At 47.9% G+C, this 115,604-nt stretch overlaps 1 protein-coding gene across 2 annotated transcripts, besides 5 other annotated features; it reads left to right on the plus strand.

Moving 5' to 3' along the window:
- Positions 685-99,470, plus strand: OTOG (otogelin). Of its 2 annotated transcripts, NM_001292063.2 has the most exons (56): positions 685-892; positions 1,353-1,413; positions 1,578-1,638; positions 5,426-5,501; positions 6,545-6,637; positions 6,791-6,945; positions 9,205-9,323; positions 10,544-10,749; positions 11,611-11,741; positions 11,964-12,070; positions 12,478-12,587; positions 12,960-13,088; positions 14,135-14,243; positions 14,517-14,563; positions 15,088-15,233; positions 22,582-22,714; positions 23,639-23,816; positions 25,506-25,630; positions 26,504-26,716; positions 28,146-28,338; positions 29,982-30,056; positions 30,294-30,337; positions 31,799-31,952; positions 39,900-40,007; positions 44,876-45,014; positions 46,619-46,753; positions 47,036-47,182; positions 47,473-47,592; positions 49,464-49,580; positions 50,277-50,433; positions 53,097-53,123; positions 55,636-55,803; positions 59,283-59,561; positions 61,722-61,839; positions 62,556-62,635; positions 63,081-64,849; positions 65,588-65,756; positions 66,046-66,191; positions 67,038-67,127; positions 82,559-82,742; positions 85,128-85,348; positions 85,514-85,652; positions 87,106-87,300; positions 87,495-87,707; positions 88,270-88,374; positions 88,506-88,613; positions 89,036-89,137; positions 91,877-91,975; positions 92,849-92,889; positions 94,171-94,246; positions 94,339-94,517; positions 95,273-95,377; positions 95,553-95,672; positions 96,887-96,932; positions 98,990-99,069; positions 99,170-99,470. In NM_001292063.2, exons 1-56 carry the CDS (start codon positions 799-801, stop codon positions 99,368-99,370), a joined length of 8,742 nt encoding a protein of 2,913 aa, NP_001278992.1. In that variant the 5' UTR covers positions 685-798; the 3' UTR covers positions 99,371-99,470. The 2 variants fall into 2 exon arrangements, with proteins under 2 accessions (NP_001278992.1, NP_001264198.1); NM_001277269.2 differs by lacking the exon at positions 1,353-1,413 and having other exon boundaries at positions 685-972; positions 1,561-1,638.
- Positions 55,558-56,057: an enhancer, noted in NCBI's record as "H3K4me1 hESC enhancer chr11:17623679-17624178 (GRCh37/hg19 assembly coordinates)". NCBI's record gives its function as "activates a minimal SCP1, AML or CMV promoter by ChIP-STARR-seq in primed H9 embryonic stem cells {active_cell/tissue: H9 hESC(primed)}" and the evidence as "EXISTENCE:reporter gene assay evidence [ECO:0000049][PMID:30033119]".
- Positions 57,992-58,493: an enhancer, noted in NCBI's record as "H3K4me1 hESC enhancer chr11:17626113-17626614 (GRCh37/hg19 assembly coordinates)". NCBI's record gives its function as "activates a minimal SCP1, AML or CMV promoter by ChIP-STARR-seq in primed H9 embryonic stem cells {active_cell/tissue: H9 hESC(primed)}" and the evidence as "EXISTENCE:reporter gene assay evidence [ECO:0000049][PMID:30033119]".
- Positions 98,675-99,175: an enhancer, noted in NCBI's record as "H3K4me1 hESC enhancer chr11:17666796-17667296 (GRCh37/hg19 assembly coordinates)". NCBI's record gives its function as "activates a minimal SCP1, AML or CMV promoter by ChIP-STARR-seq in naive H9 embryonic stem cells {active_cell/tissue: H9 hESC(naive)}" and the evidence as "EXISTENCE:reporter gene assay evidence [ECO:0000049][PMID:30033119]".
- Positions 99,176-99,676: an enhancer, noted in NCBI's record as "H3K4me1 hESC enhancer chr11:17667297-17667797 (GRCh37/hg19 assembly coordinates)". NCBI's record gives its function as "activates a minimal SCP1, AML or CMV promoter by ChIP-STARR-seq in naive H9 embryonic stem cells {active_cell/tissue: H9 hESC(naive)}" and the evidence as "EXISTENCE:reporter gene assay evidence [ECO:0000049][PMID:30033119]".
- Positions 103,888-104,388: an enhancer, noted in NCBI's record as "H3K4me1 hESC enhancer chr11:17672009-17672509 (GRCh37/hg19 assembly coordinates)". NCBI's record gives its function as "activates a minimal SCP1, AML or CMV promoter by ChIP-STARR-seq in primed H9 embryonic stem cells {active_cell/tissue: H9 hESC(primed)}" and the evidence as "EXISTENCE:reporter gene assay evidence [ECO:0000049][PMID:30033119]".

Here is a 115,604-nt window from a genome sequence, read left to right on the forward strand (position 1 = left end):
GATGTACAGATTCCCCAGGTGCTCAGTCCCATGTTTTTGCCATTTTAAAATTCCTCCTGGGCAGACAGTGGACCTCGTTCACACATATAAAGTTGTTTTGTCAAAGTTTGGCCTTGATGGTGGCAATAACATAGGAGTATGAAACACTTTTATTATTCAATCGTCATTTCCTGAGCTCGGGCAGGAGCTGGTGCTGGGCATTCAGAGGACTAAGGCATGATCCATTCCCTAGAGGTGCTCAAAACTGGTCATAGGATACGGATGTGGAGACCCAGGTGGAAGCTGAGGTGGGGCATGGTGAGAACATAGGCTAGGACTCTGCAGGCTCTGTTATTGACCACTGATCCCTGAGTGGCATGTCCCAGGGCCTCAGCATGGCCCTCTGTAAAAGGAGAGGATAGGGCCAGACTCATACCTGCATCTTGCGTCTCTGGTATTGGGCTTCCAGGACCCAGGTAAGGGGAGCTGGAGGTTGCATAGGCTGCCTCTATGCTTCCCTAGACAATTTAGGGCTGAGTAATCTGAATCCAGCCTCCCCTGGGGAGGTGTGGCCACAGGCCAAGAAAAGCAGAGGCTAGGCTATGGACAGGCGCCTAAATTATGGTAATAAGCTGGGTACTCCTGTCACTCTAGTTCGGGGAGGAGCTGAGAGCCTGGGAGGAGGGGCTGAGGGAGCCCTGGGGCATGAGAACAAGAGGGACCTCGGCTGCGGAGTGGAGGTGTGACCCTGCCTTAGCCCGGGGAGGCACCTCGGGAGGCTGGCCCTGCGCTCAAGTCCTCCGGTCCCCTCGTGTCCCTATGGGAGTCCTGGCGTCTGCGCTCTGCTGGCTGCTTTGTGTCTGGCTGCCCTGGGGTGAGCAGGCAGCCGAGTCCCTGCGGGTGCAGCGCCTCGGTGAGAGGGTTGTGGACTCAGGGAGGTCGGGGGCTCGAGGAATGAGAAACGTTAAAGGAATGAGGAATGGGCCCGCGCAGGTTGGAGAGAGGGAGGAAAGAGAGGTTTGAGGGAGAGCAGAGGGACACCCAGGAGGAGCAGTCAGGGGAGGAGGGACCCCGAAGCCAACAGAGGCAGGCCTATGACCGCGGGGGAAAGAGTCCAAAGTTAGGCTGGGTGGAAGAGACCCGAGGTGGGGAACTAGAGAGAGCTGGGGGCCAAAGACTGAGAGTAAACAGGGAGATCCTGGCTGGAGAAGGGTCATCAGGAAGGGAGAGAAAGGATTTGAGAAGGCTGCAGGGAGGGAGAATGGGGGAATGCTCAGTGGCGTGGGAGAGGCTTTCTAGCAGTGGGGGCCAGGTGGTGGGAGGCCCCAGTAAAGACAAGCACAATTTGAGTGGAGAATAATCCCCCTCCCCAGCCGCAGCACCCGTTCTGTGGGGCAGTGCAGAGCCACAGCCAGAGCCAGCCGGGCAACCCAGGTGAGTAGGTGTGAGCTGTGGCGGCCCCACCCACAGCTCCCATCCGTATTTCTGGCATCAGCGACCCCAGGGCTTTAGCACTTAGGGTGGGATAGGCCAGGGGACTGCGGGGAGGCATAACCCATCCTAGCCCCCCATCCATGCCAGACTCGTGTTTCCTCCAGCAGCAGCCACCAGGAGGCGACCCTTGCCATGGGGGACAAGGCTACAGTCGTGGGAGGCCAGGTAAGGGAGGTCTTGGGAGGGGGCTTCATTGAGCAGGAGCTCATGTCTATCTGGATCTGAGGCTGGCAGGGAGCTCTGTAGGTTACAGGAGGGGTCTCTGGAGTTGTTCAGAAAGGAACAAGCAGATTCCTGGTATGTGTCTGAGGTGTGCAAGTTCATAAAACCCTTCTATTCTTTTTAATCTCTTGGGGGTCTATAGTCCACTCTTTTTTTTTTTTTTTTTTTTTTTTTTTTTTTTTTTTTTAGGAGAGGTGGGCACCAGGGCTCTTTCAGGAGAGAGCTGAGCTCTCCCTTCTGGCAGGTAAAAGTAGAAAGATGGACGTTTAGAAGAATGGAGTTCTCTTTTCCCTGACTGGCCTGCGAAGGCCCTCAACCCTGTCAGAGGCTCCTCTCCATACCCTGAGCGGAGCCTCAAGAATGCAGGCAAGACAAAAACTAGGCCACCTGGTGGAAGTTGCAAGGAAGGTTTGGTTGAGAAGCAGAGCCCTGAACTCATCCTTTGAGCCTTTTTTTTTCTTTTTTTGAGTCGGGGTCTTGCTCTGTGACACAGGCTGGAGTGCAGTCGCATAATCATAGTTCACTGCAGCCTCAACTTCCTGGGCTCAAGTGATCCTGGTGCCTCCGTTACCTGAGTAGCTAGGACTATAGGTGTGTGCCACCATGCCTGGTTGAATTTCAATTTTTTTGGTAGAGACAGAGTCTCACTATGTTGCCCAGGCTGGTCTTGAACTCCTGGCCTCAAGTGATCCTTCTGTGTCAGCCTCCCAAAGTGCTGGGATTAGGCATGAGCCACTGAGCCCGGCCTCTATCCTTTGAGTCTTGACCATTCCACTGCCCATCTTCCCACGGTCCTCTGTGTTTGTGGGAGAGGTGGCAGTTTTGTTTTCTCCCTTTGCCAAACTTCTTTGGTCTCTGGATCAGGTGACTCAGGTCTACTTTCTAATCCTGGCCCGCATTTGTCTCCCTCTTTCTATAACTACAGATGAGCTATAAGTTCCACCCACCTGCAGCTAGGTCCCCCAAAGCAGCTGAGCCTCAGCTCAAGTGCCCCTGCCCCAGCCCCAGCGGTCAGCTCTGGGGAGCCCCTTGAGCCAGCAGATTGGGGAGAATCGTTTATGACAGCAATGAGTCCCAACTCCTGCCCTTTGGAAATAGACATGAAGACCCCAAGGTGGAGTGAGGGGGGATGGTGTGGGCGTGCTTCTTCTCTGATGTGGATTTCCTGGATCTTTTACTTCTTCTTTGCCCACACTTCCAGGCCCTAAGATTTAGAATCACAGTCAAATACTGCTTGAGTTGGAAGGTATTGGAGTCATTTTTTTGTAGGTAGGGAAATTGAGGTGGGTGGATGACTTGTGGGGGCCCTGCAATGAGCAGGTGGAGCAAAGTCTACTGGCAGAGCCAGGCCGTGCATACAGGACTTCAGGAATCCCCATGTTTTAGTGGGGGAGATGACCCTTCTCCAAACACTTCATTTCCCTGTGGGTATCCTCCCGTGCTGGTTTCCAGGGTAGGCATCCCGCCTTTTCCTTGGGGAAGGGTCATAAGTGAGTGGACCAGGCAACCTGGGGAGGTTTCTCACGCTGCTCCTCAGAGCAACGAGGAATTAGAATGGCCTCCCTCTAAGGTGACAGGAGTTGGGGGGTGGGGGACTGAGGCTCATGTACCAGGGATACTTCAAGGGCTCCTGTTTGGAATGCCCTCTTCATGAAGTGGGGGTGTGCCCCAGACCAGTAGGCAACCAATCTTCATTTCAATGCTGTCCCGCTTCTACAGAGCTCAACCATTTTCTAGAGAATTGTTGTAGACAGGGGTCCATGGATGGGGGAAAATAAAAACACATTGTTATTTACAGAAACCTCAATCCAACTGAAATTCAGCATCCTTTTCAATTATTATTATAGTCTACAAACCACAAGAGTATTTGCAGTGTTTTTGACTGTCACCAATAGACATGACAGATATTTTCCTACCACTTATAGATGTTGCTGTCTCAAGATATCATTTATGTTCATCACTACTTCAAAATTTTGGCAGTGATAAGGCCCACTGCTAGATCTTTTATTTATTGAGTTATTAAAGAAGCACAAATATTACTAAATTACACATTTTTATAAAATATTTTCATAAAATGATATTGTGATATAAGTGATTTCCTTTGTAACCTTATCCTTTATTTTATGTTTTTAAAAACATTATTCTGAGAAGGTGTCCACATAGGGTCACTAAATTATCTAAGGGGTTCGTGGCATAAAAATGATTAAGAGCGCCTGATTGATTAGCCCCTGAAGACTAATCATTTGGACAAGATTTAAGAAATCCTTTAGAAAATGGCTTTGACTCTTTGCATCACAGGTTGTCTCATCCTCATGACTCATTTATCTCAGAGGCCACATCTGAAGTGGGAGTGAAGAGTGAGGACACGAAGACTGAGTTTAATTACAGCTCTCTGGTGGCTAAAGGATGCGAGTTGTTTCCTGTGACCCTGCCCTCTCCTATTTCCTGTGGTCTCTGAGGGCCCCATGAGATAGATTAGTACCCGGGTGGGAAACCTGACTCCTGGGGCTGGGGCTGGGTCGACTGGGTAAGGATTGCTCGGGAGAACCCAGGAACCAGGGGCCAAAGTAGGTGAGGACACCAAAATCTGGCTAAGATGTCAGGAAGACCATGAAGATGAAAGGTGTGAGCGTAAGGGACAAGGTGGCCAGGCTGTGCCTGCCAGGGCAGGGCCAAGAGCTGGGGTTGGCTCCAGGGACCAAGGGCCTGAATATTTCCTATGTTCAAGTCCTTTGCTGGATGACAATGAGGGAGGCTGACATGTGAGGTAAATACCCACAGTGCAGTTTGTGGCTTGTTGGCCCTATGAACAAGCACATAAGCTCCAAGAGGGCAGGGACTCTGCCCTGTTCACTGCATCCAGCACAATGCTTGGCACAGGGTTCTGGGGACATTGTACAAATGAGGAGGCTGAACCTCTAAGGGAGGAGGAGCCAACTGTGCCCAGGATGCCGGTTCCAGGTGACATTAGACGTCTCGGACTGGAGTTCTGAGAGGGCTGGTGTATAAGTCATCTAGTCCTGTGGTGACTGAACACCCCTGTTGTTATATAGTCCTGATTTCAGGCGGTTTATGTCTGGAGAGACCATGCTCTGGGAGTTCTGTCTGGAAAATAGGGTTTCTAAGCCACACACTTGGCCTGTCTCCTCCTTAGACCTGAGGTATCAGGGCAGGAGTCCTGACTGGGAGCTGAGTTGTGAGGACAGTGGGTGTTGATCTGTGGGCTGCTGGTTTTGCTGTTCTTGGAAGAACCCCAAAGGAAGGTTGGGGTGGGGGTGGCTGTGGGGGTGAGATGTTCCCCTGACCTGGGGTGAGGGGCTGCCTTTGTTCCTTAGCTCTGCCTCATGCTCGTAATCCAGACAAGGGATTGTGTGTAAGGCTGTGGAGGACATAAGGGTTTACTGGGAGAGAGGGAAGAAAAGGAGGCTGGCAGGTATTGGGGCATGGAGGGGAGGGGCTGTGTTCCAGCCATGGGCCTCATGGTCTGCCGCAGAGATGCCACTTGGGAAGGTGAGAGCTAAGCCTTTGTTCCTCTGAGCCCAGGGCAGGCCTAAACATTCTCCTCTGCCTCTCGAGGGGGCCAGGCGAGGAGGAGTGGCTGGGGCACTGAGGGGCAGGGGCTCCTCCCTCTGGGAGATGAACAAAGAGGGCTGTGGCCACCAGGAAGCCTGCCTGGGAACCCGTCCTGAGGTCAGCCCTCGATGTGTTCTCTTCCTCCTGTCTTCACAAGCAGGCTGAAGCCCCAGACTCCGTGGCCATGTCTTCCTGGGAAAGGCGGCTCCATCGGGCCAAGTGTGCACCATCCTGTAAGTGGCACCTTCACTGTGGTCCATGGGTTGTGCATGGGAGAGCCCTGGCAGAGGCCTGAAAGGGCAGAGGGCAGGTGGGGCTTCCCTCAGGCCTCCATGACCCCTTTTTCCTGCTTGGCATCTCCTTCCACCCACTCTGGCCCCGGCCACCATGCCATTTGGCATTCTCCTCCCTGCCTGAGGAGAGCTTCCTCTCTAGAGTCCTGTTCCTATGACCATGGCCCGGGACTGCCCCCTCACAGGCTGACTCCAGTGAGACTGTGCTTCATTATTTAGTGGTTGTTTCCCCCTCCATCCCACCTGGTTCTGTGGCTTCTTTCTACTTTCTGTGGTATTGCCCTTCATCTTGTGTTGTCTGTAGCCCCCACTCCCTGTCCTGTGTCCATGGTCCCCCTCACCTGTCCTAGGTCTGTGGCCTCTCCTCCCACCTGTCCTGTGTCTGTTCCTACCTCCCCCACCTGTCCTGTGTCCCCCACCTGTCCTGTGTCCCCCACCTGTCCTGTGTCTCCCACCTGTCCTGTGTCCCCCACCTGTCCTCTCACATCATGGCTCCTTTCCTCGCTGCCCTCTGCTCTGCTTTGTCTTCCCTTCGTCTATGGTTGTTCTTGCTACAGGCCTCTCCTCCATCGCCTGGTTACCCCCGTGGCTTCTTCCCTGAGTGTGTGGAGCAGTGAGGAGGAGCAGCAGCTGCAGATCTCTGGGCAGTCCCCCTGCTCACCCCACATGCTCCCCATTCTCAGTTCTGCCTGCCTTGCTTGCTAGCCAGGAACAGCTCTAGCAACTGAAGGCCCAGGTGGGGCTGGCCTGGGGGCCACTTGATGCACATCAAAGGCAGATGCCCTGCGACCCCACCCCACCGGCTTGCCAGGGAGGGGGCAGGGCTGTGGTCTGAGGCACCAGCTTGTGCTAGCTGCTGAGGAATGTTGGGGCTGGGGCTGCCTGTTATGGGGGTCTGGATCCTGTGAAGCCTGAGAGGGCTGCCTCCCTGGGTTCTGCCAATCTCAGCTTGATGGGGCAATGACTCTGTGTCTCCCATGCAGACTTGTTCTCCTGCTTCAATGGAGGCGAGTGTGTGCACCCAGCCTTCTGTGACTGCAGACGCTTCAATGCCACTGGACCGCGCTGCCAGATGGGTGGGTCTGGGCTCCACCCCACCCCCAGGAAGGGACCTGGGTGCAGGGAAAGCTAGGGAGAAAGGGAGCAGCACTTCCAGGGCTGGAACCCACCAGCCTCTGGCTTGGTGCCCACTGTAGCTACACAGAGAGGTTCTCTTTTCTCTCCCTCAGTGTACAATGCCGGCCCTGAGAGGGACAGCATTTGCCGGGCGTGGGGGCAGCACCACGTGGAGACATTTGATGGGCTCTACTACTACCTCTCCGGAAAGGGCAGCTACACCCTGGTGGGTCGCCATGAGCCCGAGGGACAGAGCTTCTCCATCCAGGTGAGGCCTCCCCTGCCTTGCCTGTCCAGGAATGCTTCTCTAGGCCCTGGAGGCTGCACTGGCCTGGGCTCTACTTGTCATAGTTAGAGAGACTGGCACCTTCCTCCTTGCATCGCCCCCCAGCTCCCACCCAGGCAGTCTGCACCTGGAAGGAGCTGGGGACTCCACAGCTCTCGCTCACCCACTCACCCTGGCCATTCATTTATTGAGCCACTCATTCATCAAGTATTTACTAAGTGCATACTGTACTCTTTTCTGGCATAAGGTCTGGTGGCGGGAGGCCCTGTAGACAACAACACAGGTATAATCTTTGTCTTCTCAGAACTTATAGTCTAATGAAGAAGGACATCAAATCAGAGGACTCATTTCAGGTGCAAATGAGTGCTATGGAGGAGAAATGCCAAATGCTAAACGAACATGTCCTGAAAACCTAATCCTGTTTATTCGGAAGGATGGTGACCTGGGAAAGCTTCCTGGAGAAAGTCACATTTAAGTTGAGGTTTAAGGAATAAATTGGAGTTAGCCAAGTGAAGAGTAGGAGAGTGTGGGCAGACTTGAGAACATTCTGGGGAAAAAGATCATTGGGTGCTAAGAAAGAGACTAGGGCCTCAGAGAAATGATGGAGGTCCTGGGTGACTCAGTTTAGAGTCACCTCCTCTAAGAAGCCACCCTGGATCTCCTGACCTTCCAAGCTGGCTGAAGAGCTCCTCACTGGGTAACTCAAAGTTCCATATTATGACGCTGTCATTGTATTTCTCTTACAAAGGTCTGGTTTTGGGTTGGTTTTCTCTACCAGCTGTGAGCTTCCTAGGCCAGGGGTCATGTCTCTCTCTTTGACAGTGCCTGGATTGGTGCTCAGTAAAGGTTTGTGAAATATAGGAACACGTGTGAAAGCCACTGTCATGCAGGCCTGATTTTCATGCCTAACCTGTGTGCTAAACTGGGAGTCACCTTCAGCCACAGCTCAATACCCCTCCACCTGGAGGAAAGTCTCTTTGGAGAACCAGCTCTGTTGGAGGGCACCTTGGTCAGTACTGAGTTAGGGTCAAGGGGTTGGGGGTGTGGGGAGACCCCAGTGTTCAGTGTCTCCCCTCTGCTAGCCATTTGTGATCCTTCTGTCTCAGTCATGGACCTATGAGACTGCTCTAGGGGCCATGCCCTGGATGGGCGGGGAACTGCAACCAATTTTCCTCTCTCTGCCTCGGCCTATCACATAGCAGAGATTTTCATGACCTATCATTTCATGATGGATATGTTACAATTACTTAGACTAATGCATTGCCATACACTCGTGGGTTACAAAATCAACTTAACGAATCACAACCATCATTAAAAAATGAGACAAATAAAATAGAAAATATTGTAAGAGTGTATTACGCATGATAGAGATAAGTATTATTTTGTAAAATTTTTAGTTATATATATTTCTTATTGTAGGTCATGGTCACAAAAGCTTGAAAACCCTTTAGTTAGACCATGGGGTAGCTTTCACAGTTCCCACTTGTAGTTGAAGTGGCTCCAGCCTGCTTAATCACATTGAACAGTAATCTGATGGAAGGTGCCTTCCTGGGAAGGGTTTCCACACTTGGCAGGGATAAGCTCTGGGAAGCTCTCCCCTCTACCCCACCCCGTCCTTTGGGTCTATGGCCTTTGAAGTCTGGGTTCTGTCTGAATGGCGGGGGCAGAGATGTGTGTGTGTGTGTGTGTGTGTGTGTGACAGCAGCACAGGAGTGAGATGTGTGCCGATGGGTGTAGGGGAAAGTTACAATCTGTACCTGCCAGGGGCATGGGGGAAGGGGAGTGTGTGTATAGTGTGTGCACTGAGAGTGTCATGGGAGAAATTTATGGGGTGTGTATAGATGTGTGTGTTTGTGTTCTGTATGAGTGTGAGATGGTGGAGTATGTCTGTTGGCCTTCAATCTGATGGTATTTCCTGGGTAGGATAAAGAGAAAAGTTCAGAAATACGGAGATGGCATGATTGACTGGGAAGAGCCCTGGAATCTGAGCCATCCAGACCGGGGCTAGAATCCCAGCTCTGGGATTTCCTAGTTTTCTGTGTGTGGCCTTAGTCACTTCACCTCTCTGTGAATCCATTGCCTCCCCTCTGTGATGTATGGGGACTGAGCGAGATCACAGAGGAAAGGCAGTTGGTATGCAGGGGACAGCCATCGGCATTAGTGAAAACTCAATAAGGTGTGAAGCTCAGGGTCAGGCCTGTGGCAGGAGCCTGCAAACCAGCCTCTGAACTCCCTACTCAGGTACACAATGACCCGCAGTGTGGCTCTTCACCCTACACCTGCTCCAGGGCTGTCAGCCTCTTCTTTGTGGGTGAGCAGGAGATCCATCTGGCCAAGGAGGTCACCCATGGAGGCATGAGGTAACTCTAACACCTTCCACATCGAGCTGTCCTATCCCTGACACTGGTGGTGGTGGATGGGTGAGCATCCGCTCTTCTCAAGCCCAAAGGAAATTGTTTTCTGGGGACAAACAGCAATTTCCACTATCTGGGCGGAAGCATACTGGCAGATCACTGGGTTTCTTGCCAGTGGGGTTTGCAGAATGATTTTTTTTTTCCTGGAACTCTCAGATATTGCAGATTTCCAGACAGCAGGCTTTCAGGAAAATAGAGTTTTCCAGTGAGTTGAGAGTTTATCATGATAAGCATGCTTACTTTTCCCTCCCAAAATCTTCCCAAATGGATCATACACAGTTTCTACCTCCTCTCAGCAGATTCGGAGTACACTTCCATTTCTGATGACACAGGGTCATTGTGAATGTCAGTTATCTTGCTGGGCCAACAGGGATGCTTGGAGGACCACCAGAGGAGTGGGGACCCCTTGCTCCCATACTAAAATGCCCCAGACTGTGGTCCTTTGTGAAATCTTTCCTGCATCTCTTCCTCACTGTTCTTTCCTTTCCTTGCTGTCCACTGTCACTTCTTGTTGCTGTCATGGGGTCTTCCTGTAATGACACTTCTCCCTGTCCTCATCTCCTGCTTCAGATCTGGAAACTGGGTGACCAAGCAATTGTTCTGGGGCTGAGTGTAAAATTGATGGCCTATAGGTTTCTCCTGTGAATGAAGAGTTGGTAAATGGGTCTTGTGGCTAGTTAGACAGTACTTTTGTTTCCCTTTCCTGAAATTTTGCTGGGTTCAAGGTTGCCAAATTCCAGGTTGGCTAGGGGTCCCTGTACCAGGAAAACTGGGAAAGTGGTCAAGGCTGCTGGAGCCCGCCATCTTTTCTTGCACTCCCAGTTTTCCTCCTCTCTTGGCTTCTGTTTCCACTTGGTTCCTGCTCCCCACCAAAAAAATAAAGCAGATGTTTGTTTATATTCTATCCTGTCTGGGAGAAAGGAACTTGGAGTCACTCACTCTAAGATTTATTCCTGCCCAGGAAATTGCCGTCTTAAAAAATTTCTAAAGACAAAAGAATCCATCTCTAATGGTATACTTCCAGGCACCTGGGAATTCTGGGAATTCATGGGGAGGGGAAGTGGGGGCCTTGGATCATGGGGTAGGGACTGGCTGTTCCTTCGGTGAAGAGACTGGGCTAGTGGAGGTGTTGTGGATACCCTGAAGCTCTGGGATGTGCCCTGCAGGGTCCAACTGCCACATGTCATGGGGAGCGCGCGTCTGCAGCAGCTTGCCGGCTATGTCATCGTGCGGCATCAGTCAGCCTTCACACTGGCCTGGGATGGTGCCTCGGCTGTCTACATCAAGATGAGTCCAGAGCTTCTGGGCTGGACCCATGGGCTGTGTGGGAACAACAATGCTGACCCCAAGGATGATCTGGTGACCAGCTCTGGTGAGGGTCAGACAGGTGGCCTCTGAGGGGTGTTGGTGGGGATGGGGGACAGGTCAGGCTGGGAGGGGTTGGAGGGGACTTGGAACAGAGCCCTGGGGTCGTGGTCATGGTATTAAAGACCCAATGGAAGGCCAAGGACCCCTTCCTAACAAATGTGTGTCCTTGGGCATGTTCTTAAACTACTGTCAACCCCAGGTTCCTAATCTGCAAAAATAGTCATGATAAGAATTCCCACTAGGGTTGTGGGGGATCTAATAGACACTTTGCAGGTGGGATTGACCCTGCAATGTGGGGCATGGGGTAGGCAGGGAGCAGAGGGCTAGAGACAGCCAGGAAGAGAAATGGCCCAGCTAAAGACACCTATGGAGGAGTGGTAGGAAGTGAGTGAAGCGTTCAGGGCCAAATCATGGTGGCTCTGGCCAGAAGGGTCGTGACCCCTTTTGAGCACCTACACCATACTAAACACTTTACATGCATCATCTCAAGTAGTCCTTGCAACAATCTCACTGGGAGATTATGTTCCCTATGGCAAATATGGGGAAACTGAGGCTCAGAGAGACACAGGAGCTTGTTCAGGCTCACACACCAGTTCTCTTTCCGGTGCATGGTGCTGCATCCCCTGAGTTTGGAGCCATAGGGAGCTACTACAGGTTCCTGAGCATTCTTGGCTATTACTATCAAACAGCTTTTTCAGGAGAATGGCTCAGTTGGGAAACCCTGATTGGGATGGGAGCTCAGGAGACCGGATTCTTCAAAACTCCTTACCCATCCCTTGGGATCCGCTTTCCCTCAGAGCCTTCTGTCCCTCCCATCCACCCAACCCCATCGCTGCCCCATCATGATGTCAGCTCCCTCCTCCAGGGAAGCTGACTGACGACGTGGTTGAGTTTGTGCACAGCTGGCAGGAGCAGGCCCCTAACCAGCCTCCAGGGCCCACAACTTCCTCCCTGCCTCGCCCACCGTGCCTACAGCAGAACCCAGGAACCATGCAGGTCTGGAGCTTGGGGAGAAACTCCCCTACCCTAGAGCCTGACTTGCTATCCAACTCTTCGAAAGCCACTGGCTGTGGCACCCCAGAATGTCTGGTGCCCTTGACCCCATCCCTCTCTTCTCTGCCTTCCTCTCCCTCTCCCCACAGCTCAAGTTGGGGTTCTGTGTGGGGCTGTGTGTGGCTTTGCCAGCCCCTAGCCCTGGCTCCTGGTCCCTTGCTCTAGGGCGTGTACGAGCAGTGTGAGGCTCTACTGCGGCCCCCCTTTGACGCCTGCCACGCCTACGTCAGCCCTCTGCCCTTCACAGCCAGTTGTACCAGTGATCTCTGCCAGTGAGTAGGGGTGGTGTGGGCTATGGGGAACCCTCTAGTATTGGGGTGAGTGCTCAGCACACGGGCCATCAAACTGGGTGATCCCAGGCACTGCCAGATCTGCTTCCCAAGGCTCTGAAATTCTTATCTGCCTAGGTGGGACAGAGCTGCCCCATTCAACTGAGGCTTGGAAATGGGGCCGGACCCCGTTAGGGTCACATAACAAGTTAGTGGCAATGCTGGGACTAGAATCCAGGATTTATAGCTCAAGTCTAGGGATCTGTTCACCTAGATGCCTTCCTGGGCAGCCTTTCCCAGCTGGGTGGAGAGGAGAGATGCCCTGAAGCCCTGGCAGTGTCTATGGGATGCTGGTGGGCTGGTGGCACTTTGGGTTTTGTTCCAGTGTGACCCTTGGTTTCTCTGCACAGATCAATGGGTGATGTAGCCACCTGGTGCCGGGCACTGGCGGAGTATGCCCGGGCGTGTGCCCAGGCAGGGCGGCCCTTGCAAGGCTGGAGGACCCAGCTCCGGCAATGCAGTAGGTGCAGCCCAGTAGTGGGGCAGGGAGGCCTTCAGGCTGTGGGTGGCATTCTCAGGCCTCAGCTCAATGTCTTGTCCTGCTCAGAATCACAGTTATCAGAACTCTCAGCCCCGAGGTTTTATCGCCATGAGAAAGACGAAAAAACTGAGGCTCAGAGTGGGAGGAGCTAGCCTGGGTGATTCTCAGAGCCTCCCCTTGCAATTCCTTCTCCTTGTCAATTTCCTGGGCACCCAATGCTCCCTCTGGGACTAGGAAATCATGAAAATCAAAGCCCTCCCTCCCATCCTCACTCCACGGCCTGGGGTAGGAGCTGGGTCCTGGCAGAGCTGGGGCCAGTAGCTGAGAGACCATGGATCCCTCCTTCCCAAGCTGTGCACTGCAAGGAGAAGGCCTTTACCTACAATGAGTGCATCGCCTGCTGCCCTGCCTCCTGCCATCCCCGGGCATCCTGTGTGGACAGTGAGATCGCCTGTGTGGACGGCTGCTATTGCCCCAATGGTATGCTAGGGGCAGACGTAGGTGCCTGGCACCATCTTCCTGGCCTGGCACAGATGGCCACGAAACAGGAGTTCAGAAGATACCTGTTTGTGGAAGGAAGGAAGGAAAGGAGGGAGGGAGGGAGGGAGGAAGGAAAAAAAGAAGGAAAGAAGGAAGGGAAGAAGGAAGGAGGAAGGAAAAAAGGAGGAAAGAAGGAAGGGAAGAAGGAAGGAAGGAAGGAAGGGAGAGAGGGAGGGAGGGAGGAAGGAAGGAAAGAAGGAAGGGAGGGAAGGAAGGAAGGAAGGAGCAAACAATTAACAAATGAATAAATGGTTTAAGGGAAGTGAGGGTGAGGACAGAACTGCAGCCTCTCGAGAGATTCATCAGGACATTTGATTTCATAGGGATATTTAAATTAATCAGGACTGCGCTTCTTAAGGTGTGTATGAGAACAGATCATTGGTTTATGTATACACATACATTTGTTTAAGCATTGGTCCATGTATGGGGACTGGTTTTCAGTGTATAAATTTGCAGCACATCTATAGTGTGCTTGGCTAGGAGGATGGTTGAGATAAAAAATATAAAAATAAAGCCATTGACTTTGGGAATCAGAATCTGGTTTCAGAGATATCACGCTCATATGACCAGTCTAAGGTATGATGTGGTGAAAGCCAGCTCAGGGGAGTTCAGATAAGAAAAAATACAGGAATTCAGAATGGGGAGAGGTTGTCAGGGAAGTCATTCCTGGAGGAGGTGGTGCCTGGCACCTAAGCTGTTTTTGATGCGGTGACAGGCTTTTGAGAGGTGGTGAGGAGAAGCTCGTGTGCAGGTTGGGGATGGGGTTGTGGGCAGTTCTCTGAGCAAAGGTCTAGGGGTGGGATTCTTTCATCAGAAGGTGTTCACTTCTGGCCTGAGCCAAGGATTTATAGAGGAGAAAGTTTGGAAGTCGGTTCAGAGATGAAAGAAGTTAGATAAGGGGATCTTTATCAGAGGCCCTGGGGAGCCACGAATGGTTTGTGAACAGGGGCAAAGGTGAGTTAATTGGCCCTTTGCTGTCACTCTAGGGCTCATCTTCGAGGATGGGGGCTGCGTGGCACCAGCTGAGTGTCCCTGTGAGTTTCACGGGACTCTGTACCCACCTGGCTCTGTGGTGAAGGAAGACTGCAATACTTGGTCTGTGTCTGCTGCCGGGAAGCAGGGTGTGGGGCATGGCCGCTGAGGCTTTCCACGAGGGCTGCCCATCTGGGAGCACTAATGGCTGGCGTCGGGGCACTCACTCAGTACCTTTGAGTCCCAGGGGAGTCTCATTAGATCCAATCCATGGGGGAAATCTCTACCACCCATTTTAGAGATGGGAAGACTGAGGGCTGTGGGCCCTGCAGTTTCCCAGCATCTAGCTCAGGCCTGGAGGGGTGACCTCTTGCCTCCTTGGTCTCTGTGTTTTAGCACATGCACCTCAGGCAAGTGGGAGTGCAGCACAGCTGTCTGCCCAGGTATGTCTGCCCCCCACCTTGCACTAGGATCCCTTCTACCAGTCTGATAGGTTTTGGGGCAAGGAATCTCTGGGGGCCAGGCTTGCTGCGGGTGGGGATGTCACTCAGTTCCATTGGCTACGCCCCGACCCCTGTTTCCTCAGAATCACTTTGCCTGATTAAGGTCTGGCTCCAGCCCCTGCCAGGAAGGGTTTTCCATGAGGAGAAGGGGTTTCCATGGGTTCTGTATATCTAAAGACCTTCCCGAGCTAGGGGTACTTGGCCTGAGGCTGGTCCTCAAGGCTAGGCCCTGGTCTCCCCTCCAAGGGAGATCCCCAGGGCAGGGCTGTACCTCTCTTCAAGGAGTTCTCTGGGGACAAGCCTGTGTCTCCCACTGCCCAGGGCTCTCAGGGGCCAGGCCTCATTCCTTATACTGCTCTTATTCTGGAGGGCAGGGTGCTGTGTCCTCCTCATACTTGGAGCTTGCAGGGCAGAGTTCCCCTGGGGCGGCTCCCATGGGTCAGTGGCCTTTTTCTACCTCTCAGCTGAGTGCTCAGTGACTGGTGACATTCACTTCACAACCTTTGATGGCCGCCGGTACACGTTCCCCGCCACATGTCAGTACATCCTGGCCAAGAGCCGCTCTTCGGGCACCTTCACCGTGACATTGCAGAATGCCCCATGTGGCCTGGTAAGAGCTGGGGATCCCCAGGCCCGATCCACCCAGCTACTCCTGCCTACTGCCCCCAAGAGAGACTGGGACTTAGGACAGGGCTCAGGTCTTCCCATGGCCCCCACCTGCTGCCTCTTCTCTCTGGGGAGAAGACTGGACTCCAGCCCAAGCACCTCTGCTCTCTGCTGACTGAGTCACTTCCCTTTTCTGGACCTCAGTGGGTTTTTGGTTTTAGGATTTTACTACCTAAAAAAAAAATATATATATATATATATATATATATGTATGTATATGAAAGTGTAACACTGGCACCTACTTTTAAATCCATTAATTTATGAAACAAATCTCTTGTAGAATATGTTGGCATTGAAACAGTAGGTGGAGCTTGCAGTGAGCCGAGATCGTGCCACTGCACTCCAGCCTGGGCAACAGAGCGAGACTCCGTCTCAAAAAAAAAAAAAAAAAAAAAGAAATGTAATGGCTATCTACAAAAAGTTAGTTTTGATTGTTGGTTTCCTCCCATATTTTATGTGTCTTCACACTTAAAGAAAATTAAAATTTTCAAACATTTTATATTCCACAATTTTTGAAAAAGTACACCGTTTTTCACTGCTATGGTCTTTATAAAGGACATGACTTAAAATTTCAAATAAAAAAGAATGAATGTTCTAGGATAACTCTGTCTTTTAAGAGCATCTTTATACGGAACAATTTGAACTGGCATTCAGGCAACTTCTTTTGTTGTTGCACACCTGTATTAGGAAAATTACACCCATTTTACAAAAAAAAAATTCCAAACTATTTACTGAAATAAGCTCAAAACAATGTTAGAAAGACCAGTGTGAATGGCACACAAAAATCTCTTCCTTATAAATTATTAACTGGAATTCCTGATCATGGAGTGGGCCTCAGTGTTTAAAAAAAAATCTCTAAAATTGGTTTAATTTAACTTTATCGTCTCTGCTTCATTGGATTGCACCTTCAACATTCGTCCCTCCCTTCCTTCCTTCTTTCCTTCCATCCTTTTGTCCTTCCTTCTGCAAACATTGAATACCTATTTGTGCCAGAGGCTGAGCTGGGTCTTGGAGACTGGGATGAATTAGACATGGCTCCACCTCCCTGGGCCCTATAGTTTGGTGGGCAAGGCAGGCAAGTGAACTGTTGTAACTGGGCTACAGCAGCTGTGAGAACATGGAGGGCACAGGGTGGATCTCTACGGGGGAACTTCTTGTTGTTGTTGTTTTACTTGGGCACTGGGTGACAGAAGTGTGAAGTGGATCAGGAAGGGCTTCCTGGAAGACATGACCCTTGAACTGTGTCAATCACCTGTGAACATAACTGAGAAAATGGCCAATGTGCAAGTCTGGGGTAGATGGGGGTTTGTTTGTCTCTCAGCGGAGACTCCGTTGTCCCTGGGTTGATCATGCTCAGCCAACCCTGGAAGCCCCAGTCTGGGCTGTGCCAAAGCTCTTCCTTGTGCATCAGAGCAGGAGCTCACACCCACAGCCAGGGCAGCTGCCCCACAGTCCTGCCTCCCTGCTGGCCTTGCTCCAGCCCCCAGCACTGAGGGCCCTGAATGTGAGCAGGCATCAGCTGAAGGTGTCACTCCATGGCCCTGGGGACACAGGCTGAACTGTGGATGAGGCAGAGGACTGGTCTTTCTTCTCCTTTTGGCCTGAGTGTGCCCCTCCCTTCTTTCTGCTAGAGAATGGCCCAGCCCTGGCTTGGCTGCTCTCTGAGTCAGGAGACTGCTCTTCCTCAAAAGTGGGGTCATTCCCATCACATCCTGAGGGTGGCATAAGACAGACAAGACACACAGACACAGCCCAGCTGCTCCTTCCCACTTACAGAATCCTGGGGGCTATTGGGTCTCAGGGTCCCTTACTCAGAATCCCCCCCTTTTTTTTTGGAGACAGGATCTCACTCTGTTACCCAGGCTGGAGTGCAGTGGCGCAATCTCAGCTCACTGCAGCCTCAACCTCCCAGGCTCAGTCGCTCTTCCCACCTCAGCCTCCCAAGTAGTTGGTACCACAGACACGTGCCACCACACCTGGCTAGTTTTTGGTTTTTTTTTTTTTTTTTTTTTTTGGTATTGTTGAGGCTTCATCATGTGGCCCAGACTAGTCTCAAACTCCTGGGCTCATGTGATTTACTCTCTTCAGCCTCCCAGTGTTGGGGTTATAGGTGTGAGCCACCACACCTGGCCATCAGCCCTTCTCTCTACCATGTCTCTGATAGGCTGTGGGTCAGCCTTGGCCTGAGTCAACCCTCTTCTTTGTGGGACAGTGCCTCTTGACAGCAGGTTCTTTTTACCTTGGGCCAGCTCTCCTCCTTGTGACTTCACCCACATGATGGACCCATGGAGGGCCAGCCCTGTGCCAGCTCTGTGCTGGGCATGGTGAGGTTACACAGAGTAATCAGACCCTGATCCTATCTTCAGGCTCTTGTGGCCTGTAGGGAGGTCAGCGTGTCCTCAGACAGCTTCCATACAGCTACAACATGATCAGTGCCATCACAGGGGAGTTCTGTGGAAGAAATAGTCCTATAGGTCAGAAAAAAGGATCAGGGAAAACCTCATGACAGAAGTGGCATTTGGGCTGAGTGACCTAAAAAGTGAGCCTAAAAATATTCATAGAAATCAGTATGCCTGGGTAAGGAGAGGGAGGGAGGGCACTCCAAGGGTTGATTAGATTATATGAGAAAAACAACGAGGTTGGAATATTCCAGGATCCATTAAAGCAGATGCAGAAGGACTTGGCAACTGACTGACTGTGTCTGGTGAAGCGGGGAGTGTGTGGGAGAGAAGTCAAAGATGAAGCTGCGACTGCACTCCTGGGTGCCCAGCAATGGAGTGGAGTGGGGACATTCACAGAGAGGATGATAATGACAATGATAAAATATTTGCACAGTGCCTTGAACTTTGACTAACTACTTTGCAAAAAACATGTACTTTAAGTCTTAACATACCCCATGTGGTAGTTATCATTCTCCCCATTTTAAATATGATGAGACAGGCCTACAGAGGCTTGGGGCATTTTTGAGAATCCACAGCCAGCAGGAGGCAGAGCTGAGCCCGACCTAGGGTTGGATGTTATCACAGCATCTGAACACATCCACCCCAGAATCTGTGTAGTGTTTGCAGCCCTCAAAGTGTTTTTTTAAAGTAGACTTTATGTTTTAGAACATCTTTAGCTTTACAGAAATATTGCAAAGATAGTACCTAGAGTTCCTGTCTATCTTACGCCCAGTTTCCCTTGACATCTTTGTTAAAAATAATGAACCGATGTTAATAGATTATCATTAGCCAAAGTGCATACCTTATTTAGATTCTATAGTTTTTTACCTAATGTCATTTTCTGATCCAGGGTACCAGATTACATATAGTCATCATGTCTCCTTAGGCCCTTCATGGATGTTACAGTTCCTCAGATTTCCCTTGTTTATGATAATCTTCAAAGTTTGAAGAGTGCTGGTCAGCTGTTTTGGATAATGCCTCTCTATTGGAATTTGTCTGATTCTTTTTCTCATGGTTTGACTGGGGTTATGGTTTTTTTTGGGAGGAAGATCACAGAGGTAAAGTGCCATGTTCATCACATCTTATCCGTGGTATATACTATCAACATTGTTTATCACTGTTGATTATGACCTTGATCATCTGGTGGAGGTAGTGTTTTTCAGGTTTCTCCACTGTAAACTTACTCCTTTTTCCCCCTTTCCATACTGTTCTTTTTGGAAGGAAGTCACTATGGGCAACCCACACTTACAGAGTGGGAAGTTATTCTCCCCCTCCTTGAAGGCAGAGAATCTACATGCATTATTTAGAACTTTTCTGCCAGGGAGATTTGTCTCTTTTCTCCCATTTACTTATTTATATCAGCATAGACTCATGGCTGTTTATTTTATACTTTGAGTTATAATCCACTACACCTTTATGTTCTTACTTGAATTGTTCCAGCTTTGGGCACTGGGAGATCATACAGTTGACTCCTGTGTCCCTTTGACATACCTTCATTATTGCGTGTGTATATGCTAGTGGTGGTGGGGCTTGAGTGTGTGTGTGTGCTTTCATGTCTTTACTTTCTGGGCCTATTAGATGCACCAGGCTTATCTTGTATAGTTCCTGTCCCAGTGCTAGTATCATTCATTTCTCCAAAAATATTACCAGGTTCTCCTGATTCCTTTTATTGGACGATGGTATTAGAATCAAGATCAGGGGATGAGGTGTGCTCATTGCTACTGGGGTATGACTTCCTTTAGGCCTTCTCAGCTGACAGAGAAAGGAAATACCCTTATTATCTGTGGGGTATTTCCACAGATAATGTGGGTATTATCTGTGTTCCAGCACCCCACTCCCCACAGATACCAAAATCTGCAGATGCTCAAATTCCTTATGTAACATGGTATATAGTATTTGCATATAACCTATGCTCATCCTCCTGTGTACCTTAAATCCTTGCTAGATTACTTATAATACCTAATACAATGTAAATGCTTATATAAATAGTTGTTATGCTATATTGTTTAGGGAATAATGGTAAGAAAAGTCTGTACATGTTCAGTACAGAAGCAAGCATCCATATTTTTTTCCAAATATTTTCAATCCATGGTTGGTTGAATCCATGGATGCAGAACCCCTGGATATGGAGAGCCGACTGTATATGCATATCCATGTTTATCTTAGTATATACACATAAGTATAAATATTTCTCTATAAAACCATCTGTATCTACATGTGCTAAACATGACTTCATACTGATGGTCCAATTCTAATCCATTCCACATGGATCATTCTAGCTTCCTCCTCTTGCTTATCTGTAAACACTCACTCTAACAGTAAGAAACCTGGCCTTCACCATACACCATCCATTTACCTAATTGTTCAATTCCAGCATACATGTATATTCCTATTATTAACGCATACCTCTATAGGAAATAACTTTATCAACTAAAGTACAGGTTTTGTTCTCAGTTTCTTTTGCCTTTAGTCTTATAAATTCTACTTATTTACAAAGCTACTTATGTCAACACCTTTCCTCCCACTCTCTTCACTGAGATTGTTTCATACATTTGTAATGCAGTTAGATTCTTTTGTTATCATCTACATTTCATCCTGGGATCCCCTCCTACGTGATTTTTAGAATTTGCCTACATCAAGTTTCACTCTTAGTGAAGTTCTGTGGGCTTTTGGAGGTAAATGCAACCTCTAAAATATTTTATGCACATTTAAAAATCTGTACCCAACTGGGTAGGATTGGGTACAACCAAATGTTGTTTTATCTCTGTTTTGCAGAGGAGAGAACTGAGATATGGAGAATTTAAGTGACTTCTTTAAGGTCTCATAGCTTTCAGTTACATTAGGATTTGAACCTGAGACTTTTGACTAAAGGGTGTGGGCTTTATTCCCACACAGGTGACATGTCCAGAGGGGACTAGAGGATGAGTGGGTTGAACAAAGAAGATGATGTTTTAGATACAATGATTTTGAGCTGTTTCAGGGATTTTCTGTACTCCTGGGCAGGAACTCAGAAGGATGGTTGTGGCTGGTTGCACAATGTATTTCTTTAAAGTTTCAAGCCCTGATCATTCTGTCATTTCACTGTGTCACTCTCCTGGTTCACTTTCTCAGGTTGGCTGTTGGACTTAAGATAAAGTCTAAAAATATTTCAAGGCTCTGCCTAAGCTGGCCTTTACCTACCTCTTGAACTTTTTAAAAAATTATTTTTATTTTTTATTTTTGTAGAGACAGGGTCTCTGTATGTTGAGCAGGCTGGTCTTGAACTCCTGGGCTTAAGCGATCCTCCTGCCTCAGCTGCCAAAGGACTGGAGTTACAGGCGTAAGCCACTGTGCCCAGCCTTGAACCTTATCTTAAACCACTTTGCCTGATGGGTTCTGGTCCCTCTAGTCTTCTTTATGCCCTTGAATGCATTAAACGACTTCCTGTAACAGAGCTTTTGTACAAGTTGTTCCTTTTGCCTGGATGTCTCCTTCTTCTTCTTCTCTCTTTGCCCAACTAGCTTCCATGCATCCTTCAGATTTCAACTTATATGTCAACTTTTTGTGTGCCTTGGTTTTCTAATCTGCAAAATGGGGATGTTAGTAACACTTTCTTTTCTTTTCTTTTCTTTTCTTTTTTTTGAGACAGAGTCCCGCTTTGTCACCCAGGCTGGAGTGCAGTGGCGAGATCTCGGCTCACTGCAAGCTCCGCCTCCCGGGTTCACGCCATTCTCCTGCCTCAGCCTCCCGAGTAACTGGGACTACAGGCACCCGCCACCATGCCTGGCTAATTTTTTGTATTTTCAGTGGAGATGGGGTTTCACCGTGTCAGCCAGGATGGTCTCGATCTCCTGACCTCGTGATCCGCCCACCTTGGCCTCCCAGAGTGCTGAGATTACAGGCGTGAGCCACCGCACCCGGCCAGTAACACTTTCTTAATCAGATTGCTATGAGAGTTAGGCAAGTGAATATATATAGAGAGATTTGAACAGCACCTGAACATACTAATTCCACATGAAAGTTAGTTGTTGGTTGTAATATCATAATAATATTGTGGTATTATTATGATAATTTTATGTTATTATCATTCCCTAGGAAGGCCTTTCCTACCTCTGCAGACTAAGTCTGGTTCAGTCATATGCTTTTCTAACACTCTACACCTGCTTACAGCACTGATCACAATTATAATTGAGTAATCAACTTTGTAATTACTTATTTAATGTCTGTGTCCCACACAAGTATGTAATTTCCTTGAGGACAGAAACTTTGTCTTATCACTGAATCCATAAAGTCTGATACAGTATGCCTTGCACATAGTTGGTGCTCAGTTAAGTGTTTAAATGAATGATTGTGTGGATGTTTTCCTGTGGAGGGAGGTATAAAAGGGGCCCAGTGTGTGACCATTTGAGAGATAGAGAACCTGAGGCCCAGAGAATATTACCTCATTTCCTGCCTGCCTGTCAGTGGAGTGCAGGATGTGAACATGAAATGAATTATAAAAACACCCACAAAGGGATGAAATTAAAGTTCTGGGTTGTGATGAGGTGGGGGAGGCCAGTGTTTCTCAGGCTGGACTCTGGGCCATCTGGGTTCCATCTCTGCTCTGTGTCTTTAGATAACCTGAGAGTTGACTACCATTTTTATTAGTGTTATCGCATTCTGCTACTAACCTTCTCCAACCTGAGCCTCTGCCTGCCCATTCCCAGACGAGGGTATTTGGTTGGATGATCCCTGATATCTTTGGGGCTCTGTCTGTCATTCTGAGGAAACTGTCTCTCAAGCTGGGCTGGGGTCTCTGTCCCTAGAGGGCTCTGTTGTATCCAGCAGGAGGGTCAGACCAACACTGCCCCATTGACCTTTCTATCTCTCCAGAACCAAGATGGAGCCTGTGTCCAGTCAGTGTCAGTGATTCTGCACCAGGACCCTCGGAGGCAGGTGACCCTGACCCAGGCAGGGGATGTCCTTCTGTTTGACCAGTACAAGATCATCCCGCCATACACAGATGGTACGGTTTGGGGTGGACAACAGACCTAGTTGGGAACTGAGGGTTTGGACCTCTCTTCCCAGGATCCTCTGGCTAAAAGCACTGCTACCCTGGCAAAAACTCATATTCTAGTACTGGGTAGATCAGGATAGGGGACACTTTGGTTGCAAAAATGTGGACTCCAAAAATGTGTCTTTGTCCCACCTCAACAGGACAGTGGACTTCCTAGTAGCATGATGGCTTCTCCTAACATGAACATATACATGGGTGTTTCCCATCCTGACTCTCATAACTTGTTTATTAACTACTTGTTATACTGTCTGATTCCACAAGGAACTTATGTGTAGCTCATAAGAAACACATGTAACAAAAATGGCAAAACGATTAAGAAATAAAAACCTAGCACCAGAAAGAAAGAAAAACAACAACAGGGGCTCAAGGTTGGGAGGAGTGGGGATGCACTGGGTGTCAACAGGCTGCAGAAATAAATATAAACCATAAAGGGTATAAAATGTTCTACAATAAAATCTAAAATTTAAATTTGTTACACTTGAATCTAAAATTGTATCATGAGCTTCCATAATAAAACTGTGTTGTGGCCACTGTGAAGAGAATGGGTAGTTACAGAATCCTCCTTCTGCTAGAGGAGGAAACGTGTACCAGTTCCTTAGTGGGAGCAAAGCTTTAATTGGCACTTGATGCTAAAAAAAATTTCTTAGCCCAGGCTGCAGTGGGAAGTTATCTCTGGGTCCTGATTTCATCACTGAACAGGGTTTCCTCAAGCCTCCCCATACCAGCTTCATGGCAGGCACGCAGGCAGGCAGGCAGGCAGGGGGCGAAGACTGGGCCGGGCGTGGGAGTCTGAGCGGGCCAGGCAGGTGGTGGTGGTGGGCGGGGTGTGTACTGGCTGCCCTCCCACTCTCTCCTTTTGGATTCTGTGCCCAGATGCCTTTGAGATCCGTAGGCTGTCCTCCGTGTTCCTGCGGGTGAGGACGAACGTGGGCGTGCGGGTGCTCTACGACCGTGAAGGGCTCCGACTGTACCTGCAAGTGGACCAGCGATGGGTGGAGGATACCGTGGGCCTCTGCGGCACCTTCAATGGCAACACGCAGGATGACTTCCTGTACGTAGCCCTGCCACGGAACCCGAAGAAGAGGGGAAATGGGCCCCTTAGGGCTGGGTATCTAGAGGCACTGCCTAAATGTCTCTCCCGTGAGCCTTCACTGTGCCCAGCATGCACCATTAGTTATTGATTTCTCTACATTTAAATTTAATTATGTTTCTTTAAAGCAGCGGTTCACAGTCCTCTATGTGTGGAATCACCTCAGGAGCTTGTTAAAACACTGATTCCTGAGTCCCGCTCCCCAGGATTTAGGGTGGACTCAGGAATCCTATTTTTGATAAGCACCTCTAAGATTCCAGTATGGGAGGTCTATGGGCCACACCTTGAGAAATGCTGTTTTAGAATGAGGTCTTAAAACCGGGGACCTCAGACTGACTGATTTGGCTCATGGTTTTGTTTGTTTTAATTGAGGTGGACACCACCTTTAGGTGAGTGTAAGCCCCTAGTGAGCCAAGAACACTAACATTCCCACTTTCTAACCCACCAGGCCAGTCTAACCCTTGTGCCTTTCCTACCTGGTACTTGAAGGCTCTTGAGTTTGCACGCCGTGAGCCTCCCCATATTCAGGGAAAGGCTGTTTTCTGTGAGCTGACATATTTGGGCACAGACGTAGGTTAGGAACTTAGGAAGGTTGATTTTAAAGGCTGGAGATCCTGGCCAGTCCTTGGAGTTCCACACATTAGGGGATGCAGAAGGAAACAGGGAAGGCATTCTTTAGCCAAAACGGAGAATTCAGATTTGCTGTGAAGAACAAGAACAAAATAAAGCTCAGAGCTTTTCAATGCATATATATTTAAAACTGTGGCATTCTACTATGCTTTGCCTAGTAGGGCAGATGTTAGGGTAGCTGGCCAAATAGTAGGGGGAGACCTTGGTTTAGTGTGTAAGCTGTTTGCCACTTTCCTAAATGTAACCTTTGGGTAGGAATATTGCCCTACATAATATGAGTGTACTCATTGCCCCAGAACAATAGTTGGGCATGGTGGGTGCCAGGCAGAACCTGCCCCCCAGAGAGACCATGACCTCCCTCCGCTCAACACCTACACCTGGGTTTGGTGACTCTTGGAGACTTGTGATGCCTAGGAAACATGCTCATCCCCCTTCCTCCCTTCACTGCCCCTTGTATGACGGTTTCCTACTGAGAGAGCCAAAGGGCGAGCCAAGGAGTTTTCAGGAATTGCCCATGGAGAAAGGGGGAGGAAAAGTCTTACCCCCATGGTGTTTGATACTCTTCATGATGTCCCTGTTTCTTTTTCTGACCTGAAGAGCTGGGGGTGGGGAATGAAGCCATATTCATTCCCCGCCCCAAGTGGACAATCCTAGCCCATTTTGAGCCCTTTTGGGACCTGTTAAATGTTGTGTGTCTGCGTGTGTGTGTGTGTGTGCGTGCGCGCACGCATGCATGTGTACATCCATGATTCTATGTGTTTGAATGTGGCTGTGTGGACCACTTTGGCTATATGCATGTCTGGCATATATTTGTGCTCTGTGTGTGTGTTGAGAGTGTGTGCGTATACATGTTACATATTTGGGTGAGTACACGTGCTCCTCTGAGTGTGTGTATATGGATGTGTAGATTATGACTATGTGTGTGTATATGAGCAAGTAGGTGTTACCTGGATCTATGCTATTTGTGCCCCCTGAGTCCACAGGGGCAAGTGTGTGAATATGGCTGTGACATGGCTGCAGGTCTCCAGTGGGTGTACCTGAGAGCACCCCACAACTTTTTGGCAATTCCTGGAAAACACTTTCTGCTTGCTCCCCGCTGGTCTCTGGCTCCCCTCTGGACCCCTGCGATGTGCACCTGCAAGCCGGTGAGTTGGTGGGGGAAGAGGAGAGGCATGGTTGAGTGGGGTGGGGAGGACTGCTTTGAGAGAGATGAAAAGGGAACTCCGGGCAGGAGAGTGCTGGCCAAATTTGTAGGAGTGATAAGAGAAGGAGGAGCAGCAGGGAGGGGAAAGGAGAGACAGTGAGGGCCAGGCAGGCAGGAAGCCTCATATTCTTCCACTATCAGATATACACACACACCTTTATACTGGCTTCTCCATCTCAGGGCAAAAGCGGAAGTCGGCCCCATGGCCCCACCAGGCCCCACCCTCTCTGCCCATGCCCCCCTTCTCACCTCCTACTCTCACCGCCCTCTGCTCTGCCCCAGCTGCCCTGGCCTCCTTGTTCTTTCTACACAGTCAGGACTGCTCTCCTCTCCAGGCCTTTGCACTTGGCAGTTGCCTGGAATGCTGTTTCTGCAGACACACACATGCCTCAGTTCCTCACTTCTTTCAGATTTGTGCTCAAACCTCATTCCCTCACTGAGGCCTTCCTGACTGCCTGAATTCAAATTGCAGTTGCCCCTCCTGCCTCACCTCATACACCCATGCTGCTTCTTAGCTTTCTCTCGCTTCTTACCTTCTTCACCTTTGAAGTTTCTATATGAATTTTTTAGTGACTGTCTCCTTTGACCAGAATGTAAGCTCCAGGGATTTTTGTCAAGCCACGTATTCACACCCAGATGTACTAAACCACACCCATACCTTCCCAGCCAGCTGTACACTGAAGTAGCTGCCTACATCCGTACAGCGTGTGCACACACACACACCCCTGAGCCATGGGGAGGGAGAGAGGCTGATCCTGGGACACCAGGTAGACCGACTCCCCTGACTGCCTGGCTCCTGTTCTTCCTTCCCCAGCCTCCTACTCAGTGCAGGCCTGCAGCGTGCTCACGGGGGAGATGTTTGCGCCCTGCTCTGCGTTCCTGAGCCCCGTGCCCTACTTTGAGCAGTGCCGCAGGGATGCCTGCCGCTGCGGGCAGCCCTGCCTGTGCGCCACACTGGCCCACTACGCCCACCTGTGCCGGCGCCATGGGCTCCCCGTTGATTTCCGCGCCCGCCTGCCAGCCTGTGGTGAGTGCCCCACCCATGTGAGGCTGAGCTGGAGGAGCCAGAGCTCCAGACCTGAGTGTCCCCTGCCCCTGAAAGTCTCCACTGGGATGCCCTCCAGTCTCCTCCAGCCTGACTGCACCCAGAGCCTGCTTCTCCTCCTGCACCCTCCATCTCTGCCAATGGCCCCCATCCCCTCCATCACTCAGGCATAACACCTGGGACCTGTGACTCAGGACTGCTTCTGTCACGCTTACTTCCAGTCCATCTCAAGTCCTGTCAGTCCTGTTAATCCCAAATTCACCCACTTCTTACCACCTCCGCCACCCTACTCAGAGCCACCTTGCGTTGCACCTTTCAAAAGACCACTGGCTGTTGCCCTGGGGTTTGAGTACACACACAACTTCAATATCATGAGCCAGCCCCTACCCGTCCCTACCCTGACCCTGGGCTATGCTCCTTCCCATGTCTTCATCACCTCTGTGTCCCCAGCTCTGGCACAAGGCCTGACTCTCAGTAAGCTTTTAGCAAATGTTTGTTGAATAAATGAAAAAGGCACTGTACTGGGAGTCAGGAGGCCTGAGTTCTATTCCAGCCCTGCAGGTGACTTGCTGTGTGTCCCTAGGCAGGGCCCTGATTCTCTCTGAGCTAGTTTCCCCAAAAGGGATTGGACAGGCCCACTGGTTCTTAACCCTGGCTGCATATTAGAGTTACCATAGGAGCTTTCAAAAGATTCACACATCTGGGCCACATCGAGTATCAACGAAGGCAACATATCTGGCAGTGGGGCCCAGGCATCAGCATTTTCAGAAGCTCCCCAGGTGGCTTTGATGTGCAGCCTGGGTTGAGAACAGCTGAACTGGATGGTCTCAGTGGATCTACTGGATCCCACAGAGTGTAGGAGACTCTGGGGGGAGTGGGATGCTGGCCACACAAGGAGAGGGCAGTCTTGAGTCTTGGGACAAAGGGAGCAAAACAGGCTGCTAGAGGGAGCACAGTTGATATCCACAACCTGTGTGTGACACAGCCAGGGGAGTGAGGGGGTAGGAGTGTGTGTGTGTGTGTGTCCACACACTTGGGCTCATGCATGTGTCTATGTGTGAGTTACGGGGTGGGTGCAGGGCCTTAGCAGGTGGTGATCTCTACCCCTTCCCCAATGTCACTGCCTCAGAGGAATGCCTTTTGGAGGAAAGGACCTGCCAGTGGTTTTCCAGGCTGAACTTGGTAGAAGGACCCACCTGCTGCTTTGCCGTTCCAGTGTATTGGTAGGCAGTGGGACTCTGGAGTCAGACCTGGGTTCAAATCCTGCCTCTGACCTTGACCTGCTGTGTGACCTCAGACAAATGTCTGAACTTCTCTGGATCTCCATTCTCCTCATCAGAATGACAGCCCCACTCCACATAACTGTGGGGATGAGGGAGACAAAGCATGCACCACTCCCCCCTCACTGCAGCACTGTCCTGTGAGGCCTCCAAGGAGTATAGCCCCTGCGTGGCCCCGTGTGGACGTACCTGCCAGGACCTGGCCAGCCCTGAGGCCTGTGGGGTTGATGGTGGCGATGACCTGAGCAGAGACGAGTGTGTGGAGGGCTGTGCCTGCCCACCGGACACCTATCTGGACACCCAGGCTGACCTCTGTGTCCCCCGGTGAGTGGGTCAGCTTGATCTCTGAGTTGGGTGGGAAGGTGAGGCCAGGGGTCTCCAGGGCATCTGAGACTGGGGAACCTGGCTGGGCCTCTTGTGTCCCTCCTTCCCCTCACAGTTGCAGGCCAGACCTTGGTGGGTAAGGTGGGTGGGCTCCCTCCTTGGGGCCTCCCTCCCAGATCTCTCCTCAGCCTTGGCCTTTGGGCCATTATAGCAGCTTCCTCACAAGACACAACAACCCCACAGAGCCCAGGGGCCCTCTCTCTCCTCATTCCCCTCTCCTTCCACATAATTTATTGACTTTCTGGTATGTTCCAGACATTTCTAGGGCTTGGGAATTCAGCAATGAACAAAGCAGAGTTTAGCCCTCAGGGAGCTCACATTCTAGGGTTGCAAGACAGACACATAAATGAACAGACACTTAATGGACAGGTGGCAACAAGAGCTGTTGAGCCAAGTAAGGCAGAGTGAGAGCAGGGAGTCCCATTCCTGGTGTGTTACTTGAGGTGGGCCTGGAAGTAAAGCCTTTCTGCGGAGGTGAGGTCTGAGCAGAGACCTGAGGGAGTGAGGAAGGGGGCTCCAGGAAGAGGGGGTGGCTCAAGGCCCAGCTTGTTCTCAGTGTAGCTGGAGGGCAGAGCAGCAGGAGGATAGTGGGAGGCAGCGACCCCACGTGATCTTGGGGCGACTGGCAAGGTCCTTGGTCCCTTCCAGGCCTCTGTTTCTCCGTCTGTAAAATGATACACATTTGATTGGTGGTCTTCAAATGGTGGCAGGGCTGGAGAGAGGCCCCTTTAGGGTAAATAGGAATCACTCATAGGCCTTCCCAAACTACAGAATCCTCCCTTGAGATCCAGATGTGTGCCTGGAGGCTCTCACCCCTTGATGTTGAGTGTTGCCAACGAAAGGGGTCTGTGTGGCTTATATATAGAGAGGGAGGTGGTTGTTAAGCAGCACTGGAGCTGGAAGAGTTTCGGCGTCCGGTCCATAACTCACTGCGCTGCTCCAAGACCTGCACGTGCCTATAATCGGCAGGTTCTGTGGGAGCTGTGTGAGGAGGAAACATAGCCTTTGCCCTTAGATGACCTGCACAAAAGAAGAAAGACAGCATAAGAATCCCTACCTTACAGAACCCCTGCGAAGAATCAATGAGATTATGTATGCAGAGGGCCTGGCTGGGTGTCCCTGGCCAGAGGTCAATGTACTTAACAACCAGTGCAGCACAGGCACTGAGCAATTGGAATAGATGCTGGGCGTGAGTGACCAGGACACCTGTGTCAGGATGCAGCACCAGCTGAATATCTGCCCTGTTCCTGACATGGCATGGGCTCAGGAGCTGTGCTCCTGTTCTTACTGCCCCTCCCTTCCCCGGTCCAAATGAGGCTGGCTGCAGGAGTGTGTGGAGACCAGTGACTCCTTGTCTAAGCTTGGTGCATGGCCCTGAATCTGGGACCCAGCCGTGACCTCTATCCCTGGTGTCAGGCTGGCTTTTCTGCTCACTGGAGATGTGTCACATGTCACTGTAGATACCATTACTTTTCCCTGTGTCCTTATGCACCTGGTTGGCTGAGGGTGGGGTCCCTGTCCTTGGCAGTCTCTGCCCTAGCTCCTGAGCCTGCTCACCTTTCTTTGCTCCCATTTTTTTATAGGAACCAGTGCTCCTGCCACTTCCAGGGAGTGGACTATCCCCCCGGAGACAGTGACATCCCATCCCTGGGCCACTGGTGAGCTCCGTAGGTAGCAGCCTTCTTGTCCTCTCTTTAAAGGGAGGCTGCTGACTGAAGACAGTGCAGCTGATGGAACTTTCTGTGAAGGGACACCCAGCCCTGCTCTGTGCAGGGAGGGGGAAGTGAGTGAGGGTGTCTTTCTGAACTCTGCAGTGACCCGAGTGCAGCAACATGGGGTGTCTGGGTCCTGCAGTGACTGGGTCGGCTAACCCCAGGGCCCGTCTCTCTCTGCAGCCACTGCAAAGATGGAGTCATGAGCTGTGATAGCAGAGCCCCAGGTAAGGGTGGGTGGAGGGGTGGAGCCCTTCTGGGGGCTCCACATGGTAAAGGAGAGTGGGGAGTGGAGCACTGATCAGGCTGTGGCAAGCCCACTCCAGGTTTTGCCCTACATTGGGCCTTCCGTATTCCTTGCCCTCTTGGCAAAGACTCCAGCTTGGAGGGTGGCACCTGAAGCCCTGTCCCAGCCTCAGCCCCACCCTAGTGGCTGTCTCTGCTGCCTGCAGAGGAGAGGCTGAGACTTTGTCTTCCTTCAGGGCAATGATCTGGGGCAACCACGTTGGGTGTCTGGGCAGTTTCCTGACTTCCTTTGGGTCCTGATGTTTTCTGTCTGAGCTGTCATGTATCTACTGAGGCGGACTCTGCCCAGGACAATGCTAGGTGTGGGGTCACAGAGGTAGGCAGGACAGCCTGGGCTTTTGAGACCCTCCTAGGCAACAGAGATAGGGATGGGGTGGAACAGTGGTCGTGGGATGGGGGTCAACCTTTGAGAGGCTGTGAGGTGGAGTAGGGCCTGGGGGCTGGAGCATTCAGGGAGGGCTTCCTGGGGTGGAGGAAGGGATTGGAGAATAATCATACAGTAGGTGGTTAGGAGCAGGGCCTGCAGAATCATCCAGCCTGGGTTCAAATCTTCCCTGGCACTCACTAGCTGTGCAGCCCTGGGCAACCCACTTTACCTCTCTGGGCCTTCATTTCCTCTTTGGCATATAACCTAGTTTCCTGCATCCTCCCCATGTTTTGTGTATAATCCTGGAAGCGCTTTTCCTTTGGTCACTTCTGGCTTTGGATTTCTGGCTCTTTGGGACTTTTATCTCACCTCCTGTGCCTATGCCTTTCTCTCTGGTTCATCCCAGCCTGGGCATGGAACTCAGCTCCTTTTTATTAATTTTCCTAAAAAAGATCACTCACGCAGTGTGAATGTGCGGGGCAGACCTTATGGAAGGCTGAGGGAGAGGGGGTGCATTCATGTCACAGAAATAGTGGTAACAGGACCGTGACTCTCCTTGTCATTCAGAGTCCTCTGGCCCCCTGCCACACTGATTGGTCATCCTCTTTCTAGCCCTGCTCCTGGTCCCTCTGGGGCACTTCTCACTTTATGGTGACTTTGGGGAGGAGGAGAAGTGGCTTCACTCCATTATTTGGGAAAATGGGGGACAATAATACTTCCTAGAGTTGTTGCAGGATTCAATATGATGATGCAGGGGAAGCACCTGGAGTAGTCTGGTATGGAGGACGTGCAGAGATGGGTCCTGGTGGCCGCAGTCTTATTGTGTGACAGACAGCACACATCTACCCCTCCCTCTGTGAGGCGTATCTGGGAAACCAAGCAATGCCCAGGAGCGACCAGGGAGGGAGGAGACTTCCGAGCCCGTCTCTCCCTCCATCCTCCAGCTGCTGCCCCTGTAGCCCAGGAGCCCATACTGAGGCCCCAGGGCCTCCGCTCCCATCTTCTTCTCTTCCAGCTGCTGCCTGCCCAGCAGGCCAGGTCTTCGTGAACTGCAGCGACCTGCACACGGACCTGGAGCTGAGCAGGGAGAGGACGTGTGAGCAGCAACTGCTGAACCTGAGCGTGTCAGCCCGTGGCCCCTGCCTCTCGGGCTGCGCCTGTCCCCAGGGGTAAGTACCCATGGTGTCGTGGGCCCGTGATCCTGAAGGCTGGCAGAACCAAGGGCCACAGGGTGGAGTGGGGGCAGGGAAAACATCACATGGCCTTGTAGGAAGGCACTGGCCCAGGCTGGCCAGCCACAGCTGTAATGGCCAGAGAGGAGTCTGGGAAAGAGGAGAGGCTGGGGATCCAGCCTGGAGTGTGGGCTGGAGGAGGGAGAGCCCTGGCCGCTCATCTGTGAAATGGAACCATCATCAGGCCTACCACCTTAACAGGCTACTGTGAGGAATCAGTGAGCTCACTCAGTGGAAGCACTGAGTGGGGTGTCTGGCACGCTGGGCACTGCAGTGCGTTGGAGGCCACTGGAGAGAAAACTCAAGTTCAGCTCTCAACCTCTTCCTCTGCACTGTTCTGACCAGAGCCCTCAGGAGGAGGGCTAGTGCCCCTAAAATATTAAAAAAAGAAGACCCCACCCAGAGAAAACTGTCTCATTCCCAGGTCCCCAGAACCCTGCCATTAAAGCCGTGAGAGCTGCGTGAGTCAGGCTCTGTGGGCATGCCTTGTGTGGGCTCTGTACACCGACGTGGCCCAGGGCCTGACACCCAGCTCTGCCCATTCTCATTCCCAGGTCTGGGCTGAGAAGACAGCTGGCACCTTATCCCATGGCTTGGCAACAGCCGGCTGTGCCCTTCAGCTTATGCAGAGATTAGTGGTCACCCGGGAGTCGTGGCCCAGGCGTGAAAGCCTAGGGAAATGACATGGGGGTCAGGGCTTCTAGGGTAGGAAGGGGAGGGGACAGTCAGTTGGAGCTTTACTGCTTCTAAGACACTTTCATGTTATTACCTCCTTCAGTCTCAGAGCATCCATGGCAGAGAGGAGGGGAGGACCATGATTCCCATTTTGCAGGTGAAGAAACTGAGGCCAGGGGAAGGGTGGAGGGAAGTGGTGCCCAAAGAGCCAGGACTCAAACCCAAGTCTCCTTACTCCAAGCCCAGCCGCTGGCCCAGAGCACATGAGGTCCGTGATGGTCACCTATATAGATATCATAATGTGGGTTGTAAGCCTGCCCCTTCCAGGCAAGTGTCTGAAAGAGAACCTGCAAGCAACCCTAGGCCTGACCACCTGCTGCCACTTGGGCCCCGGAGTGGCATTTGAAGAGTATCTTTGTCACTGAAGGCCGCTTGTGACACCATCCTGGGTGCACAGCCTGCCTCTCAGCCTGAGGTCAGGAAAAGCCAGGGTGTCTGGGGTCAGGAACCGAGGGTCACTCACTGCCAAGAGTAGTAGCAAGGCCACAGAGACACAGTGGAAGGGGCGCTGGACTGGAGACCGGGAGACCGGGCTCTGGGCTCAGTTTGGCCAATGACCCATTGCGTGCTGTATCAAAGGCCCTCTAAGGAGCTTACACACATGCCTCAGGGGCTTGTCAAAGTGAAATTGGTACAGTCTCAATTTGTAAGGGAAGGGCAGGCATTTCCTACCATCCTGGAACATCCTCTTGCTGGGATAGGGCTCCCAAAGATGCCCAACCATCCTTAACAACCCCTGCCTAGGACCCTTGGGACCCATGATCACCTCTGTGCATGAGAGTTCCGACTGTCTGGCCACCATGCCCTTCTCAATGATGTATCTAAGAATCTCCAAAGAACGGTCTGTGGCTGTCTGTGTGCCTCCATATTTCTTTGAATCTGGGGTCTGGCCAAGGGCCCTGGGGCCACTAGGCAGTGAGGCACAATGAGCACAGACTCAGGAGTCAAGCTTGAACCCTGGTTCTTCCACTTCCTAACTGAGTTAATTAATTACCCTGAACCTCAGCTCCTTCATTTGTAAAATGGCACAGAGTAAACACTCTATGTGAGCAGATAGCATTGTTTCTTCTCATCTGGATCCCATGCATTTGCAAATAACCTCCCTGAGGGGTCCCTGGAGTGAGAAGGTCCCCTACAAGGTAAAGAGAGGGTACTTTGCAAATTGAAGGCACCTTGAGGACCGAGGCCAAAGCCTTGAGTCCTTGCATGCTCTTCCCCATGATGGGCACACAGCAGGTGCTCAGAGATGCAGACAGGTCTGCTAAGAGCAAGGAGGGAGTAATGGATGGTGGGCAACAGAGAAGACCCCTCAAGAAGTGGCTGGAGACAAGGCTTGGGGCTGAAGAAGGAAGGCAGTGAGCCAGCCCTTCACTGGTGTCTGATGCAATTATGGGGGAGAGAGGGGCAAGAAACCAATATTTATTGTGTTTCTACTAGGTGATAGGCAGTGTGCCCAGGCCTGTAAGATTCTCATAATGACCTTGGGAGGAAGGTGTCATTATTCCTGTTTTAAGCACAAAAACAGAGGCTTAGAAGGGTTAAGTGGCTTCAGGTAAAACGTAGTGAATTAAGCATGTGCTTTTTTTTCTTTCCTGCTTCCTCCCACAACCACAGTGAAATGATAATGGGGTAAAAAGGTATAAATCCCCAGGGACAAAGAGAGAAGAGTGGAAGATCAGTAGTTTTTGAAGAAGGAACGTGGGTGGATGTGTAGAAACTGGCCTTGCAGAGGGGAAGGCCAAGGAGAAACAAATAGTACATGCATTTTGGAAAATAGTTTGGCAGTTTCTTATATAAACATGAATCTACCTGAGCACCCAGCAGTTCACCCTGAAGTGTTCATCCAAGAGGAATAAATAGAAGGGGGCGTCGGGGGAGGGAGACAGGAGGTTGGGTTGCAAGTCTGTGCAAGGAGGAGTTCAGCCTCCAGATCCCCTATTGCTCCTGCTGGGGTCACACCACTGCTCCAGCCCCATCCAGCAGGAGAAAGGAGAGTTTCAAGAGAAACCAAATCAGAGACTTTGGCCTTGTAGGCACCAGGAGGGGTGAGATGCATCGTGGAAACAGGGAGATTCAGTGAAAAGCAAGTGGAATCCCAGCAAATGGAGACATTCGCCTCCCAGCTCAGAGATGACAGAGATTTCTTCCCTTGAAAATTGGCTGGGCCAATAGAAAAATACAACAGAAACTGACATCTTGGGAGTTTCTCAACAAAATGGTTGGTCCTCCTTAAATAGGGAGCCTCCAGTCAGCTTTTGATGCCTCACTCTTTTTTCTTTTTTTCCTTTTAGGAAGTGTTGCGTAATTTATATACAGTAAATTACATGGATCCTAAGTATACCGTGTGTTAGGCTTTGACAAATTGATACCTGCTTGTAACCCACACTCCTGTGAAGATATAGAACATTTCTGTCACTCAGAAAATTCCCTAATGTTGGCGCCCTATATATTCCCTAATGTGAATATATAATGTTTATCTATTCTAGATACAAGTCTTCTGTCAGTCCTTTCCAGCCGGTTCCGCCCCCACCAGCATTGCTGTGCTTCACACCAGCATAGATAGGTTCTGCCTGTTCTAGAACTTCATGTAAATAGAATCATACACTATATACCCTTTTGGGCCTGGCTTCTCTTCCTTAACTCTTGAGGTTGACCTACCTTGTTGCATCTATCAGTAGTGTGTTCCTTTTTCTATCCCGGTAGTATTCCATTGTATGAATATACAATTATTTATCTGCAAAGGTGTTATATATAATAAAATGTACCTACTTTTAGTGTATGGTTTGATGAATTTTGACATCTATGTATATATCATCATAATTAAGATATATAACATTTCTATCACCAACAAAGTTTCCCTCATACTCCGTTGTAGTCAATCCTACCCCTGTGAGTGCTAGGCAAACACTGGCCGGCTTTTTGTCACTATATAGTAGTTATTCCTGTTCTAGAACTTTACATAAAAAGATCCATATATATACAAACACACACACATACACACTCACAAACCATTTTGATCTGGATTCTTTAGCTCAGCAATAAAGCTTTCAAGATTCAAAAAAGAAAACAGTTATTTATCTGCTCAAGCATTGATGGACATTTGGGTTGTTTTCAGTTTGGGACTATTTTGACTAAGGTTGCTATTTATTTCCCTTGGATGAACATTTCAGGGTGGAATTGCTGGGTCCTAGGGTAGATTCATATTTATATAAGAAATTGTCAAGCTGTTTTCCAAAGTGATTGGACAATTTTACACGTCCAGTATATGAGAATCTGACTGTTCCACATCCTCACTAACACTTGGTGTTTTCAGTCTTTTCCATTTTTGTTATTTCAGCAAGTACATGGTCCTATCTCATTATGGCTTTGATTTGTATTTCCCTAATGACTGTGAGTAATTTTTCATATACTTATTGGCCATTCGTGTATCTTTCTTTGTGAAGTGTCTGTTCTGGTCTTTTGCCCATTTTTAAATTTGGTCTTTTTTTATTTGATTGAGTTGTAAAAATTTTTTATGTATTTTAGATACAAGTCCTTTGTCAGGCATATGTATTGCAAATATTTTCTCCCAATGTGTGTTTACCTATTTATTTACTTAACATGCCTTGAAGTATCTAAAAACTTCTGATGAGAAGTTTTTAATTTTGATAATGTCTAATTTTTTTCTTTTAAAAATCTCCTTCATTTCTGATGAGGTCTAATTTATCATTTTTTTCTTTATAGTTAGTCCTCAAGGTTGCAAAGATATTCTCCTATGTTTTTTTCTAGGAGCTTTACAATTAAATGTAATGGATTAAATAATTAATTTATTATTATTATTTTTTTTTACAGACAAGGTCTTGCTCTGCTGCTCAGGCAGGAGTGCAGTGGTGCCATCACGGCTCACAGCAGCCTTGAACTCCTTAGCTCAAGCGATTCTCCCGCCTCAGCCTCCTGAGTAGCTAAGACTACAGGTGTGCACCACTATACCTGGCAAATTTTTTAAATTTTTTGTAGAGATGGGGGCTTTGCTATGTTGCCCAGGCTGATCTTGAACTCCTGGCCTCAAGAAATCCTCCCAAAATGCTAGGATTACAGGTGGGAGCCACTGCAACTGGCCAGCTTTACAATTTTAGCTTTTACATTTAAGCCTATGACCTATTTAAAATTATTATATTTTACACATGTTTCAAAATGGAGTCAAGGTATGTTTTATTTTATTTTATTTTTGATGGACATCCAGTGATTGTAGCCCTATTTTTTAAAAAACACTTTCTTCTCCCCATGTAATTGCTTTGGCATTTTTGTGAAAAATTAATTGACTGTATACACGTGGGTATATTTCAGGACTCTTTTCTGTTCCATTGATCTATTTGTCTGTCTTCATGCCAATATCCACTCTCTTGATTTATGGAGCTTTATAGTAAGCCTTGAAATCAGGAAGTGAGAGTTCTTCAACTTTTATCTTTTCTTTCAAAAAGTTGTTCTAGGTCTTTGCATTTCCGAGTAAATTTAGGATCAGCTTATCAATTTCTACCAAAAAAAAAGCCCCTGAGATTTTGAATGAAACTGTGTTGAATTTATAGATCAATTTGGGGAGAATTGGCATCTTAACACCAGTAAGTCCTCCAAACCACAAATATGGTATTATTTTCTTATTTATTGGTCTTCATTAATTTCTCTTAGCAATATTTCATAGTTTTCATGTGAAGGTTTACACATTTTTCATTGAATTTTTCATAGGTATTTGCTGTTTTTGTTGATGTTATAAACGGTATTATTTTATTAATTTTCCATTTTTTAATTGCCACAATATAGAAATACAGTCGATTTTCACATACTGACCTTGTATTCTGCAATCTTGCTAAATTCATTTATGAGTTCTAGTGGCTTTTCTTTGGGTAGATTCTTTAGAATTTCAGTAAGTGATCATGTCATCTGTGAATAAAGATAGTTTTACTTCTTTATTTTAAATTTTTACATCTCCCATGTTTCTTGCCTTATTGTGCTGTATTGGACTTACAGTATACTTTTGAATAGAAGTGATGGAAGTAAAAATCATTGCCTTCGTCTTGTTTTGGATAAAGCAGTCAATCTTCTACCATTAATTCTAACATTTGCTGTAGTTTTTTTTGCAAATGATCTTTATCAGATTGGGGAAGTTTCTTTTTATTTCTATTATGCTGCAAATTTTTTTATAATAAATGGGTATTGAATTGTCATTTGATTTTTTTTTTTTTGAAACAGAGTCTCAATCTGTCGCCCAGGCTGGAGTGCAGTGCCTCAATCTTGACTCACTGCAACCTCCACCTCCCAGGTCTAACTGACTTTTATGCCTAAATCTCCAGAGTAGCTGGGATTACAGGCATGGGCCATCACGTCTGGCTAATTTTCATATTTTTAGTAGAGAAGGGGGTTTGCCATGTTGGCCAGGATGGTCTTGAACTCATGGCCTCAGGTGATTCTCCCACCTTGGCCTTCCAAAGTGCTGGGATTATAAACATGAGCCACCGCACCAAGCCTGTCAATTGATTTTATTTATTGGAGTATCATATGATATTTTCCCTTTATTTTATAAATGTTGCAAATTACATTGGTTGATTTTTAAAATCTTAAACCAGTCTTACATTCCTGGGATAAACCCCAGTTGTGACTGACGTATTATTTAATATTCTGTGGTCTGTGGTTTTCCATACTTGCAACGTTTTTGTCTGGTTTTGGTATCAGATTAATGCTGGTCTTATAAAATGAGTTGGGAAGTATGATTTCCTTTTCAATTTTTGGAAGAGTTTGTTTAAAACTTGTATTATTTCTTCCTTAAGTGCCTGGTAGAATTTACCAATCTTGGAAGAATTTTAACTTCAAATTTAATTTCTTTAAAGATATTGGGCTAATTCAGTTTACCTATTCCTTCTTGGCTAAATATTTATAGTTTGTGTCTTTTAAGAAATTTGTCCATTCCATCTAAGTTGTCAAATTTATTCACTTAACATCGTACATCATATTTCCTTATTTTCCTTTTACTATCAGTAGAGTCTGTAGCAATATCTCCTCTTTGTTCCAGATATTGGTAATTTGAGTATTCCTGTCCCCCTTTTTATCATTCAGTTTAGACAGGGGTTTGTCAATTTTATTGGTCTTTTCAAAGAACCAGCATCTGGTTTCACTGATTTTTCTCTATTGTTCTGTTTTTTATTTCACTAATTTCTCCTCTTATATTCATTTCTTTCCTACTACTTACTTTGGATTTAGTTTGCTCTTGTATTTCTAATTTAGAACTTTGACTTTAATCCCTTCTATTTCACATCCTGACCTGGATATGCTGGCCACTTCAGAAGCCCTCAACCCCATTTTCTGTCTGCTCCCCTCAGTGATGCATCGTGCCATGCTTGGGTTCCATCATCCTGTACTATAGTCCAGAAAGTGCTTCCAGGCAGAAAATCTGGATACAGGAGCAACTAACAAGGGACTCCTTTGAGTATAATGCCTGTAGCACCCTTTCTTTTCACCTCTTTAACCCATGTGCTTGTATTCTTTTGAAAAATAAAATAGGAAGGTTAAGTAACTTGTTTCAGGTAGATCCTGGATTTGAACAAAAAATTATTTATTGCCAAAGTTTGTATTCTTAGCCCTGCCCCAGGCTGTATCCTGTTGATGCCTGATCTAGCGTGATGCTATGGCCTGAGATCTTTAATAAGTGCCCTGAGACATCCTTGGCTCCGGCCTGGGAGTGCTCAGATTTCATGGAAACCAGACTAGAAGACAGCAGCACTGCTGCTTTGGGGCCTGTGGTCTGAGAGCTCCATGAACAACCTGGGTAGGAGGGTCATCGCCCATATCCATGACCTGTTCATTAGTATACAACTAGTGCCTGAGGAGCAACTGGCATCCACCTGGTCAGTAGGGCTGTGGCTGGTAGAGATAAGCCTTGCTTCTTGATGGATGACAGAGACTCAGGCTGGGCCTAGTCTGTTACTGGTTTTTCCAGTTACCAAGGTCCCTCTGAACCTCACTGAGCAGCAGCAGGATGGGGAGTGAATACACAGTCAGTCTCTTCTAGGGTAAATGCTGGGAGCCACCTCCGAGCATCCAGATTGAGGCAGGGTCCTCCACAGATGGCAGCTATGGGAAGAGTGCTCTCCTGACCGCCTGCTTGCTGTGTCTCTACAGTCTGCTCAGACACGGGGATGCATGTTTCCTGCCAGAGGAGTGCCCCTGCACTTGGAAGGGGAAGGAGTATTTCCCTGGGGACCAGGTGATGTCTCCTTGCCATACCTGGTAAGTGAGGGTCCCAAGCAGGCTTTGCTTTTTTGCTGGGAGGGGGCATGGATATGGGTGCATAATCAAGAGTATAGTCTAGCATTCCCATTTCATTATGTTTGTATTCATGTTGTGCGTTTGTGTGTTGTGTGTGGTATAGGGGTTTGTGTACACATAGGAGTATATGCATACAAAGGAATATTTTTGTTTTTACATGAGTATGTTTGTTCAGTCATGTATATGAATGTGTATACATGCATATTTGTAACCATGGCAATTTGTTTGCATATTTATATGAACATATGAGTGTGAGTGCAAATCCAAAATGCACATGTGCATATGTGAACATGCATGTACATGGATGTATATAAAAAGGCAGGCATTCACAAATCTCAATATGTCAGTGAATATGTACAATTAGAAATTTGTTTATGTAGACAGGTGTGTTTATATATATTTTTGTGCATATGGATCCATTTAAAATGTGTGCACATGTATGTGCAAAGTGTGTGGATGTATGTTTTTAATGGCTATACATATTTGTATTCACATGTGAGTGTAAATGTCTGTGTAAATGTGCATTGTGTTTGCCTGTGAATAGGTACATTCTTGTGTATGAAAGTACGTGTGAGGGTATTTGTTTAGTAATGTAAGTGTGCATATGTGGGAGTGTGTGCCCCTGGATTGGATTCTGTGGAAACAGACTCGGGGTTAGTTCTGCAGGGCCTGTTCTGGGCCACACAGAGGTGGGTAGGCAGTGGGTAGACTCAGCTTTCTGATAGAGAGAATGCTGGGGGACGGGGTGAGGAACGATGAATGTGCCCTGATGCTGGAGAGCAAACCCAGTCACTGTTCCAATTTGGAGAACCAGCTAGGGGTGGCCTGAGGTGAGCAGGAAGCCCCTGGCACTGGAACTTCAGGGCCCAGCAGAGAAGCTCAGAGAGGTTCTATCTCAGAGACCCATCTGGCTAGCTGGAGCATGGCCCCCAGTCCCTGTCCCATGCTGGGACTGAAACCACCCTGTTTCTCTGGCCTAGAGGAAGGCCATAGTGTTTCTTTCTGTGTTAGAAGCAGGGTCACGGTCAAGCCCATCTGCTCCAAGGCCGGTTTCTCCAGATACATCAGAGTGTACTTGTAGGGTCAGAGCCCTGGCTGTCTGACCCCAGAAGTCCCTGGGTATAATGTTAAGACACAGACCTCTGCACAGGCTGTGTGCTCATTTTTTTTCTTGAGATTTTGTGACTGTGGTGAGCCAGAGCTCACCAGGGATGCCAGGCACATGAGGTGGGAGACTGGGGATGGCTGGCCTGGATTTGCCCAGGGGTGCTCAGGCCCTGAGATGGATTCACTTCCATCACTTCCCTGGACTCCAGCCCCTGTAGCAGCACCCTCACCCTCAGGCAGGGGATAGCTGAGTTACATTGAATCCTCTCCTGTGAGTGCATTGTGCTCAGAAATCAGATCCAAGGCAGAGGTGGTAAGGAGTCTGGAGCCAAGGCCGAAGAGCTGGGATTATTTAGGATTTGGAACCCTGACATGAGGAGGCATCTGCCTTCATAGGAGAGGCTGACTGGCCATAGGGTGGATGTCCTCTCTTCCATAGAAAACTAGGAGATAGATGGGCAAGTTTTTACTTTTTAACTCAGTTGTAAAAATTCTACCTCCTAATACAGGGACAAACCTTAACATTTGCCCTCGAAGGACCTGCCACTGTGGCCCAGATTCCAGCTGCTCTCCCGTGGGGAGGCAGGTGCTGGAGATGTGTTGCGCTGGTGTGACTCGAGCATTTGCTGGGATCTCTTTACCAGGATGGAGCCTGGCTACCCATCCCTTCCCAGCTCTGTGTTCCGTGTCACCATGGTCGGCAGCATGGTCGGCAGCATGGTCAGGCACAGTGGGAGTATTTCCAGCAGTTATGCATTTATGGCTGAGTTGTAGGTCATGTAGGTGGGTGAATGACAGGATGGATACATAGGCTTAGGAAGCCACGTGGAGTCAGTGCATGACTGAGCCTGTCCCTCATTGTTGCTGTCAGACACAGAGCCCTGGGTCATGCCCCTTTACTTCTAAAGATTTTGGCACTGAGCTCTGTGACTCTTGCCAACCCTACTCCTTCCCTAATTCTTGGAGATTTTAGTATCTGTTTAGAGGTGCTTCTAGTATCTCCCGACATCTCAGATTCTTCATCCTCTCTCTTCCAAAGATCTTTCTCCACCCTAGTGGAGTGAGGAGTCATCTTGTAGATCTTGCCGTTCCCAACAACTCACCCAGCCCATATCCCAATGCGTCTCACCTCACCTTCTGTCTTTCTACTCCACTCCCTCTCATACCCTGACTCCCTCAATCCTGCAACCCCACAGGGATTTCTCATCCATGATCCCTACCACCTCTCTGCTGCCTCTCACCCCCTCGATGTCTCCCCTTCCCTTTTACCTCAACCTGTGGTCCAGAACCATAATCACTTCCTTGAGTTTAGCCCCACTTCTGTTCCTCCTCCTGCTTTGCCCTACTTGTTTGGCAAAACCACAACCCTGGTGACATCCACACCTTTACTTCCTTTGTACCTGCACCCATGCAGCTGAATGTGACTGGAGGGATGTGCAAAACCCGGCTTCCAGCTCTCGTTTTAAATTCATGGGCTCAGAAGGGTCGAAAAGGCCCTTAGAGCTGATGGGCTCTCGGATTGTATTTCCCGGGTCTCCTTTGCTCTTTCATCCCACTAGATAACTATTCCACTCTTTCTCCTCTCTCCTCAAAGCCCTGACACCTCCTCCCCTCTTATTCTCAGCTGATGATACTGCTTCCTGTTTCCCTGAGGAAATTAAAGCCATGAGAAGAGAACTTTCCAGGCTCTGTACCCATGTATTTTGCCCGTACAACAGATGAACTAAGTGTCCGTGTTCCTATCTAAAGTGAAGTTCCTTCACTTGTCCTTTGGGTCCTAGCTCCTCACTTGTCCACCTAAGGGAACCACTGCAGCATCTCTCCCTCTTTTCTCCCATATAAACAATTTGCATTCTCTACTGGCTCATCCCTATTGCATAAAAATATATCGTTTGAAAAACTTCCAACCTCCTAGGAACTGCTCCATTTCTCTGCTCGCCTTTTATTGCAAAACTCCCTGAACACTTTTTCTATACTTGCTGTTTCAACTTTCTGTTCTCCCGTTCCCCTTTAAGCCCTTTCGGTCAGGCATTTTCCCCATCATTCCTTCGAAACTATTCCTACTAAGGTCACCAGTAACTTCATATTGCCATATCCAGTTAGCCTTTCTCAGTCCTCACCTTCCTAGACCTGTGGGCAGCATTTGACACAGTTGATCACTTTTCCATTATTCCCTCCTTCTTGATACTTTCATTCATGTGGCTTTTGGGACACCACCTCCTCTTGCTTTTCCTCCGACCTCTCTTCCTGTTCCTTCTCCGCTTCCTTCATTGGTTCTTCCTCTTCTCCAACCTCTTGATATTGGAGCAACCCAAGAGACCTCTCCTCCTCTCTATTTATACTTACTCCCTTGGTGAACTCTCCCAATCTCATGGCTACAAGGCCCATCCATAGGCAGAGGACTACCAGATTTCTACCTGTAGTCCAATCCATGCTTCTCAACTCTAGGCTCACACATCCAACTGCCTACTTGACATCACCATACGTATGTCTAATGGAGGTCTCAAATTCAACATGTCCAGAACAGCACATCTGATCTTCCCCCTCAAACTTGCTTCTCCCTCAGCCTTCCCCATCTGAGTTGATGAAGACTTCATTCTCCCAGTTGCTCAGGCCAAAAAACCTGGAGTCAACCTCGAGTCTTGTCTTTCACTACCTATATCCAACCTCTCTGCAAATCCCTTTGGTTCTACCTTCAAAATACATCCAGAATCTGACAACTTCTCACTCTTTCCACTGCTGTTACCCTGCTCCAGGCTGCCATGATCTCTTCCCTGATGTGCTGCAGTAGCCACTCAGCTGGTCTTTCTGCTTCCCCTTGACCGCCTTGAGCTTAGGCTCGGTGCGGCAGCCAGAGTGGAACATAAATCACACAGTGTCATTCCCATGATCAAGTCTTCCAATGCCCACCACCCCCCATTCCTAGCAGGAGCTAACCTTCCTACAGTGGCCTTATTGGACCCATGTCACCTGACCGTCCGTCGCCCCTCTGAATTCCTCTTCTACTCTCTTGCCCTTGCCCTCTCCATTCTAGCCATGTTGTCTCCCGAGTGTTCCCCACAGACTTTGGAGAGACTGTACCCTTTATTTGAAATACCCTTCTTACAGATGCCCATGGAGTTAACTCTGTCACCTCCTTTATGTCTCTACTCACACATGCCCCAACCACCCTATTTAAAATTGTAACCCACTCCACCCACATTCCCAGTGACCTGTATCCTGCTCCCCCATAACACTCATTGCCTTCTAATGCACTATAGTACATACTTGCACTGCCTTATTATTTTTTATTTAGTGTATCTCTTCTCCCTCTAGAATAAACATTCCCAGAGGCAGACGGTTTTCTTTTTGTTTTATTCACTGATGTATCACAAAATTTTGGAAGAATGCCTGAGATATGGTAGGCACCTAATATTTGTAGAATGAATGGGTAAGTGAATGAATGGAGTGGTAAAGGGAGTGTAGACTTTGGAGTTAAATAGATCTGGGTTAAATGTCAGGCCCATTATTTATTGGCTGTGTTTCATAACCTCTCTGAGCCCCTGTGTCTCCTGCATGAAATCACAATCCTGCCCTCCAGGCTCCTGTTAGAGGTTGGTGTTTGTTGACCTCTTTGCCGAGGGACACAGTGCACATGCATTCGATAAGCCATGGCTCTGTCATGAGTATTCAGGTATGGGGTGGGTGTGCCCTGTGATCTGGTCTGGGCATGTGTTTTTCAGTGTGTGCCAGCGGGGCTCATTCCAGTGCACCCTGCACCCTTGCGCCTCCACCTGCACTGCCTATGGGGACCGGCATTACCGCACGTTTGATGGGCTCCCGTTTGACTTCGTGGGGGCATGCAAAGTGCACCTGGTCAAGGTGAGTTCCCGGATGTTTCTGCCCAGTTGGCTCCATGCACAGCTGTCAGGGCACTCTGGTGCTCTGGACTCCAGTTTGATGCAGAATTGGGTGATCGGGGATCTAAGCCCTGAGGTGGGGCTATCTAGAGACTGGAAGAAGTGCTGAGGCACAAGCTCAGGGCTGGATGGAGCTCACCAGTCCTGAGATACCACACTGCCTGTCTGCTCACCATTATAATCTTGCTCTGTTGGGTCCCAGTGCTTTTTTCTGTCTATAATAGCAAGAGCTAATGCTTTTTGAGCTTTATTATGTACCTAGGGGCATATTGAGCCATATTTTGTGGATTATTTCACTTAAATATCACAGCAGCTTTACAAGGTAAAGTTTATGGATCCTATGTTATAGATGTAACAATTCAGGCTAAGGGAAGTTAGGTAACTTGCCCAAGGTCACACAGCAGTCAGTGGTAGAGCTGGGGTCAAGTTTGACCAAGAAATCTGACTGGAGAGTTGGTGTGCTTAAAGGAGTCACAGGTTATAATTTTCGGCTCACCTGGAGGAAGAAAACTGGTGATGTGGGGGGCACAGTGAAGGCAGGATCCCTACCCCAGGAGGAATGGGCACTGATGTGGTGGAGGAGTGTCACCCAGGGGACCTTGGGTTTGCTAATAGCCTATCTCATCTTATAAGAGTAACATCAATAATAAAAATAACATGTAATAATAACAATGACAAAACCTTTTATGGAAGGAATCCTACCTATAGGGCAGGCACTGTACTGGGGTCTTTCACATAATTGCAGTAACTCTACAAGATGAAGATAATTGACCTCATTTTATTTAAAAAGTTTTAAAGGTTAATGCAGTGTATATTAAAAACAGATATTCCCCTTCCCAATTCTTCTGTTCCTATCTCCTGTTAAATAACCACTCCAGTCAGGGATGAATCCTGCAAGAACTTTTTTCTGTGAGACATGGACACACACACACACACACTTTGTTTAGTTTATGTGAATAAGATTCTACAATGTGCTTTTTTTACTTAAGAGGATACCTCGGACTTGATTTCATATAGTTGGTACACACTTTTTTCTTTTGAACAGCTGTGTAGAATTCTACAGAAATAATGCCCTCGAGTTTGCTTTATTTTTTCCCCATCGATGGACATTTAGGTTGTCTCCAATATTTAAATGCAGCAGTGAATACCTGTGTGGATGTATCCCCAGGTTCTTAGAAGTAGAATTGCTGTATAAAAAGCTACATACATTTAAAATATTCAATGCCAGCAAATTCCCCTGCAAAAAGCTTACACTAGCATCAAGGATGTATGTGAGACAGTGCCTCTTCCCCATACCCTATCAACACAATCATCCCTATTATATATTTATTAATACATTCATTCATCAGATATTTTGGGGAGTCACTACATGTTAAACACCGCACTAGGCATCCAAAACCAGAACAGCTTCAGAGAACAGAAGTCGCCCAAAGTCACACAGCTCAGCTAACACAAAGTAGAAGTGGACTGAAAGCCACTCCAGAGAGCGTGTTCCTCCACCTCTGTACCTCTTGGCAGGATCTCCTTTCTCCCTTGTTTTATTGGACTCACTTATTCTCTCCTCAGAGCACATCAGATGTCAGCTTCTCTGTGATTGTAGAGAATGTGAACTGCTACAGCTCTGGCATGATCTGCAGGAAATTTATTTCCATCAACGTTGGGAACTCACTCATTGTCTTTGATGATGACTCCGGAAATCCTGTAAGGCTCAGTGCCTGTGAAGGTTGTGTAGACAATTTACAGGTTACCAGGGTTGGGGCAGAAGAGGGCTGAGGACTGGCTTCCTTACCATAGCAGTTTCTCTTGGAGAGCCACTGAGTTAGGAGCCCAGACTGAATTCCTCTTGGCCAGGGTCAGGAACACAGAGGCCAATGTCAGGGTATGAGGGAGGCAGAGGCATTGGTGAGGGCCTGGCTGCAGGCATAGCTGACCTGGGCGCTAGGGGGCACTTGGGCTCAGGACTGACCATCTCTGTCCCTCTAGAGTCCAGAGAGCTTCCTGGATGACAAGCAGGAGGTCCACACATGGCGAGTGGGATTTTTCACACTGGTGCATTTCCCACAGGAGCACATCACCCTCTTGTGGGACCAGAGAACCACAGTGCACGTCCAGGCTGGGCCTCAGTGGCAGGTACTTACATGAGCAGTGACATTCTGCTCCTGCCTGGGGCTAAGCCAAGCCCTGGGTGTCCTTGGGTGAGCTGTACCCTCCCTGAGGAGCCAAGAAGAGCATGCCTCTGTTCTCTCCTCCGCCCTGCTCTGGGCCCCTTCTCCTCTGACATTGCTCCATCCCTCTTCAAACTGTGACCTCAGCAGTGGCTTCTAGGTCTATGATAGACTCCTGGGCTCATGGTGACCCCTCTGCCCGTGGCTCACCTCTGGCAGGCCTGCAACTGACCATGGTGTCCTCTCTCCTTTCAGGGCCAGCTGGCGGGCCTCTGTGGGAACTTTGACTTAAAAACCATCAATGAGATGAGGACCCCGGAGAACCTAGAGCTAACTAACCCCCAGGAGTTTGGCAGCAGTTGGGCTGCAGTTGAGGTAAAGCCTCTCTTCCAGGCTGGCTTATGCCCCTCACTCAGATGGGCGCTGCCAGCACTGAACCCGGCCCAAGGTCAGGGAAGAGGGATGCTGGTGTGAGGTTTCTCCTGCAATGTTCTCTCAGCCTCTGACTGCATCCCTAGCCCTAGACTCTGTCCTATGGCCCAAAGATCATGCATAGTCTTGTCTCACAAATCCAGCTGCCCACCCTACCCTGGACCAAGCCCTGGTAGGGTGGTGGAGGGTTGGGAAGGTGACAAAGTCTGTCCCAGGAGAGATGGTCACTCATGATGATGCTTCCCAGTGCCTGGCACTAGGTCTGGCACAGAGAAGAGACCAAGAGAGACTGAGGTGGGTTGAGGCAATCAGGGAAGGCTTCCTGAAGGAGATGAGAGTGGTGCTGGCACTTAAAGGCTGGGCCATGCTTAAATAGATGAATATATCAGAGATAAGGTCTCTGAGAGGAAGGGCAACACTAGCAGAGATAGAAATGAGGGGGTCTGCCCAAAGGACAGTCTGCGAGATGTCTAACTGAGGCTGCCAATCTGTGAGCTGTGGGGGAAACAGCACTGAGTTGAGAGCAGTAGACCTGGGTTCTTGTCTTGGGTCATCCATTGACTTTCTGGGTGACCTTGAGTAAGTCCCATTCCTCTGCAGAGAGGGGACTGGGCCAAGAGAGGGCTGATGAATAGATTTCACTTCATGTGACAACTCTGATTGGTCAAAACAGACTGCTTGGGAGCTATGTTGAGAAACATCCAAGATCTGTGTCAAGCTCAGCTGGAAGGAGGACTGTGATCGATTATTTATGTCTGCCATAGGAGCAGCAGTGGAGAGTGGTGATATGAGCGTTACATATTTGCCTCTCCTGGACTTAGTGATCTTAATGCCCTGCTGGGAAGTACACGGAGATGAGCCTATGTAGACTGGGGTAAGGGAAGCAGTCGTGCATGGCCTGGAGTTCAACTGCTCCAGGTGGGGCAGGGCTGTTCCCACAGCCTCTGAAATCCTGAGGTGGGACAAGGGTTCCCACAGCCTCTGAAAAGTGCGCCCTAACACACCCCCATTTTAGAGAAGCTCAGTGGGTGACTAACCCTTGTTCTCCCCACACCCCCATGTACATCATATTTCTCTCTTGCTAATCCCATTCGGCATACCATGGGGTTCCCCAGTGAAAATGTAGTCTAAGGAAGGAGATTCAGCAGACATCGGAAACATCTGTATTAGTTATCTACTGCTATATAAAAATTTTATGAGACTTAGTGGCATTAAACAACACACATGTATTATTTCAGTTTCTGTGGGCCAGGAGTCAGGACACGGCCTGACTTGGTTCCCTGCTTAGTGTCTCACAAGGCTGCAATCAAGGTGTCAGCTAGGGCTGGGCTCTCATCTGGAGGCTCTACTGGGGAAGGAACTGCATCCTCATCTGCTCACATGGTTGTTGATTACATTCAGCTCCTTGCAACTGTAGGGCTGGGAGCTTCCATATTTTGGGCTGGCTTTTGGCCAGAGACCACCCTCAGCTCCAAGAGACCACTGACACTTCCATCCATGTGGGGTCCCCCAGCATGGCTGCTTGCTTCCTCACAGCCAGCAAGGGAGAGACTCCAGCAAGATGGGCTCTGGGATCTCATGTTGGGAATCATGTGATCACATACACATGGCCACGTCCATCCCATCACCTGGGCCATATTCTGTTGGTTTGAGGCAAGGTATAGGTCCCTTCTACACTCAAGGGGAGGAGATTTTACAAGGACCTGAATATCAGGGGGCAAGGATCATGGCGGCCACCCTAAAATCTGTCTGTCATGTCAGGCAACAGGCATTTGGCAAGTAGGGAGGTCAACAGCCCTGCCTTTGCCCCTCAGTGCCCAGACACCCTCGATCCTCGGGATATGTGTGTCCTGAATCCTCTCCGAGAACCATTTGCCAAGAAGGAGTGCAGCATCCTGCTCAGTGAGGTGTTTGAGATCTGCCACCCTGTGGTGAGTGTACCCCAGCCTCGGCTCCTCCCGAGTGCCCCCTCCACTGTCCTGGGATCCCTTCAGCTCTCAGACTCCCCCATGTCTCAGAGGAGACAGCTCAGATCTCCAGGGAAGATCTGCCTCTGCCATTCCCCTGCCTCCAGCCAGCTCAGATGAGTCCGTCCTATTTCCCCAGATGACCAGGCACAGACAGCCAGGAAAACAGAGCTTGTGCCCTTTTCAAGCCCATCTTGATCTGGCCCTTCCTCCTTATCATGAAGTTCTTCTAAATGGTGGACCCAAAGCCCTCATGCTGAGGCACCACCTATTGCCTGTTTTGCTTCAGTGCACACAGAGGAGGCTGGGGCTCAGCACTGCATGGCACCCTGCAGGCCTTGAAGGCTGCTGTCAGATTGGCCTTGGCTGTCTCTGGCCCTGGCTAGGCAGTTCAGGCTCTACTCCTGTTCAGCCATTCTTGGCTCCTGGATCAAACAGCCCAGACTAAGGAGAGAAGAGAGCTTAGTTCTCAAAAGTGGACATCTGCCTGGACCATGGAGTTCTCGCTTCCTTGTCCTTCTCCCTTCACACCTCATGAGACAGGATAGCTCACCCTATCCCGTGGTCCCTTCATGTTGGTGCTGGTCGTCATCAGCTGAAAAGATGCAGATCTGACATTTGGGATCTGTCCTCTGACCTCTAACTTCTGACCTTCTCCAGGTTGATGTCACTTGGTTTTACTCAAACTGCCTGACAGACACATGTGGCTGCAGCCAGGGTGGTGACTGTGAGTGCTTCTGTGCCAGCGTCTCCGCTTATGCCCACCAGTGTTGCCAGCATGGGGTGGCTGTTGACTGGCGAACCCCCCGCCTCTGCCGTGAGTGTCCCAGACAATCACCTGAGGGGACAGAGTAGAGTGTCACCTGTGGGCATGCCCTAGGGGTACTGGCAGTCTGTCTAGCATTTACTGAGTACTTAGAATGTACCAAGCACCAACTGCTTTGGGCGTGTTATTCATTGAATTCTTACAACTACCCTTTGAAACAGGGCTATATATTTCCTATTTTACAGTTGAAGAAACAGCCTAGAGAGAGAGATCAAGTAACATGCTCAAGGTTAGTGGAGGAGCCAGGGTTCATCCCTAGAGAGTCCAATGCGAACCCGAGCTCATAGCCACTTTGTTAGAAGAGTCAGGAGCCTAGACCCAGAGCTACCACTCGCAAGCTATGTGACTTCAAACAACTCACCCAACCTCTCTAGGGCTCAATTTTCTTGTGTGAGAAGCAGGAATAGACCTGCCCCCAAGGTTGACTCTGAGGACCAAACTGGGTGATGAATATAGAAGTCCTTTGTCAGCTGAGGTTTGCAGGTCCCATCAGAGGCAGCACAGATGATCAGTTTATTCAGAGTAATGGTGGTCTGCAGATGCTTTTCATTGCACACACCTATCAAGTAAAATCATTTTGTGCACATACATATGCGTACATAGATATGCATCCATAGATATACTCCTCAAGTAAAATATGTAAACAAATTTAAAAATTAATATTTAAAAGATGAAAGAAAATATAAAGAAGGCTAAATTCTTCATTGATTATTTTTTATTTATTCCCACGCACCAAAGGATTTTCCTCGTGCAAGCACCTCACCTTGGGGTGCGATGGCCATTACACAGCCTTGCGCTCTGGGGTCAGACTGACTGAGTTTGGCCCCAAGCTCCACTGAGTTGGCCTGGGACATATTCCTCACACTCTGAGTCTCTTCGTCTGTAATAGAAGGGTGAAGATAACTGCTTCTACCTTGTAGGGTACTGTGAGGTTTAAACAAGGCATTGCATGTACAGCACTTGGCACAGTGCCCTGTGCTAATGTGGGGGTTGTTGTCATTTTTTCATGGACACCCGGTACTGACATGTCCAGAGCCCTGAGGCCTGCAGGCAAGACGCCAAAGGAAGAAGGTGGAGCAGAAGGACACTTGCTGAGGGTCCACTGTGTGCCAGGCCTTGTGCCTATGTGCATTACTTCATTTAATATGCAAGACTAGGGGGAGGTGATTGAGGTGCTTACCTGGGGTACAAAGTTTCAGGGGGCACCAAAAATGCAGTAATCAAGAGAAATAATGTTTCAATATAATATTTCTGTAAAATAAAAATTGCTGTAAAAATACTGTGATGAACAAACTATCAAAGGATCAATAGTATTAATGTTTCCTTTTGTCTCAGTCTCTACTCTGGCTCAGTGGGAGACTGTTAATGATCTTGTCTTTATTTTTAAATTGTAATATTTTATTTATCATGGATATTTTTGCATTAATTTTGATGTTTTAAAAATATTGCATTAAGATAGTATTTATCTTGATTACTGAGATTTTTGGTAGCCCCTTAAATTTCACATCCAAGATGAGCACTTTGCCTTACCCTGGTCCAGGCCCTGGCAGGTCTATGGGGCAGATGTACGTAGCGGTCCCACCTTAGAGGAGGGCACTAAATTTCACTGACGTTAAGTAATTTGGTCCAGTATGCACAGCTGATGAGTGAGGGAGGTGGGATTTGAACTCAGGTCTGACTCTAGAGAGCTGGCTTTTTAATGACTCTTCTCGGCTACCACCCCTTGACTGGGTATACCCTGGAAACCAGAAACTTGGAGATTTTCTAATTTTCTGGTTCAGCCTTCTGAGTCTGCAGATGGAGGGAGAGGCAGGCACGTGCCCCTAGCCACATGGCGGGCCTGTCTCCTGACTCCTAGTGTTCTTTCTGGAGGGTGACCCCAGATGCATTGACCTTGTGGTCTGGGGTGTGCAGTGAGTCGGTGGCTCTCTTCAGACCGTGCCTATGTGTGAAGCATGCTGCTCCTAAGCTTTATCCCAGGTCTATCCGCCTGGCTCCTCATGGCTTTGCTGCTGGCTTTAGGGGTCTCCTGCAAGGTCCCAGGCACACCTCAGTGGACTGAGAATCTGCAGCTGAGGGGCTAGGGGAACAGGGTGTGGTGCTGGGGATGACCACTAGAGGGCAAGCTGAGCTCACGCTTGCGGGAGCTTCTCACAGCTCGGCTGGTGGAAGCGCCTCTGCAGTGCAAGGGGCTTGAAGAAGCCGGGGATGCTGGGGGCTCCCGGTCCCCTTCCCACCGAAGGCTCTTGGAAGACCAGCCTCCATCTTGTGCTTGCATTCCTCTGGGGGCCTTCCGCAACATTTCTGATTAAAACTCCCACTCCTTGGTTCTAATCCTGCTCTTTGGCGCCACACAAAATACACCTGCTTCTTTTCAACATTCATTCGTTTGTTCATTTACTTGACACATCGCTGAGGTGCCTACTGTGTGCCAGTCTTTGAGCCTCGTGCTGTCGGCCCAGAGAGGAGCCATTCTCTTTCCTCCACTTAAGACATCTGCATCCATGACCATTCCCAAATCTTGACATGTGGGAGGCAGGCCAGGCCCAGCACTTGGGGAAGAAGGGAGGCTGGGATGCTGGGAGCCTTGGCTCTGTCTGTCTGTTCCAGGCTCTGGGCTGGCTCTCAGGAAGTTCCTGTTCTCTCTCTTTCAGCGTATGACTGTGACTTCTTTAACAAAGGTAAGCCCCTCCTCCCCACGCAGAGTCTCAGGGGCTCAGGCACTGCCAGCCCTGTCCTGACGCCACACAGCATCAGCCATCCCGAGGCGCTGCTGGCCCTGGAAGAGCCGTGACCCGGAATGGGAGGGCCCCCATCATGCAGAGAGAGCCCTGACAGTGAAGGGCCCAGGGGTGTCCTGCACCTCTATCCTCAGCAGTTCCTGCAGCCCCTGTCCGGGGCCCAGGCAGGCCAGCTCCCGGGGACTGTGCTCGGCAGGGCAGCCCCACCAGGAAGGAAAAACCCCATTCTCACTTATGTGCCAGCTCCTCCGCCTTCATAATCTAGCTCATCAGGCCCACAGAACATCACCTTGGGTTCCCCGAAGATTAGCTTTTGGCAAAAGCAGACACAAACTGCCCTTTCTGACTATGGGTGGAACAAAACATGTGGCCTGCCACATTCATCTTCAAACTCAGCCAAGGTTGCAGGGTTCCGGGAGATGCTCTGACATTTAGATTAACGAGGGTGAAAACACAGGTCATAACCAAAGACCCAGGGGAGGTTAATGTCCAGTTTAGAGCCAATTCATCAATTTAATCACTGGGATTGGGTGGGTGGGGTAGAGAAGGGCTGCCCAGGAGTAGTTTTTAGCACCGAACTTCATCCAGTTGGGCCAGGGTCAGACCTTGGTAGAGTGAGATGCTCATCTGGTCCTCAGTGCTGTTCGCCTTTGACTTCCAATCCCCGACCCTCCTCCAGGGACTGTGCTGCCAGGAGCAGGCCTATGTGGGCAGAGGCCCAGACTTTTTGTCCTCAGTTGCCTGCATTATCAGATTTTGGCTTGACTGTGGTGGGTGAAGTGGAAAGGAGAGACTGGAGACAGGATACCATCTGGGGGCCTGCGAGATGACGGCCGGACCAGGGTGTAGCATGAGCATCCGCAGGACTGCAGTTCTGCCAAAATGCTAGTCCCCAGGGGCTCTTGACAGCCCCAGACCTTCAATTGGTAAAGGAATGAGCCTGCAATGGGGGAACTGTGGTCCCTGGGGCAGACAGGATCTGTCTGACATCAGGCAAGGCATTTCAGCAAGATGGAGCTGTTTCGTTTTCTCTCTTCCATGGCATTTTGGGTGGCAGTAACTGGCAAAGGACAAGCTGTTTCTAGCATCTTCCACCTACCCACCCACCCACTCACCCATCCTTGCTCCGTTCTACTAGCATTTGCTCTGGTCCGGGCCCGCCAGGTGTTGGGAAGTCAGTGGTCCCTGAGTCCTGCCACAGCGGTGTGTGGAGCAGGCTCACGCCGCCTCTCTAGCACCTATTGTGTTTCTAACTCCACATTCAGTTGGTAGTTTCCAGTTGACCCCTGGTGGGAGTGTTTACGCCATGGAAATCCAGAAGCCCTACAAACCACTTTTTTTTGTTTGAGATCTCATTGTTAGCCATTTGCCAGCACAGCCAGCACTGCTTGTCTCCCATCTAGTGGGGGTGACAGATGTGGGCCTCCCATCCAGATCCTCATCCGAAGAGCTGTAACTGGTGTGTGCCATGCTCCAAGAGCTGGTGGGGCACAGAGGAGGAGGGACAACATTTGCATGTGGCAGGAGAGGGTGCAGGGAGAGCTTCACAAGGAGGTGACATTTGAGCTGGGCCCCAGAGGTTGAGTAGGCGTTTGTCAGGCACAAAACGGGGAGGACTACTCTGAGTGGGTGGAACGGTGTGATGAGATGTGAGCTGGGAAATAACACCACTGCTCCTTCCAGGAAGAGCAAGAGAAGTTCAGCATGGCAGGAGCCAGGGCGTGGGGGGAGTGGGGGAGGTGGGCAGGGGCTGAGGGCTGAAGGGCTTCTGAATTCAAGCTGGGCTCTTTAGATTCTGTCCTGAGGGCCATGGAGAGCCACTGGTGCGTCCCACCAGGGGGCGTGGCTGGGAGGGCAGCTCAGCAGCCGTGGGGAGGAGGCATTGGGGTGGGGGGTGGGCACAGCAGAGGCAGGAAGATCCTTACAAGGTGATTGTCCAGGAAGCCCATGCTCTGTGCCAACCTATACTGACAACCACAGGAATTCTAAAGACTCAACAGTGACACGTGTTTGAAATAATTAGATAAACACTAACAGGTTTATTGTCCCTCAGGCCTGGGGTGGGCAGAAACCGGGTCTGACGTCTTCTTCCAGAGGGGACCTTGAATAGAGCAGTGGCTGTAATGGTGAAGTTTCAGGCAGTGGGAAGGCTGTGGAGAGACAATGGGGGGCCCAGGTGCTCCCTGTGGGTCGCCTTCTTCCTTGGCTCCCTGTGAAGTGACTCAGGCACTGTGCAGTGGGTCTGTTCCTTTCAGGGGCTGGCAGCCTGGGAATCCTGTCCCTTCCTTCTCAGGGTCATCAAGGTCCCTGAGATCTGGGATGAAGGACACCATCAAGAGTTCCTCCTTGGTAGCTTGCCCTCCCACCCCACTGCTGCCAAGGGGTGGGGCAGGAGGTATGGGAGGTGGGCAGGCCATGGGGCCAGGTTGCTGATGGGGCCTCTTCTCTCCAGTGCTAGGTAAGGGCCCCTATCAGCTATCCAGCTTGGCAGCCGGTGGTGCTCTGGTGGGCATGAAGGCGGTGGGCGATGACATAGTCCTAGTGAGGACAGAGGATGTGGCGCCAGCAGACATTGTGAGCTTCCTGCTGACAGCTGCTCTGTACAAGGCCAAGGCCCATGGTAAGGCCCATCCCAGTCCCACTCCAGCTCTTCTGGGAGGCAGGAGGGTGCTAGAGGAGGGGAGGGTGCTGAGGCCCTAAGTATCTGTAGTGGCCGGAGAAATAGGGGCTCCGACAAGTGCCCCTCTCCCAGTTGAGATGGTGCTTCTGGGTCAGCTTCTTCTCCTCTGCAGAGATGCTCTCCATCTGCTCCCCTAACCGCCAGGGCAGCCAAGGCCCAGGTGTGCCTCTGTACCTTGCTGTATGCAATAGCTGTGTTCCAGAAAAGCCAAGTGGCAGCTCTCCCTCCTCATGCTCCTCCTCCTCCTTCCTCTCTTCCTATCTCACCCTCCCTCCCTCTCTCCCTTCTTCCCTCCTCTCTTCCCTTTCTCCCTCTACCTCTCTTCTTGCCTCCCACCCTTTCACTGAGCCCTAATCCCATGCCAAGCACAGAGCCAGGTACTGGGAAATCAGGGATACAAGAGACAAGGTCCCTGCCCATCAGAAGCCCACAGTCCCATCGAGGAGACAGACGTGCCCAAAGGCGGAACACGGGGGAGGGGGCCCCCAACTCAGTCTTAGAGTCAGGAGAGCCTTGTTAAAATAGAGGATGTTCCCCTAAGAGTAAGAAGGAGTCAGGAAGGGAAACTTCTTTCTTACTTAGTAAGCTAAGCTCAGGATTTGGGACTTTATCCTGAGGGCAATGGGGAGCCATGGAAGGGCTTTGTGGAGGGGAAGGGACGTCCTGGCTCCTGCCCAGCCCCAGGCACAGCCAACATCCCTAGCTATAGGTGATGTTCACGGTGGTGTGAGCCTGGGTGAGGTAGGTGGTACCTGGCAGAATCACGTAGTTGCACAAGGAGGCCTGGGAGTGAGGAGTCAGGCACTGGGCCGCAGGACAGCTAGAAGCACCACCCCCAAAGACAGCACTTCCTCCCTAAACATTTCTGATCCCCAGATCCATGCATTCCTGCCTGACGAAGGGTGTCTCACCACCTTCCAGATGTGGCAGGCCATCTGCTTAGTGAGGCTTTTCTGTTCTCCATCCAGTATTTTAATCTAGTAGGTAATGTGTAGTCCAGAGGGGGTGTTGCCTTTCCACTAGGTTTATGGGCATGCTAAGCAGAACCCCGGAGTCACCTGGCCTTAGAGAACGTCACTGGGGGCAGGATGCCAGAGGGGCTCCAGTCCAGGCTCCGTCTCAGAGTCAGGCCTGGGTCTCATGGGCCCAGTGGGGACCCAAGCTCCTCCCTCTCCCTTCCCATACTGCTTCTCCTGGGCTGTGCCCAGGGTCCTGGGCAGCCAAGGAAAGGTGCCTTCCAGGTGGGACCTAGGGTGGCTGCATGGAGGAGGTGTCCCTTGAGTTGGGCCTTAAAGGATGGGAAAGATGGTTATGCGAAGAAGTGGAGAGCAGGAAACATCACAGAGGGGAGGACTCAGCAGTCACTGAGGCCCAGGCTTCCCGCTCTGGGGAGTCACCACCACAGCCTGACACAGGTCACCGGGGTGCTAGTGTTACCTGAAGATTTTTGTGGTGGGGAGGTTACTTATTTATTAATAATCATACGTTGCCCTTCTGTAGGACTTCTCATGTGCCGGCACTGTTCTAAGCGCTTCATGTATAGCAACTCATTTAATCCTCATGACAATCTTAGGAGGTAGGGACTATTATTTTCCCAATCTACAGATGAGGGAACTGAGGCCCAGAGAGATTAAGTGATTTACCCAAGGGTGCAGTGCTTGTTAGTGACAGGCGCCAGCCGTTTGGCTCCAGAGTCTTTCATTCAAACTCCTCTGCCATGCTGCCTTCCAAACCGAGGCATTAAACAAGAAATACAGAGGATGGCAGGCGAAGTCACTCGAATATTTACAGTACAGCCCCGGACTCTGCATCTCAAGGTCTCTGCCCTGTTAGGAGGACTGCAGGGAAAACAGTGGAGAAGCCTTGATCCGGGCCAACCCCGCCTTCTTGAAGGAGGAAGCCAAGGCCCAGGGAGGAGAAGTGACTTGCCTGAGGTCACGCATCCAGTGGAGCGGGCTGGGGCTGGGACTCAGTGCCCTACCATGCTGGGCTGCCCATGCCCACGCCTGCATCCCATGGGTGGGGCCAGCCATGTGGTGGTGAAGATAGCTGGGCTCTGGTCTCAGCCTGCCTGCATCCAGCCCTGCCTCCCTCATCCGCCGTCAGTGTGACTCTGGGCCTCTCTTCCCTCCTCTGTAAAATGGGAATTGTAATATCACCACCTTTTAACCTCTCATAGAAATTTATTCTCTCTCCACCCCACAGCCCCCAGGATGGTGAGCTCCATGAGGGCAAGAATTTTCATCATTTTGCTCCCTATTGTGGCCTCAGTGCCTAGAACAGGGCCTGGCCCACAGCAGGCACTCAGTAAATATTTGCTGCTGAATGAAGATATTTTTCACTTCACAGGGTTCTCGTAGGAATTTCAAAACCTGCAGGTAACCAGCTTGCTTAGCACAGTGCCTGGCACGTAGCGAGTCATGTGTAAACAGCAGCTGTGATTATTAACATGGATGAAGCCAGTCTCTGTTACCTGCCATCTTCTCGCAGCTTCCCAGGGAGGTGTGACAGGGACACTATCGTCCCTCCTGGGGACACAGGGGACACATGGAAGGGGCTGAAGATGCACCCACCCAGCACCAGGCTGTGCCAGGCGCTTCACACACACCTCGTTGATGATCCCTCCAACAGCCCAGGCATGAATGCGCTTGCCCACATCACAGCCAGGGTGGTGAGCTGGGATTCCCGCCCCATGCTCACTCCCTGTGCCTGCTTGTGGATTTGGGACTTGAGGAGACCCATAAGGCCCTGGGCAGGGGAAACTGCCCACCAGGCATCAAGCCCCCATGCCCTAGAACTGGGCAGTTATGGAGACCAGAGAGAGAGGACAGAGACAAGCTTTGGGTCTCTGGGCAAGCTCCTTTCTCTCTCTCTCTGGGACCCTCTCCCTATCTATGAGTTGGATGAAGGGTTGCCAATGCTGGCCCTGTGGAATTCTGTGAGGAGCAGGACCAAGCTGGGGACCCTATAGCTTGGCAAATCACCAACCTTCAGCGTGCCCCACATGTCTAATGCAATGCAACCCCATCAGGGCAGTTGCCTCTATTGTATTCACTGATGGATCCTGCGTATCTAGAATAGTGCCTGGTACATTGAGGGCACTCAAACATGTTTGCAGAAGGAGGGAAGAATGGAAAGAGGGGTGCAAAGGGGAGGGAAGGAGATAGTTCAATTACCTTCCCGAGGCTTAGCAGCTGGGGGGTCTCTAAGCCTCCGCTCGCCCTCAGGCAGAGATGGTGTGAGGGGCAGCTGGCAGGCAGAGTAGGTGGGCTGGGGGCTGGTGTAGGGGGCAGGGCCTGCTGGTCTGCAGGCGTGCTGCCATCCAGAGTCGCTGAGAGAGCAGATGTGTGCCAGGATGCTGTTCCCGCAGCCACCTGGACCTCTGCCTGTACTGACTCTCCCCATGTGGTTCTCTGCAGACCCAGATGTGGTGTCCCTGGAGGCAGCAGACAGACCCAACTTCTTCCTTCACGTCACAGCCAACGGGTCTCTGGAGCTGGCTAAGTGGCAGGGCCGTGACACCTTCCAACAGCATGCCTCCTTCTTGCTGCACCGGGGGACACGGCAGGCAGGCCTGGTGGCCCTGGAGTCCCTGGCCAAGCCCAGCTCCTTCCTCTATGTGTCGGGCGCGGTGCTGGCCCTGCGGCTGTACGAACACACAGAGGTGTTCCGCCGGGGCACACTCTTCCGCCTTCTGGGTAGGCGACCCCCTGCCATTGCCCTCGGCCCTTTGGCCCTCTCAGTCCACTGCTCTTCCCACCCTGTCCCCACTTCACCCTTCCAATTACCCCTAAGAAGCAGAATCCTCCTTCTCCTGGCACAGGGGCCACATGGGTGCCACCCTGAGATGAGAGGTGGCCCAGCCTCCATGTTGACAGCTTAGGGAGCCACGGACAGTGTGCTTGGGGTCCAGCCAATTTCCTGGGTCCTGCCTTCTGCCACAGGCCAATTACACTGTCTAAAAATATAGCAGCCTTTGTGGAAGTGAGGGGAGGTGTGATCCTGGCTGCAACATGCGTAGCCGCTGGCTCAGTTTTCTTGCTGATGAGGTCACATGTCTGCCCCATGAGTTCAAAGACTGCACAAGGGGGATAGGTCTGGGGGCCAGCAACCTCCTCTCTCAATGGAAGGCCCAAGCCCCTGGACAGGGATGGGGCAACTCCCCGACCTTCCACCAACGCCAAGGGGATCCAGGGCCTGCCCTGCCAGGTGTGTCTGTCCCCAAAATATTGTTCTCTGCCTAAACCCTGGAGAAGGCGATCATAATTTCTTCACTGTTTTCTCTGTCTTGCATGGGGCTTGGGGGTACCTGTGTCTGTGGGTGGATCCATTTGCATGTACACGTATGTAAATGTGTCTTCAGCCAGCCTCCTTATTTCATCACCCACCCCACCCAAGCCAGGGCTGGGTGAGCTCATTCTTCCCTTCAGCGGTCAGTTATCGAGTCTGCCCTTAAACTTGACATGGGACAGATTTATCACTGGCCATGATGACAAGACTTGCTCATGATGGGAGTATTTGTGTCCCTCTCCGGAAGACACTAGGGCAGAGTGGCATGAGCCCAGGCTTTGAAGCTGGACAGCCTTGAGTTCAAATCCTGACCCTGGTCCTAGACCCTTGGAGGAGAACCCTCATCTCCTTGACTTGGTTTCTTCACCTGTAGAATGGGGATATTTGTCTCGGAAGTGTGCTGTGAGGACTGGCTGTGTCTCGCGGGCTTTGCCTTGTGCTGGCACATAGTAGGTGCTCCCCAAATGTAAGTTAGACTTTTGGAAAAGCAGGTTTCTTTACAGCTGGCAGCAGTGTTCAGGTTAGGGCGTCTGGAGGAGCTGCCGGTGGGGGATGCTCCCTGGAGCCTGCTTCGGAGCCTACCCACACCTCCCTGTTCAGGCTGTGTGTTCAGAAACTGGTCACTTGTGCCAAGGTAGCCTGGGGTCTACTTGTCTGCCTCCAAGCCCCCCATAGGCTGCAGACTTTTCCCTCATTTGCCAAGGTGCTAGCCACAGGGCCTCTTTTGAGAACATCTCCTCTGAAAACCTTTCACTTTCTCAGCATCATCTGTGCCTGGGTTTCCTCTTCTCTAAAGTGGGGGTAATAATAGCGCCTACTTCCTAGGACGATGATGAGGTTGAATGAGTAAATCCGTGTGAGATATTTTGGGTAGCGCCCAGTGCTGTTTAAGAGTTAGCCCAGCCGCCAGGGCAGTGAGGGTGGTGCTCACACGACCTGCACTCTCAGGCCCTTCAGGGGCCCTCTGGGAACAGAGAGGGCTGAGTCGGGGGAATAACACCTCCCTTGCAAGCTCTCTGGGGCTAGGTGCCCAGGAACGCTTTGGGCTAGAGGGGAAGGGATCCCCCAGTGCCTCCCCTCACCCTGCAAAGGAGAGCCTCTTGCCTCCATGGAGGTCTGCAATAGCCCTGCTAGAGACAAGGCAAGGAGGAGGTTACTGTGTCCTGGGATGCAGGGCAAGCCTGAGCACCAGGGTCCCAGAGGGGCAGGGTGGGTGGCAGGGCATCCCAAGGGAGAGATCAGGGGTCCAGGCCTCTTCTTCGGTCACCCTTCGAAACCTCACTCCAACTGCCGGGGCCAGAGCTTCCCTGTCCTCAGTTCTTCCCTGTCCTCAGTCCTTCCCTGTCCTCAGTCCTGCATTCAGCTCCCAGAGCCCCGTCCCCAGGATCCCCCAGGCACTCACCCCAACCACCATGAACGCAGTTTCTCCTTAGTGTGGTTTTTTCCCCATTTGCTTTCCCTGCATGGGTCCATTTGTCCCCTCCACAGGATGGGGGGCAGGGCTGAGCTCTGGGACTCCCTCTGTGTCTTCACCTGACCCAGAGTTGCTGCCCCATCTCACTTTCTAGATGCCAAGCCCTCGGGGGCTGCCTACCCCATCTGCGAGTGGCGCTACGATGCCTGTGCCAGCCCCTGCTTCCAAACCTGCCGGGACCCACGGGCAGCCAGCTGCCGGGACGTACCCAGGTGAGATGCCAGGGGCTGTGGGCATGGAGCCAAGGTGTGTGCACTAGTGTGTGTGTGCACTCACATACACTTGTGTATGAGTGTTTCATATGTTGAGTGTATGGGGATGTGTGTACCACGGTAACTGTGTCTTTCCGTATATGCACATATGTCAGCATATGTGACTATCTATTTGTGCATGATGTGCATGCAGCAGAGCCTTGCGTGTGTTTGTGCGTGTACTACTACAACTGTGCATTCGTTGTACACAGCTGCATGTATGCAGGTGTTGTGTGCAGCTGTGTGCATGTGTGAGGGTGTATTCACTGATTTTTGTGGGAGTCTCTGTGGATGTGTTTGCATGTATATGTAAAAATTTTGGAGTCCTGCAGGGTTGGAGGGGGTACATGAGGCCATGTGAGAATGTGCCCAGGCAGAGACACATGTGAACATGTACATGAGTGTGTGCAGAAGTGTACCTTGCTCGTGTGTGTGTTTCCCTCTCGGTCTGAGGGGTAGAAGTGTGCAGGAGTGTGCCGCATACACATTGGGTGTGTGTGCTCCTGTACATGTGTGACAGCATCTCTATGGAGGGTCATGTGTGTGTACACGTAATAAGCACATGTGTGCACGCACATGTGTCATAAGAAAGGATAAGGCCTGTGCTCAATCGAGAGAAAAAGAGATGGCCCTGCCTGTATTTCAGGCCTTTAAACTGCTCCCTGCTCTGTCCTCAGGGTAGAAGGCTGTGTCCCTGTGTGCCCCACCCCCCAGGTCCTGGATGAAGTCACACAGAGATGTGTCTACTTGGAGGACTGTAAGTGGCCCAGACTTCTCATCCTTCCCTCAGATTTCCTCTAAGTCCCTAGGGTCTCACTGAGCAGTCATGCCTCAAAGCTCCCAGGTCCCAGAGAAGCAAGATCAGCACAGGGACCTTTGGAAAGAGGCACAGGCACAGGGGATGCAGAGGCCTCATCCGGTCTATTCGCCCCATTTCACAGAGAGGAGAAATGAGGCCCAGAGTGGGGTCACATGGTGAGAAGGTGGTGCAGCCAGACTTAGACCTGAGGTCTCTTGGTTCTGGGGTCAGGGTCTGACGTCTGGGGCGGAGTCCAGACCTGCTGACATCTGGCCGTTAGAAGCTGCCCTCACCCCATCACCGAGAGTGCCAGTCCTCAAGCCTCACACCACAGCCCTGCCCAGCAATGACCCCCGGGGCAGCAGTCACCCCGCCTTCTGAACCTCTTCTTTTGTCTCCGCAGGTGTGGAGCCAGCAGTTTGGGTTCCCACAGAGGCCCTTGGCAATGAGACCCTCCCTCCCAGTCAAGGGTTGCCCACTCCCAGTGATGAGGAGCCACAGCTGTCACAGGAAAGCCCCAGGACCCCCACCCACAGGCCAGCCCTCACCCCAGCTGCCCCACTCACCACAGCCCTGAACCCACCAGTGACAGCCACTGAGGAGCCAGTGGTGTCTCCAGGCCCCACCCAGACCACCCTGCAGCAGCCACTGGAGCTCACTGCATCTCAACTCCCCGCCGGCCCCACGGAGTCCCCAGCCAGCAAGGGAGTGACTGCCAGCCTCCTGGCCATCCCCCATACACCAGAGTCCTCATCCCTCCCTGTTGCACTGCAGACACCCACACCTGGCATGGTGTCAGGTGCCATGGAGACAACAAGGGTGACTGTGATCTTTGCAGGAAGCCCTAACATCACAGTCTCCTCCCGGTCGCCCCCTGCCCCTCGCTTCCCGCTCATGACCAAGGCTGTGACAGTCCGAGGCCATGGCTCCTTGCCTGTTAGGACGACACCCCCACAGCCCTCCTTGACAGCAAGTCCCTCCTCCAGACCTGTGGCTTCCCCTGGAGCCATCTCCAGGTCCCCCACCTCCTCGGGATCCCACAAGGCTGTGCTGACACCTGCAGTAACTAAGGTCATAAGCAGGACAGGGGTCCCCCAGCCCACCCAGGCCCAGAGTGCTTCAAGTCCCAGCACCCCTCTAACTGTGGCTGGAACAGCAGCAGAACAGGTTCCTGTCAGTCCCCTTGCAACCAGGAGCTTGGAGATAGTGCTATCCACAGAGAAGGGCGAAGCCGGGCACAGCCAGCCCATGGGCTCGCCTGCCTCCCCACAGCCACACCCACTCCCCTCTGCACCACCCCGCCCAGCCCAGCATACCACCATGGCCACCAGGTCTCCAGCTCTGCCCCCAGAGACCCCAGCTGCCGCCAGCCTGTCAACAGCCACTGATGGGCTGGCAGCCACACCCTTCATGTCCCTTGAGTCAACTCGTCCCTCCCAGCTCCTCTCTGGCCTGCCTCCCGACACCAGCCTGCCCCTGGCCAAGGTGGGCACATCTGCCCCAGTGGCCACACCCGGCCCCAAAGCCTCTGTCATCACCACTCCACTCCAGCCACAGGCCACGACTCTGCCTGCTCAGACACTTAGCCCAGTACTGCCTTTCACTCCAGCAGCAATGACCCAGGCGCACCCACCCACTCACATAGCACCCCCAGCAGCAGGCACAGCTCCAGGCCTGCTGCTGGGAGCCACATTGCCAACCTCTGGAGTCCTGCCTGTGGCTGAGGGCACGGCCTCCATGGTATCTGTTGTCCCACGAAAGAGCACCACAGGGAAGGTGGCCATCCTATCCAAGCAAGTGTCTCTGCCCACTTCCATGTATGGTTCTGCAGAGGGTGGGCCCACAGAGCTCACGCCTGCTACGAGCCACCCTCTCACGCCCTTGGTGGCTGAGCCCGAGGGAGCCCAGGCAGGCACAGCTCTGCCAGTGCCCACATCCTATGCCCTGAGCCGTGTCTCAGCCAGGACGGCCCCCCAAGACAGCATGCTGGTTCTGTTGCCTCAGCTGGCTGAGGCCCATGGAACCTCGGCAGGGCCTCACCTGGCAGCAGAGCCGGTGGACGAGGCCACCACAGAACCATCTGGGCGCTCAGCCCCAGCCCTGAGCATCGTAGAGGGTTTGGCGGAGGCTTTGGCAACTACCACTGAGGCCAATACATCCACCACCTGTGTTGTGAGTGATTTGCCAGGGTTCTGGCCACCCGTATGTGACCCTTCCCTTCATCCCTTCCTCTTCCCTGCTAGATGGAGTTTTAGTCGCTATCCTCATACCTGCCCCATGCTCCTGGTCCCTGAAAAATTCTTCAGTCTCCTATTGGCCCCTGATGCCATAGCAGGGTTCCGCCTGGCCCATCTAGGCCCTGGGGGGCTGATTGGATGGCCTAGTGTGATGCCCAGGTGACAATGTGTGTGTGCTAGTGTGTGCCTGTGTGAGACTGCTGTGTGTGTTTGTGTTCACATGTGTGAGAAAATATGAGCGCTCCTGTATCTGCATGTGCTCTTGTGTGTGTGAGGAATGGTGTTTGAGACATCCTCATGTGCATCTTTGTGCCTTTGTGAGAAACTGTGTGTGTGTGTGTGTGTGTTTGTGTGTATAGGCTTGTGCAAGTATGCTAGGGTTTCTGTGAGTGTGAGCTAGTGTGTATACATGCCTGTGTACCCAGACCTCTCAGCGCAGGCCAGGCAGATCTGCAGAGGTCTCAGGGAATAGGTCCCTGACCCCCGAGCTCACACTAAGTGCATCGCCAGGCCCCACATGGCTTGTGGTGGGTAGGGGGTGAGGGCCTCTTTCCCTAGAAGGTCCCCTGCCCCGCTAGGACCTACATGTGGGAAGGATCTGGTGCCATCACAGCTTGCAGGGTGGGCTGTAGCTCCTTGATGGTCACTCACACTTCCTCCACTCTGTACCCAGCCAATCGCCGAGCAGGACTGCGTCCGCCACATCTGCCTGGAGGGCCAGCTGATTCGCGTGAATCAGTCCCAGCACTGTCCCCAGGGTGCTGCTCCCCCTCGCTGTGGGATCCTGGGCCTCGCCGTGCGGGTGGGTGGGGACCGCTGCTGCCCACTCTGGGAGTGTGCCTGTGAGTCATGGGATCAGCGGAGCCTCCTGCATCCTCCCTGTATCCTTACCCCAGCATGACCGCCATCCCTGATCTGTGTGTCCCAGACTCCCCTCCTGTGGGACCCCGACCTGGCAGATTTCCTACGCTTGTGACCTCTGATCTGTGTGATGCGTGGTCTGAGCCACCCTCCAGACCCCAGGCCTCTGCATCCATCCAGGAAAAGGGCCAGGAACCTGCCCCATCTTCCTAGGCGGCCTTGGTCTTGGAGGCATCCACCTATTCTTCTTGTGCCCTGCCCCTCCCCCAGGCCGGTGCTCAATCTTCCCTGACCTGAGCTTCGTGACCTTCGATGGGAGCCACGTAGCTCTGTTCAAGGAGGCCATCTACATCCTCAGCCAGAGCCCAGATGAAATGCTCACCGTCCATGTACTGGACTGCAAAAGTGCCAACCTGGTGCCTGCCCCATACCTCCCTCCCTGCTGGGGACTAGGAATGGGACTAGGATAAGAGGGGAGACGGAGCAGTGAGCCAGGGTACCAGAGGCAAAGACAGATGTGGAAGCCCCCCTGAGCTCCCTCTGTCTCCAGGAATGGGCAGGGCCTCCCAGGTGATGGCTCCCTTGGAGGCTGGGGAAAGAATTGAGTGGAGTGTGCCACCTCCTGGCCCCAGCCTGTCCCATTCCCAGCTTGTGCCAGCTTCCTGCCATGTAGGAGGGATGGCACAGTAGTGCAGAGGAGCTGGGATGCCACTGCAATGGTGTGGCCCGAGGTCATGGGTGCTGGCTGCAGGGAATCTCCTACTAGGATGTCCCCATAAGTCAGGTGGAAAGAGGTAGCTTCTTTCTCTTCTCTTCTCCCTTTTCTTTCTTTCTTTCTTTCTTTCTTTTCTTTCTTTCTTTCTTTCTTTCTTTCTTTCTTTCTTTCTTTCTTTCTTTCTTTCTTTCTTTCTTTCTTTCTCTCTCTGTCTGTCTTTCTCCTTCTTTCTTCTCTCTTCTTTCCCTCCCTCTCTGCCCTGCCCTTCCTTCCTTCCTTCCTTCCTTCCTTCCTTCCTTCCTTCCTTCCCTCCTTCCTTCCTTCCTTCCTTCCTTTTTTTCTGTTTTGGTCTGGGCTTGCATGAGGTCAGATGGAGCCGCAACAGTTCCATGCAATCCTGGGCACCATCAGCCCAGCCTGATGGGAGCCCCTGGCATAGTGCAGGGGGTAGTCAGGGGAGACTGTACTCACATTTGCTGTGCCCACTCACTTGGAGGGGGACAGAGGACAGGGCTCCAAGTTGATGAGGGCTGGGTTCTCTCTGCAGGGGCACCTGAACTGGCCCCCGTTCTGTCTGGTGATGTTGAACATGACTCACTTGGCCCATCAGGTCACTATTGATCGCTTCAACCGAAAGGTGAGTGCATCAAACAGCCAGCCTCCAGGGCAGGGCCACAGTCAGCTGAGGGACAGGGCATCCAGGGGTGGAGGGGCTGTGAGGCTGAATCATGATTCAGGGCAGGGGTGGGGAGGGGACCTTTTTTTAGAAAATAATGCAAAATTAGGTATATTTGGAAGTGATTATAATTAGAATGCTTGTGGCCACACCAATGTCAGGGGAGGAAGTATACCAGGAGGAATGGGATATTGTTGTGACAGAGAAAAAGTCGGAAAGGCAAAGAGACAGTGGGTTTAAATATTTATGGCTAAAATATCTCACTTTTGCAATTTTCACAAAAACCTATGACCACATGAACACATTACTACCAGGACCCCTACCAGGAAGTGAGGAGCCGTGAATTTAAGCTTCACTGGCTTCACTAAGTTCACCTCTGTCAAGGAGGCCGGGGTATCCAACAACAGCCCACCCCCATATGGGCATCCTCTCCAGAGGGCCCACCTTTGCTCCTCCCAACAGGTGGGCAAAGGGTACTGATCTGTCTCCTCCTCAGGTCCCAAAGTTGTGAGTCTGCCCCCAATTCCTGAGCCTTGATCTGCAGCCTTCCTTTTGGAATCTGCCCTTGAACACAGGGTGCGGCACATTTGTGGTGCTCTTAGGAGCGGGGTTTCGGACAGTAGGTTTCCTATGGGATGGAGGCTTGAACAGAAAACTCCCTGAGTTTCGTTTCTTAGTTTATAAAATTTTTCCATTAAAAAATTAACATATAATCTACATGCAGTAAAATTTACCGTATTTAGTATACAATTCTACAAGTTGCAACAAGCACCCACAGTCATGTAACTACCACCTCCAACCAGGATATAGAACAGTTTTACCATCCCAAACACTACCTCCTGCCTCTTCATTGTCAACCCCTCCCCCCTCCTGCTGACAACCATTGCCCGCTGCCCCTATAGTTATGCCTTTTCCAGAATGTCATATAAATTGACCAGAGTATATGGTGACATTCATCCACATTGTTGCACAGATCAGTAGTTCAATCCTTTTTATTGATGAATAGTATTCCATTGTATGTATGTACCATAGTTTATTTATCCATTAACCAGTTGAAAGATATTTGAGTTGTTTCCAGTTTGGTACAATAACAAATAAAGTGGCTATAAACAGTTACATACAGGTTTTGTGTAGATAAAGCCCCCAGGAGTAGATTCCCGTGTTGAACAGGAAGGATGTATTTAGCTTTACAATACTTGCCAAACTGTATTCCAGAGCAGGCATTTAGCATTCCCACCAGCAATGGATGAGAGCTCCAGGAGCTTTGCATCCTTGCCAGCACTTGGTGGCACGTGTTTGTTTGTTTGTTTAGTCATTCTAATAAGTGTCAAATAGAACCTCATTTTGGTTTTAATTTGCGTTTTTCTGCTTACTGATGATGTTGAGCATCTTTCCATGGGTTTATTTTCCATGGTATATGCTCTTTGGCAAAGTATCTGTTCAAGTCTTTTGCACATTTTAAAGATCATGTTGTTCTATTGAGTTTTGAGAACTTTTCCTGTGTATTTTGGACACAAGCCTTTTATCACATATAAATCTAATTTTCCAGTCTGTAGAGTGTTTTTCCATTCACCTACTAGTGTCTTTCGAAAGACAGAAGTTTTTTTATTTTGATGGTGTCCAGTTTATCAGTTTTTTCTTTTATGAATCATGATACTGGTGTTGTACTTGATGAACCTTGCCCAAAGTCACACAGAATCTCTCTTATGTTTTCTTCTAGAAGTTTTATAGTTTTAGGTATTACTTTTATGTGTATGTTGCATTTTAGGTTAATTTTTGTAAATGGTACAAAGTATGAGTTGAGGTACATTTTTCAAATGTGAATACTCAATTTTTCCAGCACCATTTTTCGAAGAGACTATTCTGTCTCCATTGAATTGTCTTTGAACCTTTATTTAAAAACCAACTGGCCAGGCACAGTGGCTCATGCCTGTAATCTCAGCAGTTTGGGAGGCCGAGGTGGGCGGATCTCAAGGTCAGGAGTTTGAGACCAGCCTGACCAACATGGAGAAACCCCTTCTCTACTAAAAATACAAAATAAGCTGGGCGTGGTGGCACGCACCTATAATCCCAGCTACTCGGGAGGCTGAGGCAGGAAAATCACTTGAACCTGGGAGGCGGAGGTTGCGGTGAGCTGAGATTGCACCATTGCACTCCAGCCTGGGCAACAAGAGTGAAACTGTCTCAAAAAAAAAAATTAATGTTTGGGATAATTTATATGCTTTTTATTTTGTCCTATTAATCTATCCTTTCACTGATGCTACAGTGTCTTGATTACCATTACTTATTATTAAACCTTAAAATTAGGTGGTATTGTTTTGTCTGTTCTTTTTTTTAGAGACAGGGTCTTTCCCTATCATCTAGACTAGAGTGTGGTGGTGCAATGATAGCTTACTGCAGCCTCGATCTCCTGGGCTCAGCAATCCCCCCACCTCAGCCTCCCAAGTAGAGGACAACAAGTGTATGCCACCATGCCTAGCTAATTTTTTAATTTTGTATAGAGATGGGGTCTCACTATGTTGCCCAGGCTGGTCTCAAACTCCTGGCCTCAAGAGATCCTCTTGCCTCAGCCTCCCAAAGTGCTAGAATTACAGGCGTGAGCCACCGTGCCTGGCCTAGCTATTCTAATTCCTTTAACTTTTCATAGAAATTTAGAATCAGCTTTTTGATTTCTACCAAATGTCTTCCTGGAATTTTGAGTTGCATTCAATATATAGATTATTTGGGAGAAGAATAAATCTTAACACTGGTGAGTCTTCCAGTGCATGAACATGGTTCATCTCTATTTTTTTATGGCTTCTTTGATTTTTTTATTTGTGTTTTGTAGTTTTTAGTGTAAGGATCCTATACATATTTGATAGGCTTATTCCTAAGTAGTTTATATTTTTTGGTGCTATTGTAAGTAATTGTGTTGTTTTTGTTTCACTTTCCAATTGCTTATTACTAATGCAAATACAGCTTATTTTTGCATATTGAGCTTGTATCTTGCAACGTTACTAAGCTCAGTTATTAGTTCTTAAATTCTTTGGGTTTTTCTACATAGACAATTATGTCTTCTCCAAACAGAGACAGTTTTATTTCTTCCTTTCCAATGAGTATGCTTTTAATTTATTTTCTCTCACCTATTGCACTGGCTAGGACCTCTAGTGTGATGCTGAATAAGAAAGGTTGAGAGCAATCATCCTTGTCTGATCTTAGGGAGAAGGCATTCAGTCTTTCACTGTAAGGCATGATGTTAGTTGTAGGCTTTTCACAGATGTCCTTTATCAGGTTAAGAACATTTTCTTTTATTCCTAGTTTTCTGAGAGATTTTATTACCAGGAGTAGATGTTGAATTTTGTCAAATGCTTTTTTCTGCACCTATTTGGATAATCACATTGTTTTTCTTTTTCACATTATTAATTTGATGAATTACATTGATTTTTGTGTGTTAACCCAGTCTTGCCTTCCTGGAATTTACTTCATTTGTTATATTATCCTTTTTATATATTGTTGTATCCTTATGATAGGTATTAGTCTAAATTTTCTTTTCTTGTAATATGATAGTTTACTATTGGTAGCAGAGTAATGCTGGCCTCACATAATGAGTTGGAAAGTATTCTCCCCTTTTTAATTTTCTGGAAAATTATATGTAGACTTGGTAATATTTATTCCTTAAACATTTGGTAGAATTCAACAGTGAAGCCATCTGAGCCTGGATTTTTCTCTGGGGAGATTTTAAAACACACGTTCAATTTCTTTAGTAGGTGTAGAGCTATTTTGTTTATATATTTCTTCTTTGGTAAATTTGGGTAGTTTGCATCTTTCATAGAATTTGTCCATTTCATCCAAGTTGTTAAATTTATAAACATTAAGTTGTTCATCATATATTCTTGCTATACTTTTAATTTCTGTAGGATCTGAATCTATGTGCCATATCTAATTCCTGACATTAGTTATTTGTGTCTTCTCTCTTTTCCCTGACTAGCCTGGCTAGAGGCTTATCAAACTTACTGTCCTTCTCAAAGAATGGCTTTATTGGTTTTCTCTATTATTTTTATATTTTCTATTTCATTGATTTCTGCTATCTTTATTATTTTCTTTCTTCTGCTTACTTTAGGTTTAATTTACTCTTCTTTTTCTAGTTTGTTAAGGAAGAAGCCTATGTCATTAATTTGAGAACTTTCTTCTTCTTCTATTTTTTTTTTTTTGAGACAGAGTCTCACTCTGTCGCCCAGGCTGGAGTGTAGTGGTGTGATTTCGGCTCACTGCAAGCTCTGCCTCCCTGGTTCACACCATTCTCCTGCCTCAGCCACCCGAGTAGCTGGGACTACAGGCACCAGCCAATTTTTTTTGTATTTTTAGTAGAGACGGGGTTTCACCGTGTTAGCCAGGATGGTCGCGATCTCCTGATCTCGTGATCCACCCGCCTTGGCCTCCCAAAGTGCTGGGATTACAGGCGTGAGCCACCATGCCTGGCCTCTTTTTCTAATATAAGCATTTAGTGCTACAATTTTCCCTGTACGTATTGATTTAACTGCATCCTACAAGTTTTGATATGCTATGTTTTCTTTTTCAATCAGTTCAAAATACTTTTAAATATCCCTTTTGATTTTTATTTGACCCATGAATTAAGGGTTTTGTTTAATCTTCAAATATTTTATGATTTTCCAGATGCCTTTCTGTTACAGATTTCTAATTTAATTTCATTGTGTTCATAAGACATAATTTGTCTAACTTGAATTCTTTTACATTTAGTAAGATTTATTTTATGTCCGAGAATATGCTCTAAGTAAGTGTGTATTTTATTATTGGGTGGAGTGTTCTATGAATGTTAATTAGGTCAAATTGGCTGATAGTGTTGTTCAAGCCTTCTAAATTCTTACTAATTTTCTATCTGTTTATTCTCAGTTACTGAGAGAATGTTGAAATATCTGACTGTAATTGTTTATTTGTCTATTTCTCTTTGGAGTTTTATCAGTTTTTTTATTCACATATATTGAAATTCTGTTATTTAGGTGCATAACATGCAGGATTGTTATGTCCTTTTGATGAATTAACTCTTTTATTCTTAGGAAATGGCCATTTTATCCTGGTAAAACTCTTTGTTCTGAATTCCACTTTGTCTGACTTGCCTGTAATAACTTCTCCAGCTTTGTTTTGATTGGTTTTAGCGTGTATACCTAATATGTATATCTAAGATGTATCTTTTTTAATCCTTTTACTTTAACCTGTTTGTGGCTTTTTATTTAAAGTGGGATTTTTGGCCGGCATGTAGGCTCATGCCTGTAATTTCACTTTGGGAGGTTGAAGCAGGTGGACTGCTTGAGCCCAGGAGTTCGAGACCAGCCTGGGCAATATGGCAAAACACAATCCCTACTAAAAATATATATATTAAAAAATTAGCCAAGCATGGTGGCACATGCCTGTAGTTCCAGCTATGCAGGAGGCTGAGGTGGGAGAATCACCTGGGCCCAGGAAGTTGAGGCTGCAGTGAGCCGTGATTGCACGACTGCACTCCAGCCTGGGTGACAGGAGTGAGGCCCTGTCTCAACAAACAAACAAACAAATAAAAGTGGGACTTTTGCAGGGGGTAAATAGTTGAGCCTTCAGTTTTTAAAGATCCAATCTGACAATCTCTTCCTTTTAATTGGGGATGTTTATACCATTTATGTTTAATTTGGTCCTCAACATAGTGATGTTTATATATTGTTGCTATTTATTTTCTATTTGTGACATCTGTTCTTTGTTCCCTCCTTCCTTTTTTTGCCTTCTTTGGATTGTTTTTAATGACTCCATTTCATCTCCAATGTTGGATTATTGTCTGTACTTTTTTTTTCTCCTTCAGTGGTTGCTTTAGATATTACAGTATGTAATTTTACTTTGTCACAGACTAGCTACAAATAATATTATATTGCATCATATATACCATAAGAACTTTATAACAGTATACTGCTATTTCCTTTCACCAAGCCTTTGTGTTATTGTCATAAAATTTACTTCTATAATTATTATAAACTCCACAGTAAATTGTTATTATTTTTCCTTAAGCAGTTATCTTCTAAAGAGATTTTTAAAACAAGGAAAGTTTATATTTAACCACATATTTACCATTTTGTGCTTTTTATTCCTTTGTGTAAATCTAGATTTGCATCTGGTATCATTTTTCTTCTGCTCGAAAGACTTCCTTTAACACTTATGTAGTACAGATCTACTGGTGATAAATTCTTTCAGCTTTTGTTTGTCAGAAAAAGTCTTGGTCTTTCCTTCATTTTTAAGAGATACTTTCACTGGGTATAGAATTATAGGCTGATATTTTTTTCTTTCAGTACTTTATAAGACGTTGCTCCTGTCTTTTTTTTATTGAGGAGAAATTGACAAAACATAAAATTAAGCATTTTAAAGTGAACAATTCAATGGCATTTAGTACATTCACAATATTGTGCAACCATTGCCTCTGTATAGCTCCAAAACATTTTCATCACCCCAAAAGGCAACCCCATACCCATTAAGCAGTTTCTTCATAGTCACCTCTCCCCACAGCCCCTGCCAACTACCAATCTGCCTGTTGCCTCTGGATTTACCTATTCTGAATATTTCATATAAGTGGAGTCAGACAATATCTGACCTTTTGTGTCTGGCTTCTTTTACTGAGCTCCATGTTTTGGGGGTTCATCCACATTGAAGCATGTATCAATGCTTCATTTATTTTTATGGCTGGAATAATATTCCATTGTATGTATATACCACAGTTTGTTTATCCATTCATTATTGATGGGCATTTAAGCTATTTCCATATTTTTGGCTATTTTGAATAGTGCTGTTATGAAGTTCCACTATCTTTTATCTTGCTTATTTCTGGTAAGAAATCTGCTGTCATTCTTTGTTCCTTCATACATAATGTAGTTTTTTTCTACCCCTTTTTGCTGCTTTTATGATTTTCCTTCTATAGTTGTTTTTAAGCAATTTGGTTATGATAGGCCTGGTAATTCATTTCTCTTTTGGGGACTTCAATTACATGTGTTTTAGGATACTTGAAGTGGACCCACAGATCACTTATGCTCTCTGCTCATCATTCTCTTGGGTCTTTTTTAATTCTGTGCTTCATTTCAGATAGTATTTATTGCTCTAAGTTCATTAATCTTTTCATTTATAGTGTCTAAACATATTAATTCCATTCAGTGGTTTTCATCTCAGACATGATATTTTTCATCTGCACAAGTTTGATTTGGGTCTTTTTATATCATGAACATCTCACCTTCTTCTGTTTTCCTCTATTTCTTGAGCACATATAGTTAAAACAATTTTAAAAATAATTGTTTGTATTTCCTTGTCTACCGTGTGTGTCATTTCTCAGTCAGTTCTGATTGATTTTTTCTTTCATTATAGGTTGTATTTTCCTGCTTCTTTGCATGCCTGACAATGTTTTTAAATTGAATTCCAGACATTGTGAGTTTTGCCTTGTTGGATGCTGGATATTCTTTCATTTTATTTTTGAAAATATTCTTGAGCTTTGTAGTAGTTATGCTACTTGGAAACAGTTTGATCCTTCTGAGGCTTGCCTTTAAGCTTTGTTAGGTAAAGCCAAAGTAGCCTTTATTCTGAGTGTGATTTTATTCTTTATCCTACATACCAATTCCCTGCTACTAAAGCAACACCCTTCTGCATACCCTACCCTATACTCTACATATTAGGAGGTTTTTCTACTATTCTCAGCCCTGTGCTAGCTCTGTGGATTTTTCTGTCTGTTTCTCTCAGGTGGTTCTTTCCCTAGTCTCAGGTAGTTTTCTCACCTGCATACATTGATCAATATTCAGCTGAAAATTCAGGACAGGGTCAGGACAGGGTTGGAGGGGGATTCTGCAAAGCTTCAGAGCTCTCTCTCTCTCTCTCTCTGTCTGCCATGCAAACTCTAGCTACCTTGGCCTTTGTGAATGTCTATCTCTTGTCTTCTAAACTCTAGGAAACCACCAGGCTCTACCTGGGTTCCTGCTCCCTGCACTGCAGCCCCTAAACTCTCTAAGTAATAACCTTGGACAATCATAAGGCTTGCCTCATTTGTTTCCATTTTTTGTTTTCAGGGATCACTCTCCTGCATTGCCAACTGTTCACGTTGGAAAACTGTTGTTTTATATATTTTGTCAGTTTGTTTGATCATTTAAGGCAAGAGGGTAAATCCAGTTCCTATTACTCCACCTTGGTTAGAAATGGAATTCTAAGTCCTTCGTTTTTAACCTTTTATTCTTTGTCCTTGCATGGAGTCCTATGAATGCAGGCGAGGCTCCTCTCTGGGCTTCAGGTATGTATGTTTACTCCCAGAACTCAGAGACTGCTCATGGATCATGAAGCCCAATCCTCTGTCTGTACAAATAGGAAGGCTCAGGCTAGGAGAGCCAGGGGCTTTCCTAGGGTCACAAAGTTTTCTTTGTGACTCCTGGGCTGAGGCTCCCTCTACATAATAGTTCATGTGCTGCATAATTTGCTGCATAAAACAGTCTAATCCTTTTTTAATTTTTAATTTTTATGGGTAGATAGTAGGTATATATATTTGTGGGGTACATAAGAGATTTTGACACAGGCATTCAATGTGTAATAATCACATCACGTAAAATGGGATATCCCTCCCCTCAAACATTTATCCTTTGTGTTACGAACAATCTAATTATATACTCATTTATTTATCTTTAAATGTATAATTAAATTACTATTGACTGTAGTCACCCTGTTGTGCTATCAAACACTAAGTCTTACTCATTCTTTTTAATTTTTCTTTTTACTCATTAATCATTCCCATCTCTTCCTCAACCCCTCCACTACCCTTCCCCTGTGTCCGTGAGTTCAATTGTCTTGGTTTTTAGATCCCACACTTGAGTGAGAACATGTTAGGTTTGTCTTTCTGTGCCTGCTTATTTCATTTAACATAATGACCTCCATTTTCACCCATGTTTTTGTAAATGACAGAATCTCATATTATTGTGGCTGAATAGTACTCCATTGTGTATAAGTACCACATTTTCTTTATCCATTCATCTGCTGATGGACATTTACATTGCTTCCAAATCTTAGCTATCGTGAACAGTGCTGCAACAAACATGGGAGTGCAGATATCACTTCGATATACGGATTTCCTTTCTTTTGGGTGTATACCCAGATTGCTGGATCATATGGTAGCTCTATTTTTAGTGTTTTGAGGAACCTCCAAACTGTTCTCCATAGTGGAGAACTAATTTACATTCCCACCAAAAGTGTGAGGGTTCCCTTTTCTCCACATCCTCACCAGCATTTGTTATTTCCTGTCTTTTGGATAAAAGCCATTTTAAGTGGAGCGAGATGATTTCTCATTATAGTTTTGATTTGCATTTCTCTGATGATCCATGTAAGAACATTTTCATATGCCTGTTTGCCATTTGGATGTCTTATTTTTTATTTTATTTTATAACTTTTAAGTTCAGGGGTACATGTGCAGGTTTCTTATATAGATAAACTCATATCGCAGGAGTTTGTTGTACAGATTATTTTGTCACCCAGGTATTAAGCCTAGTACTCATTAGTTATTTTTTGATATTCTCTTTCCTCCCACCTGACACCCTCCAGTACACCCCAGTATCTGTTGTTCCCCTCTACCTGTCCATGTGCTCTCATCATTTAGCTCCCACTTATCAGTGAGAACATGCAGTATTTGGTTTTCTGTTTTTGCATTAGTTTGCTAAGGATAATGGCCTCCATCTCCATCCATGTTTCTGCAGAGGACATGATCTCATTCTTTTTTATGGCTGCATAGTATTCCATGGTGTGTATATACTACATTTTCTTTATCCAGTCTACCATTGATGGACATTTAGGTTGATTCCATGTCTTTGCTATTGTGAGTAGTGCTACCATGAATATATGTGTGCAGGTGTGTTTATGATAGAATAATTTATATTCCTCTGGGTATATACCCAGTAATGGGATTGCTGGGTCAAATGGTAGTTGTGTTTTTAGGTCTTTGAGGAATCATCACACTGTTTTCCACAATGGTTGAACTAATTTATACTCTCACCAACAATGTGTAAGTGTTCCTTTTTCTCTACAACCTTGCTAGCACCTGTTATTTTTTGGCTTTTTAGTAATAGCCATTCTGACTGGTGTGAGATGGTATCTCATTGCTGTTTTGATTTGCATTTTTCTAATGATCAGTGATGTTGAGCTTTTTTCATATGCTTATTGGCTGAATGTATGTCTTCTCTTGAGAAGTGTCTGTTCATGTCCTTTGCCCAGTTTTTAATGGGGTAGTTTGTTTGTTGTTGTTTTCTTATAAATTTGTTTAAGTTCCTTATAGATACTGGATGTAAGATCTTTGTCAGATGTATAGTTTGCAAAAATTTTTCCCATTCTGTAGGTTATCTGTTTACTCTGTTGATAGTTTCTTTTGCTGTGTAGAAGCTCTTTAGTTTAATTAGATCCCATTTGTCAATTTTTGCTTTTGTTGCAATTTCTTTTGGTATCATTGCCATGAAATCTTTGCCGTTTCTGTGTCCAGAATGGTATTGCCTAGGTTATCTTCCATGATTTTTATAGTTTTGGCTCTTACATTTAAGTCTTTAATCTATCTTAAGTTAATATTTGTATATGGCGTAAGGAAGGGGTCCCATTTCAATCTTCTGCATATGGCTAGCCATTTATCCCAGTAGCATCTATTGAATAGAGAGTACTTTACCTATTGCTTGTTTTTGGTGACTTTGTAGAAGATCAGACAGCTGTAGGTGTCTGGCCTTATTTCTGGGCTCTGTATTCTGTTCCATTGGTCTATGTGCCTGTTCTTGTACCAGTACTATGCTGTTTTAGTTACTGTAGCCGTGAAGTATAGTTTGAAGTTGAGTAGCATGATGCCTCCAGCTTTGTTCTTTTTGCTTAGGATTGCCTTGGCTATTCGGGCTCATTTTTGGTTCCATATGAATTTTAAAATAGTTTTTTTTTCTAGTTCTGTGAAGAATGTCATTGGTAGTTTGATAGGAAGAGCATTGAATCTATCAATTGCTTTGGGCAGTATGGCCATTTTAACAATATTGATTCTCCCTATCAATGAGCATGGACAGTTTTTCCATTTGTTTGTGTCATCTGTGATTTATTTGAGCAGTGTTTTGTAGTTCTCCTTGTAAAGATCTTTCACCTCCCTGGTTAGCTGTATTCCTAGGTATTGGATTCTTTTCGTGGCAATTGTGAATAAGATTGCCTTCCTGATTTGGCTCTCGGCTTAGCTATTGTTGGTATATAGGAATACTAGTGATTTCTATACATTGATTTTGTATCTTGAGACTTTGCTGAAGTTGTTTATCAGCTGAAGGAGCTTTTGGGTTGGAACTATGGGGTTTTCTAGATATAGGATCATGTTGTCTGCAAACAGGGATAGTTTGACTTCCTCTCTCCCTATTTGGAGGTCCTTTATTTCTTTCTCTTGCCTGATTGCTCTGGCCAGGACTTCCAATACTATGTTGAATAGGAGTGGTGAGAGCGGGCATCCTTGTCTTGTGCCAGTTTTCAAGTGGAATGCTTCCAGGTTTTGTCCATTCAGTGTTGTTGGCTGTGGGTTTGTCATAGACGGCTCTTATTATTTTGAGGTATGTTCCTTTAACACGTAGTTTATTGAGAGTTTTAAATATGAAGCGGTGTTGAGTTTTACCAAAAGCCTTTTCTGCACCTATTGAGATAATTCTTGGTTTTTGTCTTTAGTTCTGTTTATGTGATGAATCATATTTACTGATTTGTATATGTTGAACCAACATTGCCTCCCAGAGATAAAGCCTACTTGATCGTGGTGAATAAGCTTTTTGATATGCCACTGGATCCAGTTTGCCAATATTTTATTGAGGATTTTTGCATCACTGTTCATGTCTTCTTTTGAGAAATGTCTATTTCAAATTTTTTGTGCATTTTTAAATCAGATTATTAGATTTTTTTCCTATAGAGTTGTTTGAGGTCCTTATATATTCTAATTATTAATCCCTCATCAGATGTATGGTTTGCAAATATTTTCTCCCATTCTATGGGTTGTCTCTTCACTTTGTCGATTGTTTCCTTTGCTGTGCAGAAGCTTTTTAACTTGATGTGATCCCATTTGTCCATTTTGCTTTGGTTGCCTGTGCTTTTGGGGTATTATTCAAGAAATTTTTGCCCAAACCAATGTCCTGGAGAGTTTCCCCAGTGCTTTCTTGTAGTGGTTTTATAGTTTGAGGTCTTAGATTTAAGTCTTTAATCCATTTTGATTTGATTCTCATATATGGTGAGAGATAGGGGTCTAGTTTTATTCTTCTGCATACAGATATCCAGTTTCCCCAGCACCACTTATTGAAAAGACTGTCTTTTCCCCAATGTATGTTCTTGGCACTTTTGTCGAAAATGAGTTCACTGAAGGTGTATGAATTTGTTTCTGGGTTCTCTATTCTGTTCCATTAGTCTATATGTCTGTTTCTTTGTTTGTTTGTTTTTGTTTTTCAGACAGAGTCTCACTCTGTCGCCCAGGCTGGAGTGCAGTGGCACGATCTTGGCTCACTGCTACCTCTGTCTCCCAGGTTCAAGTGATTCTCCTGCCTCAGCTTGCCAAGTAGCTGGGGTTACAGGTGTACACCATCACACCTGGCTAATTTTTGTGTTTTCAGAAGAGACAGGGTTTCACCATGTTGGCCAGGCTGGTCTCAAACTCCTGACCTCAGGTGATCTGCCCACCTTGGCCTCCTAAAGTGCTGGGATTACAGGCATGAGCCACTGCACCCAGCCTATATGCCTATTTTTACGCCAGTACCATGCTGCTTTGGTTACTATAACTCTGTAGTATAATTTGAAGTCAGGTAATGTAATTCTTCTAGTTTTGTCCTTTTTGCTCAGAATAGCTTTGGCTATTCTGGGTCTTTTATAATTCCATGTATATTTTAGGGTTGTTTTTTCTATTTCTGTGAAGAATGTCATTAATATTTTGATAGGGATTACATTGAATCTGTAGGTTTCTTTGGGTAATATGTACATTTTAACAACATTGATTCTTCTAATCCATGAGCATGGGCTATCTTTCCATTTGTGTCTTGTTCAATTTCTTTCAGCAGTGTTTTATCATTTTCATCATAAAGCTCTTTCACTTCTTTGGTTAAGTTAATTCTTAGATAATTTAATTTTACTTGTGGCTATTGTAAATGGGATTACTTTTTAAATTTATTTTTCAGATTGTTCACTGTTGGCATATAGAAATGCTACTGATTTTTCTATGTTGATTTTGTAATCTGCAACTTTACTGAATTTTAAAATCAGTTCTAGTAGTTTTTTGGTGGAATCTTTAGTTTTTTTCCAAATATAAGATTATATCGTCTGCAAACAGGATAATTTAACTTCTTCCATTCCAATTTCAATGCCCTTCATTTCTTTCTCTTGTCTGATTGCTCTAGGTAGGACTTCTAATACTATGTTGGATAACAGTGGTGAAAGTGGGCATCCTTGTCATGTTCCATATCTTAGAGGAAAGGCTTTTCATTTTCCCCCATTCAATATGATACTAGCTGTGGTTCTGTCATATATGGCTTCTATTACTTTGAGGTATGTTCCTTTTATACTCATTTTTTTTTAGGATTTTTATTGTGAAGGGATGTTGAATTTTATTGAATGCATTTTCAGCATCATTTGAAATGATCATATGGTTTTTTTGTCCTTTATTCTGTTGATATGATGTATCACTTTGATTTGCGTATGTTGAATCCCACTTGGTCACAATTAATGATCTTTTTGATGTATTGTTGAATTCATCTTGCTAGTATTTTTTTGAGGATTTTTGCATCAATATTTTTCAGAAATAACAACTTGCAGTCTTTTTTTGATATGTCCTGGTCTGGTTTTTGTATCAGAGTAACACTGGCCTCATAGAATGAGTTTGGAAGTATTCCCTCCTTCTCTAATAGTGTGAGTAGGATTGGTATTAACTCTTCTTCAAATGTTTGGTAGAAGTCAGCAGTGAAGCCATCGGATCCCAGGCTTTTCCTTACTGGGAGACTTTTTATTACAGCTTCTTCTCATTACTTGTTATTAGTGTTTTCAGATTTTTTATTTCTTTGTGGTTCAATCTTGAGGTTGTATGTGTCTAGGAATTTATCCATTTCCTCTAGATTTTCTCTTCTACTGGCATATAGCTTCTCATAGTAGCTGCTAATGATCCTTTGAATTTCTGCAGTATCAGTTGTGATGCCTCTTTTTTCATCTCTGATTTTATTAGAGTCTTCTTTCTTTTTTCTTAGTTAGGCTAAAGGTTTGTCAATTTTGTTTATCTTTTCAAACAAACTTTTAGTTTCATTGATCTTTTGTATTTTTTTATTTCAAATTTATTTCTGTTCTGATCTTTATTATTTCTTTTCTTCTACTAATTTTGGATTCGATTTGCTCTTGCTTTTTTAGTTCTTTAAGATACATTGTTAGGTTACATATTTGAAGTTTTTCTTCTTTTTTGATATAGGCACTGATAGCTATAAATTTCCCCCTTAGTGCTGCTTTTGCTGTATCCTGTAGGTTTTGGTATGTTGTGTTTCCATTATCATTTGTTTCAAGAAAAGTTTCAGTTTTTTTCATAATTTTTTTATTGACCCACTTGACATTCAGGAGCATATAAAACAGTCTAATCTTGAAGGGAGGAGGTTAATTCATTATAAATACTTTAAAATCTTAATCTTTTTATATTCCATTTTTTTCAGTGTAAAACTATTGTAATAACCCATGGTACATCCAAATTTAACCTTGTTAATACGTAGAAGAGGTTGTAGCCTTGAATTTAAAGTGTTTGTGAGAATTAGAGTGTGTTGCATATTTAACAAATATTGATTGAGCCCCTATTTATGTTAGGCTCAAAGGCAGGTGTTGGGGATTCAAAGGTAAATCAGGCATAGTATCTGCCCTTAAGAAACTCAGTTCACTGGATATCTTGATGTGGAAACAGATACTTAATGGCCAGCACAGAGATGAGGAAAGCCCAGAGCAGGGGTATGTAGCCCCAAGGCTGGGAATTTAGGGAGACTCTCCCAGAAGAAATGATCTGAACAGAATCAGGAAAGACTCCCAGAAGAAGTGATCTGAACAGAATCAGGAAAGAAGAGAGTGATTGGAAGGGCTCAGGATTTGTGTTTATTTGGGCATTAAGATGCAGCTTGCCTCCTGTTGTTGCATTTCTTGTTTCATTGTATTTTTCCAATAAAGATATTTTCAGAAACCTCACATGCCACTTTCGACGGTGATTTGGCTGCATGTGCCTGAAACAGAGCCTGGCACATAGCAGATGCCTAATAAATGTTTGTCAGATGATGGGTGGATGGATGGATGGATGAATGGATGGACGGACAGATGGATGGATGGATGGATGAATGAATGGATGGACAAGCTGTGCTCACACTGAATTCCCTCCCAAGGTGACTGTGGACTTGCAGCCTGTGTGGCCACCGGTGAGCAGGTATGGATTCAGAATTGAGGACACAGGCCACATGTACATGATCCTGACTCCCTCAGACATCCAGATCCAGTGGCTCCACAGCTCAGGACTCATGATCGTGGAGGCCAGCAAAACCAGCAAGGCCCAGGGCCATGGCCTGTGCGGTGAGGTGGAACCCAGCTTGCGGGGAGGGGATGCTTCCCAGGTCCACCTCTGCCCCCACACATAATTCCTCCTGGAGCAGGAAAGGCTGGGACAGAATACCAGGCCAGAGGTTGGAGCAGCAGAGCTGTCAGGGCAGGGAGGCCTAACGTCTTGTGTCCTGGGGCCAAAGCTGCCAGTAGGGAGATAGTAGAGGGCTCTGGACTCAGCCAGTTGTCACTTCAGCCGGGATTGTCTGTCAGCTTCCCTGACAGCCTTCTAATGTCGGATAATCCTTTCCATCTGCATGAGCCTGGGCATTTCACAAAGTACTTCCACAGTCTATCTCACTTATTCCTGGTCATCCACACAACAGCACTGAGAGATGGCCATTAGTATCCCCACTGAACTAAAGAAGAAAGGGGGCTCAGAGAGATTAAGGGGCTTACCCAAGGGCACACAGCAGAGCTGCCACAATACACAGAACTAATGCTCTTCAGACCATAGCACAATTGCAGAGCATGCCCTAAAAGATTGAATGTATTCTCATAAGGAAAAGAGATATGGGACAAGCCTGGATGTGGGCCGCTGCTCATTGCCGGGGCATAAGCACATGGACACTCATGGGGCACTCCGTGACAGACTACCATGATTGTGACGATGGGTGAGATAAAAACACTTACACACACACACACACATACACACACACACCCTCCATCCTCCACCTGCACCCCGGTGATCATTCACACATTCCCATTCATGCCCCTCTGCATCCAAATTCCCTCTACACATGCACTAACACATGCAGTTCAGCTCCATGCTCATTTTTTCCTTTGTGCAACACATATTGCCATGTACCAGTCGCTGGGGACAAAACAGTGAACAAAACAGACAAAATCCCTGTTTTATGGTGCTTCCATTCTTAAACACTTCTTACACACATGCCACCATCCCCACCACCACCAACACCATCACCATCACCATCACTACCACCATCTTTTTCTCATCATTTCTTCCTTCTCCTCTGTTCATTGCCAGCAAAGAGCACTGTGGTCAGCAGTAGCCTGGTGAGCCAACCCCTCCCTAGGATACCTTTGGGACACCCCTCACTGACTTAAAGCCAAGACCCAAAGTGTGACCATGGGAACCATTAATAATATATTAATAAGAGTTTGCCTTTAATCATGCTTTATATTCACAGAATCATGGTTAGAGGTGTTAGAACAGAAGTCAGATCATTTATATCTCCATTTTATTTGAATGAACATTTGACAGCTGGGCACCCTGCTAGACAAACTTAGGGGAGTGCTGAGATAATTGAGAATCTAAAAGAAAATGAGTCTTTGCACTCAGAGAGCTACAATCTTTTGTGAAAGGCTGACCTGCAAGCCAATGACTGTTACACAGACTTTGGAATGTCATGGATAGTGCATCTGAGGCGTCCTTGAAGGAAGGACATCTGAGAAAGTATTTCAGGCAGAGGAAGCAGCTTGAGCAAAGTTGTGGGCAGGAAAGTGTGTGTCTGGAGCATATAGATGGTATGTGGGAGATGAAACCAGAAGTTTAGGTCACATTAAAAGCTAGGACAGATAAACTTCACCCTTGCCCCCATCTCAGTGCCTTAACACAACAGAAGCTTATTTCCTGCATACATAAGTTCCCAAATGGATAGCAATGATTCAGAGACCCAGAGTCCTTCCATCTTCTGGTTCTGCCATGTCAACATGAGTTTCCAAATTCACAGGAGAGGAGACAGGTGGGAAGTTTTTATGAACTAGGCCTGGAGGTGGTACTCGTCACCTTCACTCATATGCCATTGGCTGGGACTCAATCGGATGATCTCACCCAGCTGCAAGGGCATCTGGGAAAAATACACTGACTGCCCAGGAAAAAGAAGGAACAGTTGTTATAATCAGCTAGCAATCACTGGTAAAGCAGACTTTTGGGGGGTAGCTTTTTATTTTGGTGTAATATAGCAAAGCTTATAAAAATTTAGAACTTGCAAAGACAGTATAAAGTAGTGTACACCTTTTACCCAGATTTGCCCCATTTGCTTCTCTCCTTCTCTCTCTCTCTCTCTCTCTCTGTGTGTGTGTGGGGGGGGGTATACATTTTTATATGCACATGCAATACATATATATATATATGCATTTTTCGGAACCATTAGAAAATAACTTCAAGACATTGTATCCTTTTACCCCTAAATACATGTGTATTTCCTAAGTACAAAGACATTTTCTTTTGTAGCAGGTTTCCTAGCTTCCCTTCACCTAATTTCCCTCACCTATAAAATGGGGATAATGGTATTATTGACCTCAAAGAACTGTGAGGAATACAAAAAGTGAGAGCTGACGACATGGGAGTGGTAGTGATGATCGTGGCTGTTGGGATTGTTTGGCCCCTTTCAGGTATCTGTGATGGAGATGCAGCCAATGACCTTACCCTGAAGGATGGCTCAGTGGTGGGTGGGGCTGAGGACCCTGCTCCCTTTCTGGACAGCTGGCAGGTGCCCAGCTCCCTGACCTCAGTGGGCCAGACCCGCTTCCGCCCAGACAGCTGCGCCACAACTGACTGCTCGCCCTGCCTTCGCATGGTGTCCAACCGCACCTTCAGTGCCTGCCACCGCTTTGTATGTGCCAACTGGGTCCAGCACTGGGGACACCTCCTGGGCTGGCTGGGGATGGCAGCACCTACCTGCAGAGGCTCATTGTTCCTTTTGGGCAGGGAGGGGAGGAGCTGGGCACTGGGATATGTGCCATCCGAGTAACCAGCACTGCCTGATGCATATGTCCAGGTGCCTCCGGAGTCATTCTGTGAGCTGTGGATCCGGGACACCAAGTACGTGCAGCAGCCCTGCGTGGCCCTGACTGTGTACGTGGCCATGTGCCACAAATTTCATGTGTGCATCGAGTGGCGGCGCTCTGACTACTGCCGTGAGTTTGCGGGGCAGGGGGACCCTCCATTGTGACTATTGTTCCCATCCCCTGTTAAAGTGGGAAAAGGCTCCCGGCCCCAAGTTCATGTATGCTTTCCCAGCTTTAATCATTCATGGATTTATGTACATTAGTAAATTTATAAATATTTCATATGTTTAATTTATATTTAATTTTTATATTATATAAAAGTACATTTTATACTAATGAACACATTTATTATGATTCATATGAACATATTAACACATAGTAATTGTATTGTTATTTTAGTATTTGCTTTCTTTGCGTCTCTTCTCTGTAAGTGGAGACTGTAACCATCGCCCCCGCCCAGGGTGGTTTTGAGGATGTGGGGGAATGTGTTCCGAGTGCTCACATAGACCTGCCCCACGGACACCGTCCAGCACACCTTAATTCCCTCTGCTTCCTTTTTGCTCACGTTTCTCTTCTTCCAGAGTTTCCCTTCCTTCCTGCAGGAAGGAAATGAGATCTGCCTCCTCCTCCCCCAATTAGGTTTGACTGGTAGGGTCGACAGGGGTGGCCTGGGCTAGGGTAGCTTGATTTATAAATGTGAACCTGTCCAGAAAGGCTGGGATTGGCTCACAGGAAGTCCACACCCACAATATGACAAGTAAAAGAGGAAAAGACAAAAGTCCTCTTGGGTCGTGTTCTTCAAACTGTGGATCCCAACTCAGCGGGTATGAAATCAATTTAGGGGGTCAGCACCAGCATTTTAAAAAATACAATAGAATAGAAAATACCAGTGTGTATTGCTCATAGAAAGTTTAGGTATGATTTTGTAAAAGAGATTTTTTATTTTATATAGAAGCGATTTTCAATCCTAAATACCCTTTGAAATCACTCAGACAACTTGAAAATGCATGGGCCCCACAATCAGAGATTCAATTGGCCTGGGGTGGGTTCCCCACAATGATACCTCAAAAACTCCCAAAGGATTCTTTTGTAGTCGAGTTTGAGGACCACTGTTCTACATGCTTGTATTAGGCCACAATGTAAAATCTACTTTTTACAATCAAGAAAGTTTGAAAACACTGATCTAGAGCAAGGGGTTGGCAAACCTTTTCGGTAAAGAGCCAGAAAGTAAGTATTTGATGACTTGTGTGCCATATGGTCTCAGTCATAAGTCCTCAACTCTACCTTTTTTGGTACAAAAACAGCCTGAGACAGAATATAAATGAACAGGCATGGCTGTGTTCCAATAAAACTTTATTTGTGAAAACAGACAGTGGGCTGGGTTTGGGCTGTGGGCTGTACTTTGCTGAGTCCTGATCTAAGGAAGGAGGTGATGTCACCAAGCCCTTTAACTTATGCACTCTCTGCTGAGGTGCTGATGACACTCTGAGCCCTCTCCTCATCCCCTCCTGTTCTTTCGGCCCTCAGTGGGGAGCCCTGCCTGGGGTCTGAGGTAGGCCTGGTGCCCACTGTGCCCCTGCAGCCTTCCTGTGCTCCAGCGACTCCACATACCAGGCATGTGTGACAGCCTGTGAGCCACCCAAGACATGCCAGGATGGGATACTAGGGCCTCTGGACCCAGAGCACTGCCAGGTGCTGGGCGAGGGCTGCGTCTGCTCCGAGGGCACCATCTTACACCGGCGCCACTCTGCACTCTGCATCCCGGAGGCCAAGTGCGGTAGGTTCCTCCCCTCCCTGAGTGGGGGGCCTCCAAAGCCAGCCTCAGCCTCGCCTCCTGCTGTCCACAGCTGAGTCCCATCTGCATCCTTTCAGGTCTGCTTAGGGGTGGCCAGTAAACCAGGGAGAGTCTAGCCTGGGAAGGTCTGGGCTCACCTTCCTCAGTCCCTCGCACCCTGCCATTCCCCTCTGCAGCCTGCACTGACAGCATGGGGGTGCCGAGGGCCCTGGGGGAGACCTGGAACAGCTCCCTCAGCGGCTGCTGCCAGCACCAGTGCCAAGCCCCAGACACCATTGTCCCGGTGGATCTGGGCTGCCCCAGTCCCCGCCCTGAGAGCTGCCTGCGATTCGGGGAGGTGGCCTTGCTCCTACCCACCAAGGACCCCTGCTGCCTGGGGACTGTCTGTGGTGAGTGTCCACCTTCACTTCCTTGGACGTCAACTGTAAAACAGTTAAAAGGTTCCAGCCCTGCACACCAACCCTGATGGATAGGACAAGGCCTAGGAAAAGCAAAGTGTCTTGTAGGGGGTGAGCTTGGAGGAGGGGAGAACCCTCCCTGGGGGCAGGGGCAGAGGCTCAGGAGTCAGTGCAGGGAGTGCTGTGGAGCCAGGCAGCCTGGCCACTCTTCCTCCCCCACCTGTAGCCTTGTGGCCTCGGGCAAATTATTTCACATCCTCTGTGCCTTGGTTCATTCTCCTGGGACATGAGCTGAAGATCGATCGGGCCCATCTTTGGGGTTGCTGTGAGATGGGGTGCGTGTCAATGGATGTTAGCTCTTGCTGATCTTCTGTCCCAGCCCTGAACCCTCGTGTGACCCTCAATGACCTCATCTAGGAGTATGGGTCCTGGGGGCTGGGGGGAGGAGTGGGGCCAGGCGTCCAGGGGTTGGGCAGTTGTCCAGTGTTCTCCACTGGAGAGCAGTGGGGACATCCGGCCCCGAGGTGACAGGCCCTGTGGTCCCCGGGGCCAGTGTGTAACCAGACTCTGTGTGAGGGTCTCGCCCCCACATGCCGCCCAGGCCACCGCCTCCTCACCCACTTCCAGGAGGACTCCTGCTGCCCCAGCTACAGCTGTGGTGAGAGGCCCGGGGTGGGGAGGGTGGGGGACGGACTGAGGGCAGTGGGGGGAGGACAGCTCTGGGGGCAGGGGCCCAGGGGTGGCCAGGCAGGTTCCTCTCCCAGCACCTAAATTCAGCCTTTTCCCCAGAGTGTGACCCAGATCTCTGTGAGGCAGAGCTGGTCCCCAGCTGCCGACAGGACCAGATCCTGATCACGGGCCGCCTGGGGGACTCCTGCTGCACCTCCTACTTCTGCGGTGGGTCGCCGCCACCAGACGCCAGCGCACACAGCCTGATCACAGTCCGCCGGCCTCACCCCTGTGTCCTTGGGCAGCTGGGAGGAAAGGCTGGGGGTCTTCAGATGGGGTGGGCAAAGGGAGAAGGACAAGCTCACTGTCCAGGAAACAGTGTGGGAGGAAGAGGACACCGACCCCGTGTTCCCCCTAGATTACTAAGCACGAGGAAACTGGTGCTTGTTCTGTGTAAGCCTTTGGGTGGACATGAGGGAGAACTTCCAGATTCTGATTCCAGAACGGATCACGTGAGACCATGCGATGCTGCCATTAGTTAGCTCCTGCCACACCTGGGTTGTTGAGGAGGCCCCACCCCCAGCAACGTGCTGTGTGCCAGGCCCCTATGAGAGGACTGCTGTGACAGCATTGACCCTCTTCCCCCTCAGCCTGTGGTGACTGTCCAGACTCCATCCCCGAATGTCAAGAAGGGGAGGCGCTCACTGTGCACAGGAATACCACGGAACTCTGCTGCCCTCTGTACCAGTGTGGTGAGTCCTGGCTGGGCACATGGCGGGCTGCGGCAGGAAGGGGCCCTTCACAGAGTTCCCACCCCGGACCAATGGGGGTTGACAGGGAGCAACAGAGCGCCCCCAGGTGGTGAGCTCTGGAGGGGCCGAGCAGCTGAATCCAGGACGAGTGCAGGCCCACCTGAAGAAGCTGGGTCAGGCTGTCAGGCTGGAGGGTGGGAGGTCCAGGCCTGTCCCCTCCATGGAGGCCCCCAAGGGCCAGACAGAGGCTAGGGTTGAAGGACAAATACTTGGGTCCCTCCATCCCCCACAGCACTGATAAGAAGTCCTCATTCCCTGACTGACCCAAGGCTCCCCTTCAGGGTCCCTTTCGCCACTGTGTCGCCATAGTGCCCGCTCCTGGAGGCTGTATCACAGAAGGCCCTGTGTTGCAAAACCTCTGAAGCTCTTTTATTTTGTAATTATAAATAAAAGTATGCTTTTTCCAATATTTTTATAGGGCCTGGTACCTGTATGTATGATACTGTATATACATGTAGACATGTATAGTATGTGCATATCATGTACTGTGTTCATAGTACCTTGATATAGAATGCACTATGTACATAGTACCTCAATAGTAACTGTTAAGCATAGTGCAGCCAGCATTACGGATTGTAAGCAAACCTAATGGATGAAAATGAACAAAATGGTTCTATTTAAATATTATTCAATTTACAAAAATTGCTTTGCACACTGATAATAGGAGAAGCATGAGGTTTTTTCTTACACAGAACAGAGTAGGAGAGGGGCTTCCACCAGGACACCCAAGGGCTTCTCTGATTGGTTCAATGTGAAGAGCCACCTCCGAAACAATGTAGGCTCCCATCCCATGAGAGTTGCCCAGATGACCTGGCCGCACCTGACCAGGAGCTTGTTGGCCCACTTGCCACAGTATTTGCAAGACTGATGTGAGGACAGATTCACTATCCTTTCTCCTTCTCTTCTGTCTTTCTCTTTCTATCATTACCCCTCCCCCTCAGCCCTCCTCCTGTATTCACGTTTCTTTCCATGTTTCTCGGGGGGCAGCCTAGTCCTATGGATGGAGTATGGGCATAGTCAGTTGGTTTCTGAGCCTCAGTTGGGCTGTCTACCAGCTGTGCAGCCCAGGGCAAGTTCCTTACTCTCTGAGCCAAGGTTGCTCATTTGTAAAATAGCGATGCTAGTATCTGCCTTGAGGGGCTGTTGTGGAAATTAGAGATAATTTTTGTGAAGGACCAAATGGTCCTTGGTATGCAGTAGGTGCTCCAAAACAGAGGCTGTTGATATTATCACTTTCTCCCAGTCTTCGTCATACTTTTGCTATTACAAAAGCACTGTATATGCATTGTAGAAAGTACGAATTCCAAGTAAATGCAAGAAAATGAAAATACCACCTTCCTACCTGCTAGATAATTCCACTGCCAATGCTTTAGTGGATACATATCCTTCCAGATTCTCTCTATGGCTTTATATAGATGTGTGTGGTTTACCAAAATCAGCTCATCCTGGACATACTCTTTTTTTTTAAACTGGCTGTTTTCATTGAACAATCACTACCTTTCCATGTTAATACATTTTCAACTCATCTCATGCCCAGTCTGTTTCTTCCTGTTTGTCCAATCCAGGATCCAGTCCTGGACCATGCATTATAATGACATGCCTCACATCTCTCATCCTAGCACAGGTCCCTTTTCCTGTATGACCTCCCACTGTAGAGTCCATGCCATGACCCTGCAGAGAGTTCCCGCTTCTGGACTTCACCAGTTGCTTTCTTTTGGAGCTGCTTACCTTGTTCCCTGGGCCTCTGTGCTTCCTAAAACTGAAATTTCCATCTAAGGATTGATGGGTTCAAGTTAAAAATTTGGGGCTAGACAGTGCGTGCATGAGCTTCATAGCACATCACTTCGGGTGCCACACACTATCTGGCTGAGTCACAAGAATTGATGTTAACGTTGGCCCAGATTAGGGTGATGACCGTAATCCTAAGATCTCTCCATCTTACATTTTTCCTCTTCCAACCAGAAAATAACCTATTACTTTGACACCATAAAAATGCCCTCCCTCATAATTTTTTGGAACACCATTTGATAATCCTTGCTTGTGCCAATAACTTTATTAGTAAATCAAGTAACTCTTACAGTTTTCAGATCCTCACCTTTAGTGCTGACCCTCGCCCCTCCCCTATCCACCAAAACGTTGCACCCAGGGAGTTCCCTCACCCCTTGCCTTGTTCTCCCAGCAAATGAGAATGGCTGAGGAATCCTGAACTGAGAAAAGTCAGCCTAAAGACTAGGAAGAAAGGAAGTGCGGGCCCTGCAGGGTAGCATCAGCTGAAGCAGGGCATGCTCAGGTGGGCCCCAAGTGGATGAAGTTTCCACAGGGTGGGAAAGGTTGTGTTAGACAGAGCGGGATGTTCCCCATCAGCAGACCTTACCCTAATGGCTGGCTCTCCCTGGACCACCTCTTGCAGGGTGACTGCAGATTGAGGAGGCCCAATTTAATGAGCTTGAGGTTCTGACCCTGTCATGTCACCAGTGCCTCACAGACACAGCACCAGGACCTGAAGTAGCTCCCTGGGGAGACTTCGGGTGCCCAGACTCTTCCCTGGGGCTCTGAGGACAGTGGGGGTCACTAAGGAGGAGCTGGGGGTAGCCTCTCTTTAGCCAGTGTTGCCCTTCTGAGGATTCACATCCCCAGGTGCCTGTGACTGACGTGTCAACTGCCTCTCCTTCCCCACAGTGTGTGAGAACTTCCGCTGTCCCCAAGTGCAGTGTGGCCTGGGCACTGCCCTGGTGGAGGTGTGGAGCCCCGACCGCTGCTGCCCCTACAAATCCTGTGGTGAGTCCGTGGTCAGGACAGCCTCCCCGCTGGGAGATCCAGTGGCCCTGCTGAGGAGGGATTGAGGGAGCCCGGCCTACCACCGTCCACTCCTCTCAGATCTGTCCCCTGCAGGGTCTCTAGAGGAAGCCACCAGAATCACCTTCCTTCTGCATCCGCACTCCAAGTGCTGAGCATTCCTACAGCCTTTTCTCTCTAGGATAAAAGAAGGAAAAAGCAAGTTTCCCATTCCAAAGAGGGTTTCCGTCTTAAAAAGTCCTTACTGCGGCCGGGCACGGTGGCTCACACCTGTAATCCCAGCACTTTGAGAGGCCAAGGCGGGTGGATCATGAGGTCAGGAGTTCAAGACCAGCCTGGCCAAGACGGTGAAACCCTGTGTCTACTGAAAATACAAGAAAATCAGCCGGGCACGGTGATAGGTGCCTTTAAGAGGGTGGACGTTGCAGTGAGTCAAGATAGCGCCACTGCACTCCAGCCTGGGCGACAGAGTGAGACTCCATCTCAAAGAAAAATAAAATAAAATAAATAAAAAGAATAGGCTCTGGACCAGGTGAAGGGATTAATCCAGGTGACAAAAGGAAACCTGTGATTGGCCCATCTGCCTATTTATCCTTGCTCCATACCCAGTGGAGAGCTTGGTGTTCAGAACCCATCACTGCCCACCTACCTAATCAGCAGAGCTGCAGGCCTTCTCCTGCCCCCAGGGATGGAAGGAGGCTGAGATTTGGGCCTCTTCCTCTCCTCTCCCAGGCCTGGCCTGGAGCTGGGTCTTCAGAAGACGGGTTGTGCCAGCAGTGAGAGGTCCAGGGTACCCAGGGGATTCCTACCTGGACATCCCTGATGAAGTGGGGCCTGGCCCCTTGTGTTTTTCAGAATGTGACTGTGACACAATCCCGGTGCCCCGGTGCCATCTGGTATGGAGACGCTCCTCCCCCAACACTCCCTGGTCTGCTCCCCTTTCCTTTCCTCTCTATCCCCTCCTCTAGAGAATCTGCTCCTTTAATCTAGTGCAAGGAACCCGGGGTTGCAAGTCAGCATTCTTTTCCCAAGCTCTGCCACTGGCTTTCTGGGTATGGTGCCCTCCTTTGTAAAGTGGACATAATCATGCTTTAGAGTTGTGGTAAGGATTAAGTACAATGAAGATGAAAATTATCATGAAGATGATAATGATGATGCTGATGGTAGTGATGATGGTGGGGACAGTGAGGAGGATGGTGGTGGTGACGATGGTGATAGTGCAGTGATTATGGTAATAATGCAATGATGGTGGTGGTGGGGATGGTGAGGATGATGGTGGTGGTGATGGTGATAATGCAATGGTGATGGTGGTGGTGATGGTGAGGATGATGGTGGTGGTGATGGTGAGGATGGTGGTGGTGGTGATGGTGATAATGCAATGATGGTGGTGGTGGGGACAGTGAGGGTGATGGTGATAATGCAGTGACGATGGTGATGGTGGTGATAATGCAATGACAATGGTGGTAGTGGGGAAGGTGAGGATGATGGTGGTGGTGAAGATGATAATGGCAATGATGATGATGATGTTGATGACAATCATGACGGTAGCTAATGTTTACTGAGAGCTTACTAAATGCCAGGAACTTTCCTGGGGCTTTCATGTGTATTATTTATTCTCACAACAACCCTGTGAGGTTGTTTCTGTTGTTTTCTCAATCCTGCAAACAAGGAAGCTAAGGTTAAGGTCATGAAGCTAGTATATCATGGAGCCAGGGCTGACACCAAGGAAATCTGTCTCCAGAGATCATGCTCTTAGCCACCAGGCTGCATGGCCACTGAGGGAAGTGAAAATACTTTAAGAAATGTGAAGTCGTGTTTACAGTCCTTTTCTGAATTATATGTAACCCTCCCCACCCCAGCACACATTTCCTCTCACTCTGTCCCCCATTTCCTCCCTCCTTAACATTGCTGAAGGAAGGTGAGAAGTAGTGTGAGCCACCCGGGGCTCTGTCCCTCGCTGTGAAAGGAGAGGACACTGGACAGTGCTCCTCATTGGGGAGGCCTGGTAGCCACACTGGGACTGAGCTTCCAGGCTGCTGAGGGGCCCCAGGCCTGCCAGCCCCCCTCCTGCCCACCACAGGGAGGGACTGACGTAGAGAGGGGCCCAGGTGGCAGACTGCTCCTGAGGGCCAGGCTGGCCCCCAACCCAGGGTGCTGACTGCCTCTGCCCCACCCAGTGGGAGAAATCCCAGCTGGATGAGGAGTTCATGCACAGCGTGGAGAATGTGTGTGGCTGCGCCAAGTACGAGTGTGGTGAGTGGGGGAAGCCTCGGGGCAGAGCCATGCAGGAGGGGCATGGGTGCCTGGGCTCTGGATGACTGTTGCCGCCCTGCATGCCCATCCAGTGAAGGCCCCGGTGTGTCTGAGCCGCGAGCTGGGTGTGATGCAGCCCGGCCAGACAGTGGTGGAGCTCTCAGCAGATGGCGTGTGCCACACCTCCCGCTGCACCACCGTGCTCGACCCTCTCACCAACTTCTACCAGATCAACACCACCTCCGTGCTCTGTGACATCCACTGTGAGGCGGTAGGGTGCAGCCCAGGGCGGGGTGGGTGGGGTTGGGAGGGCTTGCCTGGCAGACCTTGGGTGCTCCAGGAGCCAGAGGGGCCCTTGAAGCTGCCCTAAACCCCCAGGACAAGTCAGAGGGGCCCTCAGAAACCTCTGTAGAAAGTGCCAAGAAAGGGACTAGGTTGGGAGAGGCCAGAAGGGGAACAGAAGGGACGGATTTAGTGCCTGGAAAGAGTGGGTGTTGACAGACACAGCACACATTTATTAGGTGCCTATGGAATGCCTGGCACATTCCCTGTCCCTTTGGTTTGCGTGCTTGTGTTGCTACTATTTGGTGAGCACTTCTTCATGCCTAGTACTTAGGATGGTGACTGGCTTCTAGTAAGGGCTAAATAAATATTACTTGGATAAAGAAGGTTAGAATTATTCCCATTTTTCAGAGGAGAAAACTGAGGCTTAGGGAGACTCTGTCATTTGTCAAAAGTCCTACAGGAACTAAGACTCAAATGGAGGTCTGTCTGGAATAAAAACTGGCATCCTTACTTAGCAGAAATGGCTTGGAAAGGGTGGAGATGCTCTTTGCTGTAAGGGAGGCTCAGGGTAGATACAGGGATGATTAGCTGCCTGTGACAGAAGGAGGCTGGGAGCGCCTCTTCTCGAGCACTTACAGAGGGTCCTTCCAGGCTCTGGGATCCCTCACAGATAACCAGGCAGTGGGAGAGCCAGGGTGGAGGTGGGCATCTGGCTGAGGCCCACCCCGCCCTGGCCTGTAGAACCAGGAGTACGAGCACCCGCGGGACCTCGCTGCCTGCTGCGGCTCCTGCAGGAACGTGTCCTGTCTCTTCACCTTCCCCAATGGCACCACCTCCCTGTTCTTGGTAAGCAGCCCCCTCGCTGCCCACTTAGGAGGGTGTCCCAGAAGGGGACACCAGGACTAGGGCCCTCTCTGGCTTGCAGGCCAGGGCTGGGTACAAACAGGCTCCCAGACCCTATGGGTTTGCGCAGGCTGTCCATCTGGCCACAGCTCCCATTACCTACTTCTGTGCCCTCCAGCCCGGGGCATCCTGGATCGCAGACTGCGCCCGCCACCACTGCAGCAGCACGCCCCTGGGTGCCGTGCTGGTCCGCTCTCCCATAAGCTGCCCACCGCTCAATGAGACTGAGTGTGCCAAGGTCAGTGCCTCCTTCTCCACTGAGGCTGTAGGCCAGGGGCATCAGCTGTCTCACTGGTGGTGGGGTGGAGGTCCTGTGTGCAGGAGTGCAGGAAGAAGGGCTCCCTGGAGCCTGTGCCTGCACTGCCACCCCAAATCCATATGTCTCTCTGCATTTCTTTTTGCCCTGACCACATCACACCCTGCCTCTTCACACATCACATGACCACATGCAGATGTGCACAAACACACACTGTTACATGTTCTAGGCACATTCAGCCAGACACCAACACAGGTCACCAGTCACTCACACACCACACACTCCAGGGACATTCACATCAGCATGCCAATGCACACACCACGCGTCATCACACCTCAAGGCACTCACATAAGCACACTCTTGCACACACATGCCACGCAGATGCAGTTCAGTCCTGTGATGGCTGGCAGGTGTCCAGCACTAGCATGGACAACTGTCAGTATGGGCGCACCTCAGAGAAAAGGATTTCCTGGAAGGCTTGGGGTTATTGTTGAATTATTAAAGTCCCTGAGATTAATAGTGGACATTTGAAGATTTCCGACTCTTCCCTAGAAAACAAATATACACAGACACTCAATGACACTCATACACACACCCACACATGCAAAATCACACATGTACACACAGATGCTCATGTATGTGCTCACAAAATCACACACACATACTGAGACCTGCCCCCCAACACACACACTTATGTACAAAGAACTGTCCCATCCATTGTTTTACCCATTTCATTATAGAGGAGGAGGGTTTTAACGGATACTTGCCCCCATTTTAGAGATGGGAAAATTAAGCCTAGAGGAAGAGGATGATTTGTCCAGGGCTGAGGTAGAGCCCAGGCCACTGACCAAAGTGGGTGACCCCTGCGCCCCTCCCCTCCCTTATCCTCTGTGCTGGGAAGCACTGGCAGTGGGGTAGGCAATGGAAGACATGAGGGGAACTGCCCCAGGAAAGATGGGAGGCCCTGTACCATCTTGACCCAGGCTCCTGCCGCAAGGGGGCTACGTGCAGCCTTAGTGGCAGCTTAGCCCCCGTGGCTCTCCTATGGCCTGGCAAGGGGCCTATGCTCCTGCCCTGGGGCATCACGGGGAGAGAAGAGTCAAGACTCCTGTACTCTGCCTGTTTCTGGGATCTTGGCTCCCGGCCTGGACAGGGGTCTCCACACCTACCTACCTCCCCCGACTTCCTCTCTCTAGGTTGGGGGTTCCGTGGTACCTTCCTTGGAAGGATGCTGCAGGACCTGTGAGTGAGCATGGTGGGGGCCCAGGGGTGGGGGGCTCTGATGGGGGCACAGGGTGTCATGTCAGGGGACAGAGGACCAGGTTCCTGGCCTGGCACCTAAAATGATAGCTCTTCTGGGCTGAGTAGATGAAGGGATAACACCCACACCACAGGGCTCACGGCACTGACGCAAATATGCAGATGGCTGGAGGCCATGTTTATGTCCTTGTTCCCATACAAAACCTCTGCTTCTTGTCACAGCCAGAGGACATTGGGGCATAGCATTCAGGAGGTCAGTAGCTCACCAGTTACTTCGCCTCCTCCTGCCCCTGCCAAGGCCCCCAGCCCAGATGCTCCCACATAAATTCTCCCGTAGTCAGACGCCCTGGTCTTGGAGGAGCCTCCTGGGTGGGATTCAGGCCTCCAGGGTCCCTGACAGTCCCCGTTAGTCCCGCCTCTCCTCCACGGGTTAGTGTCCACTGTCGCCCAGGTACTCCTCTCGGAAGCCCACTGCACTGGAGGCAGGCAGCCGCATTGCTATGTCCAGCAATGTCCCTTCTGCTAGATGGCCTGATCTCTGGGGGCAAGGGAGGGGGAGGGCCCCTGCTCCCCACGTCTGGCACAGGCTATTGGGCCTGCAGTGCATGCTGGGTAGTGAGCTGTATCCCCTGGGCTTGCATGGGAAAGCTTCAGCAGGGCCCGCTCACCTGGCACCCACCAATGCCTCGGACTGCCACTGCTTTGCTCTTGCTGGTCACTCAGCCAGTCTTAGTCCAGGGCCCAGAGGGCCATGTCAGGACAGCCCTTAGTTCTCCTGCCTCCTGGAGCAGAGAGGGAAGACAAAGTGGACTTAGCTATGGCCAGAAGCCATCTAGCTGGTGCAGTAGGAAACCTCTGTGGTGAGGCTCAGAGACCAGAAGAAAAGATTCCATTCCATTTCTAAAGGGATTCCTGGGGTTACAGAGTGAGTGCACGTACCTGGCAAATATTTGTGGAGCGCCAACTATGTGCCAGACACTGTTCTAGGCACTGTAGAGCCTTGTGGAGCTGATATTTAGTGGGAGAGACAGAATAACAAGTATAAAAATATATACCAGGATGGAAGCATTGAGTTTTGTGGGGCCTGACTTATGCAATGTGGGGGGCTTCAACAAGAAGAAGAATACAAAATGTACAAATTCACATTAAAGTGTGAAAGGAAATATTTATTTAAAATGCACAAAGAACTTACAACAAATTCTGGAAGGGGCCTGTGCAAAAGAAGGCCATAAAGCTTATGATTCACATCGTAATTACCGATGTGTCTCTGACAAGACAGTGATTGTCCCCTCGACAAATATAAGCAAGGGAGGGGTCAGGGAGGGAGGACTGAGTAGAGGCAGTGAGTTGCAACTTTAAGAAGGGGAATCAGGTAATGCCTGGGAGAGGAGATATTGCAGCCAATTGCTAAAGGAGGTGAGGGCGTGAATGAGCCACAAGACTGGTTGTCTGTGAGAGGCATGGTCCAGGCAGAGGAAACCCACACTGGTTAGTTTCCATCCCTGTAACAGCTCTGTGAGATGGGTGAATCCCTGGTCCAGTTTGATAGCTATGGAAACCAAACAAAGCATCCCATTAGAATGAAGCGTCCCACTAGAGATTGGAGTTTCTATTCATTTAGGAAATTGCATAATCTTAATGCTAGAAGCCCTCTCAGGATGGGAAAACTGAAGCTCAGAGAGGGGTAAGGGTAAAGTGGCCAACACAGCTTAGAAATAGGCATTAGGGCTGGGGTGGGGAGGCAGCCTCACTCTGTCCCCAGATGCTTCTCTGCCCTAGCACAGAGTCCTCAAGGGGGCCCTGCTGGCCTTCCTGCCTCACTTGCTCACACTGCTCTGTTTCTGCCTTCCTGACTCCGCCTCCTTCCAGGGCATTGGGTTAAAAGGCTTTCCCTGGATGGGGAGGGGCACTAATGCATGGGTGCTAATGCTGGAAGAGAGACCCTCCAGCATGACACTAACTGCCCTGGGCTGGCCCATCCTGCTGCCCCGAAGAAGCCTGGTCTTGGCCACAGCTGCCTCATCCCCCTGTCCCCCCAGGTAAGGAGGATGGGCGCTCCTGCAAGAAGGTGACCATCCGCATGACCATCCGCAAGAATGAATGCAGGAGCAGCACCCCTGTGCGTGGTGCCCACAAGGCAGTGGGGCAGCAAAAAATGGGATGGAGGGGGTTTGGGGGTGTGAGCACCACAGACTGCCTCACTGGCCTGCCCGTTCCAGGTGAACCTAGTGTCCTGCGATGGGAGGTGCCCATCCGCCAGCATCTACAACTACAACATCAACACCTATGCCCGATTCTGCAAGTGCTGCCGTGAGGTGGGCCTGCAGCGGCGCTCTGTGCAGCTCTTCTGTGCCACCAATGCCACCTGGGTGCCCTATACAGTGCAGGAGCCCACCGACTGTGCCTGCCAGTGGTCCTGAGGCCTGGGGGCCCGGGCTAGCTGGACCACCTCTGCCAGCCCCACTTTCTGTTTCCAGCTGGCCCAATGTGAATGGGGGTATTAAAGGTGGTAGAAATCTGGCACGTGTTGAGCATGGAATGGTGGGAAGAGGTCACAGGAGTAACCAGAAAGGGTCACCCCTGCCCATCCTGGCTCCCTTTCTGGGCTCCCCATTTTCCGCACATGGGAAAGTGCCACAGTTGAGGGCTCAGGGAGCTCACCTCTGTCCCTGGTTTGAGATGGAAAATGGGCTTTAGGTCCAGGGGCAGCAGCCTCTGAACCTCTGTGACCCTGGCCACAGCTCTTGGTGGAGGGGGTGAGAGCTGTGGGAAGATGGGAAGGTGCATGGTGCTTACATGGGAACCACAGCTGGACCCAAGACCAAGCACAGGGGCAGGATGCAGTGGCCCATTCTCTTGGCCTTTTTGACTACACAAGAAACCAGACACAGTAAAAGGAAAGAGGGCTATACCTGCAACACTCAGGCCTGCAGATGGCTGCCCAGAAGGAGTTCCCAAAGACAAAGATGGTGGATTCTAGGGCCCAGGTTGTCTCACCAAGATCTGTGAAATCAGAGTGAGCTCAGTGACCTTCGCATCTCCTGTAGTCCAAAGAAAGGTGCCTGGTGTCCTGGTATTGATATGGTAATTCAGGAAAGGATTTGGAAGACCTAAGCCTGTACCCTTACCCCAAGGCAACCTTCCCAGCAGGCAGGCCGGCCTTGTGAGGCGGTGCTGGGGGAGTGAAACCCTCAGTGAGGGCCCAGCACTACTTATCTAGGATGCTGGTTGACAGCCCATGCCTTCAAGGCCCTAGGTTGCTGAGGGGGTACCTTCAGCCTGCAAATGCAGCTCCAGGCTTTGCAGTGTGCCTTTTCTCCAAGGCCATGACAGAGTCGGGCTCAGAGGAGCCTGATTATGGGTTGTGTGGCTCAGCCAGTGCCAGTCTCTGTGCTCCATGGGACTGTTTAGCAAGAGAGTGTCTGTTGGTGTCAGTGGAAAACACAGCCCCAGCCTCCCTGAGCACTTGTGAGATCCTTGTCACTGAACCAGAGCGTCCCCTAAAGCCAGGGCCAGCGTCCCCTTCCACACCCCACTCTGCAAGTCTCCCACCCCCTGTGCCACTTTGTGCCACGTGGAACCGAAGGGCATGAACATAAGGTTGTGCAGGCCCCAGCACTGCCCTGTGTGTCTGAAGATGTGGCTGGATGCCCCTTGAGGTGAGGAGGCTGTGCCAAGATGGACCCTGCTGTTTCCAAGCCTCTTTGTGCCCATGTTTGTGTTCTGTTTATTCATCAATAAACCACAGGATGACTTCAGGCCTCTGAGCATCTCTGAGGGAGCCAGGTTTACTTCGAACTTGAAGGAGTGTCCACTGTGAAGAGAAGACTCTATTTTGTGGCCCTGAACATCAGCACTGCTTCTGCCCCATCCGTCCCAGCACTATGCCCCACTCACAGCAGAACCATTGGTGGGTGTCTGCTGGTTGGAATTGAATGGACTGGAGACTGGCTTCTAGAGGAAGGGGATGAGGAGAAGGAAGAGGACATTGGGAGCTGGGGAGCTGGCACCCAGGAGAGGGACTGAGGAGTGATCCTGGTTCTGTGGGCCCAGAGACAGACGCTTCTTACAGGAGATGTGGGTGGGGCAGACCCAGAGAGTAGGTTTCATATTGGCCTCTTAACATTTCTGTATTTCTTTCCTTGTTGTTCTCCCAATGAGCTCAGTATGTTTTTGCAGCCATGTCAGCTGTGGTAGGATTAAGGAGCACCCAGGGACAGGCTCTCAGTGACACTTCACCTGCGAAGGACTGTTGGTACACCTAAGGAGCAAATGGGAGGGTGCTTTCCTGGGTTGTCCCATGTGGGAAGGAGAAGGAGGGGGGCTAGGAAAGTACCCCTCAGTAATAGGGCAAACTCCTAGAGGAGTCAGTGCTTACAGTGCAAGAGCTTCACCCTGCCTAGAGAGGGTAGAACATCTTTTTTTGAACGAACACTTGGAAGGCTTGGCTTTTATTTCATAAGTAAGCTCTTCTTATGGTGCATCTGTCTGCTAACATGGACCCTGAGTCTTTTCCTAATGAAGCTTTATGGCTTTGTAAGCAGCACATTTCTAAATAATCAATGGCTCAAATAAGAAATCAGAAAGGAAATTGGACAACATTTTGATCTGGGTGATTTTGAAATTATGACACATTAACCTGTGAGATGCAGCTAATGCAGTACTTAGAGAAACATTTATAGTCTTAAATGCATACATCACACTTCTTAATTTCTCATTATTACAGCCAGAGATGGGGTGGGACAAGGCTTCCAAACTTCTCTATCAGGGATGATGATCCATGGCTTGTAGTCAGTTATCTCCTTAGCTATACACACTCCCTAAATCAATAGTTTTCAGAATTTTGAACTCTGATTTCAGCAGAACATGACTTTAAACAGAACATGGCTGTTAAAGTGAACTAGGTTCAAAATCCTGGTTCTATTATATGGCAAGATGTTTTGACTAAGACATAAGGAAGTTTTTATAGCCATTGCTGGCTATATAGTATCCCTGGCTGTTCATTCCTCACCTCATCACCCTTCCCATCTGTTTGTGTCCAGTTACGGGAAAGCAGCTTTTGAACAGGCCACTCCTCATCAGCTGTTGCATAGACAGAGGCAGAGGGCACCAGGTTAAGTCAGCCAGCCTTGGCCTAAATGTCTTTCTGCAGTCTCAATTCGGGAGGGTGGCTCCAGGCTTTCAGACACCTGTTCCCCACATCTGACCCATTGTTGGTGACACAGTTTCAGTAGCCTGGCCCTCCTTGGCTCCAGTTGGCAGCAGTTCTCCAGCCCTCCTGCTGTACTCCCACTGTGTCCTCTCAGATGGCCATAGCTCCTGGTGATCACACCCTACTGTGGGAGTCCCAGCATGCCTGGATGTTCCCCCCGGCCACCTCACCTCCACTCCCGCTCAGACAACCCCCCCGCCTACTCCTACTGGAAGCCAACTTCTCACTCTAAATTTTTGGTCAAAATTCCCAGTTCTATTTTCCTAGATCCCTCCTGAAGATACTGACTTTTTTTTCTTTCAGGGTAAGACAATTTAGTGAAAGATTAATGAGAGGAAAATCTCCAACCCTGTCTTGCAATGTAGGGAAGGCAGGAAACAGTGAAGACTTTGAACCTTAATTAGTGTTGTCCATTGCCCTCCAAAAAGCCAGTGCCAGCAGTGTTAATGCGAGTGTTCATATCAAATAGATACAATTTGTAGATGGTGATTTAAATGTAAAATACACATCTCCTTTAACTAAGTCATCCTATTTCTAGGTAGCTATGGAAGGCTGAATAGTGGTCCTCCAAAGATGTACAAGTCCTAATTTCTGGATCTTGCGAATATTTATATTACATTACATGGTAAAAGGGACTCTGCAGACGTGATTAAGGATCTTGAGATAAGAGGATTATCCTGGGTCATCCAGGTGGGCCCGGTGTAATCACAAGCGTCCTTATATAAGAGAGGCAGCCAGGTCAGAGTCAGAGAGAGGAGACGGGATGACAGAAGCGAGGTTGGAGTGATGTACTTTGAAGTTAGTGTAAGGGGCCACTGGTCAAGAAATCCAGGCAGCCTCTGGAAGCTGGAAAATCAAGGAACTGGATTCTCTCCTAGAGCCCCCAGAAGGAACACAGGCTGGCTGGCCCCTTGATTTTAGCTTAGTGAAGCTGATTTCATACTTCTGACCTCTACAACTGTAAGAGAATAAATGTGTGTGTTTTAAGCCACTAAATGTGTGGCAATTTGTTACAGGAGCAATAGGAAACAGATAGCATCAAAAGAAAGAATTCCTGCAGAGGCATGCGCCAGGATGTTTATTGCGGCATTGTCCTGAGTGTTAAAAATTAGTAACAACTGCAAATGCCTGTCAGTAGGGAAGGATTAAGCAACCTGGTACAGCCACACTCGTGAATATTATGTAGCCCTTTTGGGTACTGACATGCTGAGCTCTCCAGGATATGTTAAATGATGACAGGAAATTGTGGGTTGTTTCACACAGAATGATCCCTCCTTTATGCACCTGTGTGGGTAATACACACACACATACAACACAACACAACACACACACACACACACACACACGTCTCATTCCCTTGAAGAGTTTTCAAGATTGAGGAAGGTCCTTCCTGGCTGTTGAGCCACCAACTAGTTCAGTGGCAACTTTGGTCCTAGAATAGCCTTTTCAGATCCCAGGAGATCATCAGAAGAGACTAGAATAGACTGAAGGCCCTAGGGACATCTGTGGCATCTCCCCCATTCCTGTTTCCTCCCACACTCTGTGCATTACTTAAAGCTTGAGGCAACTCCAGTGGCCACACACAGCTGAGGAAACAGAAAGCCAGGACCAGCAGAGCCACTGAGAGATTGGTGGCCGAGCAGGGTGGCTGCCCAGCTTGCAGCCCCCTGTGACGTATTTGCAAACACGAGGAGTTTTGAGCTGCAGAACCATCCCATTCTCCGTGGTGCAGGCTCAAGTTCCCGCCCTGATTTTCTGGGCTTAATCCTCTTCCTGTGGAAATCAATAAGGACATTGTGATGGAATGATTCACGTTCAAGGTCAGGCCGGAGCAAATTGGAGGCGACATGCTGATTTTACTACCCTCACTGTGAGGAGAGCCAATCCTGCTCACAGACCCCCTTAACCCTTTCCTTGTCACTGTGGTAAGCACTGTCTGCACAGGCCCCCTCCCCAGGCCCAGATCCCCCTGGCCTCACCCACGTGTGGCGCTTTTGTTTACATTTTCCCAAGCCTCTGACCACACAAGGCCTTGGAGTCTTGCACACTTGTCATGGTGGTTTGGGGAAGGCAGACGACAGGTTCAGGAACAGCTTCAAATTGGAAGTCAAACGCTACATATCTAACTTCAGCTTCATGGGTAACATCCTGTTCCTCTCCCTTCACCAGAGCTGTTCCCCTTCCAACCCTCTTTTCTGAGTTCCAGACCCCTCTTCCCTGCTTTTCTGGGTTGTCCCACATGGGGAGGTAGAGGAGAGGGGACCAAATTCCTCATTTATTTTTTTCACACACAGCAAGGCTCAAACATGATAGAAGCTTATTCCTTCCTCCTATTTAAAAAAAACACTCAAAATAAGTAGGTAGCTAGAGCTTTGTGTCCAGAATGATTTAGGGATCCTGGCTCCTCTGTCTTGAGGTTCTACCACCTTCAGCACGGGCCTCCCAGAGTCTCTGTGATCTCAGGCATCAGCCAGCCGAGGTGCAGGGAGAGCATGTGCGGGAAGCTTGCAGGGCCCAGGACTGAAAGTGGCTCACTCCCTTCCACTCGGATTCCACTGGCCTGAACTGGCCACATCTCAGTGCAAGAAAGGCTGGGGAACGTAGTCCAGCTGTGTGCCCAGGAAGATGGGTCTGGTGGGCAGTGCTGTCTCTGTGAGGAAGCGGAGAGAGTGAGGAGGACAATGCTAGAAAGTGTGACTGGAAAAGAAGAGATAGAGCATGAGTTAGGGGAGGACTTGAGGTAGGCAGTGATTTGACTGTATGCCCTGGAGAAGCCAGTGGAAACAGAAAAGCTTTGCTGTGGAGAAAAGTCAGGGTCTCAGAGGGCCATAGCTGGCATGAGGAGGGACAGTGATGACACAGATACCTCTGGCTGGGCAGACCCCACCTTAGGTCTTTCTTTATCTCTGTTTCCAACATGGAACACTGAGGACACTGGAGAATAAGTGTGAACATACCTCTAAGCTTGAAGGTGAGGAGCCCAGACAACAAAGAGTTAAAGGGTGCAGGGGTGGGCAGAACCGGGGAGCCAGGTGCTCCCTAACATACTGTGCGGTGCCAGTTAATCCCCTGCAGCAGGCAGGAGGCCTGCACAGCTGTCTCTCCCGAGCTGGGATTGCATGCTTCCCCCTCCCTCTGCCACCTCCCTGATGCCCCCGGCCCCTTGCCCAGAGAACACAGCACCCCAGGGATTGGGTGGGGGTGGGTGGAGATGGGCAGGCAGCATGCTGGGTAACTGGTCCAGCCCCTGAACCCTTGGACAACTCTTTCTCTAGAGATAAACCATTCTCTAGGCTTGTTTCTCACTGGCCATGAAGACCGTACCTCTCCCAAGCCAGCCAAACCCAAACCTTATAGCTGGTCCTCCTACACAGTGTCCATTCCTGCCTCTGTGTCTTTGCCTCACCTGGAGTGTCCTTTTCCTCCTCTCCCTCGACAGTCCCTGCCTAGCCTGCAGAGCAGCTACAACACAGCAGCACCTAGGAGCCCTCCCTTTGGCCTCTAGCCCCCCAGCCCTAGTTTCTGCTTGACTGGGGCTTCCCATGCCAGCCTGTGCCTGTGCTCTGCCCAGGGAGGGGAGATGCAGGTCTGGCTCCAGCAGTCATTCATTTATTCCCACGACATCTTCATTCATAACAGATGAGGCTGCTAAGGCTCAGAGAGGGTAAGTGACTTGCACAGCTTGAGAGTGGAGGAATTAGGACTCAAGCTCACAACTGTTTAACTCCAGAGCCCACACTCACACTTTCTTTCTCAGCCCAGAAAGAGACTAAGAAGATTGCTGGGTGCCTGGGAGCTCTTCCTCCCTGTTACTCCAGGCTCCTTCTTCCTGGAAGCCAGAGGGAGCAGTGGAAAGAAGGTTCTAGTTTCTCTTTGGCCAGTTAGCAGTTGTAGAACATTGGCAAATTTTAAGCCTCAGTTCCCCATGGTGAGGAGAAGCAATAGGTTCTGCGACAGAGTTGGCAAGAGGGTCAAGTGAGATCATGGATGGGAAAGGGCTGGACAACTGCAGAGGCTGTGCTCATATGTGAGGCTGCTGGGCTGAGCCAGGGAATCCCAGCCCAGCTGGGACCAGAGCAAGAGAAAAGCAGGCTCAAAGAGCCGGACTCAGTCCCAGCCCACCCTCCATCCAGCAGACTCAGGGCTCACTGCTAAGCCTTTGCCTCTGTGTGCCCTATCCAGCTATGCCATCTTGCCTCTGTTCCACTGAACCAGATCACCATTTACGGATCCTTGGAGCTGATCTTCGGGATCTAGTAAAGGGCCTAGATTGTGGGGTAGGTTCTATCTCTGAACAGCTGTATGATTTACACTCTCCAAGTCTCAGTTTCCTCATCACCAAAATGGAAATGAGAGTCTGGCAAAGTGATGGTGAGAATGTTTATAGATAGAGTCCTGGCCTATGGTAGGCATTTAATAAATGGAGCTATTGTTTCCACTATGAACCTTCTTTCCTAAACCTTTAGGAATATCTTTAAACTCCTCCTTTTCAGGATTAGGAAACTGATCCCAGGGAATGACAGTGACTCACCCAGAGTCTCACTGCAAAGTGAGCAATGGTGGAGGCAGCGCCAGACTCCAAACCGAGTGCCCATTCCATTGCCTCTGCCAGAGAATCTTCCCTGAGCTCCAACCTAGGGTGGGCCTCCCTGTGCTGACCTTACAGCCTCTACTATCTGAGTCGCCCACTAGGCCTTCCAAAAGCCCTGTCTCTATCTGAGACAGGAAGTTCCCAGGTAGGACCCAAGCCCCCCAGCAGAAACTATCACCTAGCTGGATCCTTTTCAAGGTGTAGATACCCAGCTAGGGAAGCTTATTTCTCAAGGGGTTTCCCGGGACTTGGCTAAGCTGGGTGACATCAACTTCCCAATGGAGGGGAGAAAGAAATAAGAGAGGGAAGGGTTAAGGCTCAGCAGCTGGGACAGGCAGCCTGCAGACGGCCCAGCCCAGTGCTGGGGGGCCTGCACCATTCCATTCCTTTGCAGATCAGTTACACCCAGCTGTCTCCCTCCCCACTGCCAGCACCCCTCGGATTAGGCGGGAAAGGCTCCCCGGCCTGCGGCCTGCACACGGCCCATGGGGAACAGCGCCTGCAGCCCACGCCTCCACGACAGCTGCTGAGTGTCAGGCAAGAACATAGATCAGTGGGATCCTGGCAGAGGTGCCCTAAGCCCAAGCCCTGCCCCCAGCATGTGCAGGAGGGGCTGCCCGAGAAGAAAGGGGGTCTGTGAGGGATTTGGGAGGTACAGGGCAGAAATTGCTCCCAAAAATATCTCCTCTGCCCATGTGTCACTGTGCCTCAAATTCCACCATTAAACATCTTAAAAGTTTGGGGCTTCCAGAGACACCAATTAAAAACTACACCCCATGGAGTAGCTGGCATTTTGATGCACTGTTGATAGGAATGTATTTGTAAAATTTATGAACATTTAATTTTATTTTACAAAGTATATATGAAGTCCCTCAAAAATATCTTTTCCTTTTTCTCAGTTGTCCCACTGAGGGCTTTAACTTAAAGAGGAACTTAACTTAAGGACATAGTTTATAATATGGAAAGAATGTGGGCTGGAGTCTTAAGATTAAGAGAAAACACAAACTAAGGTCATGAATACTCTCAAAATACTCACAAAAGCCAGATGAAAAAAACAAAAGAAATTTTAACACTAGAAAATATCTGTGCCTGTACCGGAAAACATGAAACAGTTCCACCAATAGGTCAGAAATAGGAAATTTCTTGAAGTTATAAAGCAAATGGGAGGCAGCATAGTGTATAGGTAGAAAGATGGTCCAGACTCTAATCCTGGTTGCTTTACTCACGAGTTCTGTGATGTTAGCAAATTACTGAACCTCCCTGAATTTCAGTTTCCTCAACTGTAAAGTTGGAACAGTAATTACAATAACTGTGAGAAATACATGAAGATTAGAGGAGATCATTTTTGGTAAATATCCCTGTGATTCCACCATCAGAGGACCGTGACCATAGAAATCACCATCAACTATGAGTGAATGGTTATGGTATGTCTCCTCCAGCCACTTGCCTACATAGCTGCTAAGAAAACCCTCACAGTACCAATTCTAATTAATCCAGAATTTTATTATACATATTACCAGCCAGTTAAAACTCATTATTTGAAAAGAATGGACAATGGCAAAATGGTGCCCAAGTTGAAATGGCAGGGTAACTTACCCTCAATGAAAAGTCAATCAATTCAAGGAAGAGGAAAAGCATGAACAGTATTCTAATTAATATTCCCAGGATGATCCATGAGGATATTGTATCTAAAAAATAGGAGGCTAATAAAGTACAATCAGAAAAAAAAGTTTCTAGAAATTAAAACCATATATAACTTCTACTTCCATCACACAGAGTACCTGGTATTCAACCTACCCTGCAATTATAAACAACTAGAAAATTGGTGAAAATACATGACATACATGTTTCCAGACGTGGGCAACAGGCAGTGCAAGGCTAGGATCCCGCAGAGAAGGGAAATAGGTGAAGAATTAATAAATCTTACTAGAAAGTTCCAAATTCTGCCTGGATAATTTTCTGGAACAAGAGACAGGGAAGGGCATGTCCCAGCAGAGCAGGGTGGTCTCGCTGAGTTGAAGACAGATCAAATTCAGGCAGTCTGAGGCAACTGAAATATGTGGGGCAGAATACCAGAGATGAGGGAGCCATGTAGAAAAAGAACTCCAGAAAGTTGCATATATTAAGGCTGTGGTTGAACATTAAGGTGCACATGTGTAGGCTGAATATCCATAAAGACAGGTGAAGAACCAGTGGGTAATTGTAAACTGAGAAATTCTTGGAGCTTTTGCAGAGCTGAGAGACATTACATTTCTTACCAGCCAAAGTGAAAAGACCTCACTGAACATCCCGGGACTTAATTGAGCTTCCAGAAATGGTCATACTTTAGAAGAAGGATTAAACTACACCTAGAGTAAAGGCTACCCTAAAGAAGCCCTAATTAAGCTTTGAAAAAAGCCTCAAATTGACCATGCTGACACACAGTAGCTATAAGACATAAGAAAGTCTAAATATTCTTTAAGGGAAAAAATACAGACATTCAGCAACATACTATTAATAATGCCTAGAATCCAATTAAAATTACTAGACATGCAAAGCATCTGGAAAACGTGACCCATAACAAGGAGAAAAAAACAGTCAATAGAAACAGACCTAGAAATGACAAAGATGATGATATTAGCAAACAAGGGCTTTTAAGTAGCTATTATACATATGCTTAAGAATGTAAAGAAAAACATAAGCATAATGAAGACAGAAACGGGAGATATTTAAAAAAATAAAATAGTCTAGAGATGAAAATATAAAGTTTTAAGTGAAATGAGATTAACAACAGATTAAAGAGTGCCAAATAAAAGATCAGTGAACTTGAAGATGTAACAAGAGGAACTTTCCAAAATGAATTACAGGGGCCAGGCGTGGTGGCTCATGCCTGTAATCCCAGCACTTTGGGAGGCCAAGGTGGGTGGATCACTTGAGGTCAGGAGTTCGAGACCAGCCTGGCCAACATGAGGAAACCCTGTCTCTACTGAAAATACAAAAATTAGCCAGGCGTTGTGGCACTCACCTGTAATCCCAGCTACTCAGGAGGCTGAGGCAGGCTCCCAGGCTGAACCTGGGAAGCAGAGGTTGCAGTGAGCCAAGATGGCACAACTGCACTCACTCCATCCTGGGTGACAGAGTGAGACTCCATCTCAAAAAAAAAAAAAAAAAAAAGAATTACAGGGTGATGGCCAGGAACAGGTGGCTCACGCCTGTAATCCCAACTCTTTGGGAGGCTAAGGTGGGTGGATCACTTGAGGTCAGGAGTTCAAGATCAACCTGGGCAACATGGCAAAAGCCTGTCTCTACTAAAAATACAGATTAGCTGAGTGTGGTGGTGGACACCTGTAATCCCAGCTACTTGAGAGGCCAAGGCAGGAGAATTGTTTGAACCCAGGAGGCTGCAGTGAACTAAGATGGTGCCACTGCCCTCCAGCCTGGGCGACAGAGTGAGACTCTGTTTCAAAAATAAAATAAAATAACAAAATGAATTACAGAGTAAAAGAAAAACTGAAAAAAAAATGAACAGACCCTTAGTGACCTATAAAACAGTATGAAGAGATCTAAAATCCATAAACTTAAGCCCCAAAGGGACAGAAGGGAAAGAAAAAGTATCCTAAGAAATAATGGATTCCAGAATATATAGATAACTCCTAAAGCTCAACAATAACAACTAAAAACAAACAACACGATTAAAAAATGACCAAAGGACTGGAATAGACATTTCTTCAAAGAAGATACACAAATAGTAAGTATATGAAAAGATGCTCAACATCAGTAATCACTAGGTAAATGCAAATCAAAATCATAAAGACATACCACTTTACACCCATTAGGATGTTTATTATTTAAACAAACAAAAATTAGAAGATAAGTGTCAGTGAGAATATGAAGAATTTGGCAACCTTGTTTACTGCTGTTGGGAATGTAAAATGGTGCAGCTGCTATGGAAAACAGGATAGTAGTTTCCCTAAAATTAAAAATAGAATTACTATATGATCCTGTAATTGCATTTCTGGGCATATGCTCAAAAGACTTGAAAGCAGAGACATAAACACACATTTGTACACCATGTTTATAGCAGCATTATTAACAATAGCCAAAAGATGAAAACTACCCAGGCATCAATCAATGAATGAATTGATAAACTAAATGTGGTGGTACATACAATGGAATATTATTCATTCTTAAATAGGAAGAAGTTTCTGACACATTCTACTCTTTGGATGCAAATTTAAGACTTTATGCTAAATGAAATAAGCCAATCACAAGGACAAATGCTGTATGATTCCACTTATATGATGTACTTAGAGTAGCTTGCTTAGTGGTCACCCAACAATTTGGATAGAAGTTATTCCTAACCATCTCAAAACTCACAAGTTTTCACACTCTGCCTATCAGCCTATATGTGGGTTGGCTCGTGCACTTCAAATTGTAGCCATGCCATAGACATAAAGGTAAACATATAGATCAATGGAATAAAATTGAAAGCCCAGAAATAAATTCTCACATTTATGGTAAATTGACTGTCAAAAAGTGTGCTAAGACAATTCACTGGGAAAAAGAACAATCTTTTCAACAAATGGAAAAACTGGATATTTACATGAAAAAGAGTGAAGCTGGACCTGTTTCTTACACAATATATAAAAATTAACTCCAAATAAATTGTTGGCCCAAGTGTCAGAGACAAAACAATAAAACTATTGGAAGAAAATATGGGAGTAAATTTTCATGACCTTGGGTTAAATAAAGCTTTCCTAGATATGACACCAAAAGCCCCACTGACAAAAGAAAAATAGATACTTCAAATCTCATCAGAATAAAAGCTTTTGTGCTTCAAAGGACAACATAAAGGAAGCAACAAGACAACTCACAGAATGGGATATAATATTTGCTAATCATATGTCTGATAAGGGACTTATATCTCTAACATATAAAGGAGTCTTACAAATCAATAATAAACAACAACAAAATAACCAGTTTTTAAAAATGGGCTAAGGATCTGACCATGCATTTCTTCAGAGAAGATGAACACATGTCCAAGAAGCACAGGAAAAGAAGATCACCATCATTAGTCATCAGATAAATGCAAATAAAAACCACAATGAGATATCACTTCAAATCCACTAGGATGACTGTAATCAAAAAGTCAGATCATAACAAATGTTGAAGAGGATATGGAGAAATTGAAACCCTCATACATTGCTGGTGACAAGTAAAATGATACAGATACTTTGGAAAACAGTCTAGCAGTTTCTCAAAATGTTAAACATAGGGTTACCACATGACCCAGCAATTTCACTTCTAGTATAGACCAAAAATAATTGGAAATATATGTCCACACAAAAACTGCACACAAATGTTCACAACAGCATTATTCATAATAGCAAAAGTGTAAACAACCCCAATGTCTGCCATCTGATGAATGGATAAATGTAATTCCACACAATGAAATATTGTTCAGACATAAAATGGAATGCAATACTGATAAATACTACGACATGGATAAACCTTGAAAACATCATGCTAAGTGAAATAAGTCGGTCACAGAAGACCACATATTTCATGATTCCATTTATATAAATTGTCCATAGTAGGTAAATCTGTAGAAACTGAAAACTGATTGGTGGTTGCTTAGAGCTTGGGCATGTTGCAGGAAATGGAGGGTGACTGCTAATGTGTACTGGGCTTCTTTTAGGGTGATAAAAATGTTCAACAGTTGATTGTGATGATGATTGCACAACCCTATGAATATAATAAAAAATGTATAATAAAAACCATAGGTATACTTTAAAAGGGTGAATTGTGTGATATGTAAATTATATTGCAATAAAACTGATATATATAGTTATATTACATACACTTATATATGCAGTGATCGTCAGACTGGATAAGAAAAATAAGAACTATGTATATGCTGAATGCATGAGACAGGATCCAGAAACAAATAATTTGAAAGGGAAGAGTACAAATTTTTATATTCTGCACATAGTAACCAAGAGAAAGCTGGAGAGGATATAGTAACATAGGCAAAAGTAGACTTTAAGACAAGAAATATTCCTGGAGACAAGGAAAGATGTTTCATAATGATAATATGCTGAATACATTAAGAAAGTACAACAATTATATATGTAAAAGTATTTTACAACAGAGCCCCAAATTATATGAAGGAAAACCTAACATAATCAAAAGAAGAAATAGACAATTCAAGAGTTGTAGCTGAAAACGTTAATATTCTTATCAGAAATTACTAGAAAAACTAGACAGAAAATCAGCAATGATATAGTGGACTTAAACAACCCTGTTAACCAATTTGACCTAAATGATATATATTGATCACGCCACTCAACAACAGCAAAATAAACACATTTCAAGTGTTCAATAACACTTTTATTGAGACTATTAAATAAATCTCAATATATTTTGAAGGAATGTTATCATTCAAAGTATGTCCCCCAGTCATCATGGAATTAAGTAAAACATCAACCAAAGAAAAAAATCTTGGAAGTTTCCAAATACTTGAAAATTAACACAGATTTCTAAATAAAATAAAGTAAGAACATTTATTCAAAGTAAAATAAGGAAAAATTACAAGTAAAACTAGAAAATATGTTAAACTGGAAAAAAATGTAAACAAAACACATCAAAAATTATGGAATGCAAGTAAAGTAGTTCTTAGAGGAAAGTGTATAGTTTTAAACACATTAGAAAGAAAGATTCAAAATCAATAATCTAAGCTTCTCACTCCAGAAGGCCATAAAATGAAGGCCTAAGCAGAAAGAAGTTAGTAAACATCAGAGCAGAAACTAACAAAATAGAAAACAGAAAAGCAATAGAAAAATAAATGAAAGTAAAAATATACTCTCTGAAAATCAACAGGCTGGGTGTGGTGGCTCATGCCTGTAATCCCAGCACTTTGGGAGGCTTAGGTGGGAGGATTGCTTGAGCCCAGGAGTTCGAGACCAGCCTGAGAAACATGGTGAAACCCTGTCTCTATCAAAAATACAAAAATTAGCCAGGAGTGGTGGTGCACACCTGTGGTCCCAGCTACTCCAGAGGCTGAGGTGGAAGTATTGCTTGAACCTGGGAGGTGGAGGTTGCAGTGAGCTGTAAAGGTGCCATCGCACTCCAGCTTGGATGACAGAGCCAGACCCTGCCTCAAAAAATAAAAAATCAACAAAATTGATAAACTTTTAGCCAGACTGACCAAGAATGGAAGAGAAAATGCGCAAATTATTAAACTCAGGAATAAAGGAGGGGACATCAAAACAGACCCTACAGAATTAGATGAGAGTATTATGAATAACTTCATGCCAACAAATTAGACAAGTTAAATGAAGTGAAAACATTATAAGAAAGATATAAATAACCAAAAGTGACTCAAGAAAGAAGAGAAAATATGAAAAGACATATATCAAATAAAGAAATTGAATTAATAATTAAAATTATCTCACAAAGAAAACCCCAGGCCCAGATGCCTTCACTGGTGAATTCCATCTAACATTCAAGGAATAAGTAACACAAATCTTACATAAACTTTCCCAGAAGAGAGAGAAGGAGGGAACTTATTTTATAAAGCTGGACAAAGACATGACAAGAAACAAAACAACATTCTAATATTCCTCACGAACATGGATACAAAACTCCTTAACAAAATATTAGCAAACAAAATCCAGCAATGTATAAAAGAGATTGTACACTATGACCAAGTGAGATTTGTCTTACTGATGCAAGGTTGATTTAACATCTAAAAATCAAGTAATAAACAATCAAGTAATACACCATATTAACAAAATGAAGAGCAAATTCTACATAATCATCTCAATAGGCACATAAAAAGCACTGATAAAATCCACCATTCATTGATGAAAACAAAAACCTCTCAAAGAAGTAGGAATAGAAGGAAATGTCCTCAACAAAACAAAAGGCATCTACAAAAAACTTTCAACTAATATCACACTTAATAACCAAAGACTAAATGTTTATCCAGAAATATAAACTTTGCAGGATTTATGGTCTTGCCACTTCTATTAAATATCATACAGGAAGTTCTACCAGTCAATAAAGTAAGAAAAAAAAAAAAACCTTAAGGTATAGAGTGGAATGACAAAAGTAAAAACTATATTTAGAAATTAGAGGATCATCTATGTAAAAAATTCTAAGGAAATTACAACACAAAAAGCTATTAGAACTATGACTAGAAAGCTACCTACTTAGTAAGGTAATGCAATGCAAGCTCAATAAGCAAAAATTAATTGTATTTCCGTTTTTCTTTTAACTTTTATTTTAAGTTCAGGGGTACATGTGCATATTTCTTATGTAGGTAAACTTATGTCATGGGGGTTCATTGTACAGATTATTTCATCACCCAGGTATTAAGCCTAGTACCCATTAGTTATTTTTCCTGATCGTCTCCCTCCTCCACCTTTCAATAGGCCTCAGTGTCTGTTGTTCCCCTCTACATGTCCATGTTTTCTCATCATTTAGCTCCCATTTGTAAGTGAGAACGTGTGATATTTGGTTTTCTGTTCCCGTGTTAATTTGCTAAGGATAATGGCCTCCAGCTCCATCCATGTTCCTGCAAAGGACATGGCCTCATTCATTTTTATGGATACATAATGTTCCATGGTGTATATGTACCACATTTTCTTTATCCAGTCTACCATTGATACGCTGATTCCAGGTCTTTGATATTGTGAATAGTGCTGCAATGAACATACACATGCATGTGTCTTTATGATGGAATGCATTTCTATATAATAGCAACAAACAACCTAAAAATTAAATTATGAAAATAATTGCAATCACAATAGTATAAAAAGAATAAAATATTTTGGAATACATTTAACAAACGTGTAAGACTTATATGCTG

The sequence above is a fragment of the Homo sapiens genome, chromosome 11 (genome assembly GCF_000001405.40).
Source record: "Homo sapiens chromosome 11, GRCh38.p14 Primary Assembly".
NCBI classification, from domain to species: domain Eukaryota; kingdom Metazoa; phylum Chordata; class Mammalia; order Primates; family Hominidae; genus Homo; species Homo sapiens.

What these genes read in the sequence shown, in the direction of transcription:
- OTOG (NM_001277269.2), top strand. Translation starts at nt 799, where the DNA reads ATGGGAGTCCTGGCGTCTGCGCTCTGCTGGCTGCTTTGTGTCTGGCTG. An exon ending in AGGCTGGGCCTCAGTGGCAG is followed by an intron (nt 47,183 to 47,472) that starts GTACTTACATGA and finishes CTCTCCTTTCAG; the next exon opens with GGCCAGCTGGCGGGCCTCTG. An exon ending in CTGCCCTCTGTACCAGTGTG is followed by an intron (nt 89,138 to 91,876) that starts GTGAGTCCTGGC and finishes CCTTCCCCACAG; the next exon opens with TGTGTGAGAACTTCCGCTGT.